Source organism: Monodelphis domestica, chromosome 7 (assembly GCF_027887165.1).
Source record: "Monodelphis domestica isolate mMonDom1 chromosome 7, mMonDom1.pri, whole genome shotgun sequence".
Lineage (NCBI taxonomy): Eukaryota > Metazoa > Chordata > Mammalia > Didelphimorphia > Didelphidae > Monodelphis > Monodelphis domestica.
In genome coordinates, this window is record NC_077233.1 from 110,402,530 (window position 1) to 110,546,708 (window position 144,179).

The 144,179-nt window shown below is 36.4% G+C and overlaps 1 protein-coding gene across 1 annotated transcript; it reads right to left on the minus strand.

Annotated features, from left to right (window-relative positions):
* Positions 1–32,132: 32,132 nt before the first annotated feature.
* Positions 32,133–99,653, minus strand: TMEM38B (transmembrane protein 38B). Its single transcript, XM_007499629.3, has 6 exons — positions 99,111–99,653; positions 69,782–69,938; positions 40,151–40,335; positions 39,084–39,171; positions 35,430–35,547; positions 32,133–34,108 (listed from the first exon to the last, which is right to left on the minus strand). Exons 1-6 carry the CDS (start codon positions 99,220–99,222, stop codon positions 33,899–33,901), a joined length of 870 nt encoding a protein of 289 aa, XP_007499691.1. The 5' UTR covers positions 99,223–99,653; the 3' UTR covers positions 32,133–33,898.
* Between the last annotated feature and the right edge of the window lie 44,526 nt (positions 99,654–144,179).

Here is a 144,179-nt window from a genome sequence, read left to right on the forward strand (position 1 = left end):
AGAGAGATCAGTTGAAAGAACAAGGAATGTTCAGCCAAGAGGAAAAAAAAAAGATTAAGGAGGACTTTATAGCTGTCTTTAAGTTGTTAAATAATTGTCATATGAAAGGATTAGACTTATTCTACATGGCCACAGAGAACAGAACTTGAAGCAGGTTGCTTCTTCATCACAAGATTCATAGTAAAAATTGGATTATTGTTTACTAGGAATTCAATTTAATTTAACAAACTTTACTATGTGCTAGGAAATACTAAAGACTAAAATGAAAAGTCCCAGGCCATAAGGAGTTTACATTTTCCTGAGAAGATAAAGCATGTACACAGATAAGTGAACAAAAAAGGATGTAGAGAGGACTATCACCTGCCAGTGCAGCTGTTCACCAGCAGATAAAGGAAACTTTTCTTTGGGATGCCTGCCACCCTCTTCCTCCTATAACTTGAATATAAACACTCAGAACCAGATCCCTCTGCCTCCTGTCCTCTTCACAAGCCTGGCTTCACGTGATCAGGATCCTCAAGCCGGATACTATTGTCCAGATCCCCTGGCTAAGGCATCTTGTCCCGAGTTCTCTTCCCTTCCTCCCCCCACACCTACAACATAATCCCTGTACCCTTTTTTCCTCAGCTTTCTCTGTCCTTAAGTTCTCTCAGTGTGTATGCAACAAGAGGTCTCTGTCATCTCAAGGCGACCATCAGTCTCTGGTTGCTTCCCCTAAATCTGCCACTAGGTCCCCAACTACTAATTTTGTATATGTGGAGCATTAGAGATGATTGGCACCAGAAGAAGATGGAAATGTTTCAAAGAGGCAAATAGTGGTGGCAGAGAAATAGGGTAACTATATTTCCCCCTTCTTAACATAAGGAACATAAGGAATTTCTCCATTTCCATGTAAATTAAAAGTTGTCTGATCCTTGACTGCATCCCTGATACCAAACAGAATATCTAAAGCAGATCATTGTCACTGCAGTTCATCCTTCATTTTTGAAAAGGACCAATAACCAACAGGGGGAGGTCTTCACTTGAGAATGCATTGGATTTAAGTGAGGCAGAATTGCACAAAGCTTCATTCTTTCTTCCAGAGCCAAAGAAGTACAATGACAAGACAAAAGTCAGGAAGACTAGTTGGATGGATGACCTTGATGTCTTCGATGTCTGAATAAGCCCTAGGTGCTCCCCAGTGCCTGCTTCAACCACCTTCATGCTGTTGAAACAAATTGTTCCCATCTGCCCATTCCACATGCTTGTGGTAAACATTCCCCTAAATCACAGTGGAGTTGAGGCCATTCAGTTTCCTTCAACCTACTATAGCCCCTCTACTAAAATGGTTTCACCGAGATTTGCTTGCTATGCATGCTAGAGCTTCTTGGAGTCACAGGTAAGAGTTGGGCAACAGGTGGACAACAAAAGTGAATGAATAGCCCTAAAAAGGACTTTGCAAGCCCTCCGCCAGAAGGGTTATTCTTTCCTGAATATCCCATCCACCCTTCTTTTGATAGCTGGCAATTATTGATGTGTAACAATCTTTTAAACAGTTTGTCTACTACAGTAGTAGATAACTAATTCCCTATAAAATATCCTGTATACTTGTAAAGACAGAAAGAGACAGGAGATAGAGACAGAAGCAGAGATAGAAATAGAGATGAGGGGAGAAACAGAGACAGAGTCAATTTTCTGTCTCTTCCCCTTGTAAACTGTTCCTAATACAACTCTCTGTGCCACCTTACTATTCTTTGTTCTATGGTACAGTCCTGTGAAATTTACCCAAGTATAAACAGGCAGTCACTACTAATCCCAATTTTGCTTTTCTTTACTGCCATTCTTGAGCAAAATCAATCAAAAAACAGTCTGTCCTGTTTTGGGATGCTCAAGGCCAATAATAGACTACAAGACTAAAAAGTCTTTTTTCCCAAAAACACAACAAATTGCCCCCAAGCCAGTGAGGACATTGGTATGAACACACTGAGTATTCTATATCCCTTGGGAAATGGTCCATTTTCAGAGGAGCCAACTGATGCTTCTCCCAGTAATGGCTTATATCTATGGAGTGAAATAAAGAATTTTGCTGACTTGTATTCTGAATGGTAAATAGTGGATCTTTCTCCCTCAGTTCAGGTCAGAAGAGGCAACTTCTGAGGCCCATCTAATTCTGGAATTGTATGTATATTGGCCAAAAAGCCACTTGCAAAGCAAATCTCCAAGATGACCATGATAACCACAATCACCATGATTCCTCCATGAGGTTATTATTGAATGTATGATATGTGCCTTCTATTATGGCATAAGCAATATGGAAATATGTATTATATGAAAGTAGGGGTATGGCCTATATCAAACTATTCACTGCCTCAGGAGAGGCAGAGAAAAAGGAGGGAGGGAGAAAATCGGGATTCTTAAATGTCAAAAATTGTTTCTAAAAATTAAAAAAGCCATTTGCAAATTGAAAATTACTAACAGCACCAATAAATACTCTGGTCAAACTACTGAAGTAATAAATGATTTATGAGGCATTATAGTATTATGGTTGAGATTGTAATGACATGTTTTTGCCATCCTAGGTGCTACCCATACTGCTAATATTCTACATTTATATACTAAAATACTAATACCCTACTTTTATATAGTGCTTTGAACTTAAGAAGTACATTTTCCCAACCCTATGATTCCAGTTGAAAAAAATGCCTTCTCCAAGAAGTTTTCTGATTCTCCAACCCAATTCTGGTTGATACTTTCTCCCTCAGACCTCATATGGTATTTAGATTGCACCTGTAGTCGAGGCAGAGCCTCCTCTTTCCTTTGTTTGTCTTTGCTTCAAAGTTGTGGATTTGTTTGTCTTTGCTTCAGACAAAGATGTGGATTAACCTTTACCCATCCTGGGACCAAGGATGGAACAGTAAACAGGAAGGAAGCAGGATAACATTTATGAAAAGCAAATTGTGATAAGGTGGGCGCCTATCCCCTTGTTTGCCCCTCTTCCCCTTGTTTGGATTTGTATTAAACGAAGAATGTGGGTTAACCTTTGAACACCTGCCTATCCCTGGACCAAGATTAGGGTTTCTGGAATGAAGAGTCATAAATTCCTGTGGGTTTTGTCTAAGTAGTCTTTGCCTATAAAAGTTCTGTGTGAAGCAAATAAATTTGGCACTATTTTCTCTTTCATATAGTGTCCGTTCTTTCTTTTTTCGTTACCTGTTATTCTTCATTTTTCGTTACCCCAAGCAGGATTTCACAGGACTGACCGACCCTGTGGAGGAGTCTTGCATACCTAATGCACTTATTATAGTAATCTATATCACTGTGTAGTACTGCAATTTGCACTGGTGTCTTGTGACTGACACCACTAGGCTATAACGCTGTGGAAAGAAAACTAGATTAACAGTTTGTGTAGGGGAAGGGCCAACTGGAAGTGGCAGTTGGGTCTTGTGACTAGCACTTCCTTCCTGCTAGTTTTTACTCCTTTCTCCAGTGTAAACATAGAATTGTATCACATTTTCTTATCAAGTCTTACAGTACTTACATAAAATACTGACATGGACCCCAAAATCCAGATTTTTCCCAAAATATTTGTTTCCACTCGTGACAACAAACCACAATTTAGATCAGATAAAACATTTCAATCTTTCCCTTCAAAAAAACAAAATAAAACTTTTAAGCCAGAGATTTCAAACAATTAAGGCACTTGATAAAGTTAAGTATACAGATGTTCAAGAAAACAAACTTCTCTGTACCAGCAAGTAACACAGAAAACAGTAAAACTTTATTTTAGAAACCTTTAATGTAATTCAATTAATTGGAGCAAAGGGTTTTCAGTTGTTCTACCACCCCCACCAAAAAAAAAATAAACAAACAAAAAAAAACTAATGCAATGCTATCTACGGCTGCAGGTAGTACTAGAAACAAGCCACCAAGAACCAAATGAAAAGTCCAAGAATGCACTAGAAAACAATAAAACCTATTTTAAGCTTTTTGGTGTCTAAATCCAATTAAGTATTGGAGGAGTGAAAAGACTGTAAGAAAACCTTTATTAAAAATAATAATTTGTTCTGAGATTGGAAAAACAAGCCTACAACCAGATAGTGGCATAATTCACATTAAAACACATAAACCATTTACAACAGCTGACCTTGAAAGTCTGAAAAGACGGATGCCTTCCTGGTTTTCAGAACCAATGAGATGTTTAAAATAATTTAAAAGAGCAATTAGGCTTTATGATCCAGATTTCCAAGACACTGAAATTCTTCTCTCAGAATTATTTTCAAAAAGGGAAAAACAACAATTCATTGATGAAACAAGAAAAAATCCAAATTTAACATCATGGCCAGAGGAAGGAACAGACTTAAGAGTTATCTAATAATGAAAATCTACGTTATCTAAGAAAGGCCAGAGAAGATCTATTAGAAGCAATGAAAAGTTTTTCAAAAATACCAGATACTTGGGGAAAATTTGAGAGATTGAGACAAGAAAGTGGGGAACATCCATCAAAGTTCCTCGATAGAGTTATTGAAGTAGCAGAGGATGTGCTTAGATTTGAAAATTTAACTGAACAAAATCTCCAACACATAAGGAGATAATTTGTGAAAGGCAGTAACAGACCTATTAGATCATATTTTAAACTTCAATGCCCAGATTGGGAAACACTAAGTCTGGAAGATTTAAGAAAAACTGCAACCTACATATTTTCATGTCATAAAGAAATGCTAGAGGAAAAGGATGAAATAATAAAAGACCTTAAAGCCAAGCTCAAGGAGGCAAATAGCTCAAGTAAATATAAAGAAATTGAAGAAATAAAAAATCTAGCCACTCTGCAATCATACAAACCCACAAGAAATTACACACAAAGTAATCAAAGGAGAAGTTTACCCAGATGTTTCCTCTGTGGAAAAATGGGTCACATGGTCCGAGACTGTTATTTAAAGGCACAATTATTCCAAGCTAATAACAAACCAAGGTCTTGGAAAAGAAATGTAAAGTATAGCAGCAATAATACACAAACAAATGCAAAATGTTGTGATTGTAATTGCAAGAATTCATTGCAAGCACCAAATTTAGAAACCATGGAGAGATACATCCAACAAGGAGCGAAGCCACATTATTCGCAAGTAGTCTCAGGTGCTGCCAAACAAAGTCAGTTATGAAGCCAGGTGCATGGGGTAATATCAAAAGGGAAAAATGGGAAAGGAAAAGGGAAAAATGAAAAGGAAGGAGACTGCATGCAGATAGAAGGTGGGGTGCCAAAAGCACAAAATAAAACTAAGGAACAGATAGAAGAAGAAATCCAATTAAATAATGATGTAACAGAGATTAAAGAGAAAAATTTTGGAATAGTGGAACAAGCTACAAAGAAAGGAAGAAACAGAACTGGCAACAGTCTGTAATACACAAACTGTAAATGAATTAATTGAAGCACATGAGCAAACAATAGAAGGGTCCAATGGGGAGGAAAATGCAATAACAGAAAACATTCAAATTAGCAGACCTCCTGGAGACAATGACATAGAAATCAAGGAAGATATTACAAAAGAAAATACCAAGGACATAATAGAAAAGTTAACCTTAAATCCTTATGCAGAAGAATTCCAACCAATAGTAAGTGCACAAGAAAAAGCAAACACATTGTTATGCCATCCTTACATCTCCATGATAATGCAATTCTATTGCAAACTGATGATGAATTGCAAAATGAATGTTCAAAGGAACAAGAAAAGTCTGTAGATGAAGAACAAAACTGGGATTTGAACAAAATAGAAATAGAGGCACTTATGGTCCAAGTGTGCCAACAAAAAGAGATTGCAAAAGACTTGGGGAATATAGAAACCACCAAGCAAGAGTCAATGCAAGACGCGAATCACACAGAATCACTATATTCAATAATGTTTGATTCAGAAAATGAAGAAGACCAAGAACCTTATGAATATATCAAACCTTACGATCAAAATTACAAAGTTTTACAAGAGGAGGAGACAGATAATTTCATTAACAACTCAAATCAAGAACAAACGATCCAGTCAGAAGAGTTAGTTAAGGAAATAAACTACACAATCACATTAGAAGAAATGCTGGCAGCATTGGGAGTCAAGAATTGCGAAGAACTTTGTGAAAAGTATGTGGAAGTGGATAAAGTGGATAGAGACACTAAATTTGCAGTACAATAAAATCATATACCTGATCCAAAACAAAAGGAAGAAGAAGCAAACAATGTAATGCTCCTATCACATCTTCCTTTCTCTGACATAGAACTTACAAACTAGACTGTCAATTAACAATATATATATATATAAGCTTTACAGACAAGAATAGCAGAATTGCATGAAATGGGCTTGATACAACAAACAGTACCCCTGGATTACAATTTGCACAACATCAAACCAGGAGACCTAGTATACTTAAAAATTTCAATAGAAAATTGGCTACAGACATAAAATGGACTGGACCACATGAAGTATTGCTTACTACCCCAACAGCTATAAAAGTTGCAGGGAAAGACTCATGGTTTCACTGTTCCCACATGAAACCAGAAAAAGTTCAACACCATTGTAACAGACATCGAAGATAATTAGACAACAGATAGTGCTGAGAAATGAAAACAAAAACTGATTAACATAAAAGCACATCATAAAGAAATAATAGTGACACATAATGTTTGAGACAACTTTCCAGCCCAGAGGAAAAGCATCCCAGAGGAAAAGCATCCCAGAAGAAAAGCATCCCAGAGGAAAAGCAACCCAGAGGAAAAGCATCCCAGAGGAAAAGCATCCCAGAAGAAAAGCATCCCAGAGGAAAAGCAACCTAGAGGAAAAGCATCTCAGAGGAAAAGATTTTAAACCAGCCCAGAGGAAAAGCATCAAGAAAAGATGCTAGAGACAAGAAACAAAGAGGAAAAGCTGATATGGACAGCTAAGACTTTGAACTTGTAACTTTATTTATATTAGAGGACAGATGGAAAACGAGACTTATATGTAAGATTGAGTATGTTGAAATAATAAAACAAAAGTAATTTCACATATTAGGGAAATAGCATGCATCATTACATAACATGGAAGAAAGAAGAGATCCATCAGTCAACATGAGAAGTGGAAATCTGAAGAAACTTGATAAGTATTAATTCAACACAACATTATTAGACACAAAACACAAAATCACTGACATATTAAGAGGCCTTGTCTATATAAACAAGTGTCTGGAATTGTATTTATGCAAAATGTAAATATGTATATAGTTAGTTCCATAAGTCTTGGGCAATAGAAAGATCAATAGATATTTCTATTTGACATCAGGATGTGGAACAATGTATATTGTTGTATTATATGTAAATAATTTCTATACACAATGTATTAGTTTTAGTTAATGTAGAGTAAGTAGTATTAGCACTAATATTCAATTTTTTTGTAATAGTTTTGTTCAACATGTATTGTACTGAATTTAATGTAAAACCCCAAAATTACCCTTACCCTTACATTCCCGCAAAGAATCCTTAGAGTAGATTTAGTAAATTGGTAACTATAATATAAATATGTGACCTTGGGAAGGTCACAACAAAAAAAGGGGACATTTGTGGAAAGGAAACTAGACTAACAGTTTGTGTGGGGGAAGGGCCAACTGGGAGTGGCAGTTGGGTCTTGTGACTAGCACTTCCTTCCTGCGGGGGTGGGGGGGGGGGTGGGGGCCCTCTGGCTTCCATATTGGAGGAGAGAGGAGCTTGTTCAGCCCAGTCTGGAGTGGCATGCTCTTCTTGGCTCAGCCCGAAGACACAGGCTTCTGAAGGTTAGAATTGTTCTTGTTTGCTTTCTGTCTACTGCTAAGATTCTGAATTAGAACAATGAGAGTAGACAGGAGTGGGACAAACCCTCCGCCAGCCTCTAGGGCCTGGCCCTATACTCTGAAGCTAAGGAAAAACTCCAATTCCAACTGGATTATTAAACTTTATATTATTTGAATTCGCAGTCAGATAAGTGGACTATCTTTTCTGGTCATAGAGGGAGCTGAAAATCAGTTCAGTCATCAAGTCAATAAAAGACCTTATTGGACCCCTGCTGCTTCCTCTCAGCAGGGGGCATCTCCCTCCTTACCCTCATACAAACCTCCCTTATTATCCCCCTGTTTTCCAATTCCTATTTCCTTTCCCAATAAATATTACAACGCAAAGACTATGTTTTATCTAAACATTCATATTAAAAGTCCAATTGCTTAATACAGCCTTATATAACAGATGGAGACGTGCATCCCTAGCCTTGGAAACTGCTCATGTCTAGTTATATCAGGTAGGTAGTATGGCTACCTATTATCTAACTCAGAGCTCAGGACAGTTATCTGCAAATGGTGGAGGATTAATTAATGTTTATTGTTTGCATTACATTACATAAGGGACTTTTCACTTTTTCAATTAAAATGAAATTTGCATAAGGAGAAAGTACTCAAATGAACCTAGAAAGCTCACCTGAAACACTTAAGGGTATATTACTGGGTTGATTTCGTTGGCAAGGCAGCAAACTTCTCCAAGGAATTTGGAATCATTTATAATTATTTTGGTATTCCCCAGCATCTGGCACAGGGTCTTGTAGATAGAAGACATATAAATTATGAAATTTATTTAATTTTTTAAATAAATTATTTAATTTTTAAAAATTTTATTCTCTTTTCTGTTCCTATAATAAGTATATATCCTACCCTTTATCACAGAATATCCTGTAGTCTTTGCTGTTCTCTAATTATTTCTGTAGCAAAATACAGAATTCCTCAAGAAATCCACCTTGAGACATGCTCAGTCACAACCTAAATAATAGAGGAGCACTTCATCACCCTCCTCTCTTCCATAGGATGTATAAGAAGAAAGTCTACACAAGCTTCTAAGTACTTTCCCAGAAGAGACCTGGTAGTGGGGAATGAGACTCCTTTAAAAAAAAAAGCAATAATCACCTTTTCACATTAATGATCAGAAGGGTGACTCTTTAAAAAAAAAACTCATTTAAAAAACTCTTACTTTGTCTTAGAATCAATACTAAGTATTGATTCCAAGGCTAAGCACCTGGAGTTAAGTGACTTGCCCAGGGTCACACAGTTAAGAATTGTCTGTGGCCAGATTTGAGCCCAGGACCTCCCATTTCCAGGTCTGGTTTTCTATCCACTGAGCCACCTATCTGTCCCCAAATGGGTAACTTTTTAAAGATATAGTTTCTTGTAGTTCTGGAAATGTTAGTGATAAACAAAAGAAGGAAATTAAAGGAATAAAATTAGGTAAAGTGGAGATAAAACTATCCTTATTTGCAGATGATTTGATGGTTTACTTAGAAAAGGCCAGGGAATCAGCAAAAATAATTAATTAAGACAATAGCTTTAGCAAAGTTGTAATATACAAATTAAATCCTTAATAGTCAATTACATTCCTATATAATAATTACAAAATCCAAGAGGCAATAATAAGGAAATTCTATTCTAAATAACTACAAAATGCATAAATTATATGAGGAACAATCTACAAAAGCACATGAGAAGATTAGAATTCAATTATAGAGCACTCAAAGAAATAAAAAAAAACTTAAATAGCTGGAAGAACATTCAGTGCTCATGGCTGGGCTGTACCAATGTAATTAAAATAATAATACTACCAAAGTTGTGTTTTTTAATGCTACTCCAATCAAATTATCAAGGGAATATTTTCTAGAACCTAATAATAGAGTAACAAAATTCATTTTGAAAAATAAAAGATATAGAACAGAGGGGTCAAACTAATAGAAATTAATCTCTGTTAATACATATTGACTCTAAAACTATAAAATAACATTGCCTTACCTATGTTGTTTTGCATTTTTATTTCTTTCATGAACATTTCCCAAATTATAACACAAGTTTGATACCTCACCTCTAAAATACCAAGGAAATAATGAAAAGAAGTAAAGATAAAGGAGGAATAGCATTTCCATGCCTTAACCTATATTTATAAAGCAAAAGTATTCAAAACCTTTGGTAGAAAACCTAAGTTACTAAGGAAAGAACTCATTATTTTATAAAACTGCTAGGAAAAATGGACAGCAGTCCAGCAGGAATGATAAAACAGTACCTTAAGTGATATCCCACCATACATTCTAAATGGATATATGACTTTAAGGTTAAAAATCATGGTATTTTAAAATTAGAAAATAAATAGATAGCATACTTCTCACATCTCACAGGAGATGTACTTCTACCCAAAAAAAGAAGATGTAATTACAGGAAAAAATAAAGATAATTGGATAGAAGAAATTATAAAGTTGCTACACAAACAAAATTAATATCCTATAAGAAGGAAAGCATCAAATGGAAAAAAATCTTTATCTAATTTCTCTGTTGTCAGTTTGAGCTGTGTGTATGTGTATGCATCTGTGTATTAAGTATATGTGTAATATATAAAGTATCTATATTTGTGTGTATCATGTGTGTTATATATAACATAAATCTAAATGTGTACATATGTTTGTTTTAAGTATATGTGTTATATCTACTAAATATAATTTATGTGTGTGTGTGCACGTTTGTTGGGAGGAAGAGATTACATCAATGAGATTGGCAAGCAAATGCAAGAAAATGGAAGCTTGAAGGAACTGCCAATCAAGGAGAAGGAAAGAAGATTCTAAAGAAGAATCTGGTCAGGGAGACAGTTAAGAAAGCCAGCAGTCCCAGATCTCAGACTATATTACAAAACAGCAGTCATCAAAACAATTTGGTACTGGTTAAGAGACAGAAAGTAGGATCAGAGGAATAGACTCAGGGTAAGTGACCTCAGCAAGACAGTATATGACAAACCCAAAGATCCCAGCTTTGGGGACAAAAATCCACTATTTCATAAAAACTGCTGGGAAAATTGGAAGACAGTGTGGGAAAGATTAGGTTTAGATCAACACCTCAAACCCTACACCAAGATAAATTCAGAATAGGTGAATGACTTGAACATAAAGAAGGAAACTATACGAAAATTAGGCGAACACAGAATAGTATACATGTCAGACCTTTGGGAAGGGAAAGATTTTAAAACCAAGCAAGACTTAGAAAGAGTCACAAAATGCAAAATAAAGAATTTTGACTACATCAAATTAAAAAGTTTTTGTACAAACAAAACCAATGTAACCAAAATCAGAAGGAAAGCAACAAATTGGGAAACAATCCTCATAAAAAACCTTTGACAAAGGTTTAATTACTCAAATTTAGTAGTGGTAGTCTCTCGGTGATCGAGAATGACTATTGTCTTTGTGCAGTTTCATCTACAGTGTACCCTCATGTGGCTTTGAAGTCCAAAGACTGAGGCGCAGAGTTTGTGGCACATGGGGCATGGGACAGCAGTTGTTATGGGAGGTGCGGTTGTGGCCTGGTGTCGGCGTTCACGTGCAGGGGCAAGACGTCGACGTCGCTCATCTTCAAAGGAGGTGGCGGCATGGTTAATGTGGGTTTGCCAGATGCTTCTGTCAGAGGCAGCGAGTTCTAGTTGCTTTGGTATCATGCCAGCCCACTTCAAGTTGGACTTTAGCTGATCCTTGAAACTTTTCTTTGGTCAGCCTTGTTTCCTGAGTCCAGCTGACAGTTCACCATAGAATACCTGTCTTGGTATTCGCTGTGGGTCCATGCGGATGACGTGTCCAGACCATCGTAGCTGGGTTTTGAGGACCACGACTTCGATGCTGGTGGAGTTGGCTCTGTCGAGGATTTCCTGGTTGGTGATTCGGTCCTGCCATCGGATCCTTATGATTGACCGGAGGGAGCATTGGTGGAATTGCTCCAGCTGTTTCATGTGCTCCCGGTACAGTGTCCACGACTCACAACCGTACAGGAGCGAGCTGAGGACCACTGCGTTATACACTTTGAGCTTCGTTGCAGTGCTTACACCTCTGTGTTGAAGGACTTTGCAGCGCAGCCGCCCAAGTGCCTGGCTGGCCTTTTGGATCCTGGCATTAATCTCATGGTCTAGGGACCCGTCTTTGGCGATGGTGCTGCCCACGTATTTGAAAGTGTTGACGTTAGAAAGCTGCGTGCCATCGATTGTAATGCACAGCTGGTTCATTGGCCTCCCTGGTGCAGGTTGGAACAGCACCTCTGTTTTGCTGAGGCTGATAGTCAGGCCAAACAGTTTTGTTGCGGTGGAGAACCTGTCCACAATGGTTTGGAGATGATTTTCTTGGTGGGCCATGAGAGCACAGTCATCTGCAAAGAGACCTTCCAGGATGAGTCTCTCTGTTGTCTTTGTATTTGCAGTCAGGCGGTGAAGGTCAAATAGTGAGCCATCTAGTCGGTATTTGATGTAGACACCCAGGTCTAGATCCATCACAGCATGTTGTAATACTTGGGTGAAAAATAGGTTGAATAGTACCAGAGCGAGGACACAGCCTTGTTTCACACCATTGGAGATGTTGAAGCAATCGGAAGTCTCTCCACCAGATAGGACTTCCCCTGTCATGTCGACATGAAAGACCTGGATCAGTTTGACGAATTTTGCTGGGCAACCGAGCTTGCTGAGGATCATCCACAATGCGTCCCTGTTCACTGTGTCGAAAACCTTTGTCAGGTCTATGAAGACAATGTAGAGAATCAGGTTCTGCTCAAGGCATTTTTCCTGCATTTGCCTCACTGTGAAGACCATGTCAATGGTGCTGCAATCTGGTCGGAAGCCACATTGTGATTCAGGCAGGTTCTGCTCTGAAACAGATGACAGGAGTCTGTTGAGTATAACCCAGGCAAGGATCTTTCCAGCAGTGGAGAGTAGTGAGATGTCTCTGTAGTTGTCACAGGCTGCTTGTGAGCCTTTGTTCTTGTATAGGGCTATGATGGAGGCATCTCTGAGTTCTGGGGGCATGTCTTCCTCTTCCCATATGCTGGTAAGCACTATGTGGAATGCCTGGAGCGCCTTTTCATAAGGCCTTGTACACCTCGGTTGGGATCCCGTCTTTACCGGGTGCCTTGCCTGCACTCATTTGTTTAATGGCTTTTTGGACTTCCTCTATTGAAGGAGGGACTTCAAGTTGTTCAATGGAGCGGTTTTGGGGGATCTGGTCAAGGGTGCTTTGGTCAACTGAAGAGGGTCAGTTGAGAAGCTGACTGAAGTGTTCTTTCCACCTGTTGCTGATGCCTTTTTTATCTTTTATGAGAGTGTCACCATCAGAGGATAGCAAGGGAGTGGTGGTGGGTTTTAATGGCCCATAGACAGTCTTGAGGGCACTGAAAAATTGTTTGTAGTTTTTCATATCAGCAAACCGCTGGATTTCTTCTGCCTTTTTTTCCCACCATTGCTCTTGCATCTTCCTGATCTCACACTGGGCCGTGGCTTGGAGAGACTTGAATCTGTCCTTTTTAGGAGCAGAGTTTGGGTTATTTTGCCACTCCATAAAGGCTTTGTTCTTCTTGCTCAATAGGTCTTCAATAGCAGTGTTGTTCTCGTCAAACCAGTCCTGGTGGTTGCGTTGTTTTGGGCCTAGGACTGCCTTTGATATTTCCTTCACTGCGTCTCTCAACTGGCTTCATTTCTCGGTTGAGCTTCCAGTGAGTGGTCCCTTGGCAGACAGCTTGTTGTCCAGGCAGGACTGGAATGTTTGCAAATAAGATGGATCTCTAAGATGACTCACATTGTAAAATGCACGAATTGTCTGGGCGCTTTTTGGATGGCGAGGCACAATGCACATTTGAAGAGTCGCTCTAACCAATTGGTGGTCTGTCCAGCATTCAGCTACTCTCATGGCTCTGGTGATCTTTACATCCTGGATGTCTCGCCGGCGTATAATGATGTAGTCAATGAGATGCCACTGTTTTGATCTTGGGTGCATCCATGTTGTTTTATATTTGTTCACCATTCTGAACACAGTGTTCATGATGGTGAGTTTGAACTCTGAGCATTTGCTGAGTAGCAGTAGGCCATTGTTGTTCATTTTACCCACGCCATGTTTGCCGAGCACTCCTTTCCATCTTTCATGGTCCTGGCCAATGCGGGCGTTGAAGTCTCCCAGTAGTATCAGTTTGTCATTTGTGGGCACTGAGTGCAAGACGGTACTCAGGTCACAGTAGAACTGCTCGATGGTCTCCTCTGTGCTGGTCGGTGTTGGGGCATATGCGCTGATGATTGTGGCATACCGGTCTTTGCTGAGAGGCAAACGGATCTTCATGAGCCTCTCGCTGATGCCTACAGGCAAGTCTGGCAGCTGTTTGAGCAAACAGGTCTTGATGGCCAGGCCAACACCGTGGATTCTGTCTTCATTTGAGGCTCTACCTTTCCAGAAGAAGGTGTATCCACTGGTGGGTTCGCTGAGTGATTCCTCTTCTGGTAAGCGTGCTTCACTTAAGGCTGCGATGTTGATGTTATATCGCGCCAGTTCTTTACCGATTAGAGCTGTTCTTCTCTCAGGTTTTGGGGTATTCTCTTTATCAAGTTATATCCTGATGTTCCATGCTCCTAGTAGGAGTTTCTTTGTATTTTTTCTCTGATTTTGACTGCTTAAAGGGGATGACCTGCCAGCTGCGGTGTGGTGACCGGGTGTTTGTAGGGCAGGCAATGTTTGGGACACCGTTTCTAGTCCCCTCCCTTGATTAGGGTGAGCAGTGCTGTCCTAGAGAGGGCTGCTCAGTTGCCCAGGATGCTGCCAAACGTCCCTGCTGCCCACAGGGCCGAGCGACCACTGGTCCGTGGGCCACCTACGTGCAGGATCGTGACTACAATGTCCAGTGGTCACCTCCACCTGTTGTGTCATCACTCCCCCATCGCCGCAGGTCTTGAAGAGGGTGGATGGGGTTAGGATAGATGAGTGTGCACAAAGATACTTGTGCGTGAAAGAGATTTAAGTAGAAAAGCCAATGCACAGAGACAGTCCCACTCTCTTGGCGTTGGAAGCCTGGGTCCAGTGGCACGAAAAATTGTTACGTCTGGAGACTTCCTCAGCTGCATTGGATGGCCGTGTTGTCCTTTGTGCTCCAACACGCCCTAAGCACTCCACAGTGCTTTGCTGCATTGCCCTCTCAGCCTTGAACTTTCTTATTGGTTTCTTCCATCTGTTCAACCGAAGCAGTCTTCACATGCCGGGTGAGCAAAGCCCTGGTTCACCATGGGTCGAAGACCCAATGGCTACCCTCACAACAAAGAGCTAAATCAATTGTACAAAAAATCAAGCCATTCTCCAATTGATAAATGGGCAAGGGACATGAATAGCCAGTTTTCAGATAAAGAAATCAAAACTATTAATAAGCACATGAGAAAGTGTTCTCAATCTTTTATAATCAGAGAGATGCAAATTAAAACAACTCTGAGGTATCACCTCACACCTAGCAGATTGGCTAACACGACAGCAGAGGAAAGTAGTGAATGCTGGAGGGGATGTGGCAAAGTAGGAACACTAATCCACTGCTGATGGGGTTGTGAACTGATCCAAACATTCTGGAGGATTTGGAACTATGCCCAAAGGGCGATAAAAGACTGTCTGCCCTTTGATCCAGCCATAGTACTGCTGGGTTTGTACCCCAAAGAGATACTAAAGAAAAAGACTTGTACAAAAATATTCATAGACACACTCTTTATGGTGGCAAAAAATTGGAAAATGAGGGGATGCCCTTCAATTGGGGAATGGCTAAACAAATTGTGGTATATGTTGGTGATGGAATACTATTGTGCTAAAAGGAATAATCAAGTGGAGGAATTCCATGGAGACTGGAACAACCTCCAGGAAGTGATGCAGAGCAAAAGGAGCAGAACCAGGAAATCATTGTACACAGAGACTAATACACCGTGGTATAATCTAAGGTAATGGACTTCTCCATTAGTGGCGGTGTAATGTCCCTGAACAATCTGCAGGGATCTAGGAGAAAAAACACTATCCACAAGCAGAGGACTAACTGTGGGAGTAAAAACACCGAGGAAAAGCAACTACTTGACTACAGGGGTTGAGGGGACATGTCTGAGGAGAGACTCCAAATGAATACTCTAATGCAAATACCAACAACATGGAAATGGGTTCAAATCAAGAACACTTGTGATACCCAGTGGAATCACGCGTCGGTTATGGGATGGGGAGGGGGGAAGAAAATGATCTTTGTCTCCAATGAATAATGCTCTGAAATGACTAAATAAAATAATGTTATTTAAAAAAAAAAGAAAGAAAGAAAGCCAGCATCTGAAACTGGTCACTTCTTCTCTCTTGAACTTTGGAGAAGGAGCTAGCAGGCAACTGCTCTGGATTCCTGGCTAGTGACTTACATTGGAAAGATTGGAGCATAGCTCTGAAGATCCTTTTCAGTTATCAACAATATCCCCTCAGAGATAATCCTTATACTGAATTTCATAATAGATTAGGGAGACCATAAAGTCCCTCTTTCCCTTCTCCTACCATCTTTCCTTCATTAAGAATAAAGCCCTTTCAGAAAGAGACAGTGTGAGAGTAGTCTTAAAATTTCTAAGAACTCACCACTTTGAGAAGAGCTGTTAGGACCAACTGAGACAGAGAGAGGCAGGAAGTGAGGTGGGGGGAAGAAGTGAGAATCTCAGCTTTCCCTCTAACCTATTTCCTGGAGTCATTGCTCCAACTTTTCTCTGTTACCTTAAATATCCTAGTGAGGAGCATCTATTACAGTGTGTGTGTGAAATCAGAATCCATTCTCTAAAAATAAGCAAAGGATATGAACAAGCAGTTCTCAAAAGAATTGCTGACCATTAACAACTATAGGAAAGAATGTTCCAGACTATTCACAATAACTCAAAGCAACCTTGAAGTTTCACCTCATTCCCTACCAATTGGCAAAGATGACAAAAGATAGGAATGATTGACACTGCAAAGGTTGTGGGAAGAGAGCTATATCTGTGCATTCATTGTTGGTAGAGTTAGGAATAAAAACAACCATTTTTGAAAATCACTGAAGTATTCCTACCCTTTAATGCAGAGATTTCTCTACTTAGGGTTATATACCCAGAACGTCATTGATCAGAACAGCCCCAAAATGTGTGTAGCAGCACTTTTTGTGCTAGCAAAAGATTGTAAACAGTCATTGCCCATAGACTAGGGAACTATTAGACAAATTAAGGTATATGAATGTAATGAAATATTATGGTGCTCTAAGAAATGTTGACTATGGTGAATTCAGGGAAGCATGGAAAGATGCACACGAACTGACAGAGTGAGGGAAGAAGAGACAAGAAGATACACAATGATAATAATGAATGTAAGCACAGAGAACGACCACACATATATACACACTCTCAAAAGTGAAAGTTGCAGAATTATAAAGAACAAGCATGACTTAAAAAAAGAATGTGAAAAAGCATTCCAAATCCACCTTTTTGCAGAGATATGCACAGGTCAGAACGTACACTGCACATAGTTTCAGACTTTTTCCATATATATTGTTCAGTTCTGTTTATTTTTTTCCTCTTCATTTCTTTTTGTCTTTAAAAATTTGCAATTATTTTCAAATTAATTAATTTATTTATTTTAAAATATTTGCAATATTGTATGGTTTTTTGGGAGAGTTGAGGAAAGTTACTGAAGGAAACGATGGAAATATAAAAAACAAAAGACATCATTAAAAAAATTTTAATAATAAAGCAAAATGCAACTTTCCTGATCAGTCAATGAATGTATATTAACACTTCATTTAAACAGTATAAATTGAAGTAACCTGGCTTTTTAAAATCATTTTGGATTAAAACCTTTCAAAAACCTGTTACATTTGAATCATAGTCTTTTAAAGGAGAGATCAGTCACTGGGCACAATTTGACTTTTTCATGATGACTCGGGTGCATTATTTACAATATCAAGTGTACTTGATTGCAATACAGCATTATCCGCAGGGCCTTTTGAGGTGTTCCAGATTGTTTTCTCTGACTTGAAATGGCCCCAGTATGGTAATGGTTTAAGTTGTTTGAGTTGACATCCTAGCATCACCTCTCTTCAGACTGTTTAATCCCCTCCAGCCTAAGGAACCATGTCGCAAACCTTGTTAAAATTATAAGTCAACTAAGAATCCATAAGCTTTGAGGGAGAGCCTGAGGAATAAAGCTAATGAGCTCATTATGTGGTCTTCATCGCAGCGATTTTGACTTTCAGGTGTTTCTTGCTTTTTTCCCCTAGTTTTCATTATGCTCTGGATACCCAAGGTAATATTAGACAAGTGAAACCTGGGTTGCTGAAAGGTTTCTACATGGTAAAATACACATCTATTTGTAATCTAAGTGATGTTCCTCACCTAGAGAGATGGTAGAAATGCCCCTTTGATAAGGTCACAGATCCACTGATTTATTTTACAGGATATTCAAGTTCCCTTTCCCACTGAAGTCTTCCTCTGATGCCCCATCATGGAATGTGGGTGACTTCAAGGTCTTATAGTCTATGTTGGCAGATTTCAGGTCTAATGAAATTGTAAAACCTTCAAACCTTGCTTCGAATTTGTTTTCTGAGAATTAGCTAAGGGTAGAAAGACTCATAAAAATTGTTCACCAATCAATCATTCTGGCCACAGCAACTCACTGAATCATCCACTAAGGTATGGGTTTAGGGTATGCCCACTTAATGAAGCCATGAATCCTTGAAGCATTCGAGTATTCATATTTCTCATACCATTGATCCAATTTTTTTGGTTTACCAAAATGCCCCAAGCTATGTACTAAATTCTAGAAGTGATACAGAAGAGTTTTTTTTTTCTTTTTGTCCATAGCAGAAAAGAGTACTGGTCTATTTTACTATCAAGTTTCAAATCTATCTAATGATCATTCTGTCCCTTGGGACTAATTACCACTTTGCCAGATGTTTCCTAGATTCTGAATATTTTTACCTTAAATCAGTCTCTTCTAACTCCAAATTCATATATTACAAATATGCTGAATCAGTCCTTTGAATTATATCTCTCACCACTGGTATTTCCAACACCCAGTGTCTTCTGTACATTTCATCACAATGCTAAATGCTTCCTTCATTCAGGTCATTAAGATGTCAAATATAGTAATGTCAAACACCACCCTCTGTGATACTTAAAGAGACTTCTTTCTTGGTATATTATTTGTTTCTTTTATTATAGCTTTTGAAAAAAGGCTTCATGATATTATTTTTATACTAATCAAAATAAAATTTTAAGTCAAACTTTGTATCACTATACAAAATATTTTATCATGATACGAATACTATATTCTTTCCATCCTTTTTGCCAACAATACAATTCAACAGAGGGAAAAGTATTAAAGATAATTAGTTTATCTGGCATGTTTTTCTTCCATTATATATTCACTATTTTTGTGGTTCATCATCCACTACTTTATTTTTTTTTCTGATTATGCCATGAATCTTTTCTCCTCCAACAAAGGCTATCCATTTAGGCTAGAAGAGAGTGGAAGTGGAGGTGTCCTGGTCTTAGGGAATCTTTTGTCCTCATTTTTGAAATTCCTTTTTCAATGAAGCTACCATAATTGATCTCATTAAAATGGTGTATCATGTGCAGAGGTTTTTTTATATGCATTCTTAACTTTGCCCATAATCATAATTCATTTGAATAAAGGAAAAAGCTCTTACTTGTTTTAAGATCAAAGCACTATGCCATGGCCTACTAAATTAATCCACCAATGAAAGTATTATTGTAGTATGGATAAAATCCCCGAGTCTTGAATTTAGGAATAATTGAACTACATGAAAGCCATGATCAAAAAGTGTAAAATAGAAAATGAAAGAATCCACAGATCACCTCCAGAAAGAAATCCCCAAATAACAACTCCTAGGAATATAATGGCTAAATTCAAGAGCCCCCAAACCAAGGGAAAAATATGCAGACAGCCAGAAAGAAACATTTCAAATACCAGAATGCTATAGTCAGGATTACACAGGGCTTAGCAGCTTTCACATTAAAGGATCAGAAGATGTGAAATATGGTATTCAGAAAGGCAAAAGATCTGTGTTTACAACTGTGAAGATTGGATTAACTCTCCACTGCCCATTTTTAGATTTAATCACCAGACGCATAAACACCCCACTTGTTCTTAAGTGTGGAGAGGTCTGTGACCCACATGTGCTATAGTGAGGGATGAATCAGAATTGACTGACTGCCCCCTGGGCAAAAGCAATTGGTGCACATAAAGTGGAAGGAAGGCACAGGAAGTGATGAAATCCCATGTCAGAAAAAGAAATTGAACAACCCATCAATGAACTCCCTATGAAAAAAATCCCCAGGGCCAGATGGATTCACAAGTGAATTCTATCAAACATTTAAAGAAAAATTAATCCTAATGCTACATAAATTATTAGGGAAAATATGCAGAGAAGGAAAATTTTCTTATAACAAAATGACTGATAAAGGCTGAATTTCTCAAAAATTTATAGAGAACTACATAAAACTTATAAGAATACAAGTCATTCCCCAATTGACAAATGGTCAAAGGATATGAACAAGCAAATTTCAGAGGAAGAAATCAAAGCCATCAATAATCATATAAAATGATCTAAATTCCTCTGATTAGAGAAATGCAAATTAAAACAATACTAAGGTACCACTTCATACCTATCAGATTGGCCAATATGTCAGTGAATGAAAGTGGTAATGCTGGAAGGGATGTGGCCAAATTGGAACACTAATGCATTGTGGTGGAATTGTGAACTGATCCAAATTATTCTGGAGGACAATTTGGAACTATGCCCAGGGTGCTATAAAACTATATGCTCTTTTATCCAGTAAGACCACTACTGGGTCTGTATCTCAAAGAGGTAATAAACAAAGGATCTGCTTGTATAAAAATATTTATAGCAGCTCTTTTTGTGGTGGCAAAGAATTGGAAATTGAGGAGATGTCTATCAATTGGGGAAAGGCTGAACAAATTGTGGTACATGATGGAATACTATTATGCTATAAGAAATGATAAGCAAGATGATATCAGAAAAATCTGGAAATATCTGCAGGAACTGTCCCAGAGCAAAATAAACATAATAACAGCAATATTATATAATGATTATCTGTGAAAAACTAGCTACTCTCAGCCATGCAATGATCTGGGACAATCCTGAAAGATTTATGACTGGGACTGCTATCTACCTACAGAGAAAGAACTGTTGGAGTCATATTTAACATCAGATTATTTATGGTTTTATTTAGGAGTTTTGGTTATGTATGAGTGTGCCCTTACAGCAGTGACCAATGTGGAAGTGCATTTTTCATGACCATATAAATGAAATATTTTTTAAAAGTCAGAAATGCATAGTAGGAAGATGACAGAGTAGGGTGTGAATCTTCCTCACTCTCCTAAAAAAATACAAAAAAAAATCCACAGAATCTGCACTAAAAGCAGCAAAAACAGACAGTAGCCAAGAGTGAAGCTGAACAACCAGGGATAACTAGAGAGTGAAATAGAATATGTAAACTGAAGAAACTGTTTCTTGTTGAACTAACTGGATGTACTCTGGCTTACTAAAGAACTGCTAGAGGGGAACCTGAAACTGCTTGGTTGTAATGGAGGTAGGAATGAGAAATGCTGAGGGATGCTAGTACAGGGATTCTGGTACACAGGGAAACTGCTCTGGGGAATTCTCTGGGGTTTGCTTACTGATCCCTACTGATGACTGATGGATGAGTATATCTTTCTAACCTCACCCCCTTCACTCCCTTCCTTCTCCAACCCTCTCCTTCCTGCCTCCCTCTCCTCCCAGTTCTTCTTGAAGCCTTTGGCTTCTTCCCTTCCCCTGAGTGAACTATACTCTTTTTCTTTTCCTTTTCAAGTCAAGGGGTTTATTGGGATAACAGGATAGGAAACTTAGGTAAGAGGGATGAGGATGTCCCTAATGTAAAATGAGGGAGAATTTGAGGGTTTGAGAAAATAGACTCCCAGATTTAGATCCATCACAGCATGTCATAATACTTGGGTGAAAAATAGGTTGAATAATATCGGAGCGAGGACATAGCCTTGTTACACACCATTGGAGATGTTGAAGCAATCGGAAGTCTCTCCACCAGATAGGACTTCCCCTGTCATGTCGACATGAAAGACCTGGATCAGTTTGACGAATTTTGCTGGGCAACTGAGCTTGCTGAGGATCACCCACAATACATCCCTGTTCACTGTGTCGAATGCCTTTGTCAGGTCTATGAAGACAATGTAGAGACTCAGGTTCTGCTCAAGGCATTTTTCCTGCATTTGCCTCACCCTGAAGACCATGTCAATGGTGCTGCGATCTGGTCGGAAGCCACATTGTGATTCAGGCAGGTTCTGCTCTGAAACAGATGACAGGAGTCTGTTGAGTATAACCCAGGCAAGGATCTTTCCAGCAGTGGAGAGTAGTGAGATGCCTCTGTAGTTGTCAAAGGCTGCTTGTGAGCCTTTGTTCTTGTATAGGGCTACGATGGAGGCATCTCTGAGTTCTTGGGGCATGTCTTCCTCTTCCCATATGCCGGTAAGCACTATGTGGAATGCCTGAAGTGCCTTCCCCTTTAAGGCCTTGTACACCTCGGTTGGGATCCCGTCTTTACTGGGTGCCTTGCCTGTACTCATTTGTTTAATGGCTTTTTGGACTTCCTCTATTGAAGGAGGGACTTCAAGTTGTTCAATGGAGCGGTTTTGGGGGATCTGGTCAAGGGCGCTTTGGTCGACTGAAGAGGGTTGGTTGAGAAGCTGACTGAAGTGTTCTTTCCACCTGTTGCTGATGCCTTTTTTACCTTTTATGAGAGTGTCACCATCAGAGGATAGCAAGGGAGTGGTGGTGGGTTTTAATGGCCCATAGACAGTCTTGAGGGCACTGAAAAAGTGTTTGTAGTTTTTCATATCAGCAAACCGCTGGATTTCTTCTGCCTTTTTTCCCACCATCGGTCTTGCATCTTCCTGATCTCACACTGTGCCGTGGCTTGGAGAGACTTGAATTTGTCCTTTTTAGGAACAGAGTTTGGGTTATTTTGCCACTCCATAAAGGCTTTGTTCTTTTTGCTCAATAGGTCTTCAATAGCAGTGTTGTTCTCGTCGAACCAGTCCTGGTGGTTGCGTTGCTTTGGGCCTAGGACTGCCTTTGATGTTTCCTTCACTGCATCTCTGAACTGGTTCCATTTCTCAGTTGAGCTTCCAGTGAGTGGTCAGACAGTTACAGACAGCTTGTCGTCCAGGCAGGACTGGAATGTTTGCAAATAATGTTTGCCATTGAACCTTCTTATTGGTTTCTTCCACCTGTTCCGCCAAAACAGTCTTCACATGCTAGGTGAGCAAAGCCCTGGTTCACCAGGGGTCCACGACCCAATGACTACCCTCACAAGGTTTAGCCGGCCTGTCGAAGCCATTGCCTGGAGTGTGGTCGCTGCCGCATGCTAGCAGCTACTGGGAGCCACAAGTGAGAGCCGGGTGTCAGGTGGGGGTCAGCGGCTGGAGAGCTGCCCTAGGAGGGCACAATAAGCCCTCCATACCAGAGATACTACCTTTCCCTGAACTCCCCATACACCCCTCCCACCTTTGTAATACCTGAAGATATACTGGAGTCTCTTTGGGCCACATCTTCTTCCAATGTAGGCTTACTTAAGTCGACTTCCTGTGCAGATAAAAACTAAATCTAGCCCACCTCCTTCCATTCCTCAGTATCCCCTCTCAAAAGAGGCAATTGAGGGTATTACCCCAGTAATAAACTCATTCATTGACCAGGGAATAATAATCCCTTGTAAATCCAAATACAATTTGCCCATCCTGCACGTTAAAAAACCAAAAATAGGGCCCAATGGCAAGCACCTCTATAGATTCATACAGGATTTGAGGGCTGTGAACAATCATGTTATAAAGAGACACTGTAGTTTCCAACATACATATGATTCTTTCTTCTATTCCTAGCACAGCTACATACTTTACAGTAGTGGACTTGTGCCTAGCCTTCTTTTCCATACCCATACATGAGAACTCCAGGCATATCTTTGCTTTCACCTGGAAATGCTCACATATACATGGAGTTGTCTGCCACAAGGGTTCATAGAAAGCCCAAGTTTATTTGCACAAATTTTGGGCCAAGATACAGATAATATAAGATTTTTAAAAATAGCAAATTAATAGAATACATAGATTATCTACTCTTGGCTTCAACAGACGCAGAAGCATGTCAGGAAGATAGTATACACCTTCTTTTGGAATTGCACAAAAGAGGGCATAATATCTCGAAGGATAAAGTTCAGTCGTGTCCCCCTAAAGTAGAATATTTGGGGTTCATCCTAACTGTGTGTGTCTGCTCTATTTCTCCCAAACAATTTGAAAATATTCAAAATTTAATTGCTCCTACCACTAAGAAACAGTTGAGAGCAATTTTAGGAGCAACAAGGTTTTGTAGACAATGGATTCCTTGCTATGGGGAAATTACTAAACCTCTTATAGCACTAACAAGGGATTCAGTCCCTGAACCACTTAAATTTGAGCCAGAACACCTGTCAGCTCTATCAGATCTAAAACAGGCTATCCTGTCTGCCCCTGCTCTAGGCATCCCAGATTACAACAAGCCATTTACTTTGTATGTACAGGAGCGAAGAGGGGTAGCTTCAGGTGTTTTAACTCAGACTTTGGAACCTTCTCAGCACCCAATTGTTTATTATTCTGCCCAACTGGACCCAGTAGTATCAGGAGCACCACCATGTCTTTGAGGAGTAGCTGCTACAGTCTTACTAGTGACAAAAACTGTTGCTTTAGTATTGGGATGTCCATTAACAATTATGTTCCCACATGATGTAGAAGTATTGTTGCTAAGGCATAGAGCACAGGCATTCTTGGATCAGCGAATTACAAGGTATGAAATAACCTTGTTAAAGAGCAAAAACATTACCTTGCAACACTGTATAACTCTTAACCCTGCCACCTTGCTTCCAGATTTACCAACTTCAGGAAAACCATTACACAGTTGTGAAACACTAGTGTCCATGGCAGAAAAGCCTCGAGATGATCTCTTGGACACTCCCTTAAAAAACTCAGACCTGATCCTATTTACTGATGGTTCTTCTTTTATGAGGGATGGCATACACTACATTGTAGTTGCTGTAGTCACAGAATTTGCCACTGAGTGGTCACCTTCACTGACTTCTAATATTAGCACTCAAGGTGCAGAACTCATAGCTCTGAAACACACTTGTATAATTGCCTAGGATAAAAAGGCAATAATTTATACGGATTCTAGATATGCTTTTGGCATTTGTCACTCAGTCAGGATGCTATGGCTCCAGGGAGAATTTTTAACCTCAGCTGGAAAATCTATAGATAATGCAGAAATTATTAATGAAGTTCTTTCTGCTCTCCAGCTGCCTGAAGCCCTAGCTGTAGTTTATTGCTCTGCCCATACAGGTGGCACTGACCTTGTCTCCAGGGGAAATGATTGAGCAGATACCACTGCAAAGCTAGCAGCCATAGAAGGGCCTGAATTAATTTTAACATTAACAACCACTGATGACTTAAATTTATCACTTTCCCATAATGAAAAGGAAGTGGAAAAATGGAAGCAAAAAATTTAAAGCAAAACAGATTAATGGAGTATGGGTGTCATCTGAAGGAAAACCCCCTGCTCCCTTGAAGTTTCTATCACCAAATTTGTCAATCTATTCATAAAAATGGTCACTTTGGTACCCAGGGCATCATGGACTCTGTTAAGAGGGTATGGATAGCCCCTGGTATAACTACTATAGCCTCTAGAGCATGTACAGCCTGCTCTACCTGTCAAGCATATAACCAACATGCATTTTGTGGCAAAGCCTTTGGTGGGCATCCTCGGGCTTACACACCTTTTGAGCACCTACAGATAGATTTCATAACAATGCCAAAGGCTGGACATTATAAATTTTGTCTAGTCATAGTAGATCAACTGACCAGATGGCCAGAAGCATTTCCTGCAGCCTGAGCCACAGTGGCTTTTGTTGCTAAGGTGCTTTTAAAAGAGATTATTCCTCGCGTTGGCCTGCCAGCACATATTGATTCAGATAGAGGAAGTCATTTTACTGATTCTGTCCTAAATCAAATATATTCTTGCTTGGGGATAACTCCCAAATTCCATGTTCCATATCATCCCCAGAGCTCAGGCCAAGTTGAAAGAATGAACAAAGAACTTAAAACAATGATTGGAAAATTATGCACTGAGACCCATTTAAAATGGCCTGAAATTTACTCTCTTGCCCTATTTTTTATCTTAGAAGTAGACCTAGAGGAGACCTACACATCTCACCATTTGAGATGTTTTTTGGACATCCACCTATCCAGGTTAAGCCTTTCTCCCCTGCATATACCTCACTATTAGGGGAAGATACTACTATTGCTTCCTATATACAGGAATTACAGCACAAACTGCATGAACTCCATGAATCCGGAGCTGCAGTACAAGCCAGACCACTAGACTTTTCACTTCATGATCTGAACCCAGACAAGGTGTATATTAAGAATTTCCAGCATACTGAAGCAACTCAGCCTTCTTGGGAAGGGCCATTCCAAATATTGTTAACTACTCCAACATCTATAAAGACTGGAGAGAAGGACTCTTGGATTCATTGCTCACATGTAAAGAGAGCATCTTCTGTTGAGACTGATTGACTGTATCCTATCTATCACATGCATTGGAGATAATAATCCATAGATAAGTGGACACTGTTTTCAGGAACACATTGAATTCCTGATTTTTTTTTCTTTTCCCCTTATTTTTATTATTGCTTTTCTTTTATTTTGATTAGAATATTTGATTTTTTCCCTTTTTTCTCATTTCTTGTACTAAAGGTACATACAATTAATATTGTTTTTTCTGCAATAATATAAGTTATATAAGTTTTATATATATGTATAGAGTGTTCAGGGAGGGGTAGTATCTCTGGTATGGAGGGCTTGTCGTGCCCTCCTAGGGCAGCTCTCCAACCTCTAACCCTCACCTGACACCCAGCTCTCACTTGTGGCTCCTAGTAGCTGCTAGCATGCGGCAGCGACCACACCCCAGGCAACGGCTTCGACAGGCCGGTTAAACCTTGTGAGGGTAGACATCGGGTCATAGACCCCTGGTGAACCAGGGCTTTGCTCACCCAGCATGTGAAGACTGCTTCAGCCGAACAGATGGAAGAAACCAATAAGAAGGTTCAACGGCTGAGAGGGCGACGCAGCAAAGCACTGTGGAGTGCTCAGGGTGTGTTGGAGCACAAAGGACAACACGGCCATCCAATGCAGCTGAGGAAGTCCCCAGGTGTAACAACTTTTCGTGCCACTGGTCCCAGGCTTCCAATGCCGAGAGAGTGGGACTATCTCTGTGCATCGACTTTTCCACTTAAATCTCCTTCACGCACAAGTGTCTTTGTGCACACTCATCTACACACCATAGATGAAAACGCACAAAGACAATCGTCATCCTCGGTTACCGAGAGACTACTACTATACTTGCTATAATATTAATGCAAACCCAAAAAGCTTTAAACTGTGGTGACCTGCCATTTATTGATAAAATGTTATGGGACTGTGATTAATGTTTGTGTCTGATTCTAGGAAATGGGATAAAAACAAGGAGCACAGATTGATGCACTTCTAAGCCGATACAAAAGGACTTGAACCTAGTGTGAGACTCAAGGTTGCGACGCTTGACTATGTTAAGTCATAGGACTTCCTTGAAAATCAGACCAGGGAATGATACTTCCCTATCAAAAAAAAAAATTCTAGTTTTTTTCTTTTTTATAATATGGCAACTTCCTGTAGTCTTGGCTACAAATGGGTAAGTGAAATATTACTGAATTCTGTCCTACAGACTTGTGGGATTAGAAATTACTTTAATTAGACCCTAATACAAGGGCCTGTTAAAAATTTATTAAACTCAAATAAGGGCCTATTTTGAATTTTTTTTTCCTTTCTCCCAAAATTTTAACTTTCTCCCATTTTTTTCCTCTCTTCTTTGTTTTTGTTTTTCTCTTGTTTTTGATAATTAACTCATACACCCCTATAACTCAACCACGCATCCTGCGCTGAACTGGATGTTTCTTAACACCCACTTCAGGGGGGGGGGGGTTGTATTTTAATAAAAATCCAAGATTTTGAAATTTTGTTTGAGAAAATATCTTCAAGGAAAGAAGCTTGCTAACTCCTAAATCCAGAGAATGAACTGTTGCAGAAAGATGATAGAAAACCTACACTACATCAAGAATATCCAGAATGAACTTTGGGTGTGGTTGATTGAACTGAAGTTTGACTGAACATTTGAATGTATATTCTTATGCCAAAAGGGGACTGCCCCCTAACTGGTTTTTCTCAAAGTGCCCTTAATTCCTTCCCTCTATATTAATTAAAATCACCATAAATTTCCAAACTGAATTGAGTATTTTATTTGGGATTTTCTCTCACAGCCCTAAAATTATCCTTACACCACCAAAGATGAGCATGAGTATAAAATGTAAAAATGGACATTTAACAAACTAAATAGGTTTCAACTATTAGTGGAGAAAAACCCAAAACTCATCAGAAAATGTATTCTATAAGAAATATACAAAGGAAATGAAAGACTAATCACAAGGAACCCAAAAGGTCAAAGCATTTGATTCCTATATGGGAAACTGTCATCTATGACCTGTGGAAATTACATCATTACCTGGATATTTTGTTTTTGGTTTTTTTTTTTAATATTTATTACCATTTACATGTTACAACAAGTTTCCACACAAGTTTTCCTAAGTTATATGATTGAACTTATCTCCCTCCCTCCCTTTTTCTTCCCCCTCCCAGTGCTGACAGACATTTTGATCTAGGTTATATATGCATTAAAATGTAAAACACATTTCTATATTGTTCATTTTTGTGAATAATCTTATAAAGTCACAATATAAACCCAAATAAACATCTTAAAAATCATATCCTTTTATCTACTGATTCTGACTACAATAGTTCTTTCTCTGGAGATGGACAGCATTCTTTGTCATAAGACCTTCAGAATTGTCCTTTAGAGTAACTAAATATATCACAATTCCACAATTTTGTGGTTACTGTGTACAATGTTCTCCTGGTTCTTCTTATTTCACTCTGCATCAGTTCAGGTAGCTCTTTCTGAAATCCTATTCATCATTCTTTAAAGCATAATAGCATTCCATCATCATCATCTGCCACAATTTGTTCAGCTGTTCCCCAACTGATGGACATCCCCTTAATTTCTAATTCTTTGCTGCCACAAAAAGGGCAGGTATAAATGTTTTGTACAAGTGGGTCCTTCCCCCCTCCTTTTTTTATCTCTCTGGGATGGAGACCTAGTAGTGGTATTACTAGATCAAAGAGCATACATTGTTTTGTAGTCCTTTAAGCCTGGTACCAAATTGCCCTCCAGAATGGTTGGATCAGTTCACAGCTCCACCAGTAATGCAATAGGGTTCCAATTTTATTGCCTGGGTATTCTGAAGAGGTGTGTCTGAATAGAAGACTTGAGGTTGAGATGAATGTAATAGAATGAGCCAAAATGGTAGTGGAGTAGATCAGGAGGAGGTAGAGTGGATGGCTATCTAATATGGCAGAGGAATGAGTAGAGAACTGCCACAGAGAAAGAAGAGGTAGAGGGTTGGTAATCTTGGAATCTTATTCTCATCAGATCTGGTATAAAGATAGAACACAATTAGAAGGGCAAAAATCTTCTTAATGTCCCAAGAAAAAGAGGAAGGAGGATGGGATAAGGAGGGCCTGGGAATCCCCTTGCAGGACAGAAAACAAGTAAAGGAGGTATGGGTTAAGAGAAAGGAGGGAAATGGAATAAGTAAAGGGAGGGAAAGGAGGAATACTTAAGGAGGAGTATACATCAAGAGGAAGGGGGTATAAAATGAGGATATAAGGAAAAGACTCTTAGGACAACAAGGGAGGAATTTTTAAAATCAAATTCATACCAAGAAGTAAGAAGAACAGTTCAGGGTATAAGGAAGAGATTTTTGGAAAAATGGATAGAAGAAGAATTTAAAGGCAAGGGAGAAGGGATAAAGGAGGGACCTTTGGAAAAGTGAGCCAATTTGGAATTAGGAGGGCAAAGAGAGAGGATAAGGGAGGATTTGGGGGAAAGGGTGTGAATTGGAGAGGTATAGGTCAAGGGAAATTGGGCATCTGAGGAGGAATATGCCAGAAAGAAAGGAGGAGGGGGACAAAGAGTGAGAAGGAATGGAGTAGATGGAAAAGCACCATGATAAACTGAAACAATATAAGTGGGATGAATTCACTCATGGGAAGAAAGTGGATAGCAGAAAGGATCAAAAACCTGGACCTAACAATGTGTTTATAAGAAAAACATTGAAAATGAGAGGCATACCCATAGGGTGAATGTGAAAGGCCGGAGCAGAATATATACAGTGCCTTAGCTGATCCAGAGAAGACAGGGGGAGCAGTCATGATCTCTGACAGACTTGGGGCTAAAATGGATATAACTGGAAGAGATGGGCAAGGTAACTATATTAAGGGTACTATGGATAATGAAGCATTATCAATACTGGATCTGTATGCATCAATTATAGTATCCAGATTTTTAAAGGAAAAAATAAACAAGATACAGATGAAAATAAATAACAAAGTGATAACAGCGAAAGGCTTTAATTTCACCCACTTAGAACTAAATAAATCTAACCAAAAAATAAATAAGGAAATTAATAGAACCTTAAATAACATAAATATGATAATTAACTGGAGTTACACAATGCATGAGGCTAGTAGTAGATCCAAGCCTGAGCATACACATAATCCTGTCTCTGGTGGAACAACAATGTTTTAGAGAGCACAAATATTCTGCAAAAGTCATACTTTAACATTCATCATACTATAGAGGTAATCCTCAATTCCTGAGAGGTTGTGGCATTGGTGGGGGGGGAGAATTCCACTGGGTATGACCAACCTGGAAAGACTTGGTTTTGGAAAAAGTATGGTCCTGACAATAGCTGGTGTCTGCTGCCTAAGGCCCAATCTAGTTAAATATGGCCCTGATAATATAGGTTAACTGAAAATCAGACAGATTAAGTTTACCAAATTAAATGATGATAGGAAACAGAGATATAGTTCTAATATTATGTTGCTAGAGCAGCTGTGAATTTTTTCTTTTAGAAAACAAGATAGAAATACAAATCAAGAACTAAAAAGCTGTTCATGTTCATTGATTTAGGATTAGACTGCTCAATCTTATGTTATTCTGACTATAGCTCCACATTACAAATTCCATTACTAGGATTAGGATCTACAGGTATTATTGAGAGGGTAAATAGTTATGTATGTATGAAAATATTCATGGAAGCTTTGTAATAATGACAAAATAACTGAAAATAACAAAAATATTATGATTAGGAGAAATGGTTAATTGATTGTGACATTTTAATATAGTGGATTGTATCATGTTATTAGAAACGAAAATATTGGAAATATACAGAGATGGAATAATACATACTATGATTACATTTAAAAAATATAACAGTCACAAAATCAAGAGAAAAAAGTATCAAATTGCCAGCACTGGGAGGGAGGGAGATAAGTTTGATCATATAACTTTGGAATATTTGTGTGGAGATTTGAAATTTGTTATAACACACAATTGGTTAAAGAAAATTTTTTAAATTTCTTTATCAAAGTAAAACAAATCCATAGGGAACTCAAAAGCAGAGGATGTTTAAATTAGCATATATATAATTTACATACTTTAAAACAAATCATAATCAATGTAGAATTTGTGGTTTTATATTTAATTTTTAATGCATTTATTTAAATGGGGTTTTTTGGTGGTAGTATATACTAAGTAATTTTTAAGAATAAATTTTTTTAAATGCTTGTTGACTGCCTGGACTCCCCAACTCCTGTAAAGGCTCATCTCAAGGACCTTGTTTCCTGTTGGCCCAAAGTAGTTTGTGTTTCTCCTCATCCCCAAAATTACTTGGCATCTATTCTGAATGTACATGTAATTCTCTCTCCAATCCACCTATATCTATCTAAAAGAAGAAAATATAAGCTTCTTGAAGGCAAGAACTGTTTCTTTTGTTTTTGTATCCCTAGCCCCCTATAAAGTCATCTAGCCAGCCCTTACAAAAACTTGATAAATTGAATTCAATTGTTCAAGGTCATGCCAGCAGCATAGCTACAACTTGTATTTAGGACCTCTGGTTTCAAATTCAGCCCATTTTACTCAATTATAATTTGCTTGTGATTGATAATGAAAAGCTACATAGATGAACAGGCATGATTTCACACATTTAAAAAAAGAAAATGGAAAAATCAGCATACCATAAGTGGTGAATAAATTACTTTAATGTTAAAAAATCTGTATTTAATACAAACATAAAACAGCACATTGTCTGTTTTAGTTACAGTAATTTTGCAAACTTCAAGAATAATTTTAACACTTTGTGACACACTAACAGTATAAAAATGACTAGGTTATTTAGCCCAACATTTAGTTTTCTTCCATTACTGTGAAATGTTAAAATACTAAGAGTATCAAATGTAATACAGGACTCTTAATCAACGCCTTTTTAAAAATCAAAATATTAAAAATGTGCTTCCTACCATTCCATACATATCAAAAAGATGAAAGCTTCATTGTTCTTTTGCAAATGTTTATAGTACCTGTTATGTTTATATCATAATAAAGCATTTTGGCTATCTATAAATCAGTTACTTGGAAGGAATTTTAATTCCAAAAATTCCCAGTAATTGTCAATCCTTTGGATAGCAATAAGTACATAGTCTTAGTAAATAAAACTACATCACTAAGCTTCAAGAGTCAACTGGCACTTGAAACCACAGTACAAAGCACATAAATCTAACATTATTTTTTTAATTTTTGGCCAAAAAGGAATTAGATTTAATGTCATTATTCTTTTTTCAAATGGTTTATCACGTGTTTTTATCAATTCTATTTGGATAATTGGTTATAACCCAAAATCCAAAAGTTATTTAAAGAAATAGCTGACATCAGACATAAGCATGTTACATTTTCATGTGGAGGTAACTTGTTTTAATTTAAATGACACATTTATTTGCATATATAAACACTAGATGCATGAAAACTGGTTTTGGAAACTGGTAGTAATGTTCAAATAACTACAAAAAGGTCACAACAGAAAGACAGATTAAAGGGATTTTTTTGTTCTTTTTTTTAAAATGACAAAACTAAGGTTGGGATAATACTTTTAAGATGACAACTTCCACAAAGTACTCAGTTTCAATTGTTTAGCCTTTTTTTCTTAATTATGTGAAATGTTAATAACAATTGATAATTTCTCTTATAGGTAGTAAATGTACTTCTGAAAGAAAAGGAAGGTCAAATTCTTAGAGTGAAAAATATGATTAACTAGTGAAAAATTAAATCCCTGATTTATTTTTTCTAAAAAAGAAGAGATATTTTAGTTGGAACTCTACATTACCAATATGCAAGTTCAATAAAATAATTATCTAAAATTTCAGATATATTTTATGGACAAGAGATATGTATCTGAAACAAATGATAATATGATTTCACTCATAATGTTAAATACCTTAGTAGTTTTATTCTCTCTCTTAATTGCTCAAATTAAATGGTTGACAAGCTTTCACAGCTTTAAATTCTAGAAGGTAATTAGCAGTGTGAACTAAAAGTACACTTCATATGTAAATTTTTCAAGGTACATGAAAAATGCTAAGGGAAAATGAAGACATTTATTTTTCAGTATTTTAAACTACCTTTTCGATTTATTTTCCTAACACTTGTAAAAAATGCTAGTCTTATTTCATCAATACAAAACTATTAAATATGATTACAATAGAATCTTTTGTATTTAACTTAGAAAAACATTTTACATGATATACTCATATCATCCAAGAAATTATAATAATCAAATGTCACTTTTAAAGGGCTACTAGTATCCCTCTCAAGCAGAATATAATAGTTCCTTTTTGTCACCTGCATGTCCTTACATATAATCCTTACTTCACATCATTTACGATAGAAATATTTATCACAATTTGTGAGGTAAACAAGAAAATGTTTTTGGCAACCTTGAGCTCGTCAGATGAATTTATTCCATTTTTTTATTACGTATCTCATTTTCAACATTAGATGAAGCAGAGCTTGAGTTCTCTTCTTTTACACCACTGAAAGATGATTTCAATTTCTTTTGGGGCTCTCCCGGAAACAGCTGCTGCCTTGAGCCAAATAACATTCGACTCAGCATAGCTTCCAAAGGAGAGAGGGGAGAAGAGCCACACTCAGTAAGCAGCATGATTAGCTGAAAAACAAAGAGTTAACTCAATACAACATTTTGGCCATTTTTATAACTAAAAAGAAATAGGAAAAGCAGATGAAAAGCATGGTAATTATCACTGACAACAGTAATGACAGTAATAGCAAATAGGTACTGAGCATGGTGTCCACTGTATTAAGAGGCAAGCTCTAACTGCTGTGGAAGCACCAGAAGGGGAGGACAAACTACTCCTGGGTGCCGCAGTAGTTAGCTGGCAAGAATTTGGAGTAGACTTATGCCTTAAAGGAAGAATAGTGGGTTTTTGACAAGTGAAGACACACACAAGTGAACATGTAGGAAGACACTGTTGAGATCAATTATAATTTTCTTCTCATAAATTGGATAGGTATAATTTAAATACTTGTTTAAATTATGTATTTTGAACTTTTAAAGTGAGTAATTCCCCATAGTACCACTTATATTTGCTTACTTTTTAAACCCTGCTAATTTATTTTATTTCATTTATACACATACAGATTGAAAGGCAGTGTTGTAGTGGACAGAAAGCTAGCCTCAAAACCAGGAAGTCCAGTGTTCCAATCCCACCTGTTTCCCAAACAGGATGGGTGACCCTAGCTGAGTCATTTAACCTCTTGGGGATCTTAAAATTCTCTTAAGACAATAAATTATAGAGAAGGTACAGACATAGAAATTCCCTAAACCAATGTATTCGTAGCTATAGTCCTTATCATTACAAGTAGACTACAAGACACAAAGCAAATGAAGAAAATATAACTTACACTAAGCACACCACAGCTGGCAAAAAATATCAAATTTGTCATATTTCCTTCTCTGTCAAAAGGCCACCCTTTACACTCAAGTTTAAAAAGATGTACTTCCCCAGCCAGTCCAAAGAATGCCATTGCATTCCTGCTCTAAAAGCATTTGCTCTTAAGCAGACTGAGCTGGGCTGCTGAGAACCTGAGTTCTCTTCCTTCTGTAAACAGATCTTCTCTTGAGCTATATCCCTCCATAAAGGTAATGAACTTCTCTTCTTATTCTCCATCTAATCATGAAGGAGAAATCTAACTAGAATAAAGTAGTTTTTCTTGTCCAGATGGACTGGGGCTACTGACATCTCATCACCAGGCCCCTTTCTCAGCTGACTTTTCCCCTTCAACTATAGGTAACTGGGAGGAGCTGAGAGCTCTTGGTTCATCTCATCATTAAGTATCTACCATATAGAGTTGCCTTTTTTTTTGGTCTGAGGGAAGAGCCCAATAATATGCTGTCAGGAAAAAAGTAGAAAGAGAATAACTAATATAAGATCTGTAAAAATTAATTAAAAGGTGTTTTGAACTCTTACCGATATGACAACGATAAATAAAGTGAAGCAAAACATAAGAGTATGTTTTGGAACTGGAAGATCCCCTGTGTGTTGTAATGTAAAGAGAATTGCCCCCAACAGACTTATCTTTGCAGAACTGAAAAGAAAGTGAATTTTAATTAAATATATAATAATATCTAGATCATAAATTCATCACTTTAAAAATATAGTTTGCAAATATGGCAAAACTTTGGAACAGAGAAATCAAACTAATAACATATAACTATGACTTCTATAATACTTTAAGGATTACCTAGCTCTTTGCCCCAACAATTCTGTGAGACAGATAGTGCAAATAAAAAATAGAGCCCTTTTTTATGGATGGGTACCTACATGAGTGCCAGGGAGCTTAATGTTTTCAAAATTGTCTTCTTGAACTATTTATTTGTACAGAATTTTAATGATAGTATATAATAAAATTTTATTTGTCCATGCCATGCTTTCAACTAAGGATAAATATTAGGTAAATAAATGAAAATGACCAAATCTACTGGAATACTGTACTGTCTAAATAGTAAATTTATCTATGTTTTAAAAGTTAGCTATATATTTTAATACTCTGTGAAAATAAAAGTTGGAATTATTTCATAATTTAGTAATTGAGAACTGAGATGTCAAGACAGACAAAAGTTAGGTCTGACCTACATATCCTATCTAAATAATGGGAAACAGCAAAGTCAGTCCTTAAGGACAAAAGTCCAAAATATTTGATGAGAAAGGGCCAAGGAGGTCTTTTGCAGACAGATCAAGACATGAGTTGAGTTAATTTAAAGACATGGCAAGGACTAGTTAGGAGTCTCTAAAAGCATCTAAATGTAGATCATAAAGTGATTATTTGTAAGTTAGTTTAAGAAGAAAGGTTTGACTTATTATTCTTAAAGGACATAGACACTGAAAATATCTTTCTTTTGAAAAGCTTCATTAATTTTAAAATATCTCCACAGCATTATTTCTCTCAGCATCACTGATAAACAGAAGGTATCATTATCCCTAATTTATAATTTGAGAAACAAACTAAATGATTTACTCAGGGTTCACATTATTTGTAACAGAGTTTTAAATTGAACTCAAAGCACTAAAAAACCTATATGAAATGGCAAACAAGAGAATTGTGAGTATTAATTTTTCAAACTATACTATTTTTATTCTAATGTAAAAATAGCAAAGAGTCATTACACTTTATTTTTAAATCAGAAGGGACCCACCACAAATCATCTAAGAAATATTAATCAAAATAATTCAAGGACATTCTAACTCTAAAGAAAACAACAAAATATCATTTTCCAAAAATTTACATTTGCATATTTATATTGTATAAGGTTTTAGTCATTATGAAAATCAAAATGAATAGGAAATGAATGCAATAAACAAATATCTAGGAAAGTACCTATTTGTAATTAGTATAAAATTGTGGTAAAAATTATAAAAATTTTCAGTTGTGAAAATAAGAAATCTTATTAAGCAAAATATTTTTTTAAACCTGCTAACAATAGAAAGAAAACTTTTAAATTGGAAGCAGCGTTGCTAATTTTTTGGTGACCTTTTCTTACTAAGGATAAATGCATAAAGTGTAGGTCATTTTGACATTACAACTGATACTGTACACTTGAGTACTATTAAACCTGCATTTTTGGGCAATCTAGATATACATAAGCATATAAGATATATAAGTATACACATACATCTAGATAGCACTATAATATAAGCCTTAAGATTTCTTGGGACTGATTTCAACTTTTCTTTGTTTTTGGCAACACTGACTTTGGACTCTGAAAATAAAGTTTATGCTAACATGTAATAAATGTCATTAAAAGAATTATTATAGGTATGCAGTAAACTTATCTAGTGATAGAGATATTAGAATAAGCGAATGGTCCACTTATTGGGAGCAAAACTGTGGTGAAATATTTTTACCATTTTGACGTTCAAAGAATGTTGACTCTACTGTTCAGTCACATAATAATGTATAACCACAGATTTTAATAATAATACAAAAACAATGAGAAGCAATATTCTGATATGACTTACAAAATCTTACAACTTGGGGATAAACTATGTGCCTCATAATGATGACTGCTGAGAAGTGTTATGTAACCTTAAAGTTCTATATAAATGCAAATTATTATTGCAGAGTTCATGGTTGTTTTCCAAGACAACTAACTCAAAAGTTTACGTTATAGCCTAAATAGCCAATGCCCAAAAATCTATCATGGATGTTTTTATTCATTAATTTTATCAGTCGTTTTAATATGACTTTAATCTTTCCACCAAAACCACCTCTTTAGATAATAAGTATTCTGTAGACATTAAAGATATAGAAAAGTAACATTTAATTTGTCTCGCCTTCTTTCAAACTTCAAGAAGTTCCCTAATTCTAGCACCCTAAAATGTTTTTTAAAATCCATTTACTCTGTCCATACATTTCATAATTTTATGAACTTGCATTTTATACTTCACACTTTTTTAATACTATAAGAGCCCTATTTTTACAACTATTTTCATTAGAAGCCTTCCACCCAACATACTTATTCAATAGTTATCATTCTCTAAACTTTATTTCTTCCACAGGTATAGCTCCAGTATCCATGACTTTATTTTCAGATTCATCATAGTTTATATAAAAGGTTAGGGCCAGTAGTGAAAAAGTTACTTGTTTGAATTTGTTTCCTCATTTGCAAAAGAAAAACAGTAAAATTTACAATACCTACCTCACAGAGCGGTTGTGAGGAAAGCATTTACAAACCTAAAAGTGCTACCCAAATGAAAGTTGCTTTTTTCCTACTATGTTAACATAGTAAGCATAATTGTATCATCATAAAAATTTGAGTTGCTTTTTATTCTGATGATGCCTAGTATTTATTAGTCCTTTTATCTGCAGCAGCACATAAGGCCAAAATCTTCACAGAACATGAGACAATGACTCCAAAATTTCTTTAAAAGGTTAAAAATGACTGCTCAAACAACATCATTTTTATAAATACAATATGGGTTATTTTTTTCCAGATATGTTAATTTCCAATTGTCCACCTTGAAATTCAACTACCACTTTTTTCAAACCAACTCACAAGATATCATGAAAATTTCTTATTATTTATTTCATCAACTCAATATTTAATTACTGTGAGAATTCTCTTGGTAACTCCTCATTTGGATCACTTATAAAAATGCTAAGAAATCTTTATTTCCTATCTAGTGACAAAATATTTTTCCCAAACGCATTGTAACTCAGGATCTTTTGTTTGTTTATGTATATAAATCTTTGTGTAAAGCCTTCAAAATCTTCTTTAAAGAATAAGAGAAAATTTTTTTTCATCATCCCCCCACATGTTATTGTAGAATTATAAACTAGAACTGCTGAGAGGGATCTCAAAGGCATCCAATCCAAGCTTCTTATTCTGGAGATAAACTGAAGCCCAGAGAAGCTACAACATATAGCAAGTGTCAGGGATGAAATATGAATCTAGGTCCTTTAACTCTAGGGCCAGTGTTGCTTCCACCATACTATACTGCCTCCTTAGCATATGTCCAATTTTGGCACTTAAATTTCACAGGTTTAGATTTCCCAAATTCATGTTTTCGAAAGACATTGAATGACTCAGATACTAACAAGATCTTGTAGCAATAGCAACTTACTGGGACAGCTCCAGCAATTTGTTAGATTCAGGTCTTATAACTCCTCTTAGAGACTGTTCCAGATTTATGATTACTGAACCACCAGCACCTAAAAATACAGAAAATAATATTATTTAGACCTGATTTCTTGGCAGGAATGAGTAAGCCAAATAAAGATAATTCTGTAACATCTTCCAGTTGAAAATTCTATGGTGAAGTTTCAAATAAGCAGGGTTAATTGCACCAGCATACAACTATAATCCATAACTACCATATTTTACAGATTATAAGAAGATATCTACAACTGCCTGATATATTCTGGTCCTGAGACAATGGAAGTCTTATGCTTTCACTGACATAAAATTTGTGTTTCATATTCTATTAACAGAAAAATCAGAGCTTCAAACTCAGATCTAAGTAGGGTTTTAATAACTGACAAAAAGAAAAATGGTCCAGATATTTCAAAAGCAAAATGTCCTATTAATCTCATTTATTTCAATGTGTTCTATGTTCTAAGAACATGGAAAATTATTAACAATAAAATATTTTCATTCATGTATGTATACTTAATTACCCACCATGAAGATAGAAGAATGTGCTAAGTTAACTGTAACTCAAACAATATGGCAATGAAATTACCAAGTACCTGAGCAGAGGAACCACTTGTGTTAGAATGAAAAGCCCCCCCAAAAAACATAATTTATCAAGTTCAAAGCAATCTATATTGCAGAAGAAATCAAGAATTTCAAGTGGTTCTAAGTATAATATTTTCACATTATTATACCACATTCTTGCATGTTTAAATTGACTTTAGAGCTAGTCATAAATAACTACAAGCTTTTGTGATTATGAGGATTCCTAATCACAACAACTCTAAAAGTTTTCATTATGACAATAAAACTTTCAATAATAATTGATTACAATAATTTCCACAGTAAGGTGATGCTTTCATGTCCAGGGATGATAAAAAAAAAGCAAAATTTTCTTATTTCCAAAAGTCATCAATATGGCAGGTGATGCTATTACTCTGACTAAAACTGATCAGCAGTTCGGGAATATTAGGTAATAATTTATGATGTTAATATTACCTCGGGCCCATCCAACAGCTATCAACACCATCCAGGCATCTGTGTAATTGCTACTAGCATGTGTGATTCCAGTTGTGATTTTCCAAGTTCTGCCCATTTCCCGCATTCCTGTAGCCATGAGTTGAACAGGCAGGAAACGATAGCACTTGTAAACTATGTCATATGGGCAATAAAATACAATATACCTGAAATAAAATTTTAAATATTTTTATATGTGAATGGGGAAAGCAGCAGAAGAGTAATAAAAATACAATGTGTCATCGTCAAGCAGTATTTATTTTGTGCCCACTGTGTCAAAGCACTACACTCAGCATCTATTTGGAATTACAAAATAAATGAGGGTGTGGGATCTGTCTTCAAGAAGTTTATAATAAGAAGGGGAAATCTACCCCATGAAGCATCCAAATATACATAAAATAATAGAAATAAAATACTTATGTAGTCAACCAAAGCTATAAAGAAATATATGGTAGATGATCAAAAAATTAATAAATCTAATTATATGAGTAAAGTTTTAGTTTAATAGATTTTATGTCTAAACTGGAACCTAGTATTTGTGCATACACTATGCTAGGCAACAAGGAGGATTATATATATATTTCAATATAGTTCCTCTTTTCCAGGTGCAGTAAGCACCAAGGCAGGAAAAGGTCCTGAATTAGTAGTGTAGGATGCAGGAAAGGTGGCATCTGCAGCAATGTCACTCACTACTCAAATTCCTAGAATCCAGGTGGACCAAGAAGGCAATTTGTGCCTATGGGTAGTGAAACGGTCAGGAGTCCTAACTATATACTGAGAAAGGAGCAAATTCAGAAACAAGAGCTACTCTCTGTGGCTCCTATCCCAGGAGCAGAGCTGGGACTCAGTTCTAGCCTATGCTATTGGAATAGCCTGCTGGTTGGTCGGCCTGTCACAAAAGTCTTTTCCATTCCAGTCCATCCTACACTTAAACCACTAAAATGATTTTTGGTTGCCTAAAGCACAGGTCCAACCATGTCACCCCATACTTGAACTCTAGTGGTTCCCTATCATTTTTAAGTGGCTAAACTTAGTTATTTCAATTGGCCTGAGCTAGCCTAGGTTTGAATCTGGTCAAACTGAGATTTTAAAAAAGAAGAAAAGCCATTTTCCAGCAATTGAAAGTTCAGGCCTAGTCAGACCTGCCAAAACAGTAGAAGCAGTCATCTTAAAAATTTGTCTCAGTCTCCGAGTTGCTGAAATCTACCTAGCAACCAGGCTGGCCAATTTGAATAAACAACATTTCTGATTGGAAAAAAATTTAAAGGGCCAGTTTTAAAGAACTGTTTTACTATCTGAAGGCTTGAAAACATCGACAGTTCAGAAGATTGTTGTGATGGGGGGTGATGGCATATATATACCAATGCTTCTTGATTTGTTATAATCTGATATTCATAGACATCCCTGATATGCTATATTTTATGATGAACATCTATGGAAATATAAAATGGCTAAAAACAAATGGACAGGGTAATATCATACCTCCCAGTGATACTTGTGTTACTATACACAATAATTAAGATCTACAATACTGGCAAACTGGTTTTCTTCAAAATACTAGGGAAAAGGGCTGTGGGAAAGGATGACAATGAGTTAAGAGTACTAGTATTGACTTTAAAGGAAGCAATGGAGCAGATGCAACAAAAAATAGACTTACTGTGGAAACTGAGACAACAAAGAATAACAAGGCAGAACAAAAAGGTAATGATACCCAAACAAAATCAAAGGAAGATAAGGATACTAAAGAGCCAAACACTGCTGTAGCTGCCTTACTCCCATTGTGTGATTTGACTTACATTCAGACACAAGCAGGGATAATTCATGTAAAAACCCATAAGCCTTTTAACACTGCAGACTTAGACCACCCACGCAAACACATGCCGAGGTATTTTGAAGAACCAATGAAATGCATTAAGGAGTTTAAGAAAGCCATAAAGTTTTGATTCAGGCTTCAAAGACACAGAACTATTGCTCTCTGAACTTTTCACCAAATGGGAGAAGGAGCAATTTATCTTGAGAGAGGAGGAGCAATTCTGCAGGAAACCAGAAATAATCCAAATTTAACCTCATGGCCCTCTGACACACATTTAGAATTGAGCAATATCAAGAATCTGAGATTTTTAGGCCAGGCAAGGCAATCACTTGTTGAGGCAATGCAAATCTATGCCAAAATATCAGATAACTGGGGAAAGTTTGAAAAATTGAAACAGGAGCCAGGGGAATTCCTTCCACATTACTTGATAGAGCAATAGAAATCGCTGAAAATTTGCTAGGGTTTGTGGAATTAACAGGAGAATTTAGGGTACATCAGGAGACAATTTATGAAGAAGAGCTGTCTACCTGTCAGGAATTATTTGAGGCTCCAATGTCCTAGCTGAGAATCTATGGAGCTAGAGGATCTCAGAAAAACGGCAGTCTATGTTTTTTTCTGGAGAAAAGCAAAGGAGAACTGATGAGAGGGATGAGTTGGTACAAGAATTAAGGAACTGGGGGCAGCTGGGTGGCTCAGTGGATTGAGAGCCAGGCATAGAGATGGGAGGTCCTGGGTTCAAATCTGAGCTTAGACACTTCCCAGCTGTGTGATCCTGGGCAAGTCACTTAACCCCCATTGCCAGCCCTTACCACTCTTCTGCCATGTATTGACTCCAAGACAGAAGGTAAGGGTTTAAAAAGAAAGAATTAAGGAACCAGTTAAAAGAAGTAAACAGGAAATTGAAAGAGAAAGAGGTAGAGAATGTAAAGACTATGGCAACATTAAAAACTTATAGACCTAAGCAAGACTATGCACCAAGACAACAAAGAACCAGTCAATTGAGATGTCTCCTCTGCAACAAGATGGGGTATTTTCTGAGAGAGTGCCATTTAAAATCCCAGCTAAATATTAATTTTAACAACAATTCTTACTCAAGTAATAGAAATGTAATTGAGGATTAGAGGCAGAGTAGGCCAACCTACCAAAATTATAATCAGAACAGGAACATGGGCAGTGTTGTTCCTATATTTGTAGCCAATGACTTGACAATGCAAGAATATATAAAAGTGGGTGCTCATCCTAAGTAATCTACAATAGCTGCAGGAGGGATAAAACAGGGAGCCCAATTATGAAGCCATACTTTGGGCGGTACAGAAACAAAAAGCCTTAACAGCAGTGATAGAGAAAATGGAAATAACAACAGAGATAGAGAAAAGGGAACAGAAAACGGTGACAGAGAAAGTGGAAACAGTTCTAATGAAAAAGCAATGCAAGAAAACAATATTGCAAAAACTAGTCAGCAGAGACTAATAATGGGGTAACAGTGAAAGAATTGAAGAACAAAGAAATAAGCATAAAGATATACCATCTGTGAACAAATCTGTATCAAAAGCTAGAGGAAGTTGTGGGATGGATACTAAGTCTCCTGGGGAATGCAAAGAGAATAATGGAAGTCCAGAGGTAGAGAGTAGTGGTTGGGATATTAATGGAATTGATTTAGTAGCACCAATGATAGAGACTTTTACACTGCCTAACACAATAGAACTGCATGTGGATATTGATCCAAGTACAATAGCCCTGATGTTAGAATTCTTTTTAGATTTAGTATTCAAAGAAAATTTCAATAAAACATCCCATATTAAGATCAGACAAGCTCACAGAAATACCCAAAATCAGTGTGAACATAGTAATGAGAATGAGAAAGGAATTGAAACAGAAATAAATTAGAGAGAGAGAGAGAGAGAGAGAGAGAGAGAGAAAGAGAGAGAGAGAGAGAGAGAGAGAGAGAGAGAGAGAGAGAGAGAGAGAGAGAGAGAGAAATGAAAATGAGTATTTGGAGGAAAAAGAAAGCTGAGAAATCATCGGGCAATATGAGACCCATCCAGCAAAAAGTTCATGAGGAAACCTCAATCAGCCCAGAGGAAAAGCTGGAAGAGAGGATTTAACAGCAGGAGAGGAGAAACAGAAAGATACCTAGTAGCTGAAAAGACAGATTGTGAGAACTTGTAAATAGAGAAGAGGAACAGAAGTAGATTGGAGAAACTCTGTAAGATAAAATGTGCTGTAAAACACAAATACGTGTTCAATTTAAGTTGCATTCAACACAAATATACATGTGAGACAGAAGAGAACTCATCAGTCAAAATGGGAAGTGGAATTCTTAAGAGACAGTGATTATTGCATCAAACAGAACACATAAATAGGTTACATATTTCACAAATGATATCTAAATATTTTCAGAACCTATGTAGATAAATAGAGGTCTTTTTGATGGAAAAGAATTGAGAAAATAAATAAATAGTATTAGATCCATAAGGTGTTAATGAATAGAAAAATCTATAGATTTTCTATTTGGTTAATATCAAGGTATAGGAAGGATTAATAATAGTGAAATATACAATGAATAGAGTTCATAACATGTACATATGTGAATATATATTTGTAAATATGTATACATACTTATAACAGTTAAAAGGAACATAGAATTGTTATAGATATGTACATATGTATATTTCACTATATCTATGTATATAGGATATGTATAGAATAAAATAGGGAGTTTAGTTCTCAGTTCTGTGAATCTTAAAAATTCTTGGACCCTACTTCATAAGATTTGGTTAAGACCATTCCCCATTTTAAACAATGAAGGAACTTAGATCAGGAATGTGAGACCTCTACTCCACCCCTACTTAAGCATGCTTTAGGGGAAGAAACTCCTTGCTGAACAATGAAAAATACTTAAACACATACTTATAGTAAGGCAAAAGTTCTTAAGCTGTGCCTGTTTTTAGATCTAATACAAAAGGGTGCTAAGTACCTATAAAGGTCAGGCAACTTGTGAATTTACAAGGAGCAAAGAGGTGAGAACTTACTCAGAGGTTTTTTTAAGGTGTGAACTTAATCAAAAGTTTAAGTCTACTCAGGTGCGAATTAAGAATGGTCTGTCCTTTGGAAAATGTCTACTGTAATTGGTAGATGTGAGAACTTAGGGGAGGTGACATAGGAGAAAATTCCCTTTAAAAGGAGGTCAAAAAGGAGGTCTTGGATTCAGCTGGGAAAAGCTGAACTGGAGGAGGCAGTTGGCCAAAGCTGCCTTGAAGGGCTTGATGGCTGAACTTGATTGAGCTGGCCAAAGCTGAACTGGTGTCTCTCTGAACACTAGAATCTTGCTTGGACAAATCTTATGGTGAGTGTATAAAAGATTGACTGATCTCTCTCTTAGGGTTTTCAGCCTAGGCTGGCTCATGCTGGCCTAGGCTGGTCTAACCCTTTTTCTCATTATTTCCTTTTTCTCTCTCTCTCTCTCTCTCTCTCTTTCATTAATTCCTCATTTGTATTAATTAAAATCTCTATAAAATCCAGCTGACTTGGGTATATTTAATATTTGGGAATTTTTCCCTGGCGACCACCTTATATTTGATTTAAAACAAGACACTGTCTTGAAACCATATTTTCTGTGGTCACAATTTAAGCCAACCACTCTTTTATCTGTAACAGTTGATGGCTTACACTACTTTAATCATCACAGTTCAATGTAAAAGATTAGTTAAATGTATTAGAGTTAACAGAGAATAGAGAAATGTTGTTTTGAATTGTTCGGGTAAGAATTTTTTTTAAACTACATATTGTAGAAGCAGGTTTTTTTTTTTTACTCATTGCATTTGTTGTCAAAGCTTAGGCTAAAATTGTATATATTGTAAATTTTAAAAATATTTTTCTAGTCTTATACAAATTTGGAGTTTGATTTTGGTGTTAGTTGGATTTGTACTAGCTTAGTATTATAAGAGTTTGATAGAAAATTAGTTTAGAAAAGATATGACAGTGTTATGCTTTTGAATTGGTTTGCATTTTGTAGAAGTGATAGAATATATTCACATTTTCTAGATTGTTTTGAATTTGCAAATGTTGTGTTGTGTTTAAGCTTTGTAATAACTTTGTAAACCCTTAACCTTACCTTTCCTTTCCTTGGTTAAGATCCCTAGATTAGGCAAAGTTAACAATAGGTTAGCACAGAAAGAGTAGAGATTATTTATTTACTTGGGGGGTTAGTTTAAAGAATAAGTGATTGATAATAAATTAAGGTAAGTATTAAGGTTCACAGAATGGGAAACCAGTGGTTTCCATTTGTGAAAGGGGAAGTCTGAGAGAAAGAAATGAGAGATAAAGGAGTGTAAGGAGTTGCAGGGTGAAAAATGTAAGATCTTGGTTGTAATGCAAGGAGAAGGGTTCCAAACAGGAAATTAAAAGAAGATAAAGAGAGGAGTTTAAGCTGAAGCTGAAAGAATGCTCCTGGCTCTCAGAATTCTGAGAGACTTCTAGGAGGATTAACTGCCAGCCCTGAGCAGCAGTTTGGGGGGCAATGAGAGAGTTCACAGCTTCTGGACTTTGGGTCTCCCTCGGATCCTGTTTGTTGTTCTCTGTGTGATCCTATTGGGTTCCTGTCCATTCCTGAGATATTCCAGCCAGTTCCTGATCTAGCTTAATTCTACCTGTGAGACTTCGAAGAAAGAAGGCCAGTTTGATTTGACTGACCTATTACTCCAACAGGCACTAGCCTGCAGCCTTGATTGGGCAATTTTGGTAACCAACCTCTCATCCAGCCAACTTGATCAGTTACCTTTACCAGAAACTGTTTTGGAGAGGCTATCCACTAGGGAAGCTGGGATAGGGATATTTGGGGGGGGGGGGGGGACACAGCATAGTCAGGTTAGGGTGTGAGATAGCTTGGAAGAAAAAGAAGAAAAGGTTGTGAAAATCTCTTAGTTGTGGGTTAAACATAGTTATTATAGACTAGGGACCTCTGTGGCTCTCCTCCCTCACCCAATCCTTGTTATTTAATATCATTAAACCTTTTGTTGATAAACATACATCAGTCAGAGCTTCAAGACTGAGGGTAGCCATCTTGCCCTCAGAGCTTGAGAGAGGCAGAGTACAACAGACTTCTGATTTTACTAACCTGTTGAGCGACCAAACCAACATCTTTCAATATCAAATATAAAATCCACTGTCTTTTAAATAAATTTTTATAAACCCAGTTCTTCTACATCTTACACTCCTCCGTGTACCTTTCAAGCCAGTGTCACTAGCCTCCATTCTATTCCTCAAACAAAACACTCTATCTCCTGACTCAGGAATTTTCAGTGGTTCTCCTCTATTCCTGGAATGTCCTTCTTCATCTCCATACCTATACCTTTCCCCCAAGTCTCAGCTAAAATTCTACCTTCTACAGGGAGGTTTTCCTAATGTCCCCTTAAATCTTGTGCCTTCCCTTTATTATTTCCTATTTATTCTGTAATCAATCAATAAACATTTACTAAGCAACCACTACACACTAGACACTATGGTAAGTGCTGGGGATACCTAAAAAAATGAAAGTCCTTGCCTTTAAGGAGGTCACAGTCTAATGGGGGAGACTGTATACAGTTATTTGTAATTAGTTGTTTGCATGTTGACTCTCCCCTTAAACTGAGTTCTTCAAGGGTGGAGGCTGTCTTTTTCCTTCCTTGTATCCTCACTTAGCAGAATATCTGGCACATAGTAGGTGCTTAATAAATATTTACTGAATAACTTCTGCTGAAGTAAAAAAAAACATAAAGTCATAGGCAAATATGATTTCAGAAAAGGCAATAGCAAAACAAAAGACCTAATTAAAGGAGGCAAACAGGGAAACTACATTTTGATGAAGGCTACCACAATGAATTAATATCAATACTATATACATGCACATTATGGCATAGCACCTAGATCTTTAAAGGAAAAATTAAATGAAATACAGGGAGAAACAGACAATGAAACTTAATATTGAGAGAATCAATTTACACACCCACACCCCAGGTCTAGATAAATCTAAACAAAAATAAATAAATAAAAGAAATAAAGACCTGAAAAGAATTTTATGAAAGTTAGAAAGAATGGACATCTATAGAATATTAAATGAAAATAGGAGTATACATATTTTGTAACTGTGAATGGTTCCTTCACAAAATTTGACCAAATATTAGAGGATTAAAAACCTCAGCAAAAAAAATGAAAAGCAGAAAAATTAAATGTACCTTTTATTGACTACAAGTCAATAACAATGATATTTGATAAAGGGGTCTTTGAAGCAAAGGTTACAAATTAATTTGAAACTAAATTACTTAATCCTAAATAATGCATAGGTCAAAGAACAAACTGAAATAATCAAAAATTTCATTCAAAATAATGACAATTGGGATACAGCCACAGCAGAACTGAGAAGAATATATCTTTAAATATTTTCACACAAAAAGGGGAAAATAAAAGATAAATTAATTGAATGGGCAATTTTTAAAAACTAGGGGGGAAAAACAAGAAATTAACTCATTTACACACCAAAACAGAACAACTGAAAATCAAAAGACAGATTGACAAGACAAAGCAAAAATTTTTTTAAAAGTCAGAATTAATAAATAAAACTAGGAGCTTTTCTTTAATCAATAAAATAAGATATACCATTACTTGATTTTTAAAAAGAAAATCAAATTACCAATATTAAATGTAAAAAAGTTTAATTCTCAATCAAGGGATTATAAAAGAAATTATCAGCAAGTATATCACCCAATCATATACCAATAAATTTGATAATCTAAATGATATGGCTGAATATTTACTAAATTGCCTAGATTATCAGAATAAGAAGTAATGTACTTAACTCTGTCTTAGAAGTAGAAATTAAATAAGCCATAAATCCATTAATGAATTCCCAAAGAAAAAATGCCAGAACCAGATGGATTTATAAGTAAATTCCATCAAACATCTAAAGAATAAATAATTTGAAAGCTACAAAAACTGGTTCAAAAAACAGAAAAGGAGAATCTAACAAATTCTTTCTCTTGCACAACCATAGTCTTGATACCTAATCTAGGAAGTCAAAAGAGAGAAAGAAAACTATAAATATCCCTAAACAAACACTGATAGGAAAATGTTGAATAAAATACTAGTAAGGAGACTTTATAGCAACATTTGGCAAAGATTTTAATCATTGACTACTACAAGCATGTTATAGTTATACCAAGAATACAAGACTGGTTCAATATAAGAAATATACATATGTGTATACATATATGTATATAAAATGACTATATTAATAGCAAAAAAGTCAATAGATACAGAAAAAAACTTTTGACAAGCTAATACCCATTTCTGTTAAACATACACGTACATATATACATGCACAAACATATGAAAACATAGGAATAATTGAAGCATTTTCTTAAAATGCTAAGTGATATCTATCTAGAACCAAGTGTCATTATTATTTGTAATGGGGATAATCTAAAGGTCTTTCCAAAAAGATATGGGTAAAGTAAAACTATTCATTATCATTATTACTATTCAATATAGTGTTAGAAATGCTAAATAAAGATATAAGACAAGAAAAAGAAATGAGGAGATATACATAGGCAAAGAAGATAATGAAGTATCACTTCTGCAGACAATGATGGTTTGCATAAAGAAACCTAGATAGTCATGTAAAAGACTACCTTGAAACAATTAAAAACTTCAGCAGAAGTGAAGGACATAAAATAAACCCACACAAATCATTAGAATTTCTATATGTTAATATCCAAATCCAGCAGAAATAAAGAGAAAGAGAAATCCTATTTAAAATAAGTACTATAAAATATTTGAGAGTCTACATGCTAAGATACACATAAGAACTATGTGAATTACAAAATATTCTTTACAGGAATAAGGACAATTCTAAATTACTGGAGAAATATTAATGGCTCATAGGTCAGATCACATTTGGGATACTGCACTCACTTTGAGATGCCCCATTTTGAGAATATCATTAATAAACTAGAGATCATCCAAAGAAATAAAATTAAGATGGTTGATAAAGGACTTGAAGGATCTGGGATTTTTTGCCTAAAAAGAGAAGATTTAGGAGGCAAGGATGAGAGTGATTGCTGATTTCAAATATCTGAAGAAATGTCACATGGAAAAAGGATTTTTTTCCTGACCCCAGAAAGAAAAACCAGCAATAAGAGGTAAAAGCTACAAAGAAGCAAATCGAGGCTACAAATAGGGAAAAATGTATTTAACAATTAGAGCCATACAAAAGTGGAACAGAGTGAATAGAAGGTAGATTCTCCCTCACTAGAGTTCAAGTAAAAATCAAGGGGATGTTGCCTGTCTTCCTTATTCCTCATAATTTTTTTTTTAAGTCATACAGGAGAAGCTGGATCTAAGAATGAAAAATTTTAAAAGGACTGGACATATAAGTGGGGTAAAACATACAAGCTAGGGAGAAGTGAAAGCCAACTTAATGGGCACAAAGAGGAGCTAGAAGCCATTAGAAGCTAAAGTTGAAAGCAGAACTGTAATTCAAACTAAAAGATGGGTTACAAGGTGGGCCCAAGGTTAGACCATGCAGAACTAAGTTTAGGCAATCTTATAACTAAAAAGAAATTTAAAATATGCCATAAATATAAGCTCTTTTCCTTAAGGATTCATTTTATGTTTTTTTAACTACCTTCATAAATCCTACTCAACTGCATCTGCAATTAATATCATTAAATCAGGTTTTCACAATATATGCCTGCCTGCTGTGTGATGCTGGGTAAGTCCCTTAACTGCTCAGTGTTATAAGGCAATTCTCTAAGATGCAAAGAAGCTGGTCTGCCCTGGGAGAGGGAGCTTCAGCATACGAGAGTTCTCTATATCAATGAAATCATAGCTCTGTACCCCTCCTTCCTATCCCTATAATCAGCTAATTGGTCAAAAATACCTGATACCAGTTCAATGGTAATTATCAATAACAGATTTTTAAAATAAAAAATAGTATATCAAAAATATCAGCAATAATAATTATAAACTAATGTGGTTGATCCTTCATCTTCAAAGAGGATCAATGACATCACGGAGTAATGTAGTCTTGTGCACAAATGGGATTTAAGTGAGGCACTGTTGCACAAAGACATCAGTCTCACTCTGTCTTCCAGAATCACTGGAATCAGCAGCAAGACAAAAGTCAGGACAACTGGTGATGACCTTAAATGCAGCAGATGGCCTTGGCAACTTTGTGTCTGATCAAGCTCACTTGCTTCATATGCTTTCATGGCACATTAAAACAAATTCTCCTCATTCACCCATTTGGCTAGGGAAAGTCTTTACATGCTTAACTAAGGTAGACATCCCCCTAAAGCACTGAGGAGTTTGTGGACCATTGGATACCCTCAACCTGGTCTAACCCATCTGCCAGGACATTTTTACCAGGATGTGGCCACTGCACACGCTACAGCTTCTTGGAGTCATAAGTGAGAACGAGGTGAAAGCTAGACACCAAAGGAGGATGAGCAGCATCAAAAAGAGATATATGAGGTGTTCCAGGAGGACTACTAGCAGCTCTGATGTGTGGACTACAAACTAATAAGCATGAAAGTCTCAGTTATTATCAATAATAATAATAGCAATTAAAAGAGTTTCTCTAAATATCCCCATCCTTCATTACAAGGTCATCAAAGAATGACAGTCCTGCCATGCATTTAATCCAACTGCAATTGTAGTGATATTAAATATAACGATTATGTCCAGTTGAAAGAATAGAAATGGTATAACAAAAAAAATTAATCAGTAAATGGTAAATAAACTATGGTTTATTTGGTAAATATGGTAAAAAAAAAGGTAAATGGTAATAAGTACAAAAGTTACTAGGTACAGCACTGTGAAATATTCTTAACATTCCTCAGAAATTTAATTTTAAAAGCATAAAGCATCACAAATAAATACAATCATCCAAATACTAGCTATCGCAAGTCATTATTCCTCATTACCAGTAGATGGTGCTACTCCACAAACTTGGGCCATGTGACCATCATACTAGAGCAAATCCCTTCATATGAAGAATCTGCTGGGGTTCATAGTCCACCCGCCCAAATTGCCATATTACTGTTCACAGATTAGAATTAGATGAAGCAAAAATCATGATGTACTAAGAATAAAAAACATGGGAGAATAATATTTAAGAAATAATAGCTGAATGCTGACTGAGGATCCAAAGAAGTATGTGACTATCAATCCCTGCTTCTGAGTTTTACAACCTTAACTTGCTTTAAAAATAGCCATCTAAACTTTATGAAACAAAACAGATATAGTTGTAAAGAATTATAATGGCATGGAATTTTTGTTTTAAATATTAATTTCGGTTTAATATTGATCAGGAAGGGTAGGGGGACAGAGATTACCTTAATCTCACATCATTCAAAAACATGGTGTTTGTGAATGGCTACAAGACTAGTAGCCCGAGGGAGAGGCTCCACAAGATCCAACACATATAAGGATTTCCTAAGCTAATACCAAAATTTTTCAACACCATAAAAAAATTTAAGATTCTAATTCACAATCTCTCTAATTTTATTCAACTGATAAAATAAATGCTATTAAAGCAACATAAATTATAAACCAACATATACAATAACTAAAACCCATAAATACATGTATATGAAAAGAATTAAAAACTGAATATTATTATAATTTCCACTTACATAATTAAAAATGAAAACAATAGATACATAATCTAATATTCCTTTCCAAATCGCTTTAGAAAAATTACAAACCAATATATGTAAAATTACAATTTGTATGTATAGAAACAACAAAAATTACTGAATCTTGTGTAACACTAATAAGCAAGCTTGATCCCAAATAAAAAGAAAAACAATGAAGCTATCTCTCCCCCATTCTTTGTAGAGTTTTGGAAAAAAATATGGAAGAAGAACTATCAGGCTCCTTTGATATCTTGATTACGTTTCTCTGAATTACTTTCTCCCCCTTTTTTTTACAGGGGAGAAGTCAGTGGGTAGAAAAGGAAAAGGGATAAATTTGAAAATTAGAGTTATATACAAACAGAAAATATTAAAAAATGTTTAAATATATATAAATTGCAAAGAGAGCATCTATCTATCACATGGATTCAGCTAAAACATAGCATAATTACAATTCTTCAAAGCCAGAAGGTCTTAAGGACTTATTTTTGCAAATGAGAAAAGAAGTTTAGCTAGGTTCAGCCATTTGCCCAAGGTCACGGTAAGTGGAAATATAGAATTCAAATCCTGATCTTCTGTCTCCAAGTTCAACAGACTTGTCCCAGCAATATGCTACTTTCCATAAATCTTACACATCATGCCTTAATTTCAGAAATAAAAGAAATTAGTCAAAGAAGTACTATTTATTAAATTATTGGGAGTCTACAAAGCAATGTGCTAGGCCTTGAGAGAAAATACAAAGACACCAAACCTGCCCTTACAACATGTATCTAGAAACACACCCAAGTAACTATAATACAAAAAAAGCATTACAAATACCTACTAAAGGTCCAAAGTTCTACATGAAGTCTTAGGAAGAAAAACTCACTTCCACGTAGCTTGGAACAAAGAGTGAAGAAATTCCCTTAGAGCCTAGGGATTGAAGCACTCACAGGCAGAGATGAAGGAAGTGGGTGTTCCAAAAACAGAACAGAGCTTGAGATGAAATGGAGAGGTAAGAAAGGACAGGACTTATACAGAGAGTTATGAGCAAATAGATTGTTTGGAGATACTAGAGATGAGTAAGATAAAACAGCAAAGGAAGGGCAGCATAAAACTGTAAAAGGCCTGAATTCCAGACTGAATTTAGATTTTGTTGAGAACGCAATAGTGAGCCACTAAAGGATTTTGAACAAACATGACTTAAACAGATCTGCACACAAGGAAGATGAGTATGGAGGCTGTGAGAACATGGACAGAGAAAAGGCTTGAAGCAGGGAAACTTAAAATACTAACACAAAACCAAAGAAGTGGTAATGAATCACCTCAACCCTCCCTTTAAACTCCTTAGCAGAGAACCAAAAGAGCACTGGACAGAAAAATGATCACAAAGACCAAGGGACAAGGTTAATATCCAATCCAGGTTTGCACAAGATAGTCAAAAATCTGTGGTGGCTTAAGAGAAGGGACATGTAATAGAAGCAGAAATCAGCACAAGCCCCTACAAATGGAGCCTGAGGTGAACAAGATCTTGGCCCTGGAGAAGGTAAAAGATGAAATGATTGAGAAAACAAAGCTAACTACCATTTCCATTCCTGAAGCAATGCATGACAGTTGTCCAACAAACAGGGACCAGGTGCCTTCCTCAGCTTAGGACTAGAATCCAAATACAGAGGACACAGACTTTTTATACATTAAAAACAATTAATTAAATAAAACAAATTAATTAAAAGGAAACAATATAACATTAGGTAATCATATTTCTAATTGTTTAGGTCTGGTCTTTTCTTCAGGAAAACTTAGAAATCTTCTATTTTATTAATGACCACATAAGAAAAGAAAGAATATAGTTAATTTTGATGGGTAGGTGATTCTTGGTTATAAATCCAGTTCCCTTGCCTTCTGGAATATCATATTCCAAGCCTTCTGATTCTTCAATAGAAGCTACCAGATCCTTACTGGGGCCCCATGATATTTGAATTGTTTCCTTCTAGCTGTTTGCAGTATTTTCTCCTTGATCTGGGAGCTCTTGAATTTGGCTATAACATTCCTGGGAGTTGTCATTTAGGGATTTATTACAGAAGGTGATCTGTGGATTCTTTCAACTTCTATTTTACCCTCTTATTCAAGAATACCTGGGCACTTTTCTTTCATCATTTCTTATAATAGGGTGTCTAGGCTTTTTTTTTTTATCATGACTTTCAGGTAGTCCAATAATTCTTAGATTCTTTTGACAAGATCCATTTTTTAGTTCAGTTATTTTTTTCAATGAGACATTTCATATTATTTTCTATTATTTCATTCTTTTGATTTTGTTTTATTGTTTCTTGATGTCTCGTGAAGCCATTAGCTTCTATTTGCCCAATTCTAATTTTTAAAGACTGGTTTTCTACCATGACTTGACAAATTTTGCTTTTTAAGCTGTTATTTTCTTCCACCTCTCTTATTTAATCTTTGAATTCTTTTTTGAGATCTTCCAGTGTCTGAGACCAATTCCTAATTTTCTTTGAAGTTTTATGTGTGATTACTTTGCTCTCACTGTTTCCTACTGAATTAGTGCCTTGCTCTTTGTCTATGTAAAAAATTTCTCCAGTTAGGTGTTTCTTTTGCTGTTTGCTCTTTTTCCCAATCCCTTTTTGTCTGTGGACTGGGAATTCTGAAACCTGCTGATTCTGTCTCCTCTGTATATGGCTTGCAGGCCTTAGAGGACTGTGAGCTATTCTGCCCTGGGCCTAGGGGCTTCACCACTAAGCAGCTTTGAAAGGGCCAAGCTCTACAGACTTCAGGGTCTCACTGAAGGCTGGTGCCAGCACTTAGGAACTCAAAGGGCTAATGTGAGGTGCTTTGCTGTTAGCTGAGCCAGGGTCCTCATTTGACCTATGCCCAGTCTCAGGACCTGAGACAGTGGCGGGCGGGGGGGGGGGGGTGTAGGGGGGGATGATTGGTCAGCATTCCTTTGTGTGAAGTTTTACTTCTGGTTTCCCCTTATCCTGTGAAAATAGATTCTCTCTCTACCTTTCAAGTTGTTTTCTGCATAGGAGCCCCCTCACTCTATCTCCTTGTTGATTCTGTGACTTCAATTGTCTTAAGGCACTATTTTAAAGTTGGTTTAGAAGAATACTTAGAACAGTCAGGTTTTTCCCTGCTTCTAAGCTGCCATTCTTGGCTCCACCCACTCTGATTTCTAATTGAAGGAAAAATTAGGGACTTTCTAAGTTGGGAAAAGGAAAGAGCAAAGACAATTGCCTGAATTCAGAAAAGAAGGTATCTAACTCACACACACACACACCTTCCAGGGGTCTCTAAATAACTGAAGGGACAAGGAAATAACTGACTGATCAATAAAGAGCCACTGTCAAATAAAACATATGGTTTTCTTGAGATGTATAACTGTGACAAAACTTCCTGCATCAATCTTAAGATCTGACTGGGTTTCTGGTCAGCATATCCTATGGCGGCCTTGGCAAAGTATTGGTTCATGTGCAGAGTGGGCACTCTAGGAAGCCACTCCTCTTCCCCTCTCCACAACACCTGAGGACATTTTTTGCATGCCCCACTCTCTGTCCAGCCACCAAGCACTTCCTCCCTCTGTTCTCTGAGGTAATGCAGTGGGTCTCACAAGCAGCTGGAAGTTGCAGTTTAGGCACGCAAGCTTGAAAACTTTCGCCAATGCTAATAGCTTTACTTAAGAGTCACTAGAGTCTCTAAATATCAAGTAGAAGTGGTCCAGTTTCCCAGTCATGCAGGAATAGATCCAAAAAATACAACAAGGTTTTCTCTCAATTCCCCCCAATTGAATAAAGTTTTCTCACAAGTCAATGTTGGACTAGGCTCATATCTGAATAGAAACTAAGCTTGCTCCAGAACTGAGTCACAAGATAATCAGTGTGGTTCCTTCAAATCCCATAATTAACCATCTGCTATTCTAATCCCTTCAATTTCCTCTGCCCTGGCTTGTGGGCACAACAGGAAAGAATAGAGCTACTACCAAGTAGGTCATTTTGCAAGGAGAAGGGGCTAAAAAGTATACATTCTGGGACACCCAACCACTCTTATTTGGGTCATGTAAATGATATGAATGAGAGGTGGAAGGCAATTTTATAGAGGCATAAATCCAACTCTCCTTTCAAAGCCATAGCAGAAAAAAATGACAATGCAGCACCTAGTCAGTGTTGTTCACAAGACTTGAAGTCAGAACTTTTACCAGAGTTCCAAAAAAGCTCAGATACCCTCAGTCCTCAAAAAGCCTTCATGCTAGGTTTGGGACTAAGAGTGAAATCAGAGTGGGCATGGTACAGGAGGGGTTCCAAGAGGAATAATACCAGTTTCCATGTCAAAGTCAGAGCAGGAGATGGAGCTGATGTACTATGAGGTCTTCCAGAAGGCCAGCAATCATACATTCTCCAACATCTGGCTTGGGACCTGTCAGGGACATTGGGACTGGTCAGGGACATAGCAGGAAACGGATCCAATCATCAGAGATTATGCCAAAGAATGAGGTTCAGAGCCATGGCCAAAATCCACATTGAATCATCACCTGAGGAAGGTATAAGCCATAATTCTTGGGTGAAAGAATGAGCAAATTAAAAAAAATACCACTACAAAAAATTATACTAGTGTCAGGAATGACTCAAGACACCAACCCAGAAAAAGAGAATGACTCTAAAGTATTTGCAAGGAAAGTCAGAGATTGGGCAAAAATTCAACTAGAATTCCTGGAAGAGATGAATTGAATTTTTAAAAGGAATTTTTGAATGTTTATATCAATGAAATAAGAGTACTAGAGGGAACAGAATAGAATGGAATAGACCAGAAGCCAGTGACTCTATAAGACAATACAGAATATTAAATCAAAATCAAGACTAAAAAAAATAGAAGAAAATGTAAAATACTGCATAGCAAGAAAAAGGAGAAAATGTTTAAGAATTATTGTTCTACATAAAGGCCAGAAACAAAGAAAAAGAACCTAGTCAATTCCAAGAAAATTCAAAAGAAAACTGCCTCAAATCTCTTAGCACCAGAGGGAAAGGGGAAATAGACAATTTGGTTACCTCCATAAAGAAACCTCAAAATGAAAAGTTCCAGGAATAATAACGCCAAAATCCAATTTCCATGTTAAAAAAAAAAGGACTGCAATGAGCCAGAAAGGATTCAAGTACCAAAAACCAAAGAACTAGGGAGGATCCCATGTAATTTAGCATTCACCACTATTTATGAATGGAGTGCTTGGAATACAATATTTCAGAGGCAAAGGATATAGGCTTACAGTCAAGAATAACTTACCAGTGAAACTGAATATGATCCTATAGGAAGTTAAAATGGATCTTTGATGAAAATAGAAAACTTCCAAGCATTCCTGATGAAGAGATCAGAGCTGCATAGAAAAAAATCATAGAAACAACAGGTAGGAGAAGGAAGGGAATGAAAATGACAACATACCATAATTCATAGGATGCAGTTCTCAGAGGAAAAATGAATTCTGAAAACATAGCATGACAAATATTTTAATAGTTTTCATGAACTAAAAATGCATTTTTAAAAACTAGAAAATTAACCCAAAAATCCAAAGAGGAAATCTTGAGAATTAAAGAAAAAATGGAAAAAAATAAAGAATACAACAAAACAAAATTAAAAAGCTGATTCTTTGAAAAGAATAATGAATTCAATAAAACTTTAGCAAACCTGGTTTGTAAACAAGAAAAAAATATAAGATTACCAAAACAAAAAACACACAAGATGAAATCACAAAAAGAGGAAAAATGAAAAGGATTAACAGAAATTATTCTGCATAAGTTGATGTTGGAAAAAGAATTTAAAAGAAATGAAGATTTACCTACAAAAATAAAATAGAATTCCCAAATTAATAGGAAATTTAAAAGATCTTAAATCCAAGCATAGGCAATTCAATTGAAGAAACCATAAAGGAATTACTAGTTCTATCTCACATGTAAAAGACAATACCTATATCACATAATTTTCAAAAATCGAGAAAAAACATATTACCAAACTCCTTGAAACAAAAATGCTCCATTAATAACAAAAATTACACAACTTAATAAAATAGTTAAGAATATTGTTAGAATAAAGATAGACAAAGACAAACTTGCAAAAGACTTTGGGGAAAAAGCATGCAAGAACCTTGTGGAAGAAACTGTTTGCAAAGGCAGTTGACTGCACACCTGGAACCATTTGGGGTCACATTCCAGAATGAGAGGGAAGGATAAATAGGAGGACAGAGTCCCAGGAGGTCTTTTTGCCTTGGGAAGCTGTGAGTGGTAGATAGGGACTTCCTGTGACTATTCTGAGCAGTTACAGGGGTTTGGCTGAGCTCCTGACCTACCTGAGGAGATCCAGGAATCCAGAGACTTTCCCTGATCCCGACCCTCATCCTGATCTCATCTTAGTGCTGAGACCCGGTTCCTGGAGATTTCATTTGCATGTGAGAAGTTGCCTGGATAGAATCTGTCTGCCATACTCCAAGCCAGACCACTCTTGGCTTATGCCTGTTGGCTTCTAACTAAAATCTTATAATCTGAACTTTGTTCCCATACTTGTAGACCAGCTAGTCAGATTCTGGTTAGCTAGATAGAGTAAATAGAGCAGCCCAATGGTGTTGGGACCAAGCAGGTCCTTGTGGACCAGTATCTGAGTGGGAGGAAGCAGAACATGGTTAGGAAACTCCTTTTACCCTAGTCCACTACCCATTCTGCTATTTATAAAGTAAGCATCATTTATTTGAATAACATCAAACCACAGTCATATTTTTGCTAAACTTACAGAGATCTGGTGTGGCTGACCCCTGGGCCTACAGATAGGCCAAAACCACTGTTTGGTTCAGTCTGATCCAAACCTAAACCCACAGTAAGGTACCTCTATTAGTGGGATAGAAACCCCCATATTTCAATATGGCAAGAAAAGAATGACCATAGACCATCATCACTAATAAATACTGATGCAAAAGTTTTAAATAACACCACAGCAAAAAAAAACTACAATAATATAACCAAAAATGTATTCACTATGATCAATCTGAATTTATTACAGGAATGCAAAGATTCTTCAAGATTTGAAAAACAAAGGTAGCTAGGTAGCACAATGTATAGAGCACCAAGCTTGGAGTTGTGAAGACCTGGGTTCAAATCTGACCACATACATTTCCTAACTCGGTTACCCTGGGCAAGAAAAGACAAAAAAAAGGTAATGATGGGCTAATTTAGAAAATCTCACAGATCTCACAGAATCAATAAAGAAACTGAGGCAATTAATGGTTTCTATAATGCAGCAAGGATACAAAGTAAATCAAAAAATGAGTCAATAAGATTTTATTAATCACCTACTACTTGCCAGGCACTGCAAAATGCTGGAGATAAAAAGACAAAAAAAAAGTCTCTGCCCTCTAGGAGCTTATAATATACTTGAGGAGAAAGAATGTACATAAATAATTAGCTATATCAAGGGAGCTAGGAGGCTCAATGGATAGAGAACCAGGCCTAGAGTCAGGAGGACATGGGTTCAAATCTGTTTCACACTTCCGAGTTGTGTGACCCTGGATAAGTCATTTAACCCCAACTGCCTAGCCCTGACCTTTCTTAGTGGTGATTTTAAGACAGAAGGTAAGGATTTTTTTTTAAAGTAATAACTAGCTGTATCCACATGGGAAATTAGGGCTTCCATTTCCTTGAGGATCTTTCCAATGTTTAATAGGTCTCTTTCAACCCTAGATCTATGATTATATGATATACTAAAGTATATTTTTTATGACAATCTGTGATTTCATTGGTAGGAAATTCCCAATAAGTATGCTTCCTCCTATGCAAATCAGCAACTACTCTACAACTTGTAGTCTGAAAGAGTATTCTTAGGAACTGCAAGGTTGAGTTCCATGCATGGTGTCACACAAACAGTTATGTATTAAGGTTTGAAGAATTTGCCTGGACCACAAAATGAATGAAGATGGGTCATGTATGATAAGGAAAGAAGAGGTAGGTTGGAGCCAGGTCTTAATAGGCATTAGAAATCTAATAGAAAAATTCAAATTGGATCCTGCAGGTAATAGCAAGCTTCTGGAGTTTCATGAATGAGCAGTTAAGTGCTTGCTATGGGTCTACAACCACTGTCATTGTAATAAAAAAGCAATGAGGATGATGAGTTAATGCCTGCTCTCACAGATCACATTTTCTTTAGAAATGACAACACATCTGGGAGAAGGTCAGTTTTGAATAAATAGAACTACCCAGCCATCCTCAGGGTTCAGAAACAGAGCAGATGGCAATGTCCAGGGCTTTGAAGGGTAAAGTAGCAAAGGTGTTATTAGTCCCACTGGACTGAAGCACACAGACTCTTTTGCCTTTTTTGTGTCCCCAGCCCAGTGCCTGACATACAGTAGGCACCTAATAAATGTCTCATGACTGATAAGCCTGAGAAAGAATATGTCTAGAAAAATAAAAGAGAACTTGAGTGAGAAACTTTGAGTATAGCACAGTTGGGAGTCAGATATGGATGATGCTCTAGTAAAGAAGACTGAGAGGGCAGACAGATTAGGTGTAGGGGTAGGGGCAGTAAGTGCCAAGACTGAGAAGGAACTCAAGAGTGAAGGCAAGAGAGGCACTGTAGAAGCCTAATATCCAGGAAGACAGGGTAGATCACAACGATAAGTGCTTTAGCTAGGATGAGAAGGATAGAGACTAACATCATCAGATATGGCAATTAAGAGATAAGTAACCTTGGAGAAGGAAGTTTCCCTAGTATCTAGGAGTCAACTCACTTACTCAAAATTTATGTAAAACCAATTACAAAATACTATGTATTTAAAGAATAACAAATAAAATGGCATTGCTCCTGACTGGGTTGTGACAATATAATAAAAATGATGTTGCTTCCTAAGTTAATGTAGAGATTTAATGTTAAGTCAAACTGCCCAGGAGCTACTTTATGAAAACAAATTATAATGATGAATTATTTTGAAGAAAAATAAGGTGTAGAATGTTAAAGGAAATCATTTTAATAGGAATTTAGGGAAAATGGCACTTAGACATAAAATTATATTATCAAGAAGCAATTATCAAAATAATAAGTTCTAGTTTAAAAAAAAGAAAAACAGATTAGTGAAACTGACTAGATAAAAGAATCAGAAAAAAAAATTCAACTATAGTTCCAGTCTACACCTTACTCCCAGACCATACTCTTCCATCCAGTGACACTGGCCTCCTTGCTATTCCATAAGTGAGATTGCACCTCTTGACTCTGGACATTTTTGCTGTCCTCCATGTCTAAAACTGTTTTCCCTCTTCAGCTTCTTTTAAATCCTTTCTTCTACTGAAAGCTTTCTCTATCCCCTCTTAGTTCAAGTTCCTTCCTTCTGTTGGTTTTCTACTTATCCTGTACATATTTTAATTTGTATATTTGTTGGCATGTTGTATGTCCATTAGACTGTAAATTCATTGGGAGGCAAGAACTGTCTTCTGTCTCTTTTTGCATTCCCAGTGTTTAGCACAGCACCTGGCAAATAGTAGGCACTTAAATATTTATTGATTAGTGACTGACATAGTAGTGCAGTGTAAAGAACACTGGATCTGGAGTCAGAGGATACGGATTCAATCTTTTCTTGGACTTCTATTTACCCATGTCAACTCTGGGCAATATATGCCCTCTATAGACCACAGTTTCCACCATATAATGAGAAAGCAAGACTACATCATTTCTGAGGTTGGATCTCACTCAAAATCTATGATCCTATGATCAGTAACTCAAGTTTTCAATAAACACAAAAACACAAACTATTTGAGGAAGAATTCTCTATTTGATAAGTACATTGGTAAGCATAATGAAAGAATCTAGCTTTAGACCAGCATCTTATATCATAAATCATAATAAAATCCAAATGATCTGAATGTAAATGATCTAAATATAAAAAGGCAAACGTTTTAGAATTGGAAAAAATGGGACCAGGTACCTTTCATAGTTAAGAAGAAGAACACAAAGTGGCACAGAGGATTCAACTGTGAGTCTAGAGTTGATAGAATTTGGATTCAAATCTGACCTAAGGCATTTTCTAGTTGTATAACCCTGGGGAAGTCACTCAACCCTGTTTGCCTATGCTCTTTTGCCTTAAAGTTGTTACTAAGATGGAAAGAAGGGTATTAAAAAAACAGGGTCAGAATTCTTACCTTAAGAAGGAAAATGAAAGATCACACAAGATAAAAATGGATAATTTTCATTACACAAAATTGAAAGGCCTTTGCAAGAACAAAATCAGTATAGCAAGTATAAAAAGAGAAATAATCAATTTGCAAATAAATATATATGCATATATATTTATATATTTGCATTAAACACCTCTAGCATGTTCTGGTATCCAAGATATGTAGGGAATGATCATGAATATATAAGACCAAGAGCCATTTCCCAAAGGATAAGAGGTCAAAGGATATAAAATTCTCAAAAGAACTGAAATATATTAACAATCATTTCTATGAAAGGTTGCTCAAAATCACTAATTGTAATTAAAGTACAAATAAAATAACTGCAGTTTCCTCTTATTCCATTCTAAATGATATGACAAAAAATTTAAAAGATCAATATTAGAAGAGCTTAAGAAAAATAAATATACTAATACAATGTTGGTGGAGTTATGAACTGGTCCACTCATTCTGTAAAGCAATTTGAAATTATGCTTTATAAAAACCGACTAAGATATGCATACCCTTTGATACCAAGATCCCATACCAAGGCATTTACTTAAATAAACACTAAACTATTTTAATAGAATATATCATAGTAGTAAAGAATTAGAAAAAAATAGATGCTCATCAACTGAGGAAAGGCTAAACAAATTAAATTTATAAACAATTATTATTGTTCCATAAGATATGACAAGTAGGATAAATTCAGAGAAACATGGGAAATTAACAGAATAAGAACAATAATGTAAATGTAAAGAAAAACAATTTTAAAAGACTACAGAACTCTTATCAATGTAATAAAGACTTTTGAAGACTAATAATGAATCATGCATGCCACCTTATTTTGGCAAAGAGATGATGAACTAAAGGTATAAAAGGAAATATACATTTTTAGACATGGCCATGCATTGACTATTTTTCTTGATTATACTTATTTGTTACGTGGGAGGTTTTTCCTGAAAGGAAAGGAGTTCTCAGGAAGGAGGGTTTTACTGAGTAGTTTTAATATCAAAAAGAAAGATAAGGGAGTCAATAAAACATTAAAAATAAATAGAAGAAAACAAAAAAGGTGATAAGGAAACACAAAAAAATACAATTTTCTTACTATCAAATTAAATATATGCTTAAAAAATAAACAATGTAACTAAAGTTCAAGGTCCCATCTATAAACCCTTTTGTTCTTTGTATCTGAAATGTTGTTTATTGATGACTAAGTTCATATATAAAAATGTAAATTTAAAAAGAAATTACAAATATGAAGAATTCTGAAAAATTTGCAGACTTCAATTGATACAGAATACAGTAAGATTGAAGAAAGAACATAAAATATACAATAATTACAACAGTGGAAAGAACAAAAAAGAAACAATACCATATAATAACCAAATCAAAACCATGGAATAGCTGAGAAAGGCATCTACCTCAACTGGCTAGTGTAAAAAATAGACTCGAAACAGGACTACAATCCCCACAAGCCTTTGCTCCACTTCCCCAAAATGCTTTGTAATCTCACAGGAATTCTGAGGTGGGCCGAGACCGAGGAAGGATTTAAGCTGGTGGCAAAGATTTTGGGGGTCTCTCTCTTTTTTGGACTTAAGTTTTGGAGCAGATGCATCTCTTCTGTGATGTGAGGTTATCTGGTCTAGGCACGTGTTCTTTCTTATTCTGTATTTTCTTTAATCTTTAACCTTTAATAAACCTCTAAAAAAATATAATACTCCTTGCAGAGAGAAACTAATTTCTACCTGCCTCAGTCTCCCCATATTCCTAAATTTTAACTGTTACAGATGGCGACCACTAGATTGGATGAGAACTTCTCAAATTTTTTAGCCTAGACAATGATTTTTTTAAAGCCAAATTTCTCCAAGATGCTCTTTAGAAAACTATCTTGATCAGCTCCTGCCTGTGGCCCTCTCCTGCTCCTGCTTCTGCAGCCTCTCACCTGGTGCCCAGCTCCTGGCCTTGCTTGTCTTTTTTTTTTACCCTCCCAAAGCTGTTGATCAGCTCCTGCCTGCTGCTGCCATCCACTTGGGACGGCCGCTTCTCCCAGCCCTACCCCAGCTGCCTGCTCCGCTCGGCCCTGCTTGTCTGCTCTCTGGCTCGGGCCCAGCGGACTTTCTCTTGCTCACCTGGCCCACCTGATTCAACCAAGACTGTAATCACCTGATGACCTGCCTGCCCAACAAACTCTAGCCTTGGAGCAGATTACTCATTTCTAACAGCTGGTAACTAACAAAAGGGGGTGGGGGGGTGTATTGACTCCACGTGGGTGGCCTGGGCTCCATGTGGACTGGGGCAGGAGGAGGTATCAGAGCAGGGGAGAGAGAAAAGGGAGAGGAGAAGAAACAGACTTTTCAAACAGACTTTTAAGCAATAGGCTGTTTAAAAGGATACCTTCTGACTATTCTGGTAATTTCATTGATTTCACCTGCTTGCCAGAAGAAAGATTCAGCCCAAAGATTCAACTTTGAATTTGCAAATGGGTGGCCCAGGGCACTGAGAGCATGGTTCTGGGTTAAAATCTGGCCTCAGATACTTCCCAGCTATGGGGCCCTGGACGGGTCCCTTAACCCCCATTGCCTAGCCCTTACCACTCTGCCTTTGGACAATAGACATTTAAATGGATAATTAATTAAAAGAAAACAAAAACAAAACAAAAAACACACACCTAAGGAACTTTAAAGACTGGAGGTTATGATTTTAAGGCATTTCAGACTCTAATGGTTCATAAAAATCTCTGTATTCTATTGCATTTTTTAAGGTTTAACTTTGTGATTTTAAGTTCATATATTACTGGATTGAATGTTATTATGTTACACTGAAGGTTGATTGAATTTATTTTGAATGTACTGAGTTTTGACTACTGTTAAATTCTCTTGCTTTTCCTCTATAACCATATTGAACAAATATCATTGTAATTAATCCCATATATGAAAAAAACAGCTTTTCTATTTTGCCTTTGTAAATTGTCACATAGAGGATAGATGGACTTCAGAACTGGTTATAATTGCTATAACAACCTTTGGAAAATTTAATGTGCTAAATATCTCACATTAATTTTAAAGGTTTTTAAACATGATTCTTGGAATTTTTTTTTTACAATCTCTGGTCATTTTTGCCTGCCCCTACCATGAGGTAAGGCCCATTTTAGCAGCTGAAGTGAAATGTATTTTATAAACCCCAACCTTCCCACATGTGAATGGAAGTTGGGCAGTTAATCTCAGGGCATTTGTATCCCTAAAAAGCCTCCAAAAAAGGAGCACCCCTTTATTTATACTCTTCAGCTCACTACTTTACTTCCACCAGAATGATATCTAGATTTCTTGATTATGTTTTTAACCCAAGATGAGTTTTACTTTGTTTAAGAATAAGTTTATTACCAAGGTTGAAAGGTTTGCTATGATTGTAAAACTTGTGACAAGTATCCATTTTTTTTAAATGCCATACAGAAACTTATGTGAAATATGAAAGTGTGCTTATTTGCTATTGTAATTAATTGGGCTATTGAGAATTTTGGGGATTTTAATAACTACATATTTGTACTACTGTATTTTTAAAAATGAAAAAATTGTTAACCTTGTTCAATTCATTTGCCTTCTACTCACAGTGATCATGGCCAGATATTAAAAGGAAATGGATCTCATTTTTTGTGAGAAAGCCTTGCATTTTATATTTTCTTAGCTGACACAGAGTGTCAATGATTATAAGCTATATTTTTGAATTTTTTAAAGCTCTTTTATTATCATATTTTTCTTGCATGTGCAATATACTTTTTCAGTTTTTTAAATTATTTTTCTCTCCTTTTTATATTTGAAGCACATGTCACCAGCATTAAGATTTTCTTTAACTTTTTGACTTTTCAGTGCTACAAGTTTAAGATACATTTGTCAATGCATGCCCCAAAAGCTTGTGACTATAAAAACGATACCACTAATTATTTAAATAAATTATGGGACTTTGCTTAATGATTCTGATTCCAGGAAAAGAGATACACACAAGAGCCATTTCACAGAGCCAAAGAAAACCCAATCCAGAATGGATTGATGCACTTCCAGGCCAATACAAAGGTCTTGAACCTAGTGTGAGACTTGGGGTTGCGATACTTGACCTATGTTAACTTGTAGGCCTTCCTTGTGTCCACACTCACTCTGAAGATACTCTCAGACGAGTATCCCCAAAACCTTGGCTCAGATATCTGGTCCCTTTTCTGTCTTTCATAGTGTGGTAACTTTCTGTAGTCCTGGCTATTGACTGGATAAATGCATCATTGCTTAGATCATTTTAACTGGGCCCTGATTCAAGGACCTGTTATAGATTTATTTTTCTTTTACTTGGAACTTTTACACATAAGACTTTGATAGTCTATATTTTCATCCAGAAATTTTTTCTTTTTTATTTGGATTTTTCTGATATCTTTTTAATTTCTCTTGCCAATTGATTCATATACCTCATACCTCAGCCATGCATCCTTAAGTGATTTTGTATTTGTCAATCACCCTCTTAACGGGGGAATGTAAAAAAAAAATCATTATTTAAATTGCAAAGTTTAAATTCCTTTTGAGAAGAATTTTAGGTAAAGAAGATGCTACCTCTCTGAATCCAGAACTGAACTGTTGGAGAAGCCATCATGAAGAAGCCTCCAGACCACAAATTGCACAAAATTGAACTTTGGGTGTGGTTAATGAACATTTATTTGCATGTATACTTTCATGCCAAAGGGGACTGCCCCCTAAATGGCTTTTTGTCAATGTGTTTCAGCAATTATTGGTTTAATTTTTTTTCTTTCTCTTATCCTCAAATTATTGTAATGTTTAAGTTGATTATGTTTTCATGATCCTTTGGAAAAAAAATTAATTTTTTTGCAAATGATCAAACGGAGGCATGTAAAAAATAGACTCGAAACAGGACTACAATCCCCACAAGCCTTTGCTCCACTTCCCCAAAATGCTTTGTAATCTCACAGGAATTCTGAGGTGGGCCGAGACCGAGGAAGGATTTAAGCTGGTGGCAAAAGTTTTTGGGGTCTCTCTCTTTTTTGGACTTAAGTTTTGGAGCAGATGCATCTCTTCTGTGATGTGAGGTTATCTGGCCTAGGCCTCTGGCCTAGGCATGTGTTCTTTCTTATTCTGTATTTTCTTTAATCTTTAACCTTTAATAAACCTCTAAAAATATATAATACTCCTTGCAGAGAGAAACTAATTTCTACCTGCCTCAGTCTCCCCATATTCCCTAAATTTTAATTGTTACACTACGTGGAAGACTACGGATATAGGATTTAACACATGTTAACAAGTACATTTGAAGTGGCTGAACTGCTTTTTTTTACTTTTTCTATTTTTAAGTTTGTTAAGGGATGGCTAAGTAGTAGGAAAATGGGGGGGGTGGAAGTGGAAAGGAAGAAGGCATCACTGGAAATGACTGAGATATAAATGCAAATGCTGTCAAAAATAAGATATTTACAAAAAGAATGAAACAGAAGAAAGAGAGTGGGGTAAACTGCATTTGGGAAACTGTGCAGCCCTTTCTACAATACTAAGCTGCTATATGACGCAAAGTTCCACCATAATACAATTATTTTCTTAGTAATTCTCTGTGGTTGTGAATCATGGTGCCCCAAGGAATAAAAATGGCCAGTGACTAAAAAGGCAGGGAAGACAGATGCCTGGTAGGTATAAGCATGTAGCAACATGTTATTAATAGTGATTTTATGTAAGAATTTACATAAAAGTTTTACATGTGCAGTAAGAGATGATGATTTTTTAAAAACATGGGAAGACCTACATGAAATTATACAAGAAAAACTAAGAGAACATTAAATATAGCAACAGAAACATTGTTTGAAGGATAACTGCAAACATTTACCTCCAGAGAAAAAAAGTGATAAATAGAAATATGCAAGACATAGCTTTAAATATACATTTTTGGGAGGTGTCAAATGATAACTTCTCTAGTGTGAAGAGGAGAGAAAGGGAGGATAATACCTGAGAACTTCAATGTAGGAAACAAATAATTTTTAAATGAGTAAGTTATATAAAAACATGATTAGAACATGGGGTAGTTCAATCATATAACAAGAGATGGACATCTTAAGTATTTTTCTCAACCATAAAATGTTAAATGTTCTAGAAAAATCCTTTTTCATACAAAGTAACTCTTCTATGAGGGATGTAGGGGAAGACATGGACAAAAATAACAGAGGATCAGAGAGAGTAAATGGGTGGCATCATGCAAAACTGAAAGGAATCATCAGTGAGATCTATAATCCACCAAAGTACACCAAACTGAAAGCTAAGCAATTTTATTTAAATGAATAATTAGTACCAGTCAGGGTTTGGTATTCATATTATCTAAAAACATTTGAAAATGTATTTCTTCTTAGGTCTTCCTGTTAAGAAATTGTATTAAATTCAGGTCTGTACTGCCTGTCATCATTAATTGGGACTACATAAAGATATCAGGATATGTAAGAAGAGTGAAAAAAAATAGGAGTAATACATAAATAATCAGCCAAACAATATTACTGTAGAATTGTATGATTTCACATTAGATTTTTTATTATAATTTCTTAATGAATGCATTATTAAATTGTATTGGTTAGGACAATATTATGTGGAGTTTATCTTATCTTACGTAATGAGACAACTAGTGTGAATACTTGCACATTCAATTATAGAATCAATGAGAATGATCAATAAAAGATGAGTCATCACTAATATACCTTAATGTGTTTTAATGTAAATATAGAATGATTATCCATTTGAATAAGTTTGTAAAGTTTTTCTATAGGAAAATTAAATGAGCTGAGATTTCAGACTGGCAAAGAACACTCCAACACTACTAATAGTAGAACTCTTAATTTTAATTTTTATGATGCTTTAGCACTATTTCAAATTTGGGATGCTTTCAATACAAGAGTATTTTTGAAAACATTTTTATGAATGTGTCATATTCTACAATAGCTGCTACTTACCAGATTGAAGATGCCAATAAGACATTAGTGCTATTTTCAAGAAATTTTGTTGGAGCCTCTCCAAGCAGTAGAGAAGACAAAATTCCCCCTCCAAAGCAATACAACATAGCTCTAAACCAGCTTACAAAAGGATTATTCCATGCCAATGCAATAGCTCCTGAAATGAAAAATCAAAAAGGTTGTCTGGGATAATTATACATTTTTTTAAAATACAGGTATGTCAAATACAACTAGTATAACCAAAGTATAATAAAACTTTAATAGCCCACAGTCTTCAAATATTCAGTAACTTTCAGTTATATGCTAAAAAGTTAAATATGCATATTTAACAAGTGTATTTATTAAAATATGATTTTGTTAAACTACAACTGTCTAGAAAAACTCCTTAATGACATTCTTTAAACCCTTATCTTCTATCTTAGAATCAATACTCTGAATTGGTTCCAAGGCAGAAGAGCACTAAGGTTGATGCAGGGAGGGTTAAGTGACTTGCCCAGGGTCACAGAGACTAGGAAGTGTCTAAGGCCAGATATTAACCCAGAATCTCCCTTCTCTAGGCCTGGCTCTTAATCTAACTTAGCTATTCAGTCTTAAAAAATTTGTTTGCTATAGTTGTATTTCTAACTACAACCCCATAAAATTATGCTGTAATTCATATTTTTTCTTTATCTCAGACCAAATATCCTTCCAGTTCTATCAAGTATTCTTTAACATTTGAATGCCAATTCTAGTGCTAACAACTAACCATTAATGAAATAAATGAATTATTTTTAATTAGAGGGCAATTTTCAATGCCATTCCACAAGTCCTATTCCAATACTTCCTAGTAGAGAAGAGATGAGGTGGGGTTCTTGAAGCGATGGCCTACAGAGTGCAAGCTCAAGTAGAAACTACTGTGCCTCAAAAGATTTCTTCAATCGTGATGTTAGCAAACCACCAAGTTAGTTTTTCAAGAATAGACATAGTTGAATATAAAAAGGCGCATCACTATGAGGCCAACCACTTAAGTTCATTCAAAGTCCACATAACAAAGGAAAATAAATATGAAATGACTTTAAGGCCTCTGTAGTCTTCTTTCACTTATGCAGGGATGGAGGCAGAGTAGCAGCAATGATGGCAGTGTTAGGAATCATGAAGTTTCTAGACAGTTTACAAAGGCAACTTATAACTTTGCTGTTAACATTCTAAATGGAAGATCCTTGTTCAATAAGCAAAAGTGAACATACCATTAGATAAAATTAATCTTACCAATCTTTACTTTCTCACCATTAACAAAGTCCTAAGTTGAAGAAACCTATAGCAAAATGTAAGTAAACGTATGTAAGTGAGTTAAAATGGTTGAAGATATAAATTGTGATAGACGTAAGAGAGGGTGAGTAAATTGTGACCGCAGAAAATATGTTTTCACTACAGTGTCTTGTTTTAAATCAAATATAAGGTGGTCTCCAGGGAAATATTCCCAATTATTAATATACCCAAGTCAACTGGGTTTTATAGAGATTTTAATTAATAATACAATGAGGAATCAAAGAAAGAGAGAAAGAGAGAAAAAGAGCGAATAATGAGAAAGGGATAACCCAGCCCTGGCCAGTCCTGGCCAACCCAGGCCTAAGCCATAAGAGAAAAATCAGTCAGTTATCACTCACCACAAGATCTGTCCAAGCAAGGATTCTAGTGACACCAGGCCAGCATCATCTCAGCTGCTTTCACCAGCTCAATCCTCAATCTGAAATGGCCCTGAGAGAGTCTCTAGAGAGACCCTTCAAGGTAGTCCTTCCCAGCTGACTGTGTCTTCCAGAGCCTGTCCTTTTTCTTATATAGGGGGTTTTCTCCTATGTCACCTCCCCTAAGTTCTTCCATCTACCAATCACAGTAGACGTTTTCCAAAGGACTGGCCATTCGTAATTCACATTTTGTTATCACCTTCTTAATTCACATCTTGCTCTCACCTTTTCTGGGTAGACTAAAACTTCTGAGTAATTCACATCAGGAAAGCTCTGAGTAAGTTTTCACCTCTTTGCTCCTTTTCACAAGTTGCCTGACCTTTATAGGTACTTAGCACTTTCTAAAAATAGGCATGGCTTAAGTATGGGTTTAAGTACTTTCCATTGTTCAGCAAGGAGTTTTCTCCCCTAAAGCAGTCTTAAGTATGGGTGGAGTAGAGGTCCTCCCATTTCTGATCCAAATAAAGTTCTCACATTTTAAATGGGAAATGTTCCCAGTAGGGAATTGTTCCAATGGAGAATTCCCCAAAGAGGAAATTTGTTAACATTCACAAGTCTGATAAATTTCAAGGTTCACAATCCTCCCTGATGATCATTGGGAGACTAGTCTCCCCATTGATCATTTAACATAATCATTTTGTAATCCTAAATGCACTTCTAACTATAGATATACAAAATATTCAATTTTCTAAGAGAAATTAGAATAGTGAGAGAGGAAATAGAAAAGAAAAGAAAGCAAAACCAATGTTTTGCTAGTCTCATTGACAAAAAGCCAAATTAGGGGCAGTCTCTTTTGGCATAAATGTGTACATTTACAATAAATGTTCAATCAAAGTTCAGTTCAATCAATCATATCCAAAGTTCATTTTTGATCTTCTTATTGTAGTGTAGGTTTTCTGCATCTTTCTGCAACAATCCATTCTCTGGATTTAGGAGTTTCAAGCTTCTTTCTTGAATATATTTTCTCAAATAAAATCAAAATCTTTGGATTTTCATAACAATACAATCGTAAACAAAAAAATTCAAAAATGCTTAGATTTTAAATTAAAATACAATCCTAAACAAAAAATCAAAATTCTTAGATTTTAAATTAAAATACAATCCCCACTGAAGTAGGTGTTAAAAAACGTTCAGTTCAGCACAGAATGCAATGTTGAGTTATGGGGGTGTATGAGTCAATTATCATAAGAAGAGAAAAATAATCAAAAACATAAGGGAAAAAAATTCAGAATAGGCCCTTGTATAGGTCCAATTTAAAGTAATTTCTATCCCACAAGTCTATAGGACAGAATGTAGTAATATTTCTTTTAGCCATTTGCAGCCAAGACTACAGGAAGTTGCCATAATATAAGAAGAAAAAAAATTAGAATTCCATTTTGATAGGGAAGCGTCATTCCTTCGTCTGATTTTTTGACATTCTCAGGGATATAGGGAGCCAGCATGATAGTCAAACTTTGTACTTGTATGAGTATTTCACAAAGAGTGTAGATACAAGGAAGTCCTATGACTTAACGTATGTCAAGCGTCGCAACCTCGAGTCTCACATTAGTATTTCCTGTTTGCTCTTTTTGGCACTATTCAGGTTAAGTCTGTGCTCCTTGTTTTTATCCCATTTTCTGGAATCAGATACATAAACATTAACCACAGTCCTATAATATTTTATCAATAAATGGCAGGTTCCCATAGTTTAAAGCTTGTGCATTGACATTATAGCAAATATATATATATATATATATATATATATATACATATATATATTAACTTGTATTACTGCAGAAAAAATTAATATTAATTATGTGTACCTTTAGTACAAGAAATGAAAAAAAATCAAATATTCTAATCAAAATAAAGAAAAACAATAATAAAAATAAGGAAAAAATCAGTAATTCAATGTGTTCTCAAAAAACAGCATCCATTTGTCTATGGATTATTATCTCTAATGCATATGATAGTATACAGTCAATCAGTCTCAGCAGAAGATGCTTTCTTCACATGTGAGCAGTGAATCCAAGAGTCCTTTTCTCCAATCTTTATAGATGTTGGAGTAGTTAACAATATTTGGAATGGTCCTTCCCATGAAGGCTGAGTTGCTCCAGTTCACTTGAAATTTTTAATATAAACTTTGTCTCCTGGGTTCAGGTCATGCAAAGAAAAGTCTAGTGGTCTGGCTTATACTGCAGCTCCAGATTCATGAAGTTCACGTAGTTTTGTGCTGTAACTCCTGTATGTAGGAAGCAATAGTAGTATCTCCCCCTAATAGTGAGGTATATGCAGGGGGAAAAGGTTTAGCCTGTATAGGCGGATGTCCAAAAAGCATCTCAAATGGTGAGATATGTAAGTCTCCTCTAGGCCTGCTTCTAAGATAAAATAGGGCCAGAGGTAGGATTTCAGGCCATTTTAAATGTGTCTCAGTGCATAGTTTTCCAATCATAGTTTTAAGTTCTTTGTTCATTCTTTCCTACTATTTGGAGTAGAGACAAAACTGAAAAAGGTTAATTAATATCAATAAAATCAATATAATCTAAGAAGAACCACCTTCATTATATTTGGGAAGTTCCTTGGGCACCCTCCTGAAGGGCACCTCTCTGAGGGTCATTAGCACCTGGAGTATGTTTTGGACGAGCTCCATTTCTCATATATTGTTGTTGGTCATTATCATTATAATTTTCTTCATTTGGAGCATTGTCATATTTTCCCAATTCCTATTTCTATAATTCTGGTTTCTAAAGTTCTTATTCCTATATTCATTATAGTTATTTCCATAATTGTTATTATAATTTCTAAAATTTCTGAAATTCTGGTTTCTATGACCATTATCATCTCTATAGTTGTTCTGGTTTCTACGACCATTATCATCATTTCTATAGTTATTATTTCTAAAGCTATTATTAAACTGCATATTCCTTCCAATCATCTTAAGAAAGGTTCTACATTCCATCATTTTGTGGCCCTTCTTCTCACAGAAGTGGCAAGTTACTGATTTATTTGTGAATTCCCGCAAAGGGGCTATAGTCTCTCCCTTATTTTTCAATTGTCTCTCTAACATTTCAATTTCTTTCTTTAAATCTTCCACTGATGTATTGTCTTCCTCAGGTCTTTTTACACGACCTTTATAAACATAGGTTGCTACTCTCCTCAATTCTTCAAGGTCCATAGAGTCCCAATTAGGACAGCTAGTTCTAAAGTAGTCTTTTACCAGTGAACATCAATTCTTAACAAATTGCCTACGTATTTGTCTAATGTCTCTTTCTCTGGATAAATCAAGGTCCATATATGTATTCCCTATGTCAATAAGTCTGTCCATAAACTGGGAGGGTGTTTCATCAATATATTGTCGGGATTTTTCAAATTTTGTCCATTTTTCAGGTCTATCAGAGCAAGCTCTAATGGCTGTCAATAATGCTTCTCTGGCCTGGTTTAGTTTTAGTTTAGTCCCACCAGAGCAGGGTGGGACAGATCTAATTCAACATTTGGGTTACAATGTGGATCTTCAGTTGGCCAATAATTTCCTTTTTTACCTCGTTTTTTATTAGCCAGAGAGACAATATTATTTTTCTCTCTCTTTGTCAATAATGCTTCTAATAAATTCTCAACATCCAACCAAGTGGGGTCAAAAGTTCTGAATATGTTCTCTAATTTTTTTATGATTAATATTGGTTCATCCTCAAATGATGGCATATCTTCCTTCAGTTTTTTTTAAATCCTCAGGGATAAAAGGTGTATGATATCTCACAGATACCAAGTTTCCATCTCTATTAAAAGTGGGTACTTCCCTTAAAGGAAATAAGCTATCTGAATTATTTGGTACTCCTGTTTCTAGGCTTCTTGCTCCATTCTCAATTGGGTAAGTATTAGAAATAGAAGAGTTGGGCACACTAAAGGAGAGGGTTTGTTGTTGTCCCATAGTGCCAGAAAAATCAGAGGTAGGGTGTGAATTTAGGTTGGAATGTGAACATAAAGGGGATTGTGTAGGATGAGAAGGAGAAGCCAAGGAAGAAGTGTGAAAGGATACAGAGGTGTTTGGATTGGAGGAATCAGTAAGGTGTGAAGTAGAGGGATTAAGATCAGAAGTATGGGTAGGGTGTGAACTTAGAGTTGATTGTGTTGGGACGGAAGCATGGGTGGGGTGTGTACTCAGAGTGGGTTGATCAGAATTAGGGTTTTCTGAGGTCAAGGGGGCAGGGGGTGGAGTAGGTTGGTTAAGAGGGTTATTGTCCAGAGCAGGGTGGGACAGAGATTCTGATAATGTTCTTAACTCTCTGTTAATGCTTCTCATAAAAGTTACAATCTCTCCCTGACTTTCCTCTATAAGCTCCTGTCGAGTATTTAGTTCTTCAATTTGTTGAATATTAGAGGGAGCAATTAGTTGGTTTGACTGAGAAGTGAGTTCTTCAAGGAAATACAATATTAAAATTACAACAATCAAAAACTCAGGGGAAAGTAGTATGTCGATTAGATTTTGCCATAAGTTCCATGGGATGAGCCCTTTCAGAGAGACAAGGAATTCTGTATTTATAAGATTGGTCATGGGGCTGATGACCCAGCTGTTAAGTAAGCTGCAGACCAATGGTTGTACTAAGAAAAGAACAAAGTATTTACTGAAACACCAGTTGTTAACTAAGTACTGAACTGTCTATAACTCCATATTTCTAAAGTAAACACGTGGGAAGCAGGACAAGGCCAAAAAGCTTTCCCAGGTTTTTCTAGTCCTAATTTAGGCAGTTGCTAGCCAGGACCTTAGGGCCCTGTTGCTAAGATCTAAAACAGCTTGATTTAAGGAGAATCAAAAAGGATTTTTACTCACCCGTTCTTGCAGCTGTATTTTTGAAGCCAAGTTAAAAAAGAAAACAAAACTGACTGATAGAGCAAGTAATAAAGAGAGAACGGAAAGAGATTTCACAGAAACTTTTTCAGGGTTTTCTCACCAATTTCATGGTCAGCCATAAACTGTGACATTTAAAATAGTTAATGCCATAATCTGTAATATTTAAAATTGGTTGAGGTCTTAAACTGTAGTGAGTAAAATAGTGGAAGATATAAATTGTGATAGATATAAGCATTCTTCTTGGAAAGACAAATAAAAGAACCCCAGTCCCCTAAAAGTTGCTACTCTCTTCCTTTCTTTATAGACATATTTAACCAGCTTGTGTTAATTCTATACATATTTACATGTGTATATAGAATTCCTCCAATAAAATATCATTTCATGAGACATTTGGTGATCTTATATTACACTAGTCATCATGAGTATTTGCCAAAATAAGGAAAATAATTGCAAATTAAGTATCATCATATATTGCAATAAGGCAGAACATTTCTACAAAGGGCTCAAAAGAACTTACAAATAAATTCAATATAATTTTACAAACAGATAAGGATGAAAAAATGTAAAAAAACAGTTCTCAGAGGAAAAATTACAAACTATGAACTATAACATGTGAGAGATTGTTCCAAGTCACCAATAAGAGAAATGAAATCCAAAACAATTCAAAGTTTCACCTCAAACTCAAACAGCAAGGATGGCAAAGGATGGAAATAGTCAATATTGTAGGAATTGTTCAAAAACAAACACACTGGGAGGCACCAAGATGTCATTGTAGTAAAGGAGAAATCCTAAAGCTGTTCTTCTGAATATCCTTCCAAAGTGATCTTTAAAGCGTCTCAAAAGAACAGAAATTGAAACAGGATGAGCAAAGGGGCTCAGCAGTGAAGATAGTCTCAGGGCAAAACACTGTGGAATTGTACTACACCAACCAAAAAAAAACCACTGTAGACCAACCCTTGGAAATGCTAGACCCTGGAGGTAAGAGTCAGAGCTCTATAGTACTGGGCTCCCTCTGGCCTCTCTCTGACAGGGAAGGGAAGACAGCCCAAAGGCAAAGCCCTGTGAGACTGAAGCTAAAACAGAAATACCAGCAACATGCAAGATATCCACTCCTCAAGCAGGAAAAGGAATAAACAGCAGCAAAGAAAGCTCTTGACCCTGGAAATTTTCTAAAGAAAAAGAGCAAAAAAGAGAAGCAATAGGAAAGGATGAGAAACAAGCAAACACATGCAAACTCTCCAAAAAAAAAATGGAAACTAGTCACAAGCTCTGGAGGAACTCAAAAAGGAGTTCAAGACATCACCTACCCATCAAAATTGACTATATTCTTTCAGGGGAAAGTATGTGCATTTGATAAAATAGAAGATTTCCAAGTATTCCTGAAGAAAAGACCAAAAATTAAACAAAAATTCTGATGTCCAAATACAAAATTGAAGAGAACCATAAAAAGGTAAATAAGAAAGTGAAAAAAACTTAAGGTCTTAAATAGGGTCAAATTGATTATATTCCTATATGGAAAAAAATGATATCTTTAACTCTTAAAAATTGTTTTCACTATTATAGTAGATAGAAAAAATATACATAGGCAGAAAGTATGGTATCTATTTAGGGTGATATGTAAAAAAATTAGGGGTATAAAGAGAATGGCACTAAGAGAAATTCAAAAGAAAAGTAAAATGGGGTAAATTATATCACATAAAGAGGCTCATGGAGGCAGGGAAGAGTGCCTCCATGAAGGGGAAGATGAGAGTGGTGACAGGTAAATACTTAAACCTTACTCTCAGTGAAATCATAGCCAGATTTATTGGGGTATAGAATCCTATCTTACCCTACAGACAAGAAGAGTAATAAGGAAGGGGGTATGGGGAAGGGAATAAAATAAGGGAGGGAAAAGTTGGGGGTGGGGTGATTAACAGACCCTAAAGAGAAGTAGGAGGGGAATAAGAAGAGAGGTGCTAGAAAAGGAAGTAAAATAAGGGAGGGGGAAATGGGAACTGATTAAAAGCAAAACACTGGTTTGGAAAGAAAGAGTGAAAGGAGAAAGGGTAGGATTAAAAGAGGAAATCAAAATTATGGGGAATATACAGGTGGTAAATCATAACTGTGAATATGAATGGAATAAATCCACCCATAAAATGGAAGCAGATGGCAGAATGGATTAAAAACAAAAATCCCACCATATGTTGTTTATAAGAAACACACATGAGGAAGGTAGACACATACAGGGTAAACATAAGAGGCTGGAGCAGAATTTATTGGTCATCAACTGAGAAAAAGAAGGCAAAAGTAGCGATCATGATCTCTGAAAAAGCTAAAGCAAAAACAGATCTGATTAAAGAGATAAGGAAGGTAATTACATCCTGATAAAAGGCAGTATAGATAATGAGGAAATGTCAGTATTCAACATATATGCACCAAATGGTATAGCATCCAGATTTTTAAAGGAGAAACTACTGGAGCCTGAAAAAACAGATGGTAAAACTATACTAATAGGGGACAGACTTCAACCTCCCCCTATCAGATCTTGATAAACTGAACAAAAAATAAAAAAAGAAGAAAGAAGAGAAGTGAATGAAATTTATAGAAAAAATAGAATTAATAGAAATCTGGAGAAAATTGAGTAGGGATAAAAGGAATATATCTTCTTTTCTTTGCACATGGTACAATATACAAAGATTGATAACATGACAGCAGAGGAAAAGCAGTGAATGCTGGAGGAAATGTGGCAAAGTAGGGACATTAATTCATTGCTGGTGGAGTTGTGAATTGATCCAACCATTCTGGAGGGCAATTTGGAACTTTGCCCAAAGGGTGATAAAAGACTGTCTGCCCTTTGATCCAGCCATAGCACTGCTGGGTTTGTACCCCAAAGAGATAATAAGGAAAAAGACTTGTACAAGAATATTCATAGCTGCACTCTTTGTGGTGGCCAAAAATTGGAAAATGAGGGGATGCCCATCAATTGGGGAATGGCTGAACAAATTGTGGTATATGTTGGTAATGGAATACTATTGTGTTAAAAGAAATAATAAAGTGGAGGAATTCCATGGAGACTGAAACAACCTCCAGGAAGTGATGCAGAGCGAGAGGAGCAAAACCAGGAGAACATTGTACACAGAGACTGATACACTGTGGTACAATCGAACATAATAGACTTCTCCATTAGTGGCAATGCAATGTCCCTGAACAATCTGCAGGGATCTAGGAAAAAAACACTATCCGCAAGCAGAGGACAAACTGTGGGAGTAAAAACACCAAGGAAAAGCAACTGCTTCACTACAGTGGTTGAGGGGACAAGTCTGAGGAGAGACTCTAAATGAACACTCTAATGCAAATACTAACAACATGGAAATGGGTTCGAATCAAGAACACATGTGATACCCAGTGGAATCATGCATCAGCTATGGGAGAGGTGTGGGGGGAGGGGGGAGAAAATGATCTTTGTCTCTAATGAATAATGCTTGGAAATGATCAAATAAAATATTGTTTAAAAAAAAACAAAGATTGACCATATATTGGGGCATAAAAACATTGCAAACAACTGCAGAAAAGCAGAAATAGTAAATGCATCTTTTTCAATTCATAATGTGATAAAAATTATAATTAGTAAGGTTTCATGGAGAAGAAGTAGGAGCTGGTATTTTGAAAAAACAAAGTATTAGTTTATCTAATTTTTAAAAAAAGAAAGAGAATCAAATTAACAGTATCGTGAATGAAAAGAGCAATCTCACCTCTAATGAAGAGAAAATTAAGGCAATTATTAAGAGCTATTTTGCCCAATTATATGACAATAAATATGACAATCAAGGTGAAATGGAAAAATATTTGCAAAAATATAAATTGCCTAGATTAACAAAAGAGGAAAGAGAATACTTAAATAATCCCATATCAGAAAAAGAAATTGAACATGCCATCAAGGAACTCCTCCCTAAGAAAAAATCTCCAGGGCCCGATGGATTCACAAGTGAATTCTATCAAACATTTAAAGATCAATTAATCCCAATACACTACAAATTATTTGACAAAATAAGTGAAGAAGGATTCTTACCAAATTCTTTTTTATAACACAAATATGGTACTGATTTCAAAGCCAGGAAGACCAAAAAATGAGAAAGAAAACTATAGACCAATCTCCTTAATGAACATAGATGCAAAAATCTTAAATAAAATGCTAGCAAGAAGACTACAAGAAGTTATCACAAGGATTATTCACTATGACCAGGTGGGATTTTTACCAGGAATTCAAGGATGGTTCAATATTAGGTACACCTATGTAGATATGTTGACAATATCAACAACCAAACTAATAGTAATCACATGATTATCTCAATATATGCAGAAAAAGCCTTTAACAAAATACAAGACCCATTCCTACTGAAAACACTAGAAAGTAAAGAAATAAAAGGAAGTTTCCTCAAAATAATAAACAGAATTTATTCAAAACCATCAGCAAGTATCATCTGCAATGGGGATAAGTTAGAAGCATTCCTAATAAGATCAGGGGTGAAGTAAGAATGCCCATTATCACCACTACTATTTAATATTGTACTAGAAATTCTAGCAGTAGCAATGTGAAGAAAAAAGAAACTGAAGGGATCAAAGTAAGCAATGAGGAAACTAAACTGGCACTCTTTGCAGATATCATATTATACTTGGAGTATCTGGGAAAATCAACTAAAAAGCTGGTGGAAATAATAATTTTAGAAAAGTTGCAGGGTACAAAATAAACCCACATAAATCATTAGTATTTCTATATATTTCCAACAAAACTTAGCAGCAAGAGCTAGAAAGAGAAACTCCATTTAAACTCACTCTAGACAATATAAAATGTTTGGGAATCTATTTGCTAAGACAAACTCAGAAATTATATAAACACTACTATAAAACTTTTCACACAAATAAAACTAGATCTAAACAATTGGAAAAACATTAATTGCTCATGGGTAGAATGAGCTAATAAAATAAAAATGACAATCCTACCTAAACTAATTTACTTATTCCTTGAATTAGAAAAATTATAACAAAGTTCATCTGGAAGAACAAAATATCAAGAATATCAATGAAACTAATGAAAAAAAATGTGAAGGATGGGGGCCTAACAGTATCGGATCTTAAACTATACTATAAAACAATAATCATCAAAACAAATCTTAGTACTGGCTAAGAGATAGAAGGATGGATCAATGGAATAGACTTGGAGTAAATGACCTCAGCAAGCTAGTATTCAATAAACCCAAATATCCCAACTTTGGGGATAAGAACCCGCTTTTTGACAAAAACTACTGGGAAATTTGGAAAACAGCATGGGAAAAAATAGGTTCAGATCAACACCTCACACCCTATACCAAGATGAATTTAAAATGGGTAAATGACTTAAATATGAAGAGGTAAATTCTAAGTAAATTAGGTAAACATAGAATAGTACACCTGTCAGATCTATGGGAAAGGTAAGAATTTAAAATCAAGCAAGAGATAGAGAACATTACAAAATATAAAATGAATAATTTCAATTATATTAAATTTAAAAAGTTTTGTATAAACAAAACCAATGCAACCAAAATTAGAAGGGAGACCACAAACTGGAAATTTTACAACAAAAACCTCTGACAAAGGTCTAATTCCTCAAATTTATAAGGTCAAATGTAAAAGAAATAAAGCCATTCCCCAATTGACAAATGGTCAAGGGACATGAATAGGCAGTTTTCAGATGAAGAAATTGAAAACTATCAATAATCACATGAAAAAATGTTCTAAATGCCTCCTGATTAGAAAAATGCAAATCAAAACAACTCTGAGGTACCACCTCAAACTTAGCAGATTTGCCAAAATGACAGTAAAGGAGAAAGTAATGAATGTTGGAAGGGATGTGGCAAAATTCGGACTTTAATGCATTGCTGGTGGAGTTGTGAATTGATCCAACCATTATGAAAAGCAATTTGGAATTATGCCCAAAGGGCTTTAAAAGAATGCACATACCCTTTGATGCAGCAATACCACTACTGGGTTTGTAACCCAAAGATATAATTTAAAAGGGTTGTACAAAAAATTCATAGCTGCGTCTTTAATGGAGGCCAAAAAAAATGGAAAATGAGGGGGTGTCCCTCATTTGGGGAATGGTTGAACAAATTGTGGTATATGGTGGTGATGGAATATTATTGTGCTGAAAGGAATGATGAACTGGAGGAATTCCATGTGAACTGGAAAGACTTCTCAGAACTGATGGAGAGTGAAAGGAGCAAAACCAGAACATTGTATACAGAAACGGAAACATTGTGGGATGATTAAATGTAATTGACTTTGCTACTAGTATCAAAATGCAATGATCCAGGACAATCCCAAGGGACTTATGAGAAAGAATTCTATCCCCATCAAAAACAAGAACTATGGTAATAGAAATACAGAAAAAATATATGATTCATCACAGGTTTATATAGGTATATGATTTGGGTTTTTTATTTTAAAAGATTATTATAAAAGTGAATAATATGGAAATAGGTAGCAAGTGATAACACATGTATAATCCAGTGGAATTGATTGCCAGTTCCAGAAGAGGGGAGGGAGAGAAAATAATTCATGTAACCATGGAAAAACATTTTAAATTTTTTTAAAGAATTTTTTTAAAAATCAAACAAATTGTTGCTAGTGTTATGAAATGATCCAAAGGTTCTGGAAAGCAAATTGGAATTGTACTAAGAAAGTGACTACAACAGCCCTCCCCTTTAATTTAGAATATGGCATATGCTCCAAGAAGGTCAAAGATAAAAAAGGCCTAATACAAAGCAAAATATTTATAGCCACAATTTTTATCACAGTAAAGAAATAAAAACAAATTTGACAGCCATGAACTAGGGAGGCTAAATACACTATGGTACATAAATGTAAAGGAGTAGTATTTCTGCATAAGAAATGAATACAAAAATACAGAGAAACATGAAAAAATTATTAAAATTGATTAAAGTGAAGTAAACAAAGCTAGAAAAACCATAAACATAAAAACCATAATAATGTAAATGGAAAGAACAAAAAAAAGAGAAAGAAAAGAAACTGAACATTATTTAGTTAAGACCAAACTGTCCCCTCAGAAGAGCTATAAGAATATACCTTCCTTATGCCCAAAGGGCGACAAAAGAATGTCTACCCTTTGATCCAGCCATAGCACTGCTGGGTCTGTACCCCAAAGAGATAATGGACAAAAAGACTTGTACAAAAATATTCATAGCTGCGCTCTTTGTGGTGGCCAAAAACTGGAAAACGAGGGGATGCCCATCAATTGGGGAATGGCTGAGCAAATTGTTGTATATGTTTGTGATGGAATACTATTGTGCTAAAAGGAATAATAAAGTGGAGGAATTCCATGGAGACTGGAACAACCTCCAGGAAGTGATGCAGAGCGAGAGGAGCAGAACCAGGAGAACATTGTACACAGAGACTAATACACTGTGGTATAATCGAATGTAATGGACTTCTCCATTAGTGGTGGTGTAATGTCCCTGAACAATCTGCAGGGATCTAGGAGAAAAAAAAAACACTATTCATAAGCAAAGGATAAACTTTGGGAATAGAAACACTGAGGAAAAGCAACTGCCTGACTACAGCGGTTGAGGGGACATGACAGAGGAGAGACTCTAAACGAACACTCTAATGCAAATATTGACAACATGGAAATGGGTTCGAATCAAGAACACATGTGACACCCAGTGGAATCACGCATCGGCTATGGGGGGTGGGGGGAGGAAACGAAAATGATCTTTGTCTTTAATGAATAAATGATCAAATAAAATATTATTTTTAAAAAAAAGAATATACCTTCCTCCTACCTTTGAAGAGGTAGAGGGGACTAAGGATGTGAAGAACTGTAGATACTTTAGGTCTTAAGTGATATATTGGTTTGGTTTGGGGGGGGGTATCTGAACTCATTTTTTTTATAAGTGATAACTATAATTAGAACAGAGATATTATTTGGAAATGAAGGTGACATGAAAACATAAGAGCAATATTTTAAAAAAGAGAAAAATGTTATGTGCATTTCTTCCTTTTTGTACCACTCAACACCAAATACAATAGCTTCCCAAGTTCTATCCCTAAGTAATCTTAGGTACATAAGGAATCACAGAAGTCATCTAGCCTAACTCTTACTTGAAGAATAAATCCCCCTAAAATGTATCTGATATGTGGTCATTTTACCTAAAAGTGGGGATTAAAGTCAGTTCAATCTAAATTCCATAAAACCTAATTCCTGATCAAACAAGTTAACATATGTAAAGTGTTTTGCAAAGTTTAAAGTGCTAAAAAAAAGTTTAGCTATTATTATTATTTGTATACATGCTACTCACCAACACAAACCCATTACTTTTCACAATGTATGTATTCATTCCAAAACAACACTTTTATTAGGTTCTCAAAACCTACCTCAGAATGCAACAATGAGTACACCTGATTGCTTAAAAATACATTACCATACTCACACACAAAATATAACAGATTTCTTTTTTTAAAAAAATATTCCTTTCCTCCATGAACACTCAAATTGTGTAATTAAATCTAGACAGTCTAAAATTACAATAATAAACTTATACTCAAACACACACATAATATTCAATCAATCAAGTATGGTGCTTTTAGAGGACTAGCATCTCTGGTGGAATATTATTGTGCTATAAGAAATGATGAGCATAATATAGACAAAGAAGCATAGAGAAATTTACACAATCTTTTGCAGAATGGATTAAGCGGAGTCAAAATACAACACATAAAATGACTAATAATATAAATTAAGAGAACAACCACAAAACAATACAAATTGAATGTTTCAAAATTACAAACAAATAAGCATGGCTCAAAAGATGAGATATGAAAAGATTCATCCCTCTCCTTTGTAAAGTAGGGTAGTAAATTTTACATATTTTCAGACTTTTTGTGATATCAGTGTTGCTTATTTTTTTCACTGCTTTTCTTAAAATATTGTTATATGAGATGGCTCTGGAAGGAGAAGGTAATGGGTGAAATTTTAGTTATATAAAAATACAAAAGATCAATAAAAATGTATTTAATAAGAAATAAAACTAAAAATTATATAAATAGGTTTTCTAGAACAAAAATTAGGCTATAATTGGAAATATGGAGTAATTCCACTGACAGTCTAATTATAAGACAATGGATAAGTCACTTAACCTTTGTTAGTGCCTCAAAAACACTATAAACTACAAAATATTTGCTGCTATTTATTACTACAGTTACCTTGTAGAGAACTCATACCATTAATTAAATCATAGGTCTAGCCCAAAACAAAATACAACTTGTATCTTTGCAGATTCATTATTAATAACTGGATAAAGAGGACCTCTCCCTTCCATACAACATGCTAACTCTACTCTCTTCTCCTCCAGGGATTGCCAAAATAATTTTCCTAAAACATAAGTCAGACCATGGTCCTTGTTTGCTGCTTAAGAACCATCTAGTAGTTCCCTATTACTTTTAGGATAATATGCAAATCCCTCAAATTGGTATTTAAAGTCTTTTATAATCCAAATCCAACCTATTTTTCCAAGCTTCCTGCATTTCATTCTTTTTACAACACTCTACTTCAAAGTTTAAATGGTCTATTTGCTTCCTGCTCCCCATAAATGGCACCCCATCTTTTGCCTCCATGCCTTTAAACAGGCATATCCAGAATGCTTCTCTCCTTATCTCCACCTCTTAGATTTCCTAGCTTCCTTCAAAGATCAGTTCATGTACATCTCTTACCATAATGGTTTCTAAATGTTATGTGCCACTCCACCTTTTTTTAGACATTAAATTACATTGTGCCTTCCCACTTTTCACAAAACAATCTACTCAATAACTCTTAGCTCATATTTTATTAAAATAAAATCAAGTACTTAAATGTATGAAAAAAGCAATGCAACATACAGATATGTATTGATTACAACCTTCACAGTTTTTAGTTATAATATAGAATAATAATCATAATTATAATATTATTGTGGTAAGTGAGCTTGGTTAGTGATATTTCTACTCATAATACTTTTTTAGCCACTAAGATCTGTAGGTAGTTCTTTATAGCTGATTGCCATGTTTTACACCAATAAAATGCTGGAATGATAGATATTGGGTTGTAAAGGAACCTTACAGGCTATAGAGTCCTACCTCCTCATTCTACAGATAAGGAAACTGAAGCTCAGGGAGGTTATTTACCCAAGGTCACACAAGAAGCAAATGTGAAAGCTGGGTCCTGAAACCAGAGCAATGCTCTGTTAATTATATTTGTATCAAATTATGTAATAAACCAGACAAGAAATCTATGAATCGTTGCTGTTAGAACAGTGAAATCAAATGTATCAAGTATGCCTAAGGCAAATGTTTTACTGATGAGTCAAAATTACAAATATCTTGGTCTTTAAAACAAAATAGTAAATATTTCTGAAGAGTGGTCAACTGATTATATACAGGTCTTTACTTTCTTCTATTTCATGGTAGTCATTCGTAGTCACAAATAATTTTGTGTATGAAAATAGCTTTAATCTTTCTGTAAATCCAGTACCTTTATGTTTATGGATCAGAGTATGAATCTGAAAATCTTTCACTGCTTTAGAGTACTCAGTTTTTTTAAACATATCTAATGAATGTGCAAGCTTCACAAAAAAATTTGAATTTTTTTTTCATCTTTATAATCACCTCTATGGAAAATGTCAATTTCTTCTTTTAGATCAAATACACTTTGAAGTAGCATCATAGATTTAGGGCCATAGAATACCTTAAAGATCACGTGTATTCCAACCCCAAAATTTTATAGATGAGGAAATAAAAACTGAAAGACCAAGCGATTTATTACCCAGGATCATAAAGCCAGGAAGACTTTGGCACAAGTCTAAATCAATATTAAACAATGTCATGTCCTATGTTTACATAATTCTGCAAAGACCTTTTCTCTTAAAGAGCTTTTTAGTAATTACTTTTGTTAATAACTTCAAAAAATTTTTTAATTAAAAAAGAAAAAATAACTTCCAAAAAACTGTATATAGCTCCTTCTTCATATTCACCTAAAAAAAGTAATTGTGAAGCATGCCATAATTCTTACTTGTGTTTGTAGATCTAAATTTCATCCTGACATCAAGTAATCCTTACTAGTGCAGTCTAATGCAATTTGTGTCAATTTTAAAATTTGTCACTTATTCTAAAATTTTCTTCTGATGTGGCAATGCTATCAGTAGGCTTACCCATATCTCCAGGAACAATTTCAACAACAAATCATATCTACATCAACAAATAAGTATCTTCAAATACATCAGTTGCTTTTTCCACTTCAACAGTGACAAGTTAAGTGACTAGCCTGAATTCTCATTCCTACTTATCTAAAGTCAAACCAATGCCAAGTGTTCTTTTAACCATGTCAACAGCTAGAGGTAATACCAGAATTTCTTTTATTAATAAGGCTTTTTCACTAAGCAATTCTGTAAGCAATCTTATGTGACAAAGCAATCCTTGTGATGTCACTAACATGACTTTTAAACAAGTTTAGTTTTGGCTAAGTAAAAGAATCTAATTGTCCTTAGAAAAATATTCTATGTTGCCATTGTATGTTGTATTGACTCTTTAAAAGTGTCATTTGAATTTATTATTTTCCATGCTCTCTAGAGGTAAAGCATTTGACTAACCTAACAATGGCCATTCTATCTCCATCAATAACATCACTTGTAAACCCAATGATAAATGTAATAGATCATATTTTCTGAACTTGGGCTTTTTAGTTTCTATGTCTTTTTTAGCTAATAATTCTCTATCATCCTTCTTTATACTGGTTTCAACTACTACAATAAGCTTTCTCTTCCTTAAGTTACATAATTATTAATTTGCTTTTAAAAGTTAAAAAATAATATATGAAATTTTTCAGAAATTTGGTTCAAAAGTATAGTATATAATTAATGATAGAAGACTTCAGATATACCTGCCATCTGCTACCAGGAGTTTTTTTCTCCATCAATACAAAATCCTGATGAATCTATAAATTGGCTTAATAATCATTTCATTCTTCTAAAGGTAAAGGAAACAATAAAGGGAAGAGTTGGAACTATACCATGTCACAGTAGAAGGCAGACTAAATCTGGAGTTTAGAGGGCTCTGGCTCAAATCTTGACTTTTGACACTTAGTACCTATGTATCTGATTAAGTCACTTGACCTCTATATACCTTGTGGTATGTAACCCTTGAGGGTTTACTAAATTTTGATAAGCTGAAAATATATATTAATATAATACAAATTATGTATGTAAATTATAAGAGAAAAAGAAATATGGACTAAATGGATCACTTCATAGGTATCACCATGCTGCTGATACAATTAAGCTAGTAGTTTCAAAACCCTGTATCTTATTTAAAAAAACAAACTTATTTTAAATAGATGACCTTTATAAATATTTTACTACTTCTTATCCAAAAATAATCTGTATCAGTATTGTCCTTTTAAAGCTAACTCATTCATGCTATTTTAAGTACAAAAGAAGCTAAGGCATTTGGGGGGACGGGTTGCTGATTTTTTTTAAGTATGCTGTACTATTTTTTAAAAGCTGATATTTTTTTTTTTGCAAAGAGGATAAGAAAATCTAATACATGAGTTTCATAGATTCTACAGTTAATACAAATTCCTTGCAACAAATCCAAATTACAACAAATTTAGAAGACAATATTAAACCTTGACAAAAACATAAATATGTATTCTAAAACAAGAAGAATCTAGAGTATCAAAATTACATGTACCTCTCAAATAACTATTACAATTTATTCCCCTACCTTGTAAGAACTAAAATTTCTCCAAATTAATAATTCATTTTCCCATAGTAAAGAAGAAAACTGAAAACTACGCTATTTGGCCCAGGAAATACTTTCAGTAAGATCTAAGTATTTTCTAAATCAGGTGTTTGTCATCTCCACTGTTGGAATTTAAGTTGTTTGCAAGTAATGACTGTTTTATTCATTGTATCTGTATCCCCTAGTCCTAGAAAATGTAAAAATGGAGATTTGAACGCCGGACTTCAATTCCCAGGGGTCCTTGGTAGCTCCCAGAGTTCCCCATAATCTCAGGTGAGGTCATCACCTGGGCCACAAGGAGAGAGGGGTTTTTAAACGGACTCCACCTTCTTCCTGCTCTCTCTTCCTGCTTGCACTTCCCAGGGACACACACGTCTTTCATGATGTTGTGTAAGTGAATGGGCCAATTGGCCCTCCTAGGCATGTGCTTTCTTATTTTGTATTTTCTTTATATTTTTAATCTTTAATAAACCTCTAAAAAATATAATACTTCTAGCAGAGAAACTAATTTTAACTGCAACAGTTTGGCTAACCACTTCGGGAAAATGAAATACCCTCAATCTTCTGATCTACTGTAACTAAGTTGAGCCTTTAATAGCTAGTGCCTAGTTTGTTGTTTTTTTTAAGCCACATTTCTCCAAGATGCTTTTTTAGAAAACCATCTTGATCAGCTCTAGCCTGCAACCATTCGCTTCGGACTTTCTTGAGCCCTTCCCATCAGTCCAGCTGGCTCAGACTCCTGTTCCCAGTGTCTGGACCTGTTTGACCCAGATCGTGATCACCTGGTGACCCACCCGCCTGCCCAGCAAACTCTAGCCTAGGAGCAGACCGCTCATCAACCCAGGCCCAGCCCTGGCCCACCAGCCTGCTGCCTGCAATCTGGACCCAGATAAACCACCCAGCCCAGCAATTCTGGCCCAGGACTCATTTCTATCAGCTGGTAAAAAAAAGGGTAACTTTCCCTTGGGCTACGATTAGCGTCCACCTGGACTGGGGCAGGGGATCACAGGAGAGAAGAAAGAAAGGGAAAGAAGGAAGAGGCTTTTCAAAACAGAACTTACAAGCATGGGGTATTTAAAAGGATATCTTTTGACTATATTGATTCTTTCATTTACCTCACATGTGATCCAGGGGCAAAATTCAGCTCCCTACAACTCTTTAGCCAACTTTGGGGAGGCAGCTGGGTGGCTCAGTGGAATGAGAGCCAGGCCTAGAGACAGGAGATCCTTAGTTGCAATCTGGCCTCAGATACTTCCCAGCTGTGTGGCCCTGGACGGGTCCCTTAACCTCCATTGCCTAACCATTACCAATCTGCCTTCTGACAATAGGCATCTAAATGGATTTTTTAAAAAAAGACAAGGAACTTTGAAGAGACTGGAGGTTATATTTTTAAGGCATTTCAGACTCCGTGTTTTATAAAAAAAAAATCTCTGTATTCTATTGCATTTTGCTGATTGTTTTGAGGTTTAACTTTGTGATTTTAAGTTCATATATTACTACATTCAATACTATTCTGTTACTGTACTAGGTTTTAACTACTGTTAAATTCTGTTGCTTTTCCCCTATAACCATACCAAACAGTATTGAATAAGTCCATATAAAAAACAGCCTTTCTATTTTTGACTGTAAATTGTCACATAGAGGATAAATGGACTCCATCAGAAAATTGCTATAACAACTTTTGGAAAATTTAATGTGCTAAATATCTCAATTGATTTTAAGGGTTCTTTAGACATGATTTTTAGAAATTTTTTTTAAACCCTTACCTTCCGTCTTGGAGTCAATACTGTGTATTGGCTCCAAGGCAGTGGTAAGGGCTGGGCAATGGGGGTCAAGTGACTTGGGTCATACAGCTAGGAAGTGTCTGAGGCCAGATTTGAACCTAGGATCTCCCGTCTCTAGGCCTGATTCTCAATCCACTGAGATACCCAGCTGCCACCTAGAATTTTTCTTAACAATTTATGGTCATTTTTGCCTGCCCCTAACACGAGGTAAAGCCCATTCTAATAGCTGAAGTAAAATACAAATTTAACCCCCAACTCCCGCATTTCTAAAAATGTGAATGGAAGTTGGGCAGTTAATCCCAGGGCATGTACCCCTAGAAGCCTCCAAAAAGGAGCACCCCTCATTTATAACTCTTCAGCTCACTACCTAACTTCCACCTGAATGATATCAAGATTTTTTGATGATGTTCTAAACCCAAAATAAGTTTTACTTTGTTTAAAAATATGTTTACCAAGGTTGAGAGATTTGCTATGTCTGTAAAAACTTATGACATCCATCAGTTCATAGGCTTTAAAAAAATGCTATACAGCAACTCATATGTGTAAAAATGATAGTGGGTTTGTTTGTTATTGTAATTAACTGGACTATTGAGAATTTGGGGGATATTGATATCTACATATTTATGCTACTGTTCTTTATATTAAAGAAAAAACTGTTACCTTGTGAAATTCACAGTGGATCATGACCAGATGTGAAGAGGAAATGGATTTCATTTTTGGTGAGAAAGCCTTGTATTCTATATTTTCTTAGCTGACACAGTGTGTCAATGATTATAAGCTACATTTTTGAATTCTAAAACTTATTATATTTTCTTGCATGTGCAATATACTATTTCAGTTTTTTTTTATTTTTTCTCTCCCTTTTTATATTTGAAGCACATGTCACCAGCATTAAGATTTTCTTTAATTTTCTGATTTTGCAGTAATATAAAAATGGTGCCACTAATTGTTTAAAATAAAATTTATGGGACTTTACTTAATGATTCTGTCTGATTCCAGGACAAGATATACACAAAAGAGCCATTCCATAGGGCCAAAGATAAACCAATCCAGGATGGATTGATGCACTTCCAAGCCAATACAAAGGACTTGAACTAGTGTGTTTAACATTTGTTAAGACATAGGCCTTTCTTGTGTCCACACTCACTCTGAAAATACAGAGGGGTATCCCCAAACTTGGCTCCTACTTGGCTCCTATAATCTGCTCCCTTTTCTGTCTTTTCATAATGTGGCAAACTTTCTGTAGTCCTGACTACTGACTGGGTAAATGCATCATTGTAAGCAATCATTTTAATTGGGCCCTGATTCAAGGACCTGTTATAGATTTATTTTTCCTTTACTTAGACTTTTTACACATACGACTTTGATAGTCTATATTTTCATCCAGAAATTATCTTTTTTATTTGGATTTTTCTGATGTCTTTTTAATTTCTCTTGTCAAATTGATTTGTATACCTCATAACTCAGCCATGCATCCCTAAGTGATCCTGTGTTTTTCAATCACCCTCTTCATGGGGAAATGTAAAAAATATTATTATTTTAAATTGCAAAGTTTAAATTCCTTTTAAGAAGAATTTTAGGTAAAGAAAGATGCAACCTCTCTGAATCCAGAAATGGAACTGTTGGAGAAGACACCAATGAAGAAGCCTCCAGAACACACTTTGGGTGTGGTTGATTGAACATTTATTTGTATCTATACTTTCATGCCAAAAGGGACTGCCCCCGAATTGGCTTTTTGTCAATGTGTCTAGCAATTATTGCTTTTGTTCTTTTTTCCTCTTATCCTCAAATTATTGTAATCTTTAAGTAGATTATGTTATCATGATCCTTTGGGGAAATTCTTCCCAAACAATCATACATGGAAATGTAAAAATGGAGATTTGAACGCCGGACTTCAATTCCCAGGGGTCCTTGGTAGCTCCCAGAGTTCCCCATAATCTCAGGTGAGGTCATCACCTGAGCTGCAAGGAGAGAGGGGTTTTTAAACGAACTCCACCTTCTTCTTGCTCTCTCTTCCTGCTTGCACTTCCAGGGACACATGTCTCTTATGATGTAGTGTAAGTGAATGGGCCAATTGGCCCTCCTAGGCATGTGCTTTCTTATTTTGTATTTTCTTTATATTTTTAATCTTTAATAAACCTCTAAAAATATAATACTTCTAGCAGAGAAACTAATTTTAACTGCTACAAAAATAGTGGACTCTTAATGAATACTTGCTGATTGACTGACCAAGATTTCAATAAACCATTCATTCCAATACTTTGCGAACAAATTTTAAGATTCCAATTACAGTGATTCTTCCATTAACAAAGATGATACACATTAAAGACAACAATTAGTCATTTTTAAATGTCATTAATTTGTAGCAATTGTGCAGAAGACATAGGGTTTTCAGCATGTCCGAAAGGGGGAGTAAGGGCATGAAAACATACTAACAAAAATAAAGTAAATGTGGAATAATGCCATGAATGAAACTCATTATAATTATTCAATCCTAAATGTAAATGCTGATACTGGATTCCCATCTATGATTGTGGGAAAAGGAAACAGGGCAGTAATTAGAAAACAATTACTCAGGCGATAGACCTTCTATGGACGTGATGGCAAACCTATGGCATATTTGCCAAAGGCAGCACACAGAGACCCCTCGGTGGGCATGTGCCCCATCCCTAGCAAAGTTGGTTAACCAGAAAGGCAGAGGGCCTCTGGCAAAGCTGCTCCCTCCCCCTCTCCACTGCTCCTCCTAGCCCTCTGCCCTTACTTCCCTCCCCTGTCTGGGACTAGGGTCTGCAAGGGGGCAGGGTGTCTCCTCCCCTGCCACCAGCCCAGTCCCACCCCCTAAAAAATCTCTACTTTCCTTTCTTCCTTTCCAGTCTGAGGGGTGCTCTCTCCAACCCTTGCTCCCACCCCGACATGGGTCCCAGCCCCACTCTCAATAAGTGGTCACAAGATGGATGCACCATTGTTATACAAATATAAGCAATCTAAAAGGTGCAGAGATTGTATCTATGCCAAAGGGCTGAGCAAAGGCTGCCTGGGGCTGTCTGGACAAGGACAGGCACCCTGCAATAAGAAGCTCCCAGCCTTCCTCCACCTTCCCAATCCAACTAGTCTTCTTCAGATGAGCAAAGCTTGTCAGCAACCCCTCACTCAGTGCAGGATCCCCACAACCTGTCTGGGACCCCAGCACCGCCCTCAAATATGGGGAGAGGGAGAGGCAGCACTCAATCTCTGGGAAGGGTGAGGGGTATAGCACAGAAATTGAGGGACAGGGCATGGCACATGGTCACTAAAAAGTTTGCCATCAGTACTCTAAGACCTAACTCTACCTTTCCAAAACACTAAAGTTGAATGTGATCCCTCAAACCCCTTGAATTTACCTGATGCATTTTGAATCTTTCCTTTAACTCAACCATTATGCCTCATATTGTAACTTATTTAAGTAAATATCGCCCATGGTTCTCCCTGTTTAAAGGTAAGCCTTTTAAGGTCAAGGCAGACAGACAACAAGTGCTGAGCACAGTGTCTGACACATAATAGGCTACCTGAATACATTCTCTCTGAATTGAAATACCTCCTTCATACTTTGTTCTCATTGAAACCTCTAATTCCAATATTCCTCAAAATTTTCTCAGACCATTACCCATACTCTCACTTCATTTTCATCAGTTCTTAAAAGAGAAACAGAATAAGTCAATGAATTGGGAATGCATCTATTAAAAAAATTAGGAAAGCAAGAAATTTAAAAATCCAAATCACAGAAGAAATTAACAAAATTGAAAGCCAAAAAATAAAAAACCACTGAGATAAGTACAACCCCAGAATAGCTGGATTTACAAATGAATGCTATCGTATACTCTTGATACTTAAACCAGGGAACAACAAAACAAAAAACTATAAGCCAATACCCCTAATGAATAACACTGAAAAAAATAATCTTATCAACAAGGCTACAACAACGTATCAAAATTATTACACACTATGAGCAAATTGGGTTAATACCAAGAATGCAAGGTTATTTCAATATTAGATAAACTATAAATACAATAAGCCATAGTAATAACAAAAACAATAAAATGGCATTATTATACAACTAAATAGCTAACAGAAAAGACTTTTGACAAAACACCCATTCCTGTTAAAAATACTAAAAAGCACAGGAATAAGTAGGCTTTTCCTTAATATGATAAATAATATACATAAACTAAAACCAAGCATTAGTATTATAGACTTATAAAGGCAAATTAGAAGTCTTCCCAATAAAACAACATAAGAAGCAATAATAATAGCTAGCATTTCCATAATATTTTAAAGTTTGCAAAGTACTTGGTAAATATTATCTCGAGATAATAACAGGAAACAGGTATTAAGTGCCTAATAACTTTGGAAAGTAAATAATATTATTATTATTTCTATCTTATAGATGAGGCAATTGGGTCAGAGATTAAGTGATTTACACAATCACATAATTGGTGATTGAAGCTACATTTTAATTCTGGGCTTCCTAACTCCAAGATCAAAGATAAAGCAAGAAAATTCTTTATCACACTATAATTTGATATATAGCTACAGGTGCTATCTAAGTAATATGAAAAAGAAATAACAGAATACTTGAAGAAATAAGCATCATTTTTGCAGATGACAGTCTATTTGGAGAGCCTGAAAGACTGAACTAAAAAAATTAAAACAATAACTTCAGTAAAATATCAAGACACAAAATAAATCCACACAAGACCAACTTTTTCTCTATATTACCATCAAAGCCCAAAAAGAAATGATAAATTCCATTTAAAATAACTATAAAGGAGGCAGCTGGGTAGCTCAGTGGATTGAGAACCAGGCCTAGAGACTGGAGGTCCTAGGTTCAAATCTGACCTCAAACACTTCCCAGCTGTGTGACCCTGGGCAAGTCACTTGACCCCCATTGCCTAGCCCTTACCACTCTTCTGCCTTGGAACCAATACAAAAATTGGTTCCAAGGCAGAAGGTAAGAGTTTTAATAAATTAATAGATAGATAGATAGATAGATAGATAGATAGATAGATAGATAGATAGATAGATAGATAAGATAACTATAAAATATATTAACTATACAAAAATACAAAATGTAATAAAGATATTTGGAAGCCCATCCTCCAAAACACACACACACTACATACACACACAGACAATCAGTCAACAGGTATTTATTAAGCACCCACTATGTGCCAAAAACTGTGGTTAAGTGCTAAGGATACAAAGAAAAGCAAGGAGCTCACACTTTAATAGGAAGGGAAGCAGACAGACAACCATGCACAAGTAAGATATGTTATGTATGTATCAGTCAGTAAATGTTAAGCTCCTACTATGTGCCCGGCACTCTGCTAAGTATTGGGGACACAATAAAAACCAAATCCCTCAAGCTCAGTTTAATGGGAAAGACAACATGTAAGCAACTACGTACAAACAAAATATGTGTAGATAGACAAGATAGAAACAGATATCTAGAGATGTAGTCATGTCAATCAATAAACATTTATTAATCATCTACTATGTGTCTAAGCACTGAGGATACAAAAGGAGCCAAAAAAAAGTCCTTGCCCTTGAGACACTCATAACCTAATGGGGAAGATAACAAACAAACAAATATGTATTAAAAAGTTATATAGGGAATGGTTAAAAGAGGGAAAGTACTATTAATAAGAAAGTTTGGGAAAAGCCTCCTGTAGAAGATGGAATTTTGACTGACTTGAAGGAAGTCAGAGAAGCCAGGAGGAAAAGAGGAGGGAGAGCATTCCAAAAATAATAGACAGCCAGAGAAAATACCCAAAGTCAAAAAAAAGAAAGAGTGTTTTATTCATGGAACAGTCAGGAGGCCTCTGTCCCTGGATATGTGTCTAGGAGGTAAAGTATAATAAGACTAGAAAGTAGGAAGAATCTGGTTATGAAAGGCATTGACTGTTGAACAGCGAATTTTGTATTCAATCCTGGAAGCAATATGAAGCTCATGTGCTTTAGAGAAAATCACTTTGGTGGCTGAATAGAGGATGAACTAGAGTGGGAAGATACTTGAGGTAGGCAGATGTACCAGCAGTTATTGCAATAGCCCAGGTGCAAGATGACAAGGGCCTGCACTGGATCAGAGGAAAGAAGGGGGCATATTCAAAAGCTGTTGCAAAGGGAAATAAGCAGGCATTAGAAAGAGATTGAATATGAGGAGGTGAGAGGTCAAGGATGCCTCATAGGTTATAACTATGGGCCTAGAACTGTATTGCCCTCCACAGTAATAGGGAAGTTAGCATTGGGAATGGGCTACTTTTGCTGAGATTTGAAGAAAGCCAAGGAAATAGAAATGAGGAAAGAAAGAATTCCAGGTATGAGCAACAGTCAGTAAAAATGCGAGAAATGTTTGGATGATGTTTAAGGAAAGCAAGGAGATCAATGTTACTGGTCAGTTTCAGGATTAGCTGTCTGACTCTGGGCAAGTCACTTAACCCTGTTTGCCTCAGTTTCCTCAATGAACAGGAGAAGGAAAAGGCAAACTAAAGCAGCATATCTGGGGTCATGATCAGTCAGACATGACTGAAAAATAACTGAACAGATCTGCCTATCTTGAGTTTTCTTCTACTTCAATCCATTCTCTATTCAACCACTAAAATGATTATCTCAAAACTCATCTGATCATGTCTCTCACAATCACACACATACACACTATAAATTCTAGTGGCTTCCCATTGCTTCTAGGAGTAGAAACAAAATCCTGTTTACATTCAAACAAGTCCTACCTTTCAGTCTTCTTACACCTTACTCTCCAATATTCTTCAATCCAGTGATATCAGCCTTCTGGCTCATTCACAAATAACATCTATAATATCCATCCCTAGGCTGCAGGCACTCTCTGGCATCACTAGGAAATCTCATTATGTTGCAAGATTGAAGCTACCTATTCCTAACATCTCATCAGTACCCTCTTGCCTAAAGAGTAGGCCCAGGCTCCCTGGCCTCTATTGAAAGAAGGGGCTGGGCACAGTTTTCTCCCAATTTCCAAGAGCTCCACTGCTTTGGGATTTATCTACCTCTCCATCACTCTGGACTCCCATTTCAGCTTCCGTGTGGTCTTCCCCCATTAGAATATAAACCCTTTGACAACAGGGGCTGTCTTCGTTTCTATATATTTGCAATCCCGGTACTTAGCAGAGTGCTTTGCTTATAGTAGGCTCTTAATAAATGTTTACTGACTGACTGACTGAAATGTAAGGGAAAATTCTCAGCTGAGACAGTGAAAGAAAGAGAAGCCAAGGGAAGTTTGAAAAAAGAATGAAAAGGTCTGCAAAAGGCACTGTGGTGGATGGGCTGGCAAGTCAGTTAGCAAAGGGACTCTCAAACTCTTTAACTCCAACTTTTATTTTCAGACCATTATTTTAAATACTGACAACTTTCAGAGTTGCGGTACCTTAAAATTTCATTAATATTTCAAGTGATGTCTTTTGTAATGGAGAATAAAAAACATCTTATGCACACTTCTAATTTGGAATCGTCAACTGTGAGCCTTTTGCCTTGGCTTTTAAATGCTTTCCAAGAACATGACTTTAACACTAAGCAAAACTTGAGATCCTTAGACTGCAACAGGAATCTTGTAACTACAAATACTTGCTCTAGATCATTCAGCCACCTGTCTTAAATGGTATATCAGAGTTAGCAAGCCCTTCCTCACAGGCAAGAGCCAAGACTGCATGCTTCCTGGGCAGCTGAAGTTAATTATATACAGACTGGTACACAAGAACCCACTTGGCAGTAATCCTCACAACCCATTTCAAGAACTTACCTTTTAAACACCATGTATGGACAAAATCCTGCATTTAACCCTGAGGACGGGGATGGGTGGAAAAGTGTGTGTGTGAGTAAAGGGTTTTACAAACAATTTTATTCTCACACCCCCGGGTGGGGACAGAAAGACGAAAAAGCACAATCCCCAGTTCCAGGGCGCTGACAATCTGGCAGTATTAATCACGGGTACAGAGGGGTCAAGAGAAGAAAAAGATAAGGAGGCCAGGAGAAGCGCCAAGGGGAAACTGAGGCGGAGAACAGTCCCTGTCTCCAGGTGGGCAAGTAAGGCAAGGCGGCGGGGGCAGCCCCGAGTCTCCCCCCACCACGGTCTGGCAGGCAGCCCCTCCTGCCGGGAATCTCGGGCTCCCAAAGCCAAAGGGACTCACCGGACTGCCCCCTCATCGACATTACTGACACCAGGTAATGAGCGATATCGAAGAAGGGAAACATGGAGATCTGAGAGAAGGTGAGGGACACATCCTCCCACAGATGGCTCATGGCAGGAACGTCTACCAGCCGTTAGCTCCAACTACAGGGGGTGGCTCCGCGTTACTCTACCGCAGACCCCACTCCTCAGTTCAAGCCTATCAAGACACGCGCAAGCGCTCAACACTCTGCTTAACCGTAGGGGGAGGGGGAGGAGAAGTGTAATCCAGGGGCGGAGCGTAGGCGTTGCGCAGGAGGTCGGGGGACGAGACACCAACAACTCCGAAAGGCAATTGGCCAGGCGAGATAGGCCCGCCCCCTCGCTCCCCTCAGGGACCAGGCTGGCGGAAGAGGAGGGTGGAGAGGTAGTGGCTGGGAGGAGCGACTTAGAATTGGTCGTGAGGATTCATCCTCGCCCTACCCCCCAACTCCCTACCCTGACCACCACCGCCTCCAAAACGGGAAACTACCTGAAAGGCCACTGAGGCTGATCTTCTAGTGATGCCGGACTCCCCACTCACACACCCCCTTACACCCGCCGTGGCCCTCGAGATCGCGGCGCCAAATGGCATCATTTCATTGGTGACCGAGTCTGGAGAGTTGGGACCTAAGCTGGGGGTGGGGGGCCTGGAGGCAGCCTAAGTCTTGGGCTACCTGCTTCTTTCTCCTCTCTCCTGGGAACTGTAATTAAAATGATTTTCCATTTCAAAACATGAGTCCACCTTTCTGAGGACTCCAGAGATTTACACTTATATTCAGTACAGCAGATGCACTGCCACTGTGTGAAGAGTCAAGAAGCATTAGATAAATTGACTGCTGTTGCTGTGTACAGGCATGAAAGAAAAAATCCAGGCAAGGAGCTCACAGTATAGCTTCACTTTATGCTAAACTCTGGAGGAGATTCAGTGTAGATAAGATTGATTTTCTTGCCCTCAGGGAGTTTAGACTCCAATAGGACCTTCAAAGTCAATAAGCATCTGTTAATATATTAATTTTATATATAATATTAATTAATATTGATATTTAATATTAGTATCATAATTTGTAATAGCAAAGAACTGGAAACTATGGGGATGCCCATCGATTGAGGAATGGCTAAACAAATTGTGCTGTATGATTGTGATGGAATACTACTTCACTGTAAGAAAGGATGAACAAACTGATTTTAAGAAAACCTAGAAAGAACTTTAAGAGATAATGAACAGTGAAATGAATAAAACCAGGAGAGCATTATACCCAGTCACATAACTAATAGAATAAACTGAACAGTTACCTCCAGAGATAAAATAGGAAAGAAAATGTATGTGAACATGTTAGCCTCCCTGACAATATCCTATGTGATGAGGGGAGGGGAGGCAGGGGTAGGGACACTAGTGGACAGGATATATTATGTAAATATGAAGAAAAGCAAGTTAAACATAAAGGAGATGTGATTTCATTTGTGTAATATCTTCTTTTTCTTTATATATGGAAATCCTTGTTTTGTTTGGATTTGTAAATATTTGAAATAAAAAAATTTCAGTATATATGTGTGTATATATAGATATGGAGATATATATATATATGATTTATATGACTACTATGGACCAAGCACTATGCTAACTAAGCACTGGGAGTTGAAATAATGTAATAATATCAATGATTAATTTGTATAAGTGATATATCAAGGTTTGATGCTTACTTGATAAACCACTGAGAGGGTAAGGCTAACAGGCCTATCCAGAATGCTGACTCTTAGACCAAGGTTTAGAAATATAATATACAGAGTTTATTATTATTCAAATATAGCAGGACAGGGGGATTAGGAAAATAGGAATCCCTAATCTCTCTCTGTCTCTCTGTCTCTCTCTGTCTCTCTCGGTCTCTCTCTCTGTCTCTCTGTGTCTCTGTCTCTGTCTCTCTGTGTCTCTCTGTCTCTGTGTCTCTCTGTCTCTGTCTCTGTCTCTCTCTGTCTCTGTCTCTGTCTCTGTCTCTCTCTCTCTCTCTCACTCGCTCGCTCGCTCACTCGCTCTCTCTCTCGCTCTCTCAATCCTGGCTATATAACTACCTGACTAGTAATCCTCCCAAATATCTTTTGATTAGATTTTATAGTTTGTGTCAAAAAGCACACTCAGGACATAGGAACACATTTAGATGACAAATTTGAAGACAGAGTTGATAGAATCTCAACACCAGGATAACAGGACAGCAGGACAGATAGCTTTGGCTACAAGGGAAAAGCCAGGCAAACTCCAACTTGGCTCACACAGAAGCCAGCAACAGGAAGTCGCTGCTCCAAGCTCTCCAAGGGACAGAAACCAACAGCCCCCTCTGACCCCACTGTGTTTTCTCTTATATCTTTCCCACATTCTAGAATAGGGTCTATACCGTTCCATAGGTCCCTCTTTGCAAAGTCTCCTCTCTACTCCCTGTTTGCAAACCATTTCATTCCTTTCCTCCTTACAGGGTACAAAGAATGGCAAAAACATAGAGGCTAAGGTCCCAAGGTGAAGGCAATTCTAATGCAGGGAGACAACATGCCAATAAACAATTAAATTTCAATTTGGATTTCTCAACTTAAATTCAAAAATTCAACTGCCCAAGTATATGGAGTGTAGGAAATATAAATAAGCAACTCATTGGCTAACATGACAGCAAAGGAAAGTAATGAATGTTGGAAGGGATGTGGCAAAATTGGGACATTAATGCATTGCTGGGAGAGTTGTGAATTGCTTTAACCATTCTGGAGGGCAACTGGGAACTATGCCCAAAGGGCACTAAAAGATTATCTGCCTTTTGACCCAGCCATGGCACTGCTAGGTTTATACCCCACAGAGATAATAAGGAAAAAGGCAGGTACAAGAATATTCATATCTGTGTTCTTTGTGGTGGCAAAAAATTGGAAAATGAGGGGATGCCCTTTGATTGGGGAATGGCTGAACAAAATGTGGCATAAGTTGGTGATGTCCAAAGGAATAATGAACTGGAGGAATTCCATGTGAAGTGGAATGACCTCCAGGAATTGATGCAGAGTGAAAGAAGCAGAGTCAGGAGAACATTGTATACAGTGACTGATACACTGTGGTACAATTGAATGTAATGAACTTTTCTATTAGTAGCAATGCAATGATCCAGGATAATTCTGAGGGATTTATGAGAAAGAACACCATCCACATTCAGAGGAAGAACTGTAGAGTAGAAACACAGAAGAAAAACAACTGCTTGATCACATAGGTCAATAGGAATATGATTGGTGATGTAGACTCTAAATGATCACTGTAAAGATGTATTTTATCTGCTTACACCAAGAAGAAATTTATAAAATGCTTGTCACAGTGCCTGACATGGAGTAAGCACTTAATAAGTGTTTCTTTTTCTCCTTCCTTCTTTCCGTCATTAATGTGATTATTGATAGTTTTGATTTGTTCATCTGAAAACTGCCTATTCATTTCCCTTGACCATTTGTCAATTTGAGAGTGGCTTGATTCTTTGTAAATTTGACTTGGTTCCTCATATATTTGAGAAATTACACCTTTGTCAGAGAGTTTTGTTATTAAAATTTTTCCCAATTTGTTGCTTTCCTTCTAATTTTGATTGCATTGGTTTTGTTTGTAAAAACTCTTTTTAATTTAATATAATCAAAATTATTCATTTTACATCTTGTAATGTTCTCTATCTCTTGCTTGGTCTTAAATTCCTTCCTTTCCCATAGATCTGGCAAGTATACTATTCTATGTTCACCTAATTTATTTATGATTTCACTCTTTATATTTAAGTCTTTATATTTAAGATGTTGATCTAAACCTGATTTTTCCCACATTGTTTTCCAATTTTCCCAGCAGTTTTTGTGAAATAGTGAGTTCTCCCAAAAGCTGGGAACTTTGGATTTATCAAACCCTAACTTGCTGAGTCATTTACCCCTAGTCTATTCCATTGATCACCCTTCTGTCTCTTAGCCATTACCGTATTGTTTTGATGACCACTGTTTTATAGTATAGTTTAAGATTTGGTACTGCTATACCACCATCCTTCCCATTTTCTTTTCCCTTGATATTCTTGGTTTTTTGTTTTTCCAAATGAATTTTATTATAATTTCTTCTAATTCTATAAAAAAAAGTTTCTTGGTAGTTGATAGGTATAGCACTGAATAAGTAAATTAATTTGGGTAGGATTGTCATTTTTATTATATTAGCTTGTCCTACCCATGAGCAATTAATGTTTTTCCAATTAGTTAGATCTAGTTTTAATCTTCTTTCCTTCATTTAGCCTAGAAATTGGGACTCGTTAAAGAAGGTTCTCTGATTTCAGGTGATAGAAAAGATTATCATGTAAAAGAGGGATTCACATGGTTCTGTTTGACCTCAAGGATAACATGACTTAGGAAAGGTAACTGAAACTGGGTTAAAAAATAAGAATACAAAAAGATCTCAAGAGGTCAGAATATCAAGCTAAATTTAAATAAGTGAACTTCAATAGAAAGAAGTATAAACCTAGGTTTAAAATATCAATTTATCAAGTATAAGATGTATAAGCACCCTATCAGTTAGACTATATGATCCTTATCAGTTAAAAGGAAGTCCATATAGTTAATGGGATCTTTGTTGTCATTCAATTGCTCTGACTCTACATGACCCTATTTTGAATTTTCTTGGCAAAGATACTGAAATGATTTGCCATTTCCTTCTCCATCTCATTTTAGAGATGAGGAAACTGAGGTAAATAAGGTTGAGCAACTTGACCGGGGCCACACAGCCAGTAAGTATCTGAGGCTGGATTTGAATTCAGGAAGATGAATTTCCTTAAGTTCAAGCACAGCTCTCTGTCCACCATAGTGCCACCTACTGCCCCGGTACAATTACACATTAAATGAAAGTTACTTTGCACCCAGAGCTAGAAAGATGGAAGTCCTATTTTACTCTGGATTGGTTAAACTCCCTCTGGAGTACTATGTTTGATTCCAAGCTCTACATTTTAGGAAAGACATTGATCTGTTGGAGAGTGTCCACAAAAGGACATAAAGATGATAAAGGACAAAAATATCAAGACCTTTGAGCCTGGGCTAAAGGAATCGGGACTGTTTCGCCTAAATAAGAGAAAACTGAGCTGTGACAAGTATACTGAAAAATTTATCATAAAGTATCTGAGGGGCTTTAATTGGAAAGAGAAATTAAACTTTTTCTGCTTAGCAGCAGAAAGTAGAATTTAGGAGCAAAAGGTAAAAGTTGAAAAGATGTAATTTTTGGCTTATTGTAAAGGAAAACTGCCTAACAATCAAAACTAACCAAAAGCAAAATGAGCTACCTTAAGAAACTCCAGTACTCCCTCACTAGAAGTTTTCAAGCAAAAGCACTCTGTAGGTATGTTGTTGAGAGCATCCTTGTTTGGGTTAAGTTTAGGCTAAATATGGTCTATGAGGTTCCTTCTAGATGAGTTCTATAATTCTGTGAATTCCTATGAATAATGGTTACAAAAAAGCAGAGAATTTTAATAAAGAACAAGAGCCATTTCCTAATAGACTGGTGGTCAAAGGATATGAGAAGGTGATTCTTCAAAAGAATAAATGTAAGCTATCAATAGTCACATGAAGGGTCCTTCAAATTATCTAAATTTTTTCAAAATGCAAATCACAATAACTGAGGTTTTACCTTTACCCAGAAAAATTGACAAGAATAATAAAAGTTGGGGGAACTATATGAAATGGATAGAGTTGTGAATTGGTCTGATCACTCTGAAAAAACATTTGACAATTATGCACAAAATGTCACTAAACTCTACATACTCCTTGGACCCATCAATATCTACTAGATTTATAGACAAGGATTCCAAAGAAAGAGAGAAAAGTCTCATATAGGCAAAAATCTTTATAGCAACACTTTTGGAATAGCAAAGTAATGTAAAAATGGAGACTTTGAGCCTTTGGACTTCATCCCCCAGAAATACCTTAGTTTTTCCCAATATTCCCTTTTCCTGAGTCCCTGCATTTTGTGTGATTGTATTTCAGTGGCTGTAACTCCTGCCTCTTCCTCTCTTGGACCTGCAACCCGGCTAAAGTCAGGCAGTTCTTTTGTTTTTGTTATTATTACTAAAACTTTATAAAATATAATATTTAGTTATTGATTATTAATTTTAAAACCCTTATTTTGGCAACCATGAAGGAACTACAAATTCTCAAAAACTTTTGAGCAGATAGCCTTACAGTAAAGATAGTAAGTTTGCCTGGTTGCTGCCCACCACAAGGGTCTAATGGCTGGATGTGCCTGCATTCCTGCCCTGCCCTGAAACCTGCCACTGCCTGCTATTTCTCCTATCCATCTGCTTGTACAGCATTCCTCACTGTTCTCCACCCAGCTTAGAGCCTCCTCTTGCTGAGACCAGAGCTGCCACAAGAGCCTGCCAATCCCAGCCATTTTTTTCCTTAGAGGGTAATATATAAAAATCTTTCTGCTCCAATCCCTTTCCACATTCCACATGTGTGTTTCTATCCTTACATAGCCATTTTTCAGTGTGGATAAAAGAATCCCACACCTTCTAATTTTCAAGCAAATTTTTTTTAAAGCTGATCCTGGACAACTAGTTTAGAAGGCTGTTACTAAAGGTATCACAGGGAGGAAAGTTAGTTCCAAATCAGTATATTTAAAGCCAGTTTGGGGGGAATAAGCTTGATTTTTCCCCTTCTTTCTCTTGACCCAAAATACCAAGGAAAAGTATTTTTTCTCTCATATGCAAATACACTATTGTTTTCCCTCAAAGTTTTGCTTCTTTCTGTTTACTCTTTAAACAAACCCCATTCAGCTTCTTTCAGGAAAAATGCTATTGCAAAGCATGCTTGAAACTCTGAAACAACTGTTTGAGTTGGTAGAGCTAAAAAGTGCAGTTTGGATCTGCTTAATTCTTTTCCCGGGAATTTTTATTTTCATTGGAGCTTTCCCACTTTATTTCCTTCTCCTCAAGAATATGCCACAAGCTGGGCTGCTAATGCTACAAAACAACCTGAAGTAGTTTGACAAACTTCTAAAAGTCCCAACTGCTCTCAACACGCAGAGTGGAGATTCTGCCCTGTGCTTCTATGAGGAAATTCAGACCTCTGACAAACAAAATATAAATAGCTAATAAATATGGGGGGGGGGGGGGAAAGAAACTTTAAAAGAGATCTGGAAGTTTCTTGCTAACTATTTTGAGTTTATTCTCCTCCTATAATAGTGAACAAGTCTTTTGGGATTGGTGAAAAGGATTTTGACTTCACTGCCTGCCTGTACCTTCTCATTGGTTTATATTATTGTATTTACTGATTGCTTTAAGTTTTAAATCTTTTTAAGTTTATCTGTTTATCTGTTTTAATTTAATCAATATCTTTCTGTTATACTGAATTATTTTAAGCTATGTTTTGCCTATATTGATCTTTAATTTGTACCTTTACCTCTGCTGAAGAACAAAATATCACTGTATAAGCCCATGACATCTTACCTAAAACCCCTGTCACTAGATCCATTGAAGATCACATGTTGTCTTTGTGTATTGTCACATAGAAGAAAATGGATGGACTTCATCAAAAGATAAATACAACCTCTAGAGAATTTAATATGCTAAGAATTTAATTGTAATTCTAAGTGGTCTTCAGAAATAATTTTATATAGCCAGTAGTTTCTGAATGGATTATTTTATATATATAATAAAGAATGTTGTATTAAAGGTATAGAAACAAAAAAAATGTTCCAACCAAAATGTTTCTATGAATCAGGAAACCAAAAAAAAGTACTCTTGCAAAACTCTTCATTTTCAATTTACTTCCACCAGAGCAATCTAGATTTCTTGAGGATGTTCTAGACCCCAAATAAGTTTTACTTTATTTAAAAATATGTTTGTCAAGGTTGAAATATTTGCTACATCTGTAAAAATGTGACAAATATCCATCAGTTCATAGGTTTTTTAATGTAATACAACAACTTATGTGAAATATGATGGTGGGTTTGTTTTCTATTGTAATTAACTGAGCTATTGTGAATTTTGGGGACTTTGGTACATCTTTGAATGTGCATTATCTACTGTTACTGTTTTATTCTGAAAATCATTTTGTACTCACACATAGCTGACACAGTGTGTCACTGATTTTAAGCTATACATTTTTTATTTTTTAAACTTTTTAAAAAATACTTTGATTTTTTTATTGCATGTGCAATATAGTACCTGAGTTTTGTTTTTCTCTCCTTTATGTATTTGAAGTATATCAACAATATAGAGACATTTTTTCTTTAATTTTTTTATTCTGCAGTAATATGTTTTAAATACATTTGTTCTAATATTAATGCATACCCAAAAAGCTTTAGACTATTCAAATGATGCCATTGATTGTTTAAAAGAATTATGGGACTTTGCTTCATGATTCTGTCTGATTCCAGAAGAAGGGAATATACAAAAGAGCCACCATAGAGTGCTAAAAAAGCAGAGCACCTTCATAGCACCTATAGAGTACAAGGTCAAAGGGACCAGATCCCAATGGGATTGATGTAATTTTGAGCCAAGACAAGAGGACTTGAACTTGTTTGGGGTTTGAGGTTGCAGCTGTTTTCACATATGTCAGAGGTTGGACATCCTCTGAGCCACATTCTATCAAGCACCTACTTTTTGCTGCCATCCTGGCTCCAGTTTGCTGCTGAAATCTAGTCCCTTTTCTGCCTTTCATAGTGTGGCAAACTTTCTATAGCCCTGATTACTGATTGGGTAGAACATAATTTCTTAAATCATATTAAATGGGCCCTGATTCAAGGACCTGTTATAGGATTGTTTTTCCTTTACTTAGATATTTTTAGACATATGACTTTTACATTTTGAATTATATCCACAAGTTATTTTCCTCTTTTGTTTGGATTTTTTCATGTTTTTTAATTTCTTTGGCAAATTGATTCATATACCTCATAACTCAGCCATGCATCCATCCCTGAGTGATCCCTGTGTTTGTTATTATTCACCTCAGGGGGGCAAGGTTATTGTTATGAACTTTGGTAAAATTTGAGCAATTTTAAAATAAGAAACTTGCTACCTCCCAGAATCCAGAATGCCCCATGAAGATAGATGCATGCAGAGAACACATGCTGTACCAGAAGATCCAGAGTGAACTTTGGGATGTGAATTGAACTATGGAGGGTTGAAATGCCTTTGTTTTGAATGTATACTCTTATGCCAAAGGGGCCTGCCCCCAAATTGGCTTTCTGTCAACCTAGTAACCATTGGTTTTATTCTCTTTTCCTTTTATCCACAAATTATTGCAATTTTTAAATTGATTATGTTTCCATGATCCTTTTGGGGAAACTGATTTCCTAATAGGATCATAGGGAGATATGTATAAATGGAGATTTTGAGCCTTTGGACTTCATCCCCCAGCAGTTCCTTAGTTTTTCCCAAAATTCCCTTTTCCTGAGTCCCCACATTTTGCGTGATTGTATTTAAGTGGCTGTAACTCCTCCTTCTTCCTCTCTTGGACCTGCAACTGGTCTGAAGTCAGGCAGTTCTTTTGTTTTAGTTATTATTAGTAAAACTTTATAAAGTATAATATTTAGTTATTGATTAGTCATTTTAAAATCCATAGTAAGAACTTCTGATTAGGGGAATAGATTAACTAAATTATCGTATATTATTATAATGGTATGTGATTTCACAATAAGAAATTACAAATATGAATAATTTAGAAAAACTTTGGAAAACTATTAAATTTTACAGAATGAAATAAGCAAAATCAGAACAATTTACACAATGGTCACAATAATGTGAAGAAAAACAAAGTTGAAATACTTTATAATTTTCATAAATACTGTAATCTGTCTTGAATTCTGAAAATTGGTGGTACATTATGCATCTCAACTCTCTATAGAAGTTGGGGTAGAGATGGGGTTTGAGGAATATATTTTGTTTCATTTTGTTTTGTTTGATTGCATTTATTTTTTTTAAAAGCAAGTGTTCTATGAGAAAATTAGGGTTAATTGAAAAGAAATAACAGTGCTAAAAAAATAAAAATATCAATGAAATTTTTATATATGCATATATTGGACACACACATATATATAAATTTACTGGTATTCTTTTCTTTTTTTTCATGTTTCAAAATCTTCAAGTAGAGAGTGAAAAAGTACTTGTCTAGGATGATGTAGAGGATCTTCATTCCTCATGTATGGTTGTGTAAGTGGAGAGGAGGAGGGAAAGAGCCAATTGAATCAATCACTGCAACCCACTTAGAATAACTAACAATGGATAGAGTCCTGAACCTGAAGTCAGGAAGACTTAAGTTCAAATTATGTCTCAGACATTTACTAACTGTGTGACCCTGGACATGACTTATTTAACCTATTATTTCATTTCTTATTTTTATGAGAATAATAATAGCATCTACCTTCCAGGATTGTTGTGAGGTTAAAATTCAATAATATTTGTAAAGCCTCTTTCAAATCTTAAAAGACTGTGTAAATGTTAGTAATTATTGATAGAGTTGGATTTCCTCTCAGGGAATAACCTGCACTAATGAAATTATATTTGTACCAAATGTTCTTTTTCTACTTCCTTAGTAAATACCCATTTCTAAAGGCTAATTAAGTCTGTCTGGCTAATTGATATCAACTGAAAATCAGTTGGGGAAAGCACACTGCTGGGAACTCATGAGATTTATAATATATTAGGAAGCTACTGCTAACACCGAGAGGGACACCTCTAAGAGAGCCTGTTCTGTTCCTGCCTGTGAGAGCTAGAAAAAGGAGCCCTGAGTTATACCTAGCCACCGGGGGTATCCCTTCTCATGCTGAGGTTTCCTAATTCTGTCATTAATTCTTATCTCTCCTACTATATTGTAAATTTATTGGGGGAAGATGGGTTGAGAAGGAAGGGAACAGACAGACCCATTTCTTATTTCTCTTTGTATCTCTTCTAGTACCTAGCACTGCACTGAGTATAGTAAGTATTCTGTGTTGACTGACTGAATGAATGGATGGATGGATTCATACTGGGGAGGATCACAATAATAGATTAGAAAAAAATTCTGGAAATAACATTTCTGTTCTAGCAGGTATAAACTATGTAAAAGAGTGTTTAGTAACAGCCACCAAAATCAATTTATACTCTAGATTATTTGAAATTTTCAATTTGAAATTTTGTTAATCTGTCCATAAATTAATTGGGGTTAATTTTAAAATGCAAATAAGTACTAGCCCACCTGCCTAGGACCTAAAGAAAGCAAAGGAGACCTAAGGGAAATGAGATCATAATCCTACAAAAGTTAGAATCTTTATATATTTGCCAGAAGGCTTAGTGTATTTGATCATGCTGGCAGATGCTTAGGTTTTTAACCTAGTGATAAGGAGACCATCAAAAGGAAGTTGGAATAGTATGAAGGAAATCTAGTTTAACCAAAGTAAATGATTTTGTGGCTTTCACAAATTTTATGAGCCAATTCATTGTTTTTCTCATTTCCGAAAACATTTTTCAAAATGCAAAGCTAATACCTATCACTGAATTAATCCACTTAAATATTATATCAGCTATGATCTCATATCAATATTTAATGGTTATAATGAAGAAGACTAAAAGATCTGAGAGTTATTGTGTGTGTCAGTGTGTATAGGGTATTGGGCTTGGAGTCCTGATTTGACTTTAAATCCTATCTCTGACACTGATGGCTTTTAAAATGAAAATTATCATTTTGATCTTTTGCATAAACTGTCTGCAATAATCCTAACACAATTCATCACATATATACTATTTCTATAACAACTGATCAGTGGAAGAATTTTGCCCTGCCATTTACTTATTCTTTATACCCAATGAATTAGCCAACGCCCAATACTAGAAATTTTTTAACTTACCAACACAGAAACACATTGAACTAAGTCAGTTAGATAAAGTGGATATTTGAAAATACCAGTTGAGTGTGGCCATAGGCTCCTGGAGAAATGTAAAAACTCACCTCCATAGCAGTCTGATGAAGGTGTTCAGCTAGCTATTGCTCATCATTTATGATGCCTCCATTTACCCAAAATGGATGGCATTTCCAAAGAGAAGCAGCTAAGGATCATTGAAGAGACACCCCATTCACCAGGATGTGAGAGCACTTGTCTTCTAAGGCTACATGAGCACTGACCTTCCAACACCATATGGATGGTCTACTTGACTGTGTAGCTTATCTGTACAGTGAAGACTTCCTCCAGCAGAATGGGTACATGAAAACAATTTGTTCCAATAGCCATCATGGCAGCTGAAGGAGGTGCTGGGGTTCTCTTAGAGTTGCTCAGATACTGAAGAAGCCAGTCATCTACTAGATCCAGGGCCATTGACAGTTATCCTAATTTTTGTTTTGCCACTGGACTCTGGAAGAGAGAGTGAGACTGGCAACGTGTGCTACTCTGCCTCACCTAAATCCAATTCATACACAAGTCAAGACTTCACAGTGATGTCACTGGTCTTCTCCAAAAATGAAGGATGAACAATAGCCCATCCTTACAGTACTGAGCATGCTTGTGGCTTAATGTGCATTCATCTATCTTTTTTTTATAAGTCCCTAATAAATGCCTTTGAACTTCAAAGGTAAGTTTACTATTACTTTTTGCTTCAGAGGTCTAAATAAGAGTCAATGATCTAAGGTACCTTTCTCACTGTTAACAAGTACTTGCATTCTCAGTTACTATGATTAAAATTCTCTGGAAACTATATCTTAATCTTTATAGTTATTATTTATTAAATATCAAAAATTGAGCCAGAAAAAGAAAGAGAGAAGCTACAAGCCACATGTGGCCAGCAAGCTCTTTCTGGGCTAGCCCAGAATGTGGTTCCAGGAATAGAGCTTGACTTCCTGTCCTCTCTGTCAATTCATAATCTTTGGTTGTTGTTTTTTTAATGTCTGATGGCTTTATTTTTTATCTTTATTTTAATAACAAATTTCCACATATGTTTTCAAAGTTATATGATTCATATTGTCTCCCTCCCTTCTATCCCCCCTCCTAGAGTTGATGAGCAATTCAATTTAGATTTTACATATCTTATCACACAAAACATATTTCTATATTATTCATTTTTAAGTAAATAATCTTATAAAAACAAAACCCAAAATCATATGTGTAAATAAACAAATGATAAATCATATGTTTTCAATAAATGTTCTTTGTGATGTTTGTTTCCCAAGCATCTGTGATTGGAGGATTCAGACCTCAATCAGGACAAGACACCTGGCTTTTAAAATAGCCTCAGAGCAGCACAGGGTGTAGAGGATGTTTCCCAGTATGGCATTCATTTCCCAAGAGTCTTATTTACAGATAAGCAAAGAACTTGTCTCTACCTTGCTGAAGCAAAAGGAAAGAAGGCAGCTCTTAGCTTCAGTCTTAAGATCAAATACATCTTTTTTTCTTTAACATCAAAAAGTTGTTTGGGGGCACTAAAAGGGGGTACAGATTAATTTTACATCTCTACACAGGCAAACAACTTTGTTTCCTTACCTATAAAATAAGTTAAACTGTCTGATTACTAACTAATTTCTAGTTCCACTATCTTTTCATCAATATATGTTAGCACAAGCTGACAATGACCAGAAATTCTACTAGTTATTGTCTACCCTGCAGTAATGTTTCTTATCCACTGAGTGGCATTAGCTTCATTTCTGGGAAATCAGTACAATTCAACTAATTTGACAATGACACTTTTTAATAGAAAAATCCATATTTAGAAAGTCACAGTAAAAGCACTAATTGCATTATTAAATCAAAGTATTCCAATTATAGATTTCACATGTATTTTTTGGAGAACATGAGGACTGTATTATTTCAAATTTTGTTGTACAGAAATGTGCCTTTATGATGCTTTATGATATTTGAAGACTTTTAAAATGTTTAATGTAAGTAAGAATATTTAATAATAACTCACTTACCTCTAAAATACATCAAGTTTAATTATTACTTACATCTGAATTTTATAAGCCCCAGGTATATCTAAATATGCATTAGTCACACAGAAAACACAAAAGAGTTTTACTAATCGTGCCTCTAAAATGATTCATTTGGAAAGATATGTTGATTCAACTATAAATCTATTCAGGGACACCATCAAGATTTTTTTAAGTATAACAAATATTGTGGAATTTAGTTGCTGACTATCTGGATGGCTAGCCTGTTCTTTCCCAGACCAAGAATTCCCTGGGGGCAGATCAGACTCCAACCCACTCCACCCCTCACTCTAATTCTGGCTATTGCCATCCCTCCCAGTCCATGAACCTTTGGTTGTTTTCTGTCAAACAATTTGTGTAATTACTTCTCCAGACTATGCCTCCCAAAAGTACCTGTTCAAACTGTCCCTTCTGTACTCTGTTACTTTGAGGGACTCCAGATTATAATCTTCTTGCTTCTGTTAGAGACCCTTTATTATTACCACTTTTCATGCAAGCTAGTATGTTAAAATAGTGTTATAATTGCCTACTATTACAAATTTATCTTCTTATTACAGCCATATACTACATTTCCTCACCATATCTGACTTATGTAAATCTGAATGTGGCCTATTTTCAGTGAGGTTTTTTCTTCATATACTTATATGCACTGAATAGGCCTAAAAATTATTTACCTTTGAAAATTAATTCTAGGGCCACAGCCTATACTCAGGATCTATAACAAAATTTAACTGATCAGATAAAAATATTTTTGAACCTAATTATAGTGATATTCTTTTTAAACATCTTTGTAGTACAGAGAGTATTCGAAGCTGCTGCTATTTGTAAAATAGTTGTCAGGTCCTCTTAAGTAACAAAATTCAGAACTGTCATAGACTTTTTATATAGAAACATTTTTGCTAATAATACCAATGCCAACAGACTTCTTCCTCTAACCTTTCAATCTCTTATAGACATTGGAACCACAAGAATTTGTTAGATAAAGCCCCTGTTAACAATTGCCACAATGTTAGAGGGGAACCTACTATGATATCAAAACAGGATAGCATTTTAGAAAAGCAGAAAGATGGATTTGTTTCATTTAGAAATTGTGCAATGCTTTCAATTATCCCAAATTGCTTCCCATCTCACAAAACATCTTCTGGTACTGATGTTTTTCCAGTAATACTATATGGACAAAAATCATGGCATATCACAATCTCTAAGGAATCCAAATTTTCCCCAAGAATATAATATGGTGGTAATGAAGTAGTATGGATCTTATGAACAATCATGACTTGCTCATTAAAAGTGCCTTAAGAGACAAAATGAAAGAAAAATATGATTGGAAAATATAGTGAGTCAGTTATGTAGTTAAAAATGGAGGTTAGCAGCCAGAGTAATGCATTGTGTGTCAAGACATTAACAAAAGAGAGGGCAGAGCCAAGATGGTGGAGAAGGTACAAGAATCCATCTGATTTCTACCAAATTACCCTCTAAAAAGCAATGATGAGGGGGGGGCAGAGTCAAGATGGTGGCTTAGAAGCAGCAAAAGTTGATTCTTCTGTGAACATCCTTCCACATCAATCAAAAACAAAGCTCTTCAAAGGGAGCAGAAAACCAAATCCAACAACAAGAAGATAGACTGAAGGACCCTCCTGCTAGATTCAACTTAAAAAGGTACACAAACAAGGTTGAATTCTCCTGTTTAAGGAAAAGAAAGAAGGAAAGTCCCAGTGCCCCTCCCCTACCTTCTATGCTGAGACTCTGGGTGGTTGCTGAGATGTTGGGGCAAGGGCTCCAAACTGGGGCAGAGTGCCTTGCTACCACAACTACATGAAGCTCAGGGCTCTGACCACAGCTGGCAAGGAGGCAGCTAGAGGAGAGAAGCAGAGAAGAGGGCAGGCTGGTTGCAGCATTCAGCCACCACACCTCCATCTTGGGACTATGCCACTGGAAATGTTGGCCTCAGGCCACATTCAGCTCTGCAGATCAGCTCAACTGGCTTAATCCTTTTTTCAATACTGCAGAGAAAAAGCCTCCAGAGCGCAGAGGGACTCAGTCTCATGGAGCTGGCAGAAAACCAGAGGAGCAAGGATGCAGAGTGGACAAAGAGCCAGGCTTGGCAGCAGGACAGAGCCATGGGTCTCTCCTGCTTGGTCTAACCTGAAAGGTAGATAGATAAAGTTGACTTCTCAGATATAAAGGAAAGATCCAACACCCCTCCCCCACCTACTGCTCTGAGACCTGTAGTAGGAATTGGCTGACTGGGATCCCAGGACGAAGCACCACAGGAAGCTCAGGGCTCTGACCAGGCAGCTGGCAGGGAGGAAGCTGACAGAAAGGAGTAGAGAGGAGGATAGAATGTAACTATCTTCAGCCTTCACACCTTCACTTTCACCTTCAGCCTCTTCTGGCAGCTGGGGAAGATCTGGCCTCAGGACACATTAGTACAACAGATCAGCTCCATCAGCCTAATCCAGTTAATTAGCAGAGCAGAGAATAAGCCACTTCAGGGCAGAAAAGCCCAAATTCACAGATCTAGCAAAAAGAGGAGCAAGAAAATAGCCAATAAATTGGGGAAAAGAAAGAGAAGATGTGAGTAAACAACAGAAAAAGAAAAAAGAAATTACAGTTGACAGCTTCTATTCAGGTAATGAACAAAGAACAAGTGGAACAGAGGAGGACCAAGGAACACTAAGAAAAAACTCAGAAGCTCCAGTAAATCAGACTCAGGCTTTGGAAGAATTCAAAACACAATTCAAAAAACAATTAAAAGAAACTGAAGAAAATTGGGGAAAGAACTTAAAAAACAAAATAAGTCATCTGTAAACAGAGGCATGTGAACTGAAACAAGAAAATAGTGTCATTAAAGCTAGAACTGACCAGCTCAAAAATGATACAAAGAAAGTAAAAGATAAAAACAATGACCGACAAAGCAAAATAGATCAAAAGGAAAATGAGGATCAAAAAGTCAGTAATGAAATTCAGTCTTTAAAAATTAGAATCAAACAATTAGAAGCAAATGACTTCACAAAAAGCAGCAAGAATCTATTAAAAAATCAATAAAAATGAAACATTTGAGGGAAATATGAAGCACCTCATTGATATAACAACAGACATGGAAAATGGATCCAGGAGAGACAATTTAAGAATTATTGGACTACTTAAAAATCATGACTGAAGAAAAGAGCTGGGCATCATTCTACAGGAAATTATTCAAGAAAACTACCCTGATATTCTTGAACAATAGGGTAAATTAGAGATTGAAAGAATCCATAGATCATCTCCTGCTTTAAATACCCAATTGACAATGCCCAGGAATGTTATATCCAAGTTCAAGAACTTCCAGATCAAGGAAAAGATACTACAAACTGTTAAAAAGAAAAAATTCAGATATCATGGAACCACAATCAGGATTATATAGGACCTGACTGCATCCACATAGAAAGCATGAAATATGATATTCTGCAAAGCAAGGGAACTGGGTCTACAACCAAGAATCAACTACCCAGCAAAATTGACTATATTCTTGCAGAGGAAAGTATGGTCATTTAATAAAATAAAAGATTTCCAAGCATTCCTGAAGAAAAGACAAGACTTAAACAGAAAATTTGATGCCCAAATACAGAATTCAAGAGAATCACCAAAAGGTAATTAAGAAAAGGAAAAAAATTAAGGGACCCAGTAAGTTCAAATAATTTGTATTTCTATATGAAAAGATGATATTGGTAATTCTTAAAAATTATTATTATCATCAAAGTAGCTAGAAGACGTATACTCAAAGGATACAGTGATAAAATGAATAGGATGATATGTCAAAAAATATAAAAAACTAGGGGGTAAAAAAGGGAATAATACTAAGAGAAATGGGAAAAGAGATTAAAAATGAACACACACACACACACACACATATATATATATATATATATATATATACGTATATATATACATATTTAATAAAGAAGCACAAAGGGGGAGAAAGGGAGAAAACCAATAGAATGAAAGGGAGGAAGAGATTGACAGAAGGTAATACTTAAATCTTACACTCACTGGAATTGGCTCAGAGAGAGAACAGTCAGATCCATTGGGGCAGAGAATTGTATCATACTCTATTCAGAAGTATAAGGGTAATAAATGGCTAGTGGGGAGAGGAACAATAGAAGAGAGGGAGAGGTTGGGGTGTCATTTAAAAGACACTATAGTAAGAGGAGAATAATAAGAAAGGAGGGGTGGAAAGGGTAGTGACATTAGGGAGGAAAGAGGATGGAGACTTACTAAAAGAAAAAGTTGGAGGGGAAGGGAATAGGGATAAGAGAAAAGGCAGAATCAAAGGAGGAAGTAAAAATGGAGGGGAATACATAAACAGTGAATGTGAATGGGATGAACTCACTCATAAAAAGAAAGCAAATAGCAGAATGGATTAAAAACCAGAATCCTACCAAATGTTGTCTACAAGAAACACACTTGAGGCAGGTAGACATATACAGGATAAAGGTAAGAGGGGAAAGCAGAATTTACTGGGCAGCAACTGAGACAAAGAAGGCAGGAGTAGCAATTATGATCTCAGACAAAGCAAAAAAAGATGTTATTAAAAGAGATAAGGAAGGTAATTACATCTTGATGAAAGGTAGTATAATAAGGAAGAAATATCAGTATTCAATACATATGCACCAAATGGTATAGCATTCAGATTTCTAATGGAAAAACTAAAGGAGATTAAGGAGGAAATAGATAGTAAAACCATACTAGTGGGGAACTTAAACCTCCCCCTATCAGAACTAGAAAAACTGAACCAAAAAATAAATAAGAAGTAAGGGAAGTGAATGAAAGGTTAGAAAAAATTTGAGCTAATAGATATCTGGAGAAAAATAAATAGGGATAAAAGGGAATATACCTTCTTTTCAGCAGCACACAACGCATATACAAAGATTTTTTTCCTTTTTTTACCAATTACATGTAACAATTTTCCACATAAGTTTTCCAAAATTATATGATCTAAATTGTTTCCCTTCCTTCCTTCCCTCCCCACTCCTAGAGTTGGCAAGTAATTCAGAGTTATACATGCATTATCATGCAAAACATACTTACATATGATTCATTTTGTAAGTAAAAAATCATATAAACCCCCAAACCCAAATAAATAAGTGAAAAATTGTATGTTTTCATCTGCATTCTGACTCCAGCAGTTCTTTCACTAGAAGTGCCTAGCATTCTTTATCATAAGTCCCTCAGTATTGTCCTGAATCATTATATTGCTGAGAGTAGCTAAGTCAATCACATCTGATCATTCCACAATATTGTTGTTTCTGTATATAATGTTCTCCTGGTTCTGCTTATTTCACTCTGCATCAATTCATGCAGGTCTTTCCAGCTTTTTCTCAAATTGTCCTATTTATCATTCCTTATTGCACAATAGTATTCTAAAACCAACATATACCACAATTTGTTCAGTCATTCCCAAACTGGCGTACATTCCTTTAATTTCAAATTCTTTGCAAACACAAAAAAAGAAGCTATAAATGTTTTTGTACAAGTAGGTCCTCACTCCCTTCCCCCAACCCTTTTTATTATTTTAAGATACATACTTAGTAGTGGTATTACTGGTACACATTGTTTTATATCCCTTTAGTCATAGTTTCAAATTGCCCTCCAGAATGGTTGGATCAGTTCACAACTCCACCAGCAATGCATTATTGTCCCAATTTTGCCAAATCACCTCCAACATTTATAACTTTCCTTTACTTTCATATTAGATAATCTTATGGATTTGAGGTGGTATCTCGTAGTTGTTTTAATTTGCATTTCTCTCATCAAGAGGGATTTGGAAAATGTTTTCATATGATGATTGATGGCTTTTATTTCTTCACCTCAAAACTTCTTATTATCTACTTTAACACTAAAGACCACTAAATTATCTATTTTAACACTAAGGACCACTAGACCTTTCCTTCTGACTTGAAACTGAAACCTCCTATATATATGCTATCTTCCTCTATTGGAATGCAAACTCTTGGAGAGCAGGGACCATCTTGGTTTTCTACTTGCATGCCCAGCACTTATTATATTGCTTAGTGGTCTCTAAATAAATGCTTTTTTTTTTCATTCATTCATTCATTCATTGAACTAGGCTATATTGCAATTAGATGGTAAGAATTCTTCCATAATTACTACATTGTTTAGTCAATAAGGCTTATACAGTAAAAATACTTTCTGAGTGAGCAGTAGTTAACAAAAAAGGAACTTTCATTCCTTTCTAAAATAAAAAATAAAAAACCTTGAATTATTGTTTCATTGAAACAACATTCATAAATTATAATCCTAAATTATTGTTTTAAAGAAATAAACCCTTACTTTAATTTAATAAGTCTTTTTTACTCACTTTAATTACATCCAATGATAGCTTAATCTAACACAGGTCTTATCTCCTTTTAAAATTATCACTGCTTCTTATTTGCAGTGAGATCCTTCCAATATTCCTGGTAGTTTGTTCTGAACTAACAATGGCTTCACTTTGTTACAGCAAGAGATAAACTGTTCATCCTGCTTGGGATACTAGAGTTGGTTAAAAGGAAGACCTTAGTCTACTTTTCTAGCACAATTTATGAGCTAGAACCTGAAAAAATCCTCTTTCACCTCTCTACTTCCCAACACACAACTTTTGGGAGGGAAAAGTACACATGTATATGTGTTTATGAGTATATATTGTATGTTGTGTGTGTGTGTGTGTGGTGTATGTGTATTATACCAACAGATTTCCTGCCAATTTGCTTTCATTCCACCACTAACTTGCAGTGAAATTTAGATAAGTTGCTTTATTTCAATTTGTAAAATAAGGATTTGTAAATTGTAAGCAATTTGTAAAATATTTGTAAAATAAGGACTTTGAAGTAGATTATCTCTAAGTTCCCCTCAAACTTTAAAATTCTATGATTTTATGACAAAAAAAATTTATAAGCCCCTTTTAGCTATAATGCCATGTGAGTTCAACTCGTTTGTTTTTACTTCTCACAAAAAATGACTAAAATATCCTCTTTCCCACTCTGGGTCCTTATAAAATTTTCAAAGATTCATTGGTTACCACCTTTCATTCTGCACATTTGGCATTACCTCTAATACAAACTGTTTTTATCTTAAAAACAGAAAAATTGGGACTTGAAAAAATATTGTTAAAATGACTTCTGTTACATGAACAAGGAAACGAGAGAGAGAGAGAGAGAGAGAGAGAGAGAGAGAGAGAGAGAGAGAGAGAGAGAGAGAGAGAGAGAGAGAGAGAGAGAGAGAGAGTTAATTTAAATTGCTCTGGCTCAGGCTGAGCCAGGAAGCCTTGGCCAAAGTGGCCTTCCTAAGTCTAAAGGAAAGGGAATCAGTCTTATTACTCCCCACAATACTGTCCCCAAGCTGGGTTCCAGTCCTCCACTGAACTTAATCTCCTGAACTGAGTTCAGAATCCAATTCCACTCCAAACTGAATTGCCTGAACTGACTTTTTACACCTCCTTTTAAGGAAATTTTCTCTTATATAACCTCCTCTAAATTTTCACTTCTACAAATCACAGTAGATGCTTTTTTCCAGGACTGCCCATTCTTAGTTCTCACCTTCTCTGGTTAGATTATATCTTCTGAGTACTTCACACTTCTTTGTTAAGCTCACCCTTTGTGAGTTACTTGACCTTTTTATGATTAATTTAACCTTTATAGGTACTTAGCACCCTTTTGTATTAGATCTAAAAATAGCCTTAGCTTAAAGTTCTACCTTCACTATATGGTATGAGTCAAGTACCTTCATTGTTCAATCAGGAGTTTACATCTTTATCTTCCCCTAAAGTATGTCTAAGTATGGATGGAGTAATGTAAAGTTCCCAAGACATTCCTGATTCTTGTTAGACCAAGTATATCCCTTGTTACAATAAGGAATTAGCTAAATCAAATTTTCTAAAATACAGTCTGAGTAGTTTTTAAGATTCACAACTTTTACTATAGTTATCACCTAACTAGGGCAGAATTTCATAGAACTATTATCTCTTTTGCTGTGGATACTTGATTCTAGTACTCATATAGACCCTTAGATTATCACTTTTAGATTTCCATATTAAACTGGTAATTCAAACTGAGCTAGCAGTCCACTAAAACCCCTAACTCTCTTACACATTACCTCCTTTCCAGGTCCAGGCCCTTTAACTTGAGAAATAGCAATTACAAAATAATCTGAAATCAGGAGCATTTGGAGGACCTAATTATCTATGATATTTGCCATTTGAACTCTATTGTATAAATGCTATGATAGTTGCTAACGCCTTGGGTGACTCTATGCCTTCTTGGTTTATGCCAATTATTAATAATCAGACTTTTTCAAAGGTATAAATTATAAAATCTATCAGGGAATCATATAATTTTGAAACATAAATGGAAGATACTTTTTGGGAGAAGAGTCCATGATGCAATGTTTTGCTCCACTGAATCAAATACTTTTTATCCTTTAAGGCCATTGTGGTGTGGTCTTCTGTAAAGAATAATTTTTATAGACCAAAAATGACTAAAAGGATGCAATAAAAATGACTCATATGTAGTTGAAACCCAATCTAGTGAGATACTAAGAGAATACATAGATGCCCTTGATCAGTTCAATTCAACAGACCTAGATGTACTATATCTCAAACAGAAACAGCAGAAATAATTGTTGGATTATTGTCAGTTTCTTTAAAAACTATAGAGAATGAGAAAGTTATTCAAACCCAAAGAGCAAACATTGTCCTGATTTTCAAAAAAGGAAAGAAATGTATGTATGAGAATTATAGGCCAATGAATTTGATTTTAATTCTTGGCAAAATCCTAAAACATATTATCCAAAAGTTGGTTAACAGGCATCTAGAAAAGGTAACAATGATCAGGGAGAAATACTTTCCTTAAAAAAGGGATCCTTCCAGATAAACATTATTTCCTTTTTGAACAAGCTTGCTAGACTGGAGGATCAATGAAATGCTATAGATATAATTCACCAGAATTTTTATCAAAACACATGGCAAAGCCATTCATACTATTCTTGTAAACAAATTAAAGACATGTTAGCTAAAAAATAGCTATGTGGTCTTAGAGCTAGTTAAATGGTTGGACCCAAAGAGTGATTATTAATAGTTTAATGTAAGCACCCCAGGAATCTTTTGGGTCCTGTGTTATTTGATGTTTTTAATCAATCATTTTGATAAAAGGCATAGATTGTGTTCTTATTGAGTGTGATCTATGTCTTGGAATGCAATTAGACTCATATTTATTTGAAGATTGTAGTCTACAAATGACACAAAGCTAGAAGTTATGAATCTAATAAGTTGAAATTTAGTAGAGATGAATATTTTACACTTTTATTGGAAAAAATCAACTTTCAAAGCACAAAGTGGAAAAATTGTTTCTGGATAGAAGTTTGTTTGGAAAAATCTGGGAGTTTTGGTGAACCGTAAGATTAATATTAGTCAACAATATGATATGGCAAAATATGATATGGCAGGCAAAAAAGCTAATGAGATCTTAGGCTTCATTAACAGAAGTATAATATTCAGACCTATCATCATAAAATTAAAGCTAGAAAATACCATGGTGATTATCTCAGGTGTCAGTGCCAGTAAGTTACTTAAACTCTCTTGCCTCAGTTTCCTCATCTTTGAAATGGGCAGACTGAATTAGCAGACCTCTAAGGTCCCTTCCAGTTATAAATCCTATGATCTAATTCAGAATTTCTCAAGCATTGATCTGGTAGACCTCTGAAAATACCTCAGGGATGCCCACAAGTCCCTAGACCATACCTGAAGAACTCCTAATCCATTCCAAACCACTTCATTTTGCAGGTAAGAAAACTAAAGCCCAGAAAGGCAAAACAACTTGTCTAAGATTATTGCTCATTCATTAAGTCATGTGCAACTCTTTGTGACCCTGTGGATTATGGAATGCCAGTGTTGTCCACAGGGTTTTCTTGGCAAAGGTACTGGAGTGGTTTGCCACTTTCTTCTCCAGAGGATTAAGGCAAACAGGTTTAGTTACTTGCCCAGGGTTACACAGCTAGTGTCTGAGGCCAATTTTGAACTCAGATCTTCCTGACTCCAGGGGATCTAGCTGCCAACTATCAGATTCGAAAGATATTAAATAAGAGCCAGAATTTAATAATACGTTTGTACTTTACTCTTGTCAGAAAGTATCTGACATATCTGGGCACCATATTCTAGGAAAGATGTTATAAGTCAAAAGGAGGCACCCAAAGATGAATAACAAGAATGATGAAAGACCTTGAGGTCATGTCATATGAGGATTTGTTAAAGGACTCTATTAGCCTGGGGGAAAGATGATGTGGGAAGATCATTATAGTTGTCTTTGAGTATTTTTAAAGCTATTGTTTTTTTAAAAAGTGATTAGTGGTCATGGCAGCCGCACTAGAACGTGGTTAAAAGTCGCAGAGAAGTAGCTTTTGACTTTATATTAAGAAAAGTTTTATAACAATTAGAGCTAGACAAAAGTAGAATGGGCCACTCTAGGATGCAATGGGTTCTCTCTCACATTTTCATTCAGGTACAAGTTAAAATGGGCAACCTCTATAATACCTTCCAATTCAAAAGAAAAAAATATCTCAAGGCTTTTAAGCCTTTTGTGACTTTGTAGTGTCATCTTTATGAAGAATAGCATTACTATTAGAAGGAAATAAACACAAATCTTAGTAAAACTATAAAGAAAAATAGTGGTTTAGGTTAAGGAAGTAACTGTACAAAACAAAGGACATCTTAAGATATTTGAGAGAATAATTTAATCAACTAACATTTATTAAATATCTACTATTTAACTAAATAAACACTGAGGGTTCAAAAAGAGGTGAAAGTCCCTGCACTCAAGGAGCTCTCAATCTAATGGGGGAGACAATAAGTAAACAAATATATACAAACAAGGCATATGTAGGATAAATAGGAAATAAATGATAATGAGAAGGCACTAGAATGGGATTTTAATTAAGGCTAAAAAGCTAGGGAAGCCAATAGGCAGACATGAGGAGAGAGACATTGCCAAGACATGGGAGACAGCCAGAGAAAAATAATACTTAAGATGATGGCACTATGATTATCTGTTATTGGGAAAGAGTTGTGAGGGAACAGACTGATAATTTTTCTTTTATCATTGTTATCCTCTCTCTGAACTCACTCTTCAACTTGCCTCAGTAGAGACAAGTTGGATTTCCAGAGAGGTGACTGTTACCTTGGGTTTTAGGGGTAACCCTGTGGATGATGACTTCTAGTCTGACTAAATGAACCAAAAGGCTGTTAATTCTTAGCAAAAGAATTTACTCAAACAACATGGCAAGAAGAGGAGTTACAAAGCATTTCTCCCAAAATATGACATGTACTCTCCAAAAATCAAGTCCATGGACTTCCGGGAAATCATGGCTGCAATCTAGATGCCACACACTTCCTCTCCCCGGCACCGAACGAAATAGACTACATCAAAGGAGCATAAAAAACACCTTTAGAGGAACAGAAGGACACCCCAGTACTCCCCAGTACTCCACAGAGGTGAAGGTACGTGGGGTTTGAACATTTCCACACTATAATAAGAAGGAGGAAAAGCTTGCACAGAAAAGTGAACTGAGCCGCCCTTCCCCCCCCACCTCCCCCACCAAACCAGAGTGAGCTACCTGAGCACTCACTGGGACAGCGAGTGAGTGGGGAACGTCTCTGTCTGGGGGGGCACTCCAGGGACCTTGGGATCTGGGGACTGCCAGGAAAAATCGTCTCAGGGCTGTTTCGCGGGAGAACCCGGCACTGAGCATGGGGGTCAGCAGAGCTGTACTTGGGGTGGTTGCGCTGAACATCTGGGCAGAGCTAAACACCAGGGGTGGACCACGCACTGATTATCTGGGCGGAGCTGAACACCTGGGCAGTGTGGCTGTGATCAGGGGCCCAGCTCTCTAAGAAACCTTGGAGACTGGGAAGAACTAGTCTGAGGCAACCTAAATTCACAGAAAACCCGCCCACATCACCCAGACCCCAGACCAAAAAGGAAAAGGGAATAAAACCACCAAAGGGATAGCTCACATGGCCCAAAATCAAGCCTCCAGGAAGAAAGGGAAAAAGGTGACTATTGAAAACTTTTATGGTGGAAGTACCCAAGGAAAAGAAGAGAATGAGGAGGAAATCCAAAAAAAATCAGAACATGCCTCCCAAAATGGAAACGATCAACAAGCTCTGGAAGATCTCAAACTGGAGCTTACCCAAAAGATGGAAACCTGGAAAGAAAAATGGGAGAAAGAGATCAGCAGTCTGACAGATAAGACTGCTCAATTGGAAAAAGAGCTCGAAGCATCCAATAGAAGGGCAGACAAAGCTGAAAAGCAAAACCAGTCCCTAACAACTAGAATCAAGCAACTCGAAGAAAGTGAGATCATAAAACAGCAAGAATCAATAAAGCAAACCCAAAAAATTAATGAATTAGAAGAAAACATAAAATATCTCACTGAAAAGGTCACAGACTTGGAAAACAGAGGAAGAAGAGACAACCTCAGAATTATTGGTCTCCCCAAAAAACCAGAGATAAACAATAAACTCGATATTATTCTACAGGAGATTATAAAAGAAAATTGCCCTCACGTTCTGGAGCAAGGGGGCAAAATAGAAATAGAAAGGGCTCATAGAACACCTTCTATACTAAATCCCCAAAAGACAACGCCTAGGAATGTAATTGCCAAATTCAAGAGCTTCCAAGAAAAGGAGAAAATCCTACAAGAAGCCAAGAAGAGGAGCTTCAGATATAAGGGGGCTCCCATAAGGATCACACACAACTTAGCGGCTAACACACTAAGAGACCGCAAAGCATGGAACACGATATTTAGAAAGGCAAGAGAGCTGGGTCTCCAATCAAGAATCAACTACCCAGCAAAACTGACTATATACTTCCAGGGGAAAGTATGGGCATTCAACAAAATAGAAGATTTCCAAGCATTTGCTAAGAAAACACCAGAGCTCTGTGGAAAGTTCGATATCCAAGCACAGAAAGCAAGAGAAACATGAAAAGGTAAATATGAAAGAAAGGGAAAAGGAGATAAATCTTTTTCTTTAAGTCAAACTCTCTTCTATCAGGACTACATTTACATCAAATTATATATATATTAATATGTGGGGGAAATGTTTTGTGTAACTCTCAAAAATTGTAGCATCATAAGAGTAGTTAGAAGAAACATGCATAGGGAAAGATTGGGGCATTAAGAAGATTTGGGGAAAGTGGGGGCAAAGAAAGGAAAAGGGAGAGGGGAACCATCGATAATACTTCAAGAAATGGGGGGGGACTTAATAGAATAATCTTTCCCATATAAAGATACACATGGGAAGGGGAGGGGAAGAACTCTCATATGAGAAGGAGAGGAAGAGAGCGTGAAGTGGAATTACTTAAACCTTACTCTCAGTGAAATTAAATCTGAGAGGGAAGAACATCTAGATCCAGTGGGATCCTGAATTCTATCTTATCCATTAGGGCAAGAAAGAAAGGAAAATTAAGGGGGGGAGGGAGCATAAAAAGGGAGGGAAGAGGAGGGGGGAGGGAGCATAAAAAGGGAGGGAAGAGGAGGGGGGAGGGGAAGGGAGCACAAAAATGTTGGGGCTAGAAAGGGAAGCATCTCAAGGGAGGGGACTAGGGGGACTAACCTAAAGCAAATCACTGGTTCAAAAGGAGATAGCTAAAGAAGAAAGGTCAGAACTAGGGGAAGGTATCAAAATGCCAGCGAATCCACAAATGACAATCATAACTTTGAACGTGAATGGGATGAACTCACCCATAAAACGTAGACAAATAGCAGATTGGATTAGAACCCAAAACCCTACCATTTGTTGTCTTCAAGAAACACATATGAGGCGGGTTGACACTCACAAGGTTAGAATTAGAGGATGGAGTAAGACCTTTTGGGCCTCAACTGATAGAAAGAAGGCAGGAGTTGCAATCATGATATCTGACAAAGCCAAAGCACAAATAGACCTGATCAAAAGGGATAGGGAAGGTAAATATATTCTGTTAAAAGGGAGTATAGACAATGAGGAAATATCACTAATCAACATGTATGCACCAAATGGTATAGCATCCAAATTTTTAATAGAGAAACTAGGAGAATTGAAGGAGGATATAGACAGTAAAACCATATTAGTGGGAGACTTGAACCAACCACTATCAAATTTAGATAAATCAAACCAAAAAATAAACAAGAAAGAGGTAAAAGAGGTGAATCAAATTTTAGAAAAATTAGAGTTAATAGACATATGGAGAAAAATAAATAGGGACAAAAAAGAATACACCTTCTTTTCAGCACCACATGGCACATTCACAAAAATAGATCATACACTAGGTCACAGAAACATGGCACTCAAATGCAGAAAAGCAGAAATAATAAATGCAGCCTTTTCAGATCACAAGGCAATAAAAATATTGATCGGTAAGGGTACATGGAGAGCTAAATCAAAAATTAATTGGAAATTAAATAATATGATACTCCAAAATCGGATAGTTAGAGAAGAAATCATAGAAACAATTAATAATTTCGTTGAAGAAAATGACAATGGCGAGACATCCTTTCAAACCTTATGGGATGCAGCCAAGGCAGTACTTAGAGGAAAATTCATATCCCTGAGTGCATATATTAACAAATTAGGGAGGACAGAGATCAAGGAATTGGAAATGCAAATTTAAAAACTTGAGAACGAACAAATTAAAACCCCCCAGAAGAAAACCAAACTAGAGATCCTAAAAATTAAGGGAGAAATTAATAAAATCAAAAGTGACAGAACTATTGACCTAATAAATAAGACTAGAAGCTGGTACTTTGAAAAAACAGACAAAATAGACAAAGTACTGGTTAATCTAATTAAAAAAAGGAAAGAAGAAAGGCAAATTAACAGCATCAAGGATGAAAAGGGAGATCTCGCCTCCAATGAAGAGGAAATTAAGGCAATCATTAAAAACTACTTTGCCCAACTATATGGCAATAAATATACCAACCTAGGTGATATGGATGAATATTTACAAAAATACAAATTGCCTAGACTAACAGAAGAAGAAATAGATTTCTTAAATAATCCCATATCAGAAAAAGAAATCCAACAGGCCATCAAAGAACTTCCTAAGAAAAAATCCCCAGGGCCTGACAGATTCACCAGTGAATTCTATCAAACATTCAAAGAACAGCTAACTCCAATACTATACAAACTATTTGACATAATAAGCAAAGAGGGAGTTCTACCAAAGTCCTTTTATAACACAAACATAGTACTAATTCCAAAACCAGGCAGGCCAAAAACAGAGAAAGAAAATTATAGACCAATCTCCCTAATGAATATAGATGCAAAAATCTTAAATAGGATACTAGCAAAAAGACTCCAGCAAGTGATCAGAAGGGTCATCCACCATGATCAAGTAGGATTTATACCAGGGATGCAGGACTGGTTCAATATTAGGAAAACTATCCACATAATTGACCACATCAACAAGCAAACCAACAAGAACCACATGATTATCTCAATAGATGCAGAAAAAGCATTTGATAAAATACAACACCCATTCCTATTAAAAACACTAGAAAGCATAGGAATAGAAGGGTCGTTCCTAAAAATAATAAACAGTATATATCTAAAACCATCAACTAATATCATCTGCAATGGGGATAAACTAAATCCATTCCCATTAAGATCAGGAGTGAAACAAGGATGCCCATTATCACCTCTATTATTTGACATTGTATTAGAAACACTAGCAGTAGCAATTAGAGAAGAAAAAGAAATTGAAGGCATTAAAATAGGCAAGGAGGAGACCAAATTATCGCTCTTTGCAGATGACATGATGGTCTACCTAAAGAATCCTAGAGATTCAACCAAAAAGCTAATTGAAATAATCAACAACTTTAGCAAAGTTGCAGGATACAAAATAAACCCACATAAGTCATCAGCATTTCTATATAATTCCAACACAGCTCAGCAGCAAGAACTAGAAAGAGAAATCCCATTCAAAATTACCTTAGACAAAATAAAATACTTAGGAATCTATCTCCCGAGACAAACACAGGATCTATATGAACACAACTACAAAACACTTTCCACACAACTAAAACTAGACTTGAACAATTGGAAGAACATTAACTGCTCATGAGTAGGACGAGCCAATATAATAAAAATGACCATCCTACCCAAACTCATCTATCTATTTAGTGCCATACCCATGGAACTTCCAAAAATTTTTTTTACTGATTTAGAAAAAAACATAACAAAGTTCATTTGGAAGAACAAAAGATCAAGGATATCCAGGGAAATAATAAAAAAAAAATACAAAGGAAGGGGGACTTGCAGTCCCAGATCTCAGACTATATCATAAAGCAGCGGTCATCAAAACAATTTGGTACTGGCTAAGAGAAAGAAAGGAGGATCAGTGGAATAGACTGGGGGCAAGCAACCTCAGCAAGACAGTATATGACAAACCCAAAGATCCCAGCTTTTGGGACAAAAATCCACTATTTCATAAAAACTGCTGGGAAAATTGGAGGACAGTGTGGGAAAGATTAGGTTTAGATCAACACCTCACACCCTACACCAAGATAAATTCAAAATGGGTGAATGACTTGAACATAAAGAAGGAAACTATAAGAAAATTAGGCAAACACAGAATATTATACATGTCAGACCTTTGGGAAGGGAAAGACTTCAAAACCAAGCAAGAATTAGAAAGAGTTACAAAATGCAAAATAAATAATCTGGAATACATCAAATTAAAAAGGTTTTGTACAAACAAAACCAAGGTAACCAAAATCAGAAGGGTAGCAACAAATTGGTAAACAATCTTCATAAAAACCTCTGACAAAGGTTTTAATTACTCAAATTTACAAAGAACTAAATCAATTGTACAAAAAATCAAGCCATTTTCCAATTGACAAATGGGCAAAGGACATGAACAGGCAGTTCTCAGCCAAAGAAATCAAAACTATTAATAAGCACATGAAAAAGTGCTCTACATCTCTTATAATCAGAGAGATGCAAATCAAAACAACTCTGAGGTATCACCTCACACCTAGCAGATTGGCTAACACGACAGCTATGGAAAGCAATGAATGCTGGAGGGGATGTGGCAAAGTGGGGACACTAATTCATTGCTGGTGGAGTTGTGAATTGATCCAACCATTCTGGAGGGCAATTTGGAACTATGCCCAAAGGGCGATAAAAGACTGTCTGCCCTTTGATTCAGCCATAGCACTACTGGGCTTGTACCCCAAAGAGATAATAAGGAAAAAGACTTGTACAAGAATATTCATAGCTGCACTCTTTGTGGTGGCCAAAAATTGGAAAATGAGGGGATGCCCTTCAATTGGGGAATGGCTGAACAAATTGTGGTATATGTTGGTGATGGAATACTATTGTGCTAAAAGGAATAATAAAGTAGAGGAATTCCATGGAGACTGGAACAACCTCCAGGAAGTGATGCAGAGGCAAAGGAGCAGAACCAGGAAAACATTGTACACAGAGACTGATACACTGTGGTACAATCGAAGGTAATGGACTTCTCCATTAGTGTCAATGCAATGTCCCTGAACAATCTGCAGGGATCTAAAAAACACTATCCACAAGCAGAGGATAAACTATGGGAGTAAAAACACTGAGGAAAAACAACTGCTTGATTACAGGGGTGGAGGGGATACGACTGAGGAGAGACTCTAAATGAACACTCTAATGCAAATACCAACAACATGGAAATGGGTTAAAATCAAGACACATGTGATACCCAGTGGAATCGTGCGTCAGCTATGGGAGAGGTAGTGGAGGGGGGGAGGAAAAGAAAATGATCTTTGTTTCCAGTGAATAATGTTTGGAAATGACCAAATAAAATAATGTTTAAAATTAAAAAAAAAAAATCAAGTCCATGAGAGGCAAAGTAGAGAGTGGCCACAAACACAATAAAAGCCTATGTAAAGGGAATACGCATAACCAAGGCAACTCAAAATTCCAGAATTAGAGAATTTCAAAGCCTTTAATATACAATAATACAATATAATATATAATAACACAATAATATACAAATTAACATACAATAATTTCAAATATTATATTTTATAAGATTTATTCATGATCACTAGAAGTAACAAAATTAAAAGGTATCAAAATAAAACCACGTGCCCATGGCTAATTTACCTGTTCAAACAGCTCACTCCACTAATGGCCTGACCCAGGAAAGAGAGCTAGCCACAGAAGACCACCCTATTTATCCCCTGTCTATGTCAGCATGCAACAACAGGAAGTCAGTGGGCTTCTGGGAAATGTAGTTCAAAGGCACACGATTTCCAATTGCACACTTCTCTGGAAGCCTGGTCACCCCCTACTCCTGGTCTCAGGCTTACTCCCAACACCTGATTGGCTTGAGCTCAACCCAACTCAAAACTCCCATGTTTATGCAATCCACTAATCTCACTCAACCTCCCCACAAGCAGGAACCAAACCAGGTTAAAATTTTAACCTTTTTTTCAAGGCCCAACTCAGGTGCTACCTGTTCCACGAAACCTCACTGGTCTCCATAGCTCAGATTTAAGAGTGCCTCTTGACTTCCTCGAATCTTCCTTAAGCATTTTGTCTGGATTTCTACCTTGTAACATACTCATTTGTGTATCTGTCACATTCCCACGATGGAAAGTCCTTTGAGACCAGAGCTTGTGCCATTTTTGTTTTAGCCTATCTGCTATGGAGGACACAATTCTTTTTCATCTCTTCTAGTGTCTACCTAGAATGTTATTCTAAAGACAGTGGCCACTGAATCAACATTTGTTAATGGAGTTATTGAATAAAGACATGTTCCTTGTATCTGCTTGGGAAAGACAGCCAACAAATCAGATAAGAGTGCTGCACCTTGTGCATGGGAGAGCCTTCATAAATGTTTTTCTAACTAAATTTACACCTGCAGCTAGCCTGGCAAAGCATCTCCAGGAACAGGGCTTCTCCCTAATAGCCATTGAAGAACTATCTGTTGGGTTGCATTGATAAGCACTGAACTAACCACTACACTAGGATTCAGCAGCTTTCAGACTCATAAAAGGGTCTGCCAGAGAGGGAGGTGAAGGGTAGAGAGAGGAAGCAAGAGGAAAAAATCTCACTCAAAAAAAAAAAAGAACAGGAAACAGTCTTTCCATTATGCCATGCATGGTACATTCACCGTCCTGTCCTGCCTTTTCTGCTCCAATGGTGAGCACTTTAAACTGTCAAGAGCTATGTGGGCTTCCCAGAGTAGCAGCCTTTGTCTTAGGACACAAAAGACAAATTCTTTTTCTTGCAATGTGTTTTTGGTGGCAGTTGTTGTTAACTGACTTAAACTCATCGCCCCTCCCTCCCCAGCCTAAGCAGCCCTTCTGCAGATCCCTTACACTGTTTGGGTTCATGAAGTACAAATTAGCATAATCCGATTAACTGCTCAGGGTAGCCTTCAGTCTGAAAAGGAGAGGAGAAAAAAGGTATCATACAAAAAGGGGTGCCCGAAGGACTAGGAGGGGGGCTGACTACAGCTCCTAGGCTGTTGGGCTGAAAGCTTGCACCTGCACAAGCCCTCTTGTAAATAAGGACTCTCAGATGGTATTAAACTTGGAACTAAGGGGCTAGGATTGGCGGGAGGGGGGCAGAGAGTGTGGGCCAGGGAAACATTGGGATGGAGAAAGAAAGGCAAGCAGCCTTGCATCCCATTAATTGATTTATCTGGCTTGGCAAAGCAGGGGCTGCTGACAGTGGAGAATGTCCCTTGATTCCTACTCAGCATGTAGAGTGGGTGAGCCCCATAATCTGGTCCATCGAGATAAGCATTTTAGAATCTCTGCAGGAGACTGATAAGGGGCTTGTGGGGAATACAATCTATTGGGTATTTTATTTCAAGAAATTCTGTATTCGATTTGTACCTCTCTCACTTATTTTTAAGAAATAAGCATAGATGGTGGTGATTGTAAGTATTTGGGCGATGGATTCTTTTGAAACTTCTAAAGGAAGGAAGGAAGGAAGGAAGGGAGGAATGGAGGGAAGGAAGGAAGGAAGGAAGGAAGGAAGGAAGGAAGGAAGGAAGGAAGGAAGGAAGGAAGGAAGGAAGGAAGGAAGGAAGGAAGGAAGGAAGGAAGGAAGGAAGGAAGGAAGGAAGGAAGGAAGGGAGGGAGGGAGGAAGTTCAAGTTAATCTAAAATTCAGAGGGATTTTGACTAGATGTACCTTTCTCAATGACAGAAAACAGCTCCATGCATAAACTAGAGGTCAGTTTTAGATAACTGGTTTTCTCTTACTCTTTTATGATGGAGCAAAGATTTGTTTTTCTCACCAAGATGAAGGAACTAACCATCTGAAAAACAGAAGTCATTGATTTTTTCAGTTACTGTTTCCCTCAATTCAGTCTCTCTGTAAACTGATTTACATGATTTTTACTGACTAAATCTTTCAATATCCTGAAGGGAAGTTCTTTCTTAGATCTGTCCTACTTGGGGATTCGATGCATGACAACAATCAGAAGTGGAAGGGACCTAAAAATCATGGCTCACTCCAAAAAGAATTACTCCATTGGAAGAATCGTCTATAGTTAAATCCAACCTAATTTTATTTTAGAGAGAGTATCATGCAATGCCAAGAGCCCTGGAATCTGAATCAGAAAATAATGGTGGTAGCTTTGGGTTTTCAATGACTATACTATATATATCTCTCCTTGAACAAGTCAGTTCCCCTTGATATGCCTCTATTTCCTTATTACAAACTTAAGAGGTCAGAAATTATTATCTCTGAAGCCATTATCTCAGGTCAAATTCTCTGTGAAATTGAACTTCTATGACTTCCTTTGGACAATGTTTCATTTAGCTAATAACTCCTATGATAATCCTAACTTATAGTCTAATTCATTTAATGTCATGTCTGTTTCTCACCTAGGACCACTGGCCTAACAATAAACATTTTCTCTCTTTGGTTTTTATCCTTTTCAGATATGGATAGATTGTAATTCCCTCCCATCCCAGCCTTGCCACCCTCAAACTAGATATTCAGATACTTAAAAGGAAGCATGGTTATCAAGACCAGAAAGTTAAATGTAGGGGAGTGAAAGCCAGCTAGATGGGGCCCTTTCACAATATGGAAACATCAAAGGGATTGCAACAATGGGAGAAAGAGGTCCAGCCTGGAGAAAGGTTATTCCAGGGTGAGAAGCCTACAGGAATAGTTGGATATTTCAAGGTGAGATGTTCCAGGAAGTGAGAGAAGTTCCAGAGTGAAATAGAAGATAAGGAATGGTTTTAAGGTTTGGGAAGTCAGGATCAGAGCTTCTTGACAGAGTAGCTTCTTATTTTCAATTTTTCTCTTATGTACATCTTGTTCTCCCACTACTGCCTTTCCTCCTATCCTTTGTAATATTTATTGGGAAAAGATGGGGAGGATATGAAGAACAGGGGATAACAAAGGTTTGTAGCAGAGTATGGAGGACTTTAAGGGAGAGAGAAGGAATATTGCTGCTGGTGAGGCAAAGGAGAAAGATGCCCCCTGCTGAGAGGAAGCAGCAGGGGTCCAATAAGGACTGTTTGTCATTGAATGACTGAATTGATGTTCACCTCCCTCTATGCCCCAGAAAAGGTAGTCCACTTATCTGACTGCTAATTCAAATAAGATAAAGCTTAATAACCAGTTTGGATTGGAGAAGTATCAGGAAAGAGAGAAGAGGAATGTTCCTAAATAAGGTTGGAGCCTTCCTCAGCTTAGAACTGAGGCCCGGTCTCACAGGCTGATGGAGGGTTTCTCCCATGCCCGTCTACTCTATGTCTCTGTTAGCTTTGTCAAATTCAGAAACTTAGCAGTAGACAGCAAGCAACCAAGGAAAGTTCTAATTTTCAGAGCTGATTTGGCCTGTGTCTTCAGGCTGAACGGAGAAGAGGCATTCTGAATCCAGACTGGGAAGCCAACACTCCTCCTATCTCCAACACCAGGAAGGAAGTCCAGCCCAGGCAGGAAGGAAGTGCTAGTCACAAGACCCAACTGCCACTCCCAGTTGCCCCTTCCCCCACCAACTGTCAATCTTGACAATTTCTTCTCTCTTGATATTCCCACTGTTGTTTATTCCAACACAGTGGCAGAAAGTCCAGAATATGTTCTTATTTCCTTTCCACACCTTTTTGTTAATGAGCATAGGGGATATGCCTCAACCCTTTTGTTATCTGTAAATATAATAAGCATGACATGTACTTTCATTCACCAATTTAATTTATAAGTATTTTACATCCCTATTGTATGTAGAGTACCTTTCTATTCTCTAGGAGAGGAGGAATTAGATGAGGAGAGCTTGGAGGCAGGAAGACTTCTCAGCAGGCTCTTGCAATTATTTAGGCAGATGGTAATGAGGCCTGTCATAGTGCCATGGCAATAGGAATAAACAAAAAACAACAGGTATGGCAAATATTGTAGAAGAAGAATAAAAAAAAGAGTATGACAAATGATTGAATGTGAAAGATAAAAGGTGTCAATGAAAACATTCAGTTTGCAAGCAGAATAGAATATAGAGGAATAAGAGGATTATTGTACAACAGAAGAGAAGAAACTGACCTGCCACTTGTCTCAGAGTAGACCTTCTAAAATGAAGCAGATGCTTACCCTCCAAGGAATTATTAAGGAATTATACATAGGTGCCATCTTCCCAGAAGTTATTCAATAAGAGTCAGAAAAAGAAGAGATTACTAGTGATGATTGATGGGTATTGAATCAACTCTTCATTGACCTGACCATAATAATAAAAAAGATGCATCTTGGGGCAGCTGAGTAGTTCAGTGGATTGAGAGCCAGGCCTGGAGACAGGAGGTCCTAGGTTCAAATCTGGCCTCAGACACTTCTCAGCTGTGTGACCCTGGGCAAGTCACTTAACCCCCATTGCCTAATCCTTACCACTCTTCTGCCTTGGAACTAATACACAATATTGATTCCAAAACGGAAGGTAAGGGTTTAAAAAAAAAAAGATGCATCATCTTTACCTGACTACATGTCCAAGACATGACAGAGAACCTTCTAAGATTTAGACCAGATGAGACCTTAACCTTCTGGTGATTCATATGGTCACAAAAAATATTGCACTAAGGAATATAAAAAGCACTGCTAGGGATTGTGAAACTGCAGACATGAACTCCCAACAAGGTGGAACTCAAAACAGCAAGAAATATACCAAAAAAGTAAAATAATTACAATAGAAAAAGGAAAAATAAATCTTTAACCTTCCACCCTTCTCCCAAAAAAATCCCACAAAGGGAAAAAGGGAAGGGCTTAGGGGAGAAAGTCACAGAAAAATCTAATTTTAAAAATGAAGGAGAGATAAGGAGTAAAGAAAATAAACAAGATCAAAAGAGTTCTTAGTTGTCCTTGGTGAATTCTAGTCACTTGGTCCAGAGGAACTAGATCTTTAGGAATTGAAAGAAGTGGCAGATGCACTTGCTAGCCACCCATTAGTAAGACTGGAAAAAATAATACAAACATGGAAAAGAGGAAAGGTACAACAATATTGGAGAAGAGCAAATGTCCGAACTTTCAAAAAAAAAAAAAAAGCAAGAGATATGCCTATTTGGAATGTAAGCTCCCTGAGGTCAAGAATTGGTTTTGTTCTTTGTATCCCCAGAATTTAGTACCCAGCCTACCACACACAGTAAGTGCTTAATCCAAGCTTGTTCACTGACTGACTGATTGTCCAGTGAGCCTAATCTGAATTCTGGGCAAATTATAGAATGGATCATTTAAAAAAAGATAGTTGTGAAATAAACAATTAGGAAAGGAAATGATGGTTACAAATAGCAAAAAAATGAATTTCAAGAAGAAAAGATTATGCCAGATTAATGTCATTCATTATTTTTGACAAAATTACTAATCTAGTTGGTGAGGAGAATGCAGTAATATATTTTACCTAGAATTTTTGCAAAGCTTTTGATAAAATATCTTGTACTATTCTTGTATATAGGATGTAAAGATATGCATTCAATGAGGATAATTTTGATGGGTACAGATCTAGTGTACAGACTTAAAGAGAAGTCATTCATTCTTCAAAGTCAAGATGTCCAGAGATTTCTAGTGGATCTGAATTTGGTCCTGTGTTTAACAATTTTATCAGTGACTTAGAAAAAAAGCATAGATAGCATGTTCATCAAAATTTCAAATTACAGAAAACCAAGAGGAATAGTTAACATACTAGATGATAGAAGCATAAAGCATTGGGCTAAGTCTAATAAGAGTAAAATCAATAGGAATAAATTCAGTTTTACATTTGGGGACAAGAAACTACCTTCTCAAGTACCAGGCAGGGTAACCATGGTTAGAACGCAGTTTTGGAAAAGATATTAGTGTTTTAGCAAATAACAAACTCAATATGTCAGCAACATGACATGGCAGTCAAAAAAGTCAATGTACTCTTGTACATTTTTTAAAAAGGCAGGCTTCCAGGAATAGGAAGCTAATGGTCTTACTTTGCCTTCATCAGACCTTATCTGGAGTATTGAGCTGAGTTCTGAGCATTAACAGTTTAAGAAGGATGGTGAAAGACCTTGAGTCCTAGTCATTAGAGAATTGATTGAAGGTATTAAGTGTAGTTAGCTTGAAGAAGAGAAGACTTGGGAGGAACAAGATAGCTATTTTCAATTAGTTGAGAGTCTATTGGGGGCAGCTGGGTAGCTCAGTGAATTGAAAGCCAGGCCTAGAGATGGGAAATACTAAGTTCAAAACTGACTTCAGGCACTTCCTAGTTATGTGACCCCGGGCAAGTCACTTTGTTAAATTTATATGGCTAGTCTTGAATATATTAATTTGGTGATTGCCAGAGATTTAATTTCTAAATCCCAAAATGAATTTCCAAAGAAAATGGAATTTATGGTAGTTTATTTTTACAATAGAGGGAAGATATTAAGGAAGAGGGAAAAGGGGAGAGAGAGCTCTGGCTTCCTCAAAGTCAGGTAGAAATTCTAAGCCCCAGCCATGGGAAAGGAGTCTCAAGATGATGGGCCTTTCTCAGAGGTTCACACCTCCAGAAAGGACAAGGAAACCAAGTCAGCCTTTCACTGACCAAGGTGACTCATCTAAAAAGAAAGCAGTCTGAAGTCTCCTGCATGAGCTCCTCCAGAGGTCCAGTTCCACAGCCAAGTTCTTCACTACAAGTCTGAGTGTCTGTCTTTCAGTCTCTCCTCAAGTGTCTCTCCTCACTCCAACTCTGAGTGACTCTTCCAGTCTCTCCTCCAAATGACTCTTCTTCACTCCAAGCCCAAGTGACTGATCTTGATTCCAGTCCAACTCCGAGTGACTGAATCTTGATTTCATCACCTTGTGTGCCTGTTTCCTCTATTTAAAGATCTTTTTCTCTTGTGTCACCTCCCCTAAATTTTATGTCTACCTATCACAGCAGAGACTCCTCTCCAAGACTGCCTACTCTTTCACATGTGGGTCACAGTCTTCCCACTCAATGCATTAAATGGGTGTTCACACCTTTTTTTGTAGTTAGTTCACACCTTCTTGTGGTTAAAATGAGTAGATCTACTTTAAATACTAAATTAATACTTTGGGGGATTAAAATCTAAAAATAGAACAGGGATTACAATTTTATCTTCACTATCAAGGAAGAGCTAAGTACCTTCATTGTTACAATCAAGAGATAGCCAAATCCCATCTTCACAATTTAACCCCTATTACCAAGCCCTTACTGTTCTTCTGCCTTGGAAACAATACATAGTATTGGTTTGTTTTGTTTTTTTTAAGTCTATCATGTATAGAAATTAAATTATCTGTTTTACCCCAGAGAAAATAACTAGGAATATTAAGTGTAGGTAAATTCAATTGGTTTCTATAAATGTTAGACAAATCTAACAACAACAAAAAAGAAACTCAAGATATGAAAAAAAGTTTAGAAAAATTAAATGTGATAGATCTTTAGCGGTTACTCAATGGGAATCTTAAGAGATGTGCCTATTTGTTGGTAATACACACTTTTACAAAAACTGATGTGTTAAGGCATGAAGGACCCATAAATAAATACATAAAGGCAGAACTATTGATAGTGCTCTTTAACAGACATTAAATAGTGTAGTAAGCAAAGAAAGATTGCAAAATGATTCTGCAAAATGACAGGGACATGTGACAGACAATCACATGGGAGCCTGGGTGAAGATTCTAAAGTCCCAACTGAAAAAAAAAAAAAAACAGACCTCTGGGGGAAGCCTTTGGAGGTAGCTGAGATTTCCATCTTTCCACAAGGTTTCTGGCCCCTTTATGAGATACTGAGAAAAACTGCTTTTACTGGCTGCTGGCAGCTGGACAGAAAACCAAAGAACTTCTCTACTGGACCTACTTTGGACATTTCCTCTGGGATCTTGGTTCATTTCCTGAACTCTGTTTTGTGAGGTTCTGTTTGGGGAAACTTAACTTATTTAGCCTAGATAAGTTACCCATTAGGATATTATTAAGGAGATTTAGGTTTGGGGATAAGATTAAGCAATTTTCCTTCTCCCTTGTTACCCTCCTTCCTTTCCCTTTCCCATTAATAAATTTAAAATATTTTTTTCCACTTTAAACATTATTTTATTTGGTCATTTCCAAACATTATTCACTGGAAACAAAGATCATTTTCTTTTCCTCCCCCCCTCCACTACCTCTCCCATAGCTGACGCACGATTCCACTGGGTATCACATGTGTCTTGATTTTAACCCATTTCCATGTTGTTGGTATTTGCATTAGAGTGTTCATTTAGAGTCTCTCCTCAGTCGTATCCCCTCCACCCCTGTAATCAAGCAGTTGTTTTTCCTCAGTGTTTTTACTCCCATAGTTTATCCTCTGCTTGTGGATAGTGTTTTTTAGATCCCTGCAGATTGTTCAGGGACATTGCATTGACACTAATGGAGAAGTCCATTACCTTCGATTGTACCACAGTGTATCAGTCTCTGTGTACAATGTTTTCCTGGTTCTGCTCCTTTGCCTCTGCATCACTTCCTGGAGGTTGTTCCAGTCTCCATGGAATTCCTCTACTTTATTATTCCTTTTAGCACAATAGTATTCCATCACCAACATATACCACAATTTGTTCAGCCATTCCCCAATTGAAGGGCATCCCCTCATTTTCCAATTTTTGGCCACCACAAAGAGTGCAGCTATGAATATTCTTGTACAAGTCTTTTTCCTTATTATCTCTTTGGGGTACAAGCCCAGTAGTGCTATGGCTGAATCAAAGGGCAGACAGTCTTTTATCGCCCTTTGGGCATAGTTCCAAATTGCCCTCCAGAATGGTTGGATCAGTTCACAACTCCACCAGCAATGAATTAATGTCCCTACTTTGCCACATCCCCTCCAGCATTCATTACTTTCCTTTGCTGTCATGTTAGCCAATCTGCTAGGTGTGAGGTGATACCTCAGGGTTGTTTTGATTTGCATCTCTCTGATTATAAGAGATGTAGAACACTTTTTCATGTGCTTATTAATAATAATTTAAAATATTTATATGTTTCCTTCTTGCCTCTTCCCCTTTAACAATCTAATAATAACAGTTGGTGAGTCAGCTAGATTATATTTGTTAATTATTGTTAATTGTATGTTTAAAGTATAAGTTAAGTATAGTTAATTTACTTAGAAAAGTTCAGTTGAACCAACATTCTAAAGCCTCTCTGAGCTGTCAGGATCTGAGAGGGGAGGCCCAATGGAATTCTGTAGGCTTGGCTTGCCTAGGGGAGCCATTTTGACTGCACCACATGCTCCTGGTGGCCATTTTGGAGCTGCCATCTTGGAGTGGCCATTTTGAAAAAAATTTCTTTTTGTTATTTTGAAATTTTGTAACAATTTGTTTACTGTATGTATATTATACATTGTAACAACACTTATACTGTACTTAATTATTCATTAATGATTGATGTAAACATGTCTCTGCCCCTTTAACAATCCCGTAATAATAACAAAAGTAATTGACAAGTAATTAACCAAAGGCAAAAGCAATTGGAGATTGAGAAATGAGGATAAAAAACAAAACAATTTTTAAAAATTATATTCAAGAAAGTAATGATGATGAGAAAACATGACAAAATTCATGGGCTGCAATTAAATTCAGACCTAAACAAATTTTAACAAAAGAGAGGAAAAGAAAGCCAGTAAATCAATCAGGTAACTGGAAAATCAAGAAAAATCAACACATTAAATATCTCAAAACAGGAATAAAAGCATACATTTTAAAAATCAAAGGAAAGATAAAACTGTAAGTGAGCTGATAAAGAGTTGAATTAGATGGGCAGGTAGGTGGCACAATGGATAGAGAGCCAGGCCTGGAGACAAGGGGTCCTGAGTTTAACTGGGACCTTGTACTTCCTAGACCCTCTGCCAGTCAATTAACTCCGATTGCCTAGCCCACATAATTCTTCTATCTTGGAACCAACACTTAGTATCAATACTAAGACAGAAGGTTAGGAGGGTTTTTTTTTCTTTTTAAAGAATTAGATTAAAAACAAAACATACAAACCATTAGTTAATTTGAAGGGTCTTTCCTTTTTCCCTCGATAAAAAATTCTAGGTCCAAGCTCCCATGGGGAGTGAGGATTCAACTAGCCCTGTTTATCCTGGATACTCTTAGCTGCCTTTTCTCTCACTTTATATTTCATTTCCTCTAGCATCTTCTTTGTGAAATAAAAAGGTCTTAGTGCTGGCAACAAGTGTAGCACCTCTGGGAAATTTGAGAGAGAGCAACAGTAGCAGAATCAAACACAACAAGGAAAAAAAAATTAGTGACCAGAGGGGGAGGCCCCAGAAATACAATCCCTAAAATGTTTAATCTAAGCATTCAGTCAAGTTTAAAACAGCTTCTTCCCAATGAGACTTGAATGTTGACTACCTAACCATCTATGCTAATGAAATAAGTTAATTCATTCTGCTTTAATTCATTCTATAACTTTTAATGCATAACATTCCCTTTTCTATGTGGGAATGAACTCTCTGTTCTATACCCTGTCCTTGCCCCACCTTCCCCCCCCCCTACCAAAAGGGACAATGCTAGAAATAGAATCAGAAGACCTAACTTCAGATCATGGTTCTTCTACTTACTACCCAAAATATAAAATATGAGAGTTGGACCAAAAAGACTGTAGAGTCCCTTCCTGGCTCAAATTTTATGATCACACACTTCAAGATAAAAACAATAATGATTTAATCAGGTCTGACAAGGTCAGTAAAAACATTTTTAATATCAAGATTAATTGAAATATGGGTCATAAATACTCATTGATACTGGACCTTGCTTTAAGGATTTATTGCATCTTGAGATGTACTAAAGCCATTACAACTGGCAAGACATTTTTTCAACTAAACTTTTTTTAAACCCTTTCCCCTTTCTTCTTAGAATCACTACTGTGTATTGGTTCCAAGGCAGAAGAGTGGTAATGGCTAGGCAATGGGGGTGAAGTGATTTGTCCAGGGTCACACAGCTATAAACTAAACTTTTGTTATTAAAAACTGATATTTTATGGCATCCATAAAAACTTGTGGGCCTACATACATTAAAAATTTGGAATCTGCATTTTTAACCTACTTAAATATCTTCCAAAAGAAACATTTCCATTTATTTTGAACTCATTTATTAAAAATACAAAAAAAGCAACTTCTTCTGATTAGTTCAGAAGAACTGTTAGTTGCTGTCAGGGAAGATAGGAATTGATTGATCAAATTTCAACAAAATATATATATAGTTATATAGTTAGCATATGGGATTGAAAACGAGTATCATAATCATAACAAATACATTAAGTGATGTAATTCTTCCATATCTTTATTAGCTTTTTTCTAGGATGACAGAATTAAAACCAAATATAAAAATAAACCAAACAGAATGAAATCTTTGAATAATTCTACATGATGAAGTACAAATCCAAGATTTTCAGAAATAATGAAACATATTCAGCCACATTGCTATCACTAAAAAATGTGTTGATAGTATTTATATGAGAACTCAAAAGGGATTTTATACCATTAAAACATAAAATAAAATATTCTGAGAATATATTTCATTTTTTCTTGTCTCTTTTCATTGCTGTTTTTTGCATGTTTTATAATGGGCATGCAGCACCCCCTCTGGGATATTCTCCAAAATTGCACTCAAATACATTGGTTTGGTTCTCAAAGAGTGGCTATTGTGCCCATAAGCTCTAGGGACACCCTGCAGGTGGCTGCTCTTAATACTATATATAGCTCATGAGCCCCCAGCAGTGTGTTTCTTGTTGACAATCAAACAGTAGACACAATTAGCACTTAGAAAGGACATTTATAAAGCTAGAATAATAAAAAAGCACAGTAGCATACCATAAAATACAGTAGCAAAAAACATTCTGTAACCTTTCCAATTTGAGAAATACTCTCCCACAATTTCAGAGAGTGTACATGAGAAGATTAGTTTCAGACTGAGAGTACCAAAAATAGAGGGGAATATCCATATGATCGCAGCAACTCACAGCTACATTGTTACAAGACCCCTTATAGTAATCTTTACTAACTAAACCCTCTTCTGAATATAGTATTTCTACTGACCAGGACAGTTAGCTTAATTCTCAGAGTCTGATATTCTCGATAGCTTAACTTTTGCCAAGAAGACTGAGAGGTTAAGTGATTTGTCCAGGATCACACAGACAGTATGTTTCAGAGATAGTACTTAAACTTAAGCCTTCCTGGCTTTGAGGTCATCTTATTAACTATGTGACCCTGAGCCAGCCACTTAAGCCGTTTGCCTCAGTTTCCTCAACTGTGAAATGAGGATAATAATAGCACTTCCTTCACTAGGTTGGTATGAAAATTAAATAAGGTAATATTTGTAGAAGTGCTTACCATAGTACCTGACAAATAGTGAGCACTATAGAAAAGTTTCCTTTTCCTTTCTCCTATTATGCCATACTGACTCATTAAGAAAAGGGAGGTGGAGTCATAAAGAGAAGAGTTTTGGAGAAATGATGATGAGTTTTGTTTTGTACATTTGAGTTTGAAATATCCATGGAACATCTGCTTCAAAATGTCTGGGACAGATGGTGGTATAGGGCAAGAGTTTAGGAGAGAGATGTGTATCCTCTATAGAGGTTTCATAGAATGTAAGGGATTTTAATCCTACCCTAAATTTTAGGAAACAATGAAAATGAGAAATTCACAGAAACATGA

Coding starts and splice junctions, on each gene's coding strand:
- TMEM38B (XM_007499629.3), bottom strand. CDS start 99,222: ATGAGCCATCTGTGGGAGGATGTGTCCCTCACCTTCTCTCAGATCTCC. Junction 69,939..99,110: donor GTCGATGAGGGGGCAGTCCG/GTGAGTCCCTTT, acceptor TTTTCATTTCAG/GAGCTATTGCATTGGCATGG. Junction 35,548..39,083: donor AAATTGCTGGAGCTGTCCCA/GTAAGTTGCTAT, acceptor CTTTCTTTTCAG/TTCTGCAAAGATAAGTCTGT.